At 35.0% G+C, this 110,987-nt stretch overlaps 1 protein-coding gene across 1 annotated transcript; it reads right to left on the bottom strand.

Annotated features, from left to right (window-relative positions):
* Window positions 1-442: 442 nt before the first annotated feature.
* On the bottom strand, window positions 443-91,144 carry LOC100930365 (protoheme IX farnesyltransferase, mitochondrial). The gene is made up of 7 exons (XM_012550065.3): window positions 90,980-91,144; window positions 77,741-77,874; window positions 75,050-75,371; window positions 60,088-60,212; window positions 31,978-32,048; window positions 23,156-23,388; window positions 443-2,061 (listed from the first exon to the last, which is right to left on the bottom strand). The coding sequence occupies exons 1-7, from the start codon at window positions 91,023-91,025 to the stop codon at window positions 1,655-1,657; spliced, it is 1,338 nt and encodes a 445-aa protein (XP_012405519.1). The 5' UTR covers window positions 91,026-91,144; the 3' UTR covers window positions 443-1,654.
* Between the last annotated feature and the right edge of the window lie 19,843 nt (window positions 91,145-110,987).

Raw genomic sequence — 110,987 nt, forward strand, 5'->3', positions numbered from 1 at the left:
AATGACACTAGAGACTAAATAATTAAAATACTATTTTTTTTCCTTTTTGGAGATTGGGTTTTACTATGTCACTCAGTCTGTCATAGTAATAATAAACACTTACAGGACCTGAACCTGATTGACATGGAAACTTTAATTTGCTCTTCTTGTTGTTTTTATTTTTGAGTTGCATCCTGTTTGCCCTTCCATGGACGGTCTAATGGTCTTCCCTCTCCAATGGGCTGACAAGACTGGTGCTGATCAATTCTACTGTCGTTCAGAACTTCTGAACTCAAAGGATCCACCAGCTTTAGCCTCCCACAGTGACAGGGATTACAAGCATACACCACCTTGCTGGGCCCCAAATTTCTATAGTGTCGGGCAAATGGAACTCCATAGCAGACCTGAAGTAGCGTGTTAAAGAGTCATATTGAAATAAAGGTAACCAACAATATACTTGGTCTCAGTAGGGCAACAAGAGACTATGAATTTAATTCACAGACCTATCATAATACAAATACACATATAAGTGCATGTGTGTGTACATGTACAAGTTTGTGTATGTATTCGCATAAACTTAGGAACAAGAATGGGAACTGGGTTTGGCAGGTTAGTTTCTCTCAAATAACCAAATACTTTTACAATAATATGAAAGAACTTTCCCCACAATTGATAATATATAATAAGCAAAACTTTACTTGGATGAGATCAAAGGATGAAGAATTTCTTATATTGAAAATCCAGAGCAAGATCTCACTCAGTAATTGCCTTGGAGAACAACTTCTGCATTTTCAAAGGTACCACTTTATACCTTTGTCCTTAATAGAATTTCTGATATACATTTTGAGGGGATGGGGTTGAAGAATCAGCTCTATGTGAAATACCCAGGAAAAACTGCTTTGGATCATCTCTGTATGTTGTAGATAAACTCATCCATTTTTTTTTCATTATTGTTTGAAGGGATAAGGTTTTTATAAAACAGGGAACAATTAAAGAGAAATACCTTTGGTTTATTCATAGGACAAAGAGGAGGCTGAATTTCTTCTGTTCTGCCATAGAGAAAAGTTTGGTAATTTTTAGGTATTCAGAGCCTGAGAAGCAGAACTAGAAGTTTTGGATTACTAGTACTCACCATTCATCAGCCAGAATGGTATTGTTAATTTAAAAAAAAAGAAAGAAAGAAAAAGAAAGAAGACAAAATGGGCTGGAAGGGGAAAGGAAGAACCCATATACGTATTTTTTTTTTTTTTTTAAGAGACGGAAATGTAAAAGGGATGGGGAAAGAGAGATATGTCATCTCTTATTATTACCAAAAAGATGCTCTTTTAAAATACTAGTTCTTTAAGTTGACTAATTCACCCAAAGGGGTAAATTCCAAAGGGAATTCTTGATCAATATCTACACAAAAATGTGTGTGTGTGTGTGTGTGTGTGTGTGTGTGTGTGTGCATGTGTGTATACCACACATATATCAGTTGCCAAAGTTTGAAAAATATGTATACATAAATATATATACATATATATGTATAATATTACTACAGCATCATTTATAAGCATGGAAAATTATTTTAGAATATCAACTTACTATATAAAACCAATTAATTTCTGTACTACACTTTTGATAGCAAAAATGCATGTTACTTCACAGCTCTACTTTCTAGAAAAGTTATTTGATTTCAGCTTTTAAGTTCCCATTTGTCATTTTCCCCAACAAGTGACTGTTTACAAGTGAGCATAAGGAGCAAAAGTAATGGCAAATGCCAGAGGCTACAGAAAAACAGTTTTCTAGAGCTGACTCGGTCTGAATTTTTGTAGAACTGAAAACCAAGGTAAGAAATATATAAGTTGATTGGTAAAGAGATGATGGGAAAAGTCCATGTGGTGACTTTCAATATGGGGGCTATCACTGAAAGTCCAATTAAAGCCAGGCAGTGGCGTAAGGCCACTCGCTTGCACATGGCAGGATGAGTTACAGCCATCATACAGTAGCCTCCCCGGGAATAATCTTCTCGAAGATTCCAACTTAGAGCATTGAAATGAGGAAACTGCCAGGAGTAGAGGATTCCACCTAGTAGTAATGCTCCTGTAGAAAAGTTTTAAGGAAAAAAAATGAAAATATTCATGAAGACTAGTTCATGTGAATATAAACCCCACAAAACATTTAACTTAAATTTATAATAAACTTTAAGAAAACTTAAAAACACAATATTTATTTCAACTTTGATTCCTTCTTGTCACCTCCCATTCATTGTTTATTCTTGTCCATTCACTCCTGTATGTGTATATGCATAAATACATACATAAATATGTACAGATACATACCCAGATATTTATTATACATACATGCATGAATCTTATGATTCTGCTTTCCTCAGTATGCATGGTTTTACATGTTTTAAATATATATTATAAATATAATATATATATATTATTATATAATAATATATATCATATATATTATTTATATAATATATGATATATATTATTATATATTATATATATATTATATTTACATGTTTTAAATATATATTTTATTTTGTTCTGCTTTCTTCACTTTGTATTATATTTCACACTTTTTTTATGTGAGGCACCTAAATTTTATTGTGGATATTGTGCTGGGCTGAGTCATGAAGATCTGAGTTTAAATCTAGCCTCAAACACTTACTAGCTATCTGTTAAATTTTTGTTTGCCTTAGTTTTCCCAACTGCAAAATGGCGATAATAATAGCACCTCTCTCCCATTGTTGTAAGGATCAAATAAAATAATGTTTGTTTAGCACAGGGCATCATATAGGAGATACTATATATATGCTTTTATTATTATCATATCTTTTTATGTTCATTTGTCATTTTTCATTTCTGTTTCCCATTTCACCCTAGTCATCTTTCACACAATTGCCAAAATAATTCCTAGAACAGAGGTTTCTCCATGTCATTCCTCCTCAAGAATCTTACTGTTTCCAGATAAAATGTAACAATCTGCTTACCATTTAAATGATCAGTCTGCTTCCAAACTAACTTTTCAGATTTATTTCCCATGACTAGCCCTTATGTACTTTACATTTATGCTATACTTGCTGTTGTCTGAACTTCTTGTTCTTGCTTCTATGGCTTTGATTTGCATGTGCCCCTCTTCACTTCTGCCTCTTAGAACTTTAGCTTCTTTCAGAGATCTCCTCAGATGCACTTGTTATAAGATTCTTTGCTCTCTTGATATCTGTAATTTTTAGTGGTTTCTCATTTTCAAAATTATATTGCAGGGGCAGCTAGCGGGTACAGTGGATAGAGCACCAGCCCTGAAGTCAGAAGGATCTGGGTTGAAATCTGGCCTCAGACACTTAACACTTCCTAGCTGTGTGATTCTGGTAAAGTCACTTAACCCTAATTGCCTCAGCCAAAAAACACCAAAAACAAACAAACAAAAAACCCTCAAAATTATATTGCAATTACTATCTGTGTAAATGTTGTAGTACTCTTTCCCCATCTGGCAGTAGTAAATAAGCTACTCAAGAGAGATTTTTTTTTGTTTTGTCTTTGAATCCTTCTAAAAGTAAAGAATGCCTTGCACAATAGTGGGCACTTGCTAAGTGTGTGCTGAATAAACCAAATTCATTCTACATATATGGTTCTAAAAAAGAGTTCTTTGGCTTTAGACAGTTTATGGAATATCTTTTACTCTTTATTTCTGTGCCTTCTGGCCACTTAGAAGATAGCTCTGCAGAAAAATCTTAATGAGAGTATCAACAACAATTACAGCACCCCAGGGACGGACCCAAGATGGCAGAAAAGATACACACCGCATTCTAAGTTCCTCTTCTACCCTCACTATTAATTACCAAATTCAGCTTCAGAAATAGTGCTTAATTGGTAAAATATACAAATACTGGGAGTACAACAAATTACCATCCAAAGATAATCTGGAAAATCACCAGAAAAGATTTGTCCTGATTGGCCAATGCAGGCAGGGAGGAAGAAGGCAGAGGCTAGCACACTGAGTGGAATGGGGAGAGGATAGTCTCTGCGAGTGTTGATTTTTTTTTTTTGCAGGGAAGACTCTACCACAGGTTGGCTGCTCTGCTTTGGTTGCAAAGCAGTAGATAGATCAGCAGAGAAGTTACAAAAAGGCCAAAGGTAGAGTGTACTCCAAAAAACGCCAGAATCTAGCAGGATCTGGTTACACTCACCCAACACCGGAAGTGAGCAACTCAGCACAAAACACAGTACAGCCAGGAAGCCACATTCTGCAACCTGGGGCTTTTTGCTTGGGGCAGTTACACTTCTGATCACCAGCGGGGCTCTGCCTGGGGCAGCCACAAATGTGCACAGTGGGGGGATCTGACCGAGGCAATAGAACTTCCCAAGGTGGCATCACTTCCCAGGGAGCAGATACTTCCAGTATGGGGCTCTTCCCAGGGCAGTGACACTTTTGCTGCTCAGCTTCTAGTCCCAGGGCAGTTGCTAATCCACACAGTGGAGGGCTATGCCCAGAGCAGTCACAAATCTGCACAACAGGAAGGCTCTGACCAGGGTACCAGAACTTCCATAGCACAGCCAGCACTTCCCAGCACAGAAACACTTCTGGTGCGGGGCTCTTCTTAGAGCACTTCCATAGCTCCTCTGCTCTTAGCAGCCCGTTTGCAGTACAGCTACTGTCCACATATCTATCCCTGTTTGGCAGAGGAAGTTGCTAACCCCCTTGCCCTGAAGGCAGACCCTAAGGAATGCTAACCATTGATAGCTTGTATACAGAAAGAGAACAGGTTTTCAACCCTGAAGTAACTAACAGCAGAGAGTCTCCAGAAAAATCTCCAAAGGGGGATGGAACCTGGCCCCCTCACATAAGGCTCTCCTAGGAGAAATTATAAAAAAATCTTAAAAGAGAGCTAGAAGAAAAATGGGGAAAGGAAAGAGAAGCTATGCAAGAGAGTACAGAAAGGGCATATAATTCACTTAAAGAAAAAATTGATAAAGTGGAAAAAGAAAACAACATCCTTAAAAGTGAATTGAAAAAGGTAAAGAACTCCCAGGGAAACAAAATTTGTGAATTGGAAAAGATAAAGAACTCCCTGGAAAGTAGGATTTGTGAAATGGAAGAAGAAAATAACTCAGTAAAAAAAAAAAAAAAAAAAGTTAGTGAAATGGAAAAAATTTCCATAGAGCATAAAACAACTCATTTAAAAACTCAATTGGACATATACAAAAAGAAATAAAAAAAGTTAATGAAGAAAATAACTCATTAAAAATCAGAACTGAACAAATGAATGATTCATTGAGACATCAAATATCAGTCAAGCAAAACCAAAAAAATGAAAAAAATAGAAAAAAAAAGTCAAATATCTACTTGGAAAAACAACAGACCTGCAAAATAGATATAGGAGAGATAATTTGAGGATTACTGGACTTCCTGAAAATTATGATGAAAAAAAGAGCCTAGACACTATTTTACAAGAAATCATCAAAGAGAATTGCCCAGAGGTAATAGAATCAGAAGGTTGTAAGGGTTAAAAAGCCTTTGGGAGTAAAGAATGTGGCTCAAGACCTCTGGGAGGACCTGAGGGATGAGAGGTTCTGAGGCACAGGCGAGTCCTACGTGGAGGTGGGGCATAGTCCCAGGAGGCGGTGTCTGACCCCAGGTACCACGTCTCCCTCCTCAGGGCTCTCAAAGCCTAGCACGCCTCCCTCTTCTTCTTGGGCAAATCCCATTATGCTAGGTTCCTAGAGGACCTTCCCTTCCCCCAGAACCTCAAGGGGGTATAAATATGTGCTATCTAAGAATAAAGTTCTCTTTCGCTTCACCCCTACCTCCTGGTGATCTGTCTCTATGAGATGGTGCCCAAAGACGGGTAAGTGTGGCCTAGCCAAGCCATTGACGAACGGGCATTAAGAATAGCTCAAAGCAACGAGATCAACCAAATCATTTCTAATGGAGCAGTAATGAACTGAACTAGCTATGCCCAGAAAAAGAACTCTGGGAGATGACTAAAAACCATTACATTAAATTCCCAATCCCCTATATTTATGCACACATGCATTTTTGATTTCCTTCACAAGCTAATTGTACAATAATTCAGAGTCTGATTCTTTTTGTACAGCAAAATAATGTTCTGGTCATGTATACTTATTGTGTATCTAAGTTATATTTTAATATTTAACATCTACTGGTCATCCTGCCATCTAGGGGAAGGGGTGGGGGGGGGGTAAGAGGTGAAAAATTGGAACAAGAGGTTTGGCAATTGTTAATGCTGTAAATTTACCCATGTATATATCCTGTAAATAAAAGGCTATTAAATAAAAAAAAAATAAAAAAAAATCTTCAATGGCAAAAAAAAAAAAAAAAAAAAAAAGAATAGCTCAAAGAGGAGCTACTGGGTTAGAGTAGTCCATACGGGCGTAACAGAAGGTAAAATAGGCACTGAAAGAATTCATCGAACACCTTCTGAAAGAGACCCTAAAATAAAAACTCCAAGGAATATTGTGGCTAAATTTCAGAACTATCAGATTAAGGAAAAAATATTACAAGAAGCCAGAAAAAAACAATTCAGAGACTGAGGAACCATAATAAGGATCACTCAGGATCTAGCTGCTTCCACATTAAAGGATCAAAAGGCCTGGAATCGGATATTCTAAAAGGCAAAAGAATTTGGAATGCAGCCAAGAATAAATTACGGAGCTAACCTGAGCATTTTCTTCCAGGGAAGAAGATTAACATTTAATGAAACAGGTGAATCCCATTTGTTTCTAATGAAAAAACCAGAGCTAAACAAAAAATGTGACCTCCAACTACAGTACTCAAGAGAAGCAGAAAAAGGTAAAAAGAACTCTTGAGAACTGTATTTCTGTTATGGACATACATAAAGAGTGCATGTATAATTTGATTTTACTGATATAATATTAAAAAAACGGGAAGTAGAAATGGAAAGGGGATAGTTTCAGAAAAAGGGAAAAGGGAGATAAAAAGAGGGAAACTACATCCCATAACGAGGCAAAGGAAACCTATCATATCTGAGGGAATTTAGAGAGAGGGAAGAACATTGTGTGAATCTTACTCTAATCAGATCTGACTCAAAGAGAAAATAATTGACATATTTGGTTTACAGAGAAACTTCTCTTACCTCATTAAAAAATGGGAGAAGAAAAGGGAAAAGGAAAAGAGTAATAAGGGAACGATATAAGAAGGGATTCAAAGGGGGTGGGAGAGATTCTAAACAGGGAGAGCTGCCTGAGGCAAGGGGTACCCATAAGTTTAATACTGGAGAGGGGGTGGGGGTAGAAGGGAAAGAAAAAGAAAAGCATAATCTGGGGATAATAAGATGTCAGGAAATACTGAATTTGTAATTTTAACTGTAAAGATGAATGGGATAAACTCTCCCATAAAGTGGAGGCAGATAGCAGACTGGATCAAAAGCCAGAACACTACAATATGTTCCTTACAGGAAATACATTTAAAGCAGGGAGATATGTACTACAGAGTAAAGGTAAAAGGCTGGAGCAAAATCTATTATGCTTCAGATGAAGTCAAAAAAGCAGCGGTAGCTATCCTTATCTCAGATGAAGCAAGAGCAAAAATTGATCTAATTAAAAGAGATAAGGAAGGAAACTATATCTTTCTAAAGGGTAGCAGACATTGAAGCAATATCAATAATACTAAACATATATGCACCGAGTGGTATGCCATCTAACTTCCTAAAGGAGAAGTTAAGAGAGTTACAAGAAGAAATAGACAGCAAAACTATAATAAAGGGAGATCTCAACCTTGCACTCTCAGAACTGGACAAATCAAACCACCAAACAAGAAAGAAGTTAAGAGGTAAACAGAATATTAGAAAAGTGAGGTACGATAGATCTGTGGAGAAAACTGAATGCAGACAAAAAGGAGTACACTTTCTTCTCAGCAGTTCATGGAATCTATAAAAAACTGACCATATATTATTGTAAAGGGCTGAAACTCTGAGCAGATACACTTAGATAACTGAGCACTTAAGACTAATTACTTATTGGACAATACTCTCTTAGTATATGCTTAGAAAATGGCCTGCCCCACTATTCTGTGCTGGCTCTATCTGTTGGTGTATACAGAGAATTGGAGGAGGGATTAGAGGGCGGAGTAAGACTAGCCAGGGTCACTTCTGGGTGGGAGAGGAAAAGCAGAGGTGTGGAGATTCCTTTGTCCATTCCTCTCACTTCAACCAAGCATAAAGACCAAGAACTTTTGTTTATCCTGACTCCAGCTGATTCTAAAGTATCCAGGGTGCTACCTCGATCCTCACAATTGGGGCTCAACGTGTGGACCAAGGACCCTACTTTCACTGAAGTCCCCAGTGACCAGGAAATTAGGTGAGTATTTTAATAGACAAATAGGGAACTTACTTTATTAAGGGCTAAACTAGTAAGCTTTTCTAGTTGAAATGGGGGCAGATATTAGGAAAAGATTCTCCCCCACCCACAACCACAACCCCAACCCCATCCCAAAGGAGATCTATAGGAAGCATATTCAGATTGATAAAGAGACAAGTTTAATTATGACTTGGGAGCAGATTGATGGATTCCTGGATGCATTATAACGTACATCCTCTTGGTTCCTCAATGAAGAAGATTTAAGGGCAGAGAACTGGAAACTAGTAGATCAACTATGTGAATATTATAATGATAATGACTCTGATTCAATATACAAAGAAACATTCTATATATATACAACATGATACAATTGGCCTTAAAGAATCCTGCAAGTTATAGAAAAAAGAAAAGTTTTTAGAACAGCCAGATGAGGAAGTGTGAGGAAAAAGAGGAAGACAAAGAACAATTAAATGACTATATTGCCAGAGGGCATGGGGACCTAAATGAGGTTCAAGGGTGTGGTGATTCTCCCTCTCACAAGGCATCTTCAACCATGCCTACAGAGCAGATAATTGACATGCCCCCATCAACTCCACTTTCCAAGATAGAGGGAGGAAGAGTAGTGGGAGGGGCAGTGATACCACCAGCACCTCCCCTCCCCCAGAAATCACCTCCTCCTATGAGTAGATTGCAAAAGGCAGTACTTAAAGCCACAAAGGAAGGGAGGGAATATAGCTGATTTGAAACTAGAAATATATCCTGTGATTCAACAGTTTAACTCTTCAGGTCAAGAAAGTAGAAGATACACTCCTTTTGATATAGAAATCCTCAAAGACCTGAAAAAAGCTTGCACTCTTTATGGGGCTAGATCAGCCTATGTTAAGATGTTATTACAGAATTTGGCTTACGAAGGCTTAACCCCTAGTGACTGGAAATCTGTAGGAAGGATATGCTTAGAACTTGGACAAAACTTGTCCTTTCTGAATATAGTGAGCTCTGTAGGATACGAGCCCAACAAAATAGTTAAAGTGGAGTTAATACTCCAATCAACTCCAATCAACTAACAGGTGTAGATTTTTATGCAGAAATTTCAGTACAGATTAATTACTCCATAGCAGTATATGAGCAAATTGCTGCTGCTGCTGCTATCAAAGCATGGCCTTTTCTCCTTAATACAAACGGCAAGGGTGAGGCCTTCACAAAAAGCGCACAAGGACCAAATAAACCCTTTGCTGATTTTGTGGGACGTTTGCAGACAGCTATCATATGAACTAATGGTAAAAATGCATTAACAGACATTTTGATAAGTCAACTTGCTAAAGAAAATGTTAATGAGGTTTATAGATGAATTATACTAGGGCTACGCAAGGATGCTCCTTTAGAGGAGATCTTGAGATGCTGTGCCACAGTGGGCACAAATGCCTTTTATAGCCAGGCTATGATACAGAATTCCCAAGATCCGAACATGGAAAGAAAGGGTCCCTTTTGACAAGGGACTTGCAGAGAGACTCTTCAATGCTTTCAATGTGGTAAAGTATGGCATCTGAAAGCTCAATATGGCATAGAGACAGAGTGAGAGTGAGAGTGGAAAAATAAGACTCAATACCCCATGTCCAAAATGCAAGAGAGGCTTCCATTGGGCCTTAGAATGTAGACTGATCCAGGGAGACAGGATGAGGGGCCCAGCTCCAGGGTCCCAGGCAAAAAACACTTGGGGCATGATGGCAGCCGATGCTACACCCAGAGAGTAGCAAGAAGTCCAGTACTCAGACATGACCAATCATCCAGGAAGCCATCTCATGAGAGAAAGGGATTACACAATCAATCAGCCAGGAAGCAACCTGATGGGAGAAAGGGAAAATTGAGATACCCCCTGGAGAGGTGAAATCTGTTCCTCTCCAGCCTATGGATCCCTTGCCTCCAGGAACAGTAGGGTTGACCATCTCACCTCCTGGGAGTACTTACAAAACAGTAACCATCCATGATGTGGAAACTGGGGAATGTGTAGAAAATATCCCAGTCACTAATACAGGTACACAATGTGTGACTTATCACCCAGGAGAAGAAGCAGCATCAGATTTACTGATACAGACTCCTAATAATCTGGTGATAGTCGCCCAGATTCTGACTCCAAGCAACAAAATCCAGTAATATAATGGACTGCAGCTGTGACAGCTGACAGACCTATGCTCACTATCTATATAAATAGCATACCATTAGAAAGAATGGTAGACACTGGTGCAGATCATACAGTCATTAGAGGAGCCAACTGGTCCAGTCACTGGCCAAAGATTAAGTCAGACACCTACATGTCTGGCGTAGGAGGATCAATAGCAGCTAAAGTTAGTTCGCCCCCTTTGAGATGGACTTTTGAAGGCGAAACAGGAGTTTTATAGTTGAAAAACATCCCCATCAATCTGTGGGGAAGACACATTTTACAACAATTAGGATTAAAAATGAGTACTTCAGTTTTTTAGGCAGGGCTGCTATTGAAGGCCTGCCAACACTTTCACCTGTTCCTATCCAAGGGAAAACTGATACACCAGTGTGGATAGAACAGTGGCCCTTAGCTAGCGATAAAATTCAGGCCTTATTAGATATAGTGCAGGAACAACTGGACGAAGGACACTTAAAACCTTTTCTAAGTCCTTGGAATTCCCTGGTATTTTTTGTAAGAAAGAAATCTGGAAAATGGAAGATGTTGACTGATTTAGGAAAGGTAAATGAACAGATGGAAACTATGGGAACTCTTCAGCCTGGGCCTCTATCTCCTACTCAATTGCCCAGATAATGGCCTCTGTGGCCATTATAGACATTAAAGATTGTTTCTATTCTATCCCTCTAGATAAGGAGGATATGAAAAGATTTGCCTTTTCAATGCCCATCATTAACTTAGCTGAGCCTTATAAAAGATATGAATAGACAGTTTTGCCACAGGGAATGAAAAAACAGCCCTACTATGAGTCAAATGTATATTGCTGCTGCTCTTACTCCAGTAAGAAAAGCATTTCCAAAAGTAATGTTATTACATTACATGGATGATATATTGGGATGTGCACCTGAGGAGCAAATGTTAGAAGCATGTCTACAAAAGACTATAGAAAAACTAAGGAACTACAAATTGCACATAGCTCCAGAAAAAAATTCAAAGACATATTCCTTTTCAATATTTAGTATATGAAGTATACCCTAAGGTGCTTACAATACAAAAACTTTCCTTAAGAACAAAGAAGCTAAACATCTTAAATGACTTTCAGAAATTGAAAGGAGATTTCCAATGGATGGGTCCAGTGTTAGGCTTGACTACTTATCAATTGCAACCATTACATGACACTTTAAGGGGAGACACTGCTTTAAATTCACCATTGCCAGCTTACAAAAGAAGCTCAAGAGGCTTTGAGAGAAGCTGAACTGGCTTTATCCAATGTGTTTGAAAGAGTCACTCAAAAATCCTGAGAAATATCAGTTTTTGCTACACAAGAGGCACCCACAGCAGTCCTTCATTAAGGATATAGTGTGATAGAGTAGGTAAACCTCCCAGCACAACCAGAACAAAGCTTTACTCCTTACCCAGTGGTTGTGGCTAGAATTTTATTTAAGGTTATTAAGTGAGCAGTATAATTATCTGGGATAAGACCTAATAAGATATACACCTTTTATATTAATGCACAAATTAATATATGCTGTGAAACCATCGCAGAATGGCAAATTTTATTAGCCACGGCTCCAAATTTTGCATACAGGTCTCCATTAAAGATAACCAGGCTATTGGCAAGGGAGTCTTGAAGAAAAGGTTTCTAAAGTTCCTCTTAAAGGACCAACTATCTTTATAGATGCATCCAAACAGAATATTTGTGCTGTATACTCTCGTAACTTAACTATAAAGAGAGTAGTCAGAAGTCCTTTCCAGTACATTCCGCAGAATGAATTGTATGCAATCATTCTAGCTCTTACTTATTATCCAGGAGATATAAATATAATATGTGATTTGGTCTATTCAGTAGGTGTGGCACAAAGAATTGCCACAGCCCAAATAAAATTTGTAGCCTCTAATATATATTAGCTCTTTAAGGAACTTCAAGAACAAGTGAGAAAGCATCTAGGTAAGATTTATTTCTTGCATGTCCACTCTCATAGTGGACTTGCAGGTCCTATTTTTGATGGTGATTTAAAGGCAGATAGCCTTCTAACTATGTTGGCCAATAATTCTTTATTTCAAGAAGCCCAAGAATCTCATTTTAAATATCATCAGGCTGCTGAAGCTTTATGTTTACAATTTAGAATAACAAAAAAGGAAGCTAGGAGCATAGTAAAAGGCTGTACAGCTTGCTTACCTTTCCACGCTCCTACACTGCCTCCAGGGAAGAACCCTCATGGTTTGAGACCCAATGAAATTTGACAAATGGATGTGACCCATTATAAATCTTTTAGTGGTCTGTCTTTTATCCATGTTGTGGTAAATACCTTTTCAGGATTCACTTTTGCAATACCAGCAACAAAAGAGATAGCCTTAGTGGTCAATGAATTCCTTATACAAGCATGTGCAATTATGGGTGTGCCACAAGCAATAAAAACACATAATGGACCTGCATATAGTTCTAACCATTTTGCACACTTTTGTAAACAATATAAGATTTTACACACTACTGGCATATCCTTTAATGCTCAAGGACAGGCAATAGTAGAGAGGAGAAACAGAGACATTAAGACGTTCCTCCAAAAAACAAAAGAAAGGGGGAGCCACAGGTAACCTGAGAGAACTTCTAAATCTAGTTCTTTATACTATTAACTTCTTGATTTTTGACAAAGATGCACTAGCTCCAGCAGACAGCTTTTATAACCCACTACAAGGGCAGTGTCCAGTGTGAGCAGCTCCACTATCTTTAGATAATCAGGTGATGTGGAGAGACCCAGAAAGTGGTAAATGGAAGGGACCAGAGAGGTTAACTGCTTGGGGGAGAGTTTCCTTGTATCTCCACAGATGGAGAAGGAATCAGATGGGTACCAACGAACTGTATTCGCCTTGTCCATAGGAGAGAGAGATGGAGCAGACTCTTGAAACGAAGGAGAAGACCCAAGAAACATCAGGTGGTTCCGTTGCTGACTGTGCCCACCACTGAAACAGTATGGCAATTATGGCTTTTGACTCATGGACATCAAAAATTATAGGACTTCAAAACCCTCAGGAATCATTAGATTCTCTGAGACATGATAAGATTGTTGTAGGACTTGAAAACCCTGAAGAATCATTGGATTTTCTGAGAAATGATAAGACTGTTGCAGGACTTCAAAATCTGCAGGAATCATTGGATTCCCTAACATATAAAAAGACTGTTACAGGACTTCAAAAATTTGTGGGAATCATTGGATTCCCTGTCATGTGAAGCAATGGAAAATAGATTGGTTTTGGACTATCTCTGGACTGCTGAAGAAGGCGTATGTGTGACTGTTGTCTACATACACTCCTTCTAGGATTTCTGGAAATCTTTTACAACACCATGTTGATTTATATTGTTTGTTATACCACTACTTGCATGTACAGTTCATGTCTGTTACACCACATTGAGCCTGCACTGGCTGTGGGGAGAGTCATCACTACTAGCCTGTGCATTATTGCTATGAGCTTGTGTAATACCTCCCATGCTGATGGATTTGTTCATACCTGTTTCTAATAAGACTCTTCTGCCCAGAAACCCACTAGCAATCCTCACTTTCATTTAGGGTTTTTCATCTCCCTTCCTGAGATGTCAGGGAGGGCGTGATCATCTCCTTTTCAGTGTTTTCACCTCTTTTCCTGAGCAGTCAGGGAGGGTTTGACCACCTGTGTTCTAAAACAAAAGAAAGTGGGAGATGTAAAGGGCTGAAACTGAGCAGATGCACTTGGGACAACCGAGCACTTAAGGCTAATTACTTATTGGAGAATACTCTATTAACATATGCTTGGAAAATGACCCAACCCATTATTCTGTGCTGGCTCCATCTGTTAGTGTATACAGAGAATTGTAGGAGGGATTAGAGGGTGGAGTAGGACAAGCCAGAGTGACTTCTGGCCTGGAGAGGAAGAGCAGAGGTGTGGAGATTCCTGTGTCCATTCCTCTCACTTTGACCAAGAATAAAGACCCAGGACATTTGCTTCTCCTGACTCCGGCTAATTCTAAAGTATCCAGGGTGCTAACTTGGTCCTCACATACTAGGACATAAAGACCTAAAAATTAAATGCAGAAAAGCAGAAATAATAAATGCATTTTTTTCAGATCACAATGCAATAAAAAATGAATGTACATTCAACAAAAAGCTAGGAGTAAATAAACCAAAAACTAATTAGAAAATAAATAATCTCATCCTAAAGAAGGATTGGGTGAAACAGCAAATCACAGTCACAATTAATAATTTCACCCAAGAGAATGACAATAATGAGACAACATATCAAAATGTGTGGGATGTAGTCAAAGTGGTAATAAGGGGAAATTTTATATCTCTAGAGACTTACTTGCATAAAATAGAGAACGAGAAGGTAAATGAATTTTGCTTGCAACCAAAAATGCTAGAAAAGAAACAAATTAAAAACTCCCAGTGAAACAGTAAATTTGAAATTCTAAAACTAAAAGGAGAGATTAATAAAATTGAAAGTAAAAAAAAAAACTATTGAATTAATAAAACTAAGAGTTGGTTATATGAAAAAACCAACAAAATAGATAAACCTTTAGTAAATCTGATTAAAAAAAGGAAAGAGGAAAATCAAATTGTTAGTCTTAAAAATGAAAAGGGAGAACTCGCACTAATGAAGAGGAAATTAGAGCAATAAGTAGGGGTTACTTTGCTGAACTTTATGCCAATAAATTCGATAACTTCAATGAAATGGAAGAATATAGGCTTCCCAGATTAACAGAGGAAGTAAATTGCTTAAATAGTCAATTTTAGAAAAAGAAATAGAACAAGCTATTAATTAGCTCTCTAAGAAAAAATCCCCAGGACCAGATGGATTTACATGTGAATTCTACCAAACATTTAAAGAACAATTAACTCCAATGCTATAGAAACTATTTGAAAAAATAGGGAATGAAGGACTCCTACCAAATTCCTTTTATGACACAAACATGGTACTGATACCTAAACCAAGTAGGTTGAAAACAGAGAAAGAAAATTATAGACCAATCTCCCTAATGAATATTGATGCTAAAATCTTAAAAAAAAAATTGGCAAAAAGACCATAGAAAATCATCCCCAGGATAATACCCATAACCAAGTAGGATTTATACCAGGAATGCAGGGCTGGTCCAATATTAGGAAAACTATCAGTATAATTGGCCATATTAATAACCAAATTAACAAAAACCATATGATTATCTTAAAAGATGCATAAAAAGCATCTGATAAAATCCAACATCCATTGCTATTAAAAACACTTGAGAGTATAGGCATAAATGGACTTTTTCTTAAAATAATCAGTAGCATCTATGTAAAACCATCAGTGAGCATCTTATGTAACGGGGATACACTGGAACCATTCCCAATAAAATCAGGAGTGAAAAAAAGGTACCATTAGTATTCAATATTGTATTAGAAATGCTAGCTTTGACAATAAGAGTTGAGAAAGAGATTAAAGGAATTAGAGTAGGTAATGAAACCAAATTATCACTCTTTGCTGATGATATGATGGTATACTTAGAGAACCCCAGAGACTCTACTAAAAAGTTATTAGAAATAATCCATACCTTTAGCAAAGTTGCAGGATACAAAATAAACCTATATAAGTCATCAGCATTCCTATGTATATGTATGTATGTATATATATATATATATATCACTAACAAAGTCCAATAGTTAGAGTTACAAAGAGAAATTCCATGTAAAGTAACTACTGATAGTATAAAATACTTAGGAATCTATCTGCCAAGGGAAAATCAGAAACTTTATGAGCAAAGCTACAAAACACTTTCCACACAAATTAAGTCTGATCTAACCAATTGGAAAAATATTAAATGCTCTTGGATAAGGTGAGCAAATATAATAAAGATGACAATACTATCTAAAGTAATCTAGTTATTTAGCACTATACCAATCAGACTCCCAAAAAACTATTTTAATGACCTAGAAAAATAACAACAAAGTTCATATGGAAAAACAAAAGGTCAAGAATTTCAAGGGAATTAATGAAAAAAAAAAATCAAATGAAGGTGGCCTACCTGTACCAGATCTAAAATTATATTATAAAGCAGCAGTTACCAAAACCATTTGGTATGGGCTAAGAAATAGACTAGTTGATCAGTGGAATAGGTTAGATTCAAAGGAAAAAATAGCCAATAATTTTTAATACTCTAGTGTTTGACAAACTCAAAGACCCCAGCTTTTGGGATAAGAACTCACTGTTTGACAAAACTTGCTGGGAAAATTGGAAACTAGTATGGCAGAAACTAGGCATTAACCCACACTTAACACTATACACCAAGATAAGGTCACAATAGGTTCATGACCTAGGGATAAAGAATGAGATTATAAATAAATTAGAGGAACATAAGTTAATTTACCTCTCAGACCTGTGGAAGAGGAAGGAATGTATGACCAAAGAAGAGCTAGAGATCATTACTGATCAAAAATAGAAAATTTTGATTATATCAAATTGAAAAGTTTTTGTACAAACAAAACTGATGCAGACAAAATTAGAAGGGAAGTAATAAATTTGGAAAACATTTTTCCAGTTAAAGGTTTTGATACAGGCCTCATTTCCAAAATATATAGAGAATTGACTCTAATTTATAAGAAATCAAGCCATTCTCCAATTGATAAATAGTCAAAGGATATGAACAGACAATTCTCAGCTGAAGAAATTGAAACTATTTCTAGTCATATAGAAAGATGGTCCAAGTCATTATTAATCAGAGAAATGCAAATTAAGACAACTCTGAGATATCACTACATACCTGTCAGATTGGCTAGAATGACAAGGAAACATAATGTGGAATGTTGGAGGGGATGTGGGAAAACAGGGACACTAATACATTGTTGGTGGAATTGTGAATACATCCAGCCATTCTGGAGAACGATTTGGAATTATGCTCAAAAAGTTATCAAACTGTGCATACCTTTTCATCCAGCAGTGTTACTACTGGGCTTATATCCCAGAGAGATTTTAAAGATGGGAAAGGGTCCTATATGTGCAAGAATGTTTGTGGCGGCCCTCTTTGTAGTGGCCAGAAAATGGAAACTGAGTGGATGCCCATCAATTCGAGAATGGCCGAATAAATTATGGTATATGAATATTATGGAATATTATTGTTAGGTAAGAAATCACTAACAGGATGATTTTAGAAAGGCCTGGAAAGACTTAGATGAACTGATGATGAAACTGAATTTATTTCTAGCCATATAAAAAGATGCTCTAAGTCATCATTAATCAGAGAAATGCAAATTAAGACAACTCTGAGATACTACTACATACTTGTCAGATTGGCTGGGATGACAGGAAAAGACAATGCTGACTGTTGGAGGGGATGTGGGATAATTGGGACACTGATACATTGCTGGTGGAATTGTGAATACATCCAGCCATTCTGGAGAATGATTTGGAACTGTGCTCAAAAAGTTACTGGGCTTATATCCCAAAGAGATCTTAAAGAAGGGAAAGAGTCCTGTATGTGCAAGAATGTTTGTGGCAGCCCTCTTTGTAGTGGCCAGAAACTGGAAACAGAGTGGATGCCCATCAATTGGAGAATGGCTGAACAAATTGTGGTATATGAATATTATGGAATATTATTGTTGTGTAAGAAATGACCAGCAGGATGATTTCAGAAAATCCTGGAGAGACTTACATGAACTGATGCTGAGTGAAATAAGCAGGACCAGGAGATCATGACATACTTCAACAACAATACTATATGATGATCAATTCTGATGGACATGGCTCTCTTCCACAATGAAATGAATCAAATCAGCTCCATTTTTTTCAATAATGAATAGAACCAGCTACACCCAGCGAAAGAACTCTGGGAAATGAGTGTGAACCTCTGGGGAAGGGATGGAGGAAAGGAGGGGAAAAATTGGAACAAAAGGTTTAGCATTGTCAGTGCTGAAAAATTACCCATGCATATATATCTTGTAAATAAAATGTTATTAAAAAAAAAAAACTAACAATACCAGCACCCTATATGAGAATGCTTTAAAGTTTTCAAAGCATTTTACAAATATTATCTCAGTGAATCACCCCAAAAATTCTGTGAGGCTGATGTTATTGTTCTCATTATACAGATGAGGGAACTGAAGCAAAGACAGATTTAACTTACTTGCTCAGAGTTACAAAGCTATATGTGTCTGAGATTACATTCAAAATTAAGAGACAAGTCCTCTATCTAATTGTATGAGAGTGCGTTTGGAAAGGTTTCTTGGGTGGAAAGCCTAAAAATTATATTGTGAAGGAAAAGAAAAATAGCTAAAGGCGCAGATGCCTAAATAAGCCATATGTAAGAGATATGTAAAAACAGATTAATCAATCATTAAGTATTTCCTGAGAATCTCTAAGATCCTCTCATATATAAGAAATGGTTGAAGGAACTGAGTATCTAGTTAGAGAGATCAATACAAAAAGAAACATTAGAGAAAAAAAGAAAGCATTTCACTTGACCAGGACTAACAAATATAATAGACATTTAAGGTAAGTGGAAGCCAGTGTGGGTTAATATAGTTGAAAAAGGCTTTATAGACATTGAAGAAGGCTTTATTGACATTAGAAAAGGCTTTATGGAAGAGGTAGGACTTGAGTTGCATATTCAGCTATATTTATAGATTTACAGAAAAGAGAAAGAAGAGCACTATAGTTCAGGTGAACAACATGAGCATAAGCATATGTGTACAGAGGGATCAATTTAACAGGAATAGAGTAGAAGAAAATCCTTACCTATTAGGAAGGATTGGATGGAGGGTCTTAAAAGTTAGGCTGAGAAATTTGTATTTGAATTTTTATCCAAGAATGACATAATGAAGGCAGTTTTTTCATGAAGATCAGTTTATAAGAAATCCATTTTTTCCTTATGGAATAGTATTCTATGCCAGTGGATAGGGTAGTTCTGATTTTTGATTAAGGAAGGTGAAATGTTTTGAAACTCATGATGGAGAATTTCTGTTTGATTGAAAAGGTACCTTTGGAGCCAGTAAAAACATTTAAAAGGAAAATTATATGAATAAAAGAGCCTTTATGATGACTGTTTGATTATAGAGTGACATGCTTTACTGGAAAGAACAGTCAGTCACTTAACAAGAATTTATTAAGTGCTTACTATGTAACAGGCACTGTGCTGCACCTCATTTGCATAACTTATTATTTTTATCTTTACTCTGCCAATTTTTCTTTTGAGTTTACCCTACTGTTGATATAAATCTTAAACATAAAATATACATTTCCCATGCTTAAAAAAATAAACATTTTGTCCATGTTAAATAATTCGTCCACATTGAATTCCTTAAAATTGTTAAATTTTAAGTACATGTTAAATTTTCTTTTAGTTTTGGGTTTGGTTGACAGAAAATCCTGAAAATCTGCAAGTTCATTGAATGTCTGTTTTTTTCTGATTGAAAATCATAGATAATTTTGCTGGAACTCAAAATTATAAATAAGAATGTTTAAAATAAAATACCTCAAATCAAATTCTGGGGTGACAACCAACAAGAGATCAAAGTGAGATATTTTTCCTGCCTAAGACAGGGGGGTCTGTGATACTTAGGTAGGAACTGGCCCAGAACACAAAGGACAATATCATCAGCTCTAGACACTGAAGGCAGCTATGACAATAGCAGCACAGACTTGGGAGTAGCCCACAGATTTAAGGGGATTCAATAACTGGTTAGAAAGATTACAGGGTATCCTTATGCTGGCATTGGACATAAGACTGGTCACTGTTTAGCAATGGCATTGCCAATATCCAGTTGTTTTGGATTGTGGTTCCAAGGAAGAGAGGAATATGTATAGTTGCAAGGGAACTCTTCCTGCGTAAGCACCAAAGCACAGTTCAGGAGAATGATGATTACAACTCTCAGTGAGAAATACCATTTTGGAAAGCACTGAAAATTTACTGTGGAAACAGCAGTTCAAAAAAACCTGAAGTTTGGTCTCCCTTCCTACTCACTCTATCCCCCAAATTTAGCAGAGCTCACCTTTAACATAAACTCAGAAAAAGACAAATGTAAAAACAATCACAAGTAAAGTCTTGAAGAAAAAAATATTTAAATTGAATACAAGCCCAAGAGGAATTATTAGAAGAGTTGAAGAAAGAGATAAAAGTGATAGTGAAGTAAGAAAGAGAAGAGATCCAGTAGTGTAAAGCCAGGTTGAATGGGGGTGGGGAGGGGAAATTAAGGAGAAGATGAGTAAGCCAAGTTGTGGCTATCTTTTTCTGAAGTTTTCACATGGACCCCTGCCTCAGCTCCATCCCACCTTTACCATGTGAGAGCATTGTTGGTTTTTGAGACAGCAAAGGACCATAGATGTCCGAGTAAAACATGATGAATTAAAAGACTATACTGCAGGCACTAATACATAATATTGCCTAGCCATATTAGCAACAAATGTCAAAATAAAATAGAGAAAAATTGCAAATTTTAAGCTTCAGAATTTCTATCAAACAACCAGTATAGTAGGCAGCTGAGAGAATGAATCAACTGTGTAGAAAAATAAATTTAAATAGCTAGAAAGTAACTTCCTCTAGGAGAAATCAAAAAAGAGATTAGAACATGTTTCAAAAAGTAAAGGAGATAAGACTGAAAATTAAATAATATATATTATAAAGTTGAGAATAATTACTAAAAAAAAACTGGCTATTCAATAAAATGTAAAAATCTAACTGAATTGAAAAAAAAATTATATAGTAAGTGTAAGAGACGGTAATGTGCCTTTTTCAGAGCTAACAAAACAAAAACATAAGAAAAAAACTAATAAAACAAACAAGCTGGACAAATTGATGAAAAAATTTCATTTTTAAAGAAATATCTATATTTCTCAGCATTATACCAAATCAAAAATCTATATTTTTGGATACAAAGAAATAAAAATGTAAAAAGGTAGAAATATTAAACATTATTTAAAAACAGTAGCTAACAAAAGGAATATAAGAAATAAGATAGAAATTACATTACTATTAAAGACACTATGCATAGTAAAAATAGTAACCCCTAATATTTACACTTATAAACACACACATACCAAAAGACATGGCATTTAAGCATTTAAAGGAAAAGATTAAGAAACAATGTTTTGAAAGATAATAGAAAAAAATCAAAGAAACAACAAATAAATATGCTAATAGTAATAGATCAGATACCATTTTTGTTAGTCTTTTCACTTTGTGGTCCACACATACATACACATATAATGACACACTCATCTAAGGAAGAATATGAAGGGTACCCAAGAAAGGGCCAGTCGATGTGTCTAAGAAAAATTAAAGAAAGGAGTGAATACTTTTAGATAAGGCAATGAGGAAAAATTCACAAAGAGTTCATATAAAAACACATGTAATAATATGTGGACAAGCCAAACCATTGTTCAACAAAGACATCAGCTGCCATATGAGGGAGAAAAAGTGAAGATAGAAATAAATAATCTCTCTGATTCTTAGAACCTAAGTGACCTTGGGCAAGTCAATTAAATTCCCTGGGTCTCAGTTTCTTCTTCTGTAAAATAAAAAGGGGAGATGAGGGGCTTTTGAAGACTCTTGTCAGGTATAAATCTATGATACTACAATTATTCAAGGTGGATCAGTCCTTTTTCTTGTTGCAAATGATTTTACAAAAAGCTTCAAAAATATGTTGGGTAGAGAGATAGAAAACAATAAGCTGTTCTTTGATCTTTTGTGTAAAAACACATATTTATATGTATCATAGATTATGCAAATATTGTGAAATACTTTGCAATACTATTGTCTAATAGTCCCTTCTCTTCTCCTGAGCTTTTGGTACACATGGCAACCACTTTGTAATTGAATTATAAATATTTCAATTGTATATTTGATTTGCAAATTTTTAACTCCAGCAGAGCAAAATCTCCTAAATGTCTCAGTGCTTTAGGTGACCAGTATATCAACACTTTAAATAGAAATAGTAAAGTAATAACAGTTGCTAACAACAACATCAAAAAACCCTCTTTTATCTGTGTAGAAGAAAATTAACTTCCTGGTATACTACAAAGAGATAATTAGATGACCTGTTAATAAAATAAAACCATTATGTAATGTTAAATGATGGATGGCTACTCACTAACTTCTTTTTCTTTTTTTTGCAGAGACAATTGGGGTTAAGTGACTTGCCCAGGTTAAAACAGCTAGGAAGTGTTAAGTGTCTGAAACTAGATTTGAACTCAGGTCCTCTTGACTTCAGGGCTGGTACTCTATCCAGTGCACTACCTAGTTGCCCCTAACTTCTCTTTTTAAGAGAAAGACTGATCACCAATTCAACAAAGCAACTGTATTTTCATTAGAAACTTAACATTCTTTTGTTTTTCTTATATTGTAATCAGTGTACTGATACTGTACTCTTTCTCACTTTCCCTTTCCTCTTATATTCCTCTAGAATGGAAATGTGTTAATTTGTTCTTACAGATTTTAGGAGGGAGCCAGAAAACATGGAATTTCTTTACGGTTCCAGATTTTCAATAATTTAAAGTGTGTCAGCATAACATCTGTTAATACTATGGTAATGAAAATGGAAGAACACAATACCAATTTCCTAGCGCTGGGGAAAAATTTCTATTTCATTAGTATTTACTAATACCAGAACAGAAAAAAACAAAATACAAAAAACTATGGCATCTGTTTCAATTGTCCATTGAGAGGAAGGAGATTTTCTTACAAGCTACTCACCAGCATCAAGGCCACCAGTAGCTGCAGTCCATCCCATGACTGGTGGGATGGCTCCAACAAGGGCTCCCACCCATGTATTGGCAATACTAATCCTTTTCATAGGTGTATAGCAGCATGTGTACAGGAAAATGTTAAAAGCACCCAGAATTCCTGTGAGTGGATTTACTCCCCAAGTCAGGAGTGCAATTCCTGGAACAGCACAGCATGTCGCAAAAGATACAGCTAACAGAGGACTGTAAAAGAGTAAAGAATGAAATATTAAATTGTTAGTTATATTGCTTAGAAACTAAAATTTTATAAAAAATTAATAATCTATCCTTCAAGTTAAACTTAATCCTTCTTCCACAGAAGACATTGGTTTGATCTCTTATATACTATAGGAAATAGCTACCTTGAGAGTAGAGCAAAAATGGTAAATTGAATTCAGAATTTCTGCTGAGTTCTTTCAACATACCTCTACAACAACTTAAAAGAAACATGTTACACCAAATTCTAGACAGGAAAAGCAACAATAAGTCACACTGAATCACCTGTCTAGGCCAAGAAAATATGTGATTTGTGGACAACTGGGGTAGAGTAACTATGGTATGACATAAGCAGTATTAGCTGTGAAGTAGCAGCAGTGGGAACAGCCTACTGTCTTGGAATGGTAAGGGGATTGAACATTTAGCCAGAAAGAGATCCAATGGGTTCTTTGTGCTAGCACTGGGAGTAGGATTTGCAACCATTTGGCAATTCTATTGTCCATTATTCTGTATTGTGCTGAAGTTCTGGAGCAGAAAGAGTTGCAGGTACCAGTGAGAAAGAGCACTTAGATGCACAGACCAATAGGACAGTGATAAAAACCTCTTTCTATTTCACACTATTTTGGAAGCAATAACAACTTAGAGGTATCCACTGAGTTGTAATAGCAATAGAAACTCATAAAAGACAGAAGTTTATGCCAAATATTCCCCCTAACCCTCAGAGATGATCAATACCCAATTCAAAATAAAGTCCAAAGTTAAAAAAAAAAAAAAGGCTGGAAAGAAGAATTAAATGAAAAAAGAACTAGATCATAAAAAGTTACTATGATGATAAGGAATTATCAGACACAAACTTGAAGTTGAAAACACCTACAAGTAAAACCTCAAAGAAAAATACAGTTTGGGCAGAAACCCAATAAGAATTTCTAGAAGAACAAAAGAAAGGGATAAAAAGTGTCTCTTCCCCAACCCCAACCCCACAATTTTATCAAATGGGAGCTGTAGAGGAAAAATGGAGAAAAATTAGTGCAAAAAGAAAAGAAAAATAAGAGAGAATTAATAGTTTGGTAAGAGGTTCAAAAAATGCTGAAGAAAACAACACCTTAAAAATCATAACTGACAAAATGGCAAAAAGGTATAAAATCTCACTAAAGAAAATAGCTCCATAAAAATCATAATTTATCATGTAGAAGCTAACGTCCATGAGCTATCAAGAAACAATAAAACAAAGTCAAAAGAATGGGGAAAAAAAGAAATATACAATATCTCCTAGGAAAAACAATTGACCTGGAGATTTAAGAATTATTGGACACCTGAGAGCAACAACAACAATAAAGGGAGCCTAGACAACATATTTCAAGTAATTATAAAGGAAAACTGTTTAGCTTTCTTGAGACAATAGAACAAAAGAAATAGCAAGAACCCACTTCCTGAAAGTCATCTCTTAAAAGAAATTCTAAAATGAAAACTCTCAGAAATATAATAGCAAAATTTATTCAGATAAAAGAGAAAATACTGCAAGCAGTCCAAAATAAAGAAGTAATCATGGAGCCATAGCCAAGATCATGATATTCTGAGAAGGCCAAGGAGCTAGAAGTACAACTAACAATAACCTATCCAGCACAACTGAGCATAATCCTACAAGGGAAAATATTGCTATTTCATGAAGTAGAGGACATGCAAGCATTCATAATAAAAAGACAAAGTGAATAGAAAATCTGATATTCAAACATGAGACTCAACAGAAGCAAAAAAAAAAAAAAAAGGTAAATATGAATAGGAAATTACAAAAGTCTTAAGGTTAAACTGCTTCATTCCAAAGTGAAAATATGATACATGTAATCCCTAAGAACATTATTATTATTATTATTATAAGTAAAGTTAGAAGACATTCTTAGACAGAAGGAATGGGGTGATTCTATTATACTGGGATGATTTTAATAGCAAAATGGGATAGTAAGAGGGAGGCAAGAGGAGAAATAAGAAATGAAAGAAGGGGGGAAGATTATCTTACATAAAAGAGGCGTGCAAAGAAAAGTTTTTACAAGGGAGAAACGGGATTGAAGAGGAAAGTAAAGAACTCTTGAATTCTACTCTCATAAGAACTAATTCAAAAAGGAAGAATGCACACAAATACCCATAGCTGAGTATAGAAATTAATCTTAAGTATGAATAAAAAAGGAGAAAAGGAGATAGTGGTCAGAAGCAAAGCAGACTTCTGAGGAAAAAAAAACAGCCAAAATAGAGAAGAAGAAATTGCTTTTCAAAATAACTGAAGACAAGGAACTGGAAAGTGAGTGAATGCCCATGAGTATGGAAATAGCCAAATAAATTATGGTATATGAATGTGATGAAATATTATTGTTCTATGAGAAACGATCAGCAGGATGATTTCAGGAAGGCCTGGAGAGACTTATATGAACTGATGCTAAGTGAAGTGAGTAGAACCAAGAGAGCATTGTGCACAATAATAACAATATTATGTGAAGATCAGCTGTGACAGACTTGGCTCTTTGTGATACAGTGATTCAGGCCAATTTCAAAAGACTTGTGATAGAGAGAGCCATCTGTATGCACAAAGAGGACGACGAAGACTGAATGTGTATCATAACATAGTATTTTCACCTTTTTGATTGTTGTTTGCTTGATTTTTTTTCTTTCTAAAATTTCTCCCCCCTTTTGATCTGATTTTTCGTGGCAGCATGATAAATGTGGAAATATGTATAGAAGAATTGTATATGTTTAACCTATAATGGATTACTTGCTGTCTAGGGAAAGGGAGAAAAATTTGGAATGTGAGGTTTTGCAAGGGTGAATATTTTTAACATTCTTTGCATGTATTTTGAAAATAAAAAGCTATTATTAAAAGAAATAACTTAAGACATTATAAAATACTCTGAAGTCTCCCTGCCAAGACATACATGAAAACTATTTGAATACAATTACCAAAAAACTCTTCAAAGACATAAAGCTATGCTCACTGCTAGCTTGTTCAATTTCTTTATCTAAGATAAAGTAATTTAAATTTTGAGTTCCAAATTCTCTCCCTCCCTTCCTAGATTCCTCATTAAGACTGTAAGCAGCTATAATTACATATATATGGTTATGAAACATTATTTCTATATTAACCATGTTACAAAAGAAAACACAGGTAAAAAAAGAAAAGAAAAAAGTAAACAAGCATTTTTCAATCTACATTCATATTCCCTGTTTTTTCTGGAGATGGATAGCATTTTTCATCATTAAGTCCTTCGGAATTGTCTTGGATCACTGTATTGCTGAGAATACCTAAGTTATTCACAATTAATCATCATTGCAATATTGATATTAGTATATATACAATGCTCTAGTTCTGCTCACTTCATTTGGCATCAGTTTATGTTTTTTGCCCATCATTTCTTAGAGCACAAAAATACTCCAACAAAATCATATATTACAACTTATTTAGTCATTCCCTACTTGATGGACATTCCCTCAATTTCCAATTCTTAGTCAACAACAACAACAAAAAAAAAAAACCTGCTATAAATATTTCTGTATAAATTAGTCCTTTCCCCTTTTTCTTTGATCTCTATGGGAAACAGACCTAGTTGTAGCACTGCTGGGTCAAAGAATATGCACAGTTTTATAACCTTTTTGGCATAGTTCCAAACAATGTTTTCTAATATGGTTAGAGCAGTTCACAACTCTACCAACAATGTCATCAATGTCTCAATTTTCCCACATTGCCCCAACACTTGTTATTACCCTATTCTATTTTCCAGTATGATAGGTGTGTGGTAATATCTCAAAAGTTGTTTTACTTTTCATTTCTCTAATCAATAGCAATTTAGAGCTTTTTTGATAACTATAATTTTGATTAGTTTGACCATTTAACAATAGAAGAATAATATTATAAATTTGACTTCATTTTCTATATATTTTAGATATGAAATCTATATCAGAAAAAATTGCTACAAAACCCTCTCACTCCCTTTTCAAGTTTTCTGCTTTTCTTCCAACCTTGGTTGCATTTGATTTGTTTGTACAAGACTTTTTTAATTTCATGTAATCAAAATTATCTATTTTGTATTCTGTAATGCTCTTTACCAGTTGTTCGGTCCTAAAATCTTCCCTTATCCACAGATATGACAGATAGAATATCCTATGACCTCCTTTTCTCCCCCTTCCCCTAGACAGCAAGTAATTCACTGTATGTTAAATATATCCAATTCTTTTATCCACAATTATCATGCAGCACAAGAAAAATCAGATCAAAAAGAAAAAAAGAGAGAAAGAAAAAAAATCAAGCAAACAACAATAAAAAAGGTTATCCACCTTCAGTTCCCACAGTCCTCTTTTTGGCTACATATGGCTCTCTCCATCACAAGTCTATTAGAACTGGCTTGAATTCCCTCATTGTTGAAAAGAGCCACGTCCAATGGCTAATAGTTTTAGATAGACACTACTTATCATTTTAAGGAAAGTTCCATTCTTCCTTGTCCCCCAACTCCAGCTTTATAGTGTTCTTTTTTTTTTTTTAAAGTAGGACTGAATGTCAAAATTTGATAATTTTCAGCATCTGCTTTTTTACTTCACTGTCCTCTGAAGATGAACCCTGGTCTTGCCATATTAAGTTTCTGTGGTTGGGTTCTTTCTTCTTTGCTGGTTTATTTTTAAAAATGAGAAATATTAGTATAAACACCTCTAATTGTGGGGTGGGAGCTGGTGCCTCTAGCTTCACTTTAATCTCTCCCCTTCCTGTAATGCCAAACCAAGAACTCTATCCTCCTGCAAAGGGACAGTCAGCAGTGTCCCTGCTCCCTTGGCTCTGCACTCACTTGGTTTTCTGGTTCATTCTGGTCCAGGACCGTGTCTCTGCAGCCACAGCTGGGCCTGGCATTCCTAATCAGCAGAGGTTCCCTCAGTCTTGTTGGACTCAGACCACAGACTTCCCATGTAATCTGGGAGGTAAAAATTTCTGTGGTTCCTGCTGAGCTCCAGACAAACCCAACTAGTCCTAGGGTTCCCACTTAGTGTTTCTGCAGAGCTAGTCTGGAGGCGTTTGCACTTTACACTAGCTAATCCCTGACGTAGGGTCTTTCTTCTGATGTTCTTGACTAGTACCTTGAGAACCCCTGTTCTGCCCTAACTCTTCTTGATTTTTCACCAGTATATATTCACCCTGAGGTGCAAATTTATTGTATTTGTGGAAGAAGTCTAAAGTTCTGGAAATTTATTGACCTACTCTGCCATTTTCCCAGAATCCTTCTGCCCATAGTTGCGTCATAAAAGGAATCTAATAAACCTCTTTCTTTGCCTATTTTTCAAAATAGTTTACATAGTATTGGAATTAATTGTTCTATTTTTAAATGTTTAGTAGAATGAGCTCTCTAAGTAAAAATTCCCAGGGCTAGATGTGAATCCATGGTTTGATATTGATGGCTTGTTCAATTTCTTTTTCTAAGATAAGGCTATTCAAGTATTCTATTTCCTCTACCATTCCTCCTTCCCTGCCCCAAAAACCAGTTTCTAGTTTTTTTTTTTTTTTTTTTTTTAAGTTCAATGGTTTTCTTACTTCCAATTTTATTAATCTCTCTTTGCCAAATTTGGTAAAAGGTATCATATATAATGATCAGTATTAAATATTTATGCATCAAATGGCATAATACACAAAATGTTAAATAGGAGTCTTCCTAGTACTGGAAAGAGGGAAGGAGGGTCTAAGGTGTGAGGATGGGTTGTGTCATTAAGCTGTGTAGAGTGTCCTTGGGTCAGCTAGGTCCTAGAACCACCTCACTATTGGTAATATGGGAGGAAAGGAAGGGGTGATGAATGAGTTCAGTCAATGAACAGAAACACTAGAAACAAATGTTTGAAAACTAACTCTGAAGGACTTAAAAACTGTGATTGATGAAATGGCCATCCATGACTTTAGAAGACAGATGGCATATTACACAATAATCTCTCTTTTAAAATCAAACTAACTAAGGGGTAACCTATTTTATCAGGTTTTCTTAACAAAGAACTAAGTTTATGTATAAATTAATTTTTTTGCTTTCAATTTTTTTCTTTAAAAATAAAAATTGATGCTCTTTAAAAAAAAAAAAAAAATCCAACACTGTCACTGCCTACCACTGCTTAGCCTTGTAACTAATAAGAAAAAAAAAAAAAAAACCAAAAATATCATGCTTTCTTGTTGGTAGAAGAAATTTACAGATGAAATAATTCATTCTGCTTTCTTCCTTTCAATAGGTATTAGTATCAACTACACATAATCTTAGGTACTACTGCTGCTTCTAGATCATCTTCTCTCCTTCAATCAATACAGATTTAAAAGTGGGGAGGAGCCCTTTTTTTTGCTTTTGGAATTCACAACAATCTTGACTCATTTTAAGCTTTTTAAGGGACATTCCACTTTTTAGATTCATCTTTGTTAACTACTTTTGTAGTCAGATATTTTCCATATATATATATCTATTAAAACTGTTAGACAATGTGTATGTGTGTGTGTGTATATATATATATATATATATAAAATACATATATTTAAATTTTTATAAATATTTCTCTTTTTCTCTTATTGCCCTTCTCCCCAAATGAACAATAATCATTGACACTACCAAAATACTCAAAATATATGTAATTCAGCAAAACAAATGAGCACATTGGACACACCAAAAAATATGTACCTCATTCGATCTTTTAAATTCATCACTTCTCTGGTAGGAAGTGAGTGACACAATTTTTCTTTAGTCCTCTGGAATTGTGGTTTATGATTGCATTAACTAGAAATGTAATGTCTTTCAAAGTTGTTTTTCTCTATGATGTTTTCACTGTATAAATTATCCTCTTAGCTCTGTAGCAGATAATAAAGGTCTTTGCATTTTGTTCAGACTGGCATTAAGGGATACAAATGAGAAGTCTACATCCTCCACTGCTATCTAAGCAATGGCGAGAGATCTAGAGGAAACCCTCCAATCCAAAGCCTGGATCTTTTATACAAGAGTCATACAGGATAAGAGTACATTGATAAATTGCTCTCTTTGCCACTGGATGGAGGACCCTCACAGATGAGATTATTGATTCACTGAAACCCATAGGAGTTCCCCACTAAACATCTCCCTCTATGCAGTCAGCTGTATGAATGTGCTTATATCTACCACTATCATACTTGGAGCTCTTCGCTTTGTCCCTTAGTCAGGAAAACTCTGCCATAAACACTACTCTTCTATCACTCAGCTCTTCATGTTACATATTAAACATACTTGTATGGGACAGCTACGAGGCACAGAAGATAAAGTGCCAGACCTGGAGTTAGGAAGACTTATTTTCCTCAGTTCAAATATAATCTCAGACACTTACTAGCTGTGTGACCCTGAACATGTCATTTAACCCTGCTTGTCTCAGTTTTCTTGTGTGTAAAATGAATTGGAGAAGGAAAGGGCAAACCAGTATATTTTCTAGGAAACATCAAATAGAGTCACAAGGAATTGTACATGATAATTAAACAAGAGTAATTCTGCATAATGATTTTTAATGAAAATGGCATTTTCCTGTAAAGAACTTCTCATTTTAGGGGACGGCCATTATTGTAATTAAATACAGCACATATATTTCATTTTAACATATTGTCATTTATGTTCTCTATCATACCTATATTTGTTTTTATGGTTAATTTTAAATATCACTAAGGTAAGATTTTGCTTGGTTTATGAAAGCCAAACTAATCCTTACAATTTTTAATTTTTATTGCAGCCTTCTATTTTTTACATTCGGCTTGGAAAGGGAATGAAGAAAATGTTAATTAAAGTACTACAAGTAAACTACTTCTGCTCATTGGTGGTCATAAAAATTTACATGCCTTTTAAATTTTAATGTAATGTATTTACAAGAAAGAAGCAGGGAGGTAGCAACAGTTTAATTTTGAATACATGACTTTATTAATTGTTTGATTAAATATTTCTTCTAAATGAAGTACAGATTTGTTTGAAAATCATTAGTACTAATGGTACTGTGCCTAGATCTCTACCACATCATGAGACTGTGAGACTACCACTATGCTCTAATATTGTATTTGAGAAAAACTGCATTGTATCATATCACCTTGTTTCCCCAACACTTGATAAACCTTTTGAGAATTTAAATGGATTGTGTGGTATTCTGATTTCTAATGCAGACTATTTTTATTAGTTATACCAATTTTTAGAAGTGTGCCTACTTTAAGTCTTTTGAGGGAATGCTAATCTAACCATACAAGGGAATGGAACGGGAATAAGCATTTATATATAGGACATACTAGGTTATACAAGTGCTTTATAATTATTATCTTACTTCATCCTCATAACAACTCTATGAGGTAGGTGTTACCGATATTCTCTTTTTATGATTGAGGAAACTGAGGCAACAAAAGTTAAGTGGCTTATTTAGGTATACATAGCTATTAAGTGTCTTAGGCTATATTTTAACTCAAGTCTTTCTGACTTCAAGCCCAGAATTCTATCCACTACACCATCTAGATACCTCTAAATCAACAGAAAAAACAGAACATAAAAAGAGTAAGATTGATGCTTTATTCACATAAAAAAATTACTTTACCTGATCTGTCCTCGAACCAGAGGTCTGTTCTTTGTTCTATTCATATTTGAATCAAATGGAACCTCAAAGAACTGTATTGAAGAATAAAATGACAGAAGACACAAAAAAGTATTAAAATTACTTTTACAAGAATAATTACCTTACTAGTAACTTAATTCTTAATATTATAGGTTTGGAAAGTAACTTACTGAAATCCTACTCTGATGTTTCATTGTGCCATAGAAGTTACCCTTAATGGCAAATTCATGCTCAAAAGGTTATAAGAGAGGAATAATGATAGACTGCCTCTGTTATTTGAGGACCAAACTACATAAGGAGCTTATCACCAGAATGGCTACAGGGTAATGAAATTTTGGGCCATAGCAACTCTCAAAGATTATCTACTACTCATAGAAGGATAGAGATTTGTATAATAGAATAAATGCTGTAGCTATTGGTATCTGAGGTTATGTTAAAAGAGACATGATTCCTCAACATAGCGGGGTTATACCAAGGTGCTCTGCCCTTCTTGGATTATATTTAGAGTATTATGTTCAGTTTGGGGCACCACAATTTAAAATGGACACTGGTAAATTGGAGATTATCTGGAGGACAGAAACTAGTGTGGTAAAGGGCCTTAAATGCATATAATTTTGGAATCAGTTGAAAAAATAAGATATGTTTAGCTTGAAAAGGAGGACTCAGAGGGGAAATTTTAGCTGCTTCAAGACTGCCACATGGAATAATTAGACCTGTTCTGTTTATCCCCCAGAAGCCAGGATAAATTTTTTGGAAGATAGAAATAGGCAAATTTAGGCTTGTCAGAAAAAGCTTTCTAATATTATTGCACCAAGCAGAGGTACTATAGGGCTTTAAGCAGAAGCTGGTTAAATACTTGTTAGGTTATAGTAGGGATTCTCTTTTTATATGGATTAGACTTGAAGGCTATGAAGGTCCTGCCAACTCTCAAATTCAATGAATATGCACAATGATAAAATTATAAGTCCTTGAAACACCAAAATATTGCATAATAAAATTCATTTCAATTTAAATTTGTTAGGCTGAATAAAAATAACTAATATTTTCTTAACACTTTTAACATCTTCAATGTTCCTTCTATATGTCATTTGAGCCTCATAACAAACATATTGGGTAGAAACTCCTATTATCTCTGTTTTGTAAGTAAGGAAACAGTCTACAAGAATTAAAGTTTGTCCATATAGTTACATACCTAGTAAATAACAGGGGTGGGATTTGAGTCCAGGCATTCCTGTCTCCAACTCTGATACTCTATCTAATACAAGATGTTGACAACTAGCCTTCCTTTTTTTTTTTTTTTTTTTAAATTTAATAGCCTTTTATTTACAGGATATATACATGGGTAACTTTACAGCATTGACAATTGCCAAACCTCTTGTTCCAATTTTTCACCCTTTACCCCCACCCCCCCTAGATGACAGGATAAGTAGATGTTAAATATATTAAAATATAAATTAGATACACAGTAAGTATACATACCAAAACGTTATTTTGTTACAAAAAGGATCAGACTCTGAAATATTTAAATTAGTTTAAGAAATAAAATGCAGGTTATAAATATAGGGATTAATTCAATATAATGGTTTTTAGTCATCTCCCAGAGTTCTTTTCTGGGTATTGATCAGTTCATTACTGCTCCATTGAAATGATTTGGTTGATCTCCTGAGGATGGCCTGGTCCATCAGAACTGGTCATCTATAGTATTGTTGGAAGTATATTGACTTTTGGTCCTGCTATTTCCTCAGCATCAGTTCATTAAGTCTCAGCCATTCTCCAACATGGACATCCATTCAGTTTAGTTTTGCCCCAAAAAGGGCTGCCAAAACATTCGGGCACAACAGGTCCCCCTTCTTTATAACTTTGGGAATAATCCCAGTAGTAACACTGTGGATCAAAGGGTTGCACAGTTTGATAACTTTTGAGCATAGTTCCAAACTCTCCAAAATGGTTGGATTCGTCACAACTCCACCAACAATGCATCAATGTCCCAGTTTTCCGATCCCTCCAACAATCATTATTTTTCCCTGTCATCTTGAATCTGACAGGTGTGTGTATCTTAAGAGTTGTCTTAATTTGATTTCCGATTAATAATGACTTGGGCATCTTTTCATTGACTAGAAATAGTTTCAATTTCTTCATCAGAATTGTCTGTTCATATCCTTACCATTTTTCAATTGGAGTGGCTTGATTTTTTAAAATTAGAGTTAATTTCATATTTTTGGAAATAGGCCTTTATCAGAACCTTTGACTGAAAAAAATATTTTCCCAGTTTATTGCTTCCTTCTAATCTTGTCGATTGTTTTGTTTGTCAAAAACTTTCAGTTTGGTACAATCGAAATTTTCTATTTTGTGATCAGTAAGATCTCTTTTCTGCTTTGTCATAAAGACCTTCCCTTCCACAGGTCAGAGGTAAATATCCTGTGTTCCTCTAATTTATTAATATTTATTCTTTATGCCTAGGTTGAACCCATTTTGACCTTATCTTGGTGTACGGCGTTAAGTATGGATCAATTGTTTCTGCCAATTAGTTTCCATTTTCCCAAATTTTTATCAAACAGTAAGTTCTTATCCCAAAAGCTGGGACTTTGGGTTTTTTCAAAGACAGGTTCTATATTTTTGACTGTTTTATCCCTTGAACCTAATCTATTCCACTGATCAACTAATCATTTAGCCAATCAAATGGTTTGGAACGTGCCTATGAATATTTTCAGATCTGGTACATAAGCCATTCATTTTTTTTTTTCATTAATTCCCTTTGAAATTTTGACCTTTTGTTTTCCATATGAACTTTGTTGTTATTTTTTTCTAGGTCATTAAAATAGTTTTTGGGACTCTGATTGGTATAGGCAAATAAATAGATTAGTTTAGGTAATATTTCACTTTATTATATTTCTCCCCTATCCAGGAGCATTTAATATTTTTCCAATTGGTTAGATCAGACTTAATTTTGTAAAAGTGGTCTGTAATTTTCTCATAAAGTTTCTGATTTTCCCGGCAGATGATTCCTAAATATTTTATATTATCAGTAGTTACTTTAAAATGGAACTCTTTGTAACTTGACTGTTGGATTTTGTTAGTGATATATAAAATCTGGATGATTTATGTGGGTTTATTTTATAACCAGAACTTTGCAAAGTTTGGATTATTTCTAAAACTTTTAGCAGAATCCTGGGTTCTCTAAGTATACCATCATGTCATCAAACCAAAGAGTATAATTTGGTTTCATTGCCTATTCTTATTCCTTTAATCTCTTTCTCAGCCTTATTCAAGCAGCATTTCTAATACAATATTAAATATAACGTGATAGTGGGCAACCTTGTTTCCCTCCAGATCTTATTGGGAATGGTTGCAGTTTGTCTCCATTACATATGATGCTTACTGATGGTTTTAAATAGATGCTGCTGATTATTTTAAGGAAAAGTCCATTTATTCCTATACTCTCAAGTGTTTTTAATAGGAATGGATGACAACTAGCCTTCCTTAAAAGATGCATAATGAGATCAAAAGGCAGACAGCAGAAAATATAGAAAAGAAGAAGAAATGAAAATAGTCCCTCCAAGTGGCACTTTTTTGAATGAGGAAGGAGAGGAGAGATAGGGAATGGGAATGGAAGAACTGTGAATTTTGTTTTGTTTTCTTCTTAAAGGATGAAAAAAATGAAACTACTGTAGGCAGGCGTTAAGGGGTCAGAAGGCAGAAAGATGAAGGAGAGAGGTGGAAGTAATACAGGGGAAAATTTGCTAGAAAAGACTAAAGACAATAAAATCAAGGGTGAATATAGAGGAGTTGGCCTTGGCAAGATGAAGAGCTACCTATTCATCTAAGACTGAAGAAAGAAATTGTGGGAAATCGGGGCAGCTAGATGGTGCAGTAGAGTGCTGGTCCTGAATTCAAGAGGATTTGAGTTCAAATCCAGCCTCAGACACATAACACTTCCTAGCTGGGTAACCCTGGGCAAGTCATTTACCCCTGATTGTCTTTAAAAAAAATTGTGGAAAATGTCTGAGTGATGTGACTTATGAAGGAGGGAAGAGAAAGGAGAGAAAATTTGGCTTCAAAGTATGAGATGAAGACTTCACTTGGAAGGGTAAATAAGGGATATTTTGGGAAGTTTTAAGAGATAGGAAAAGGATGAGACTATCTGCTGTGGAGAGTGGGATAATGAATCCATTAGGTAGTAGAAGAATGACTGCCTTACTGCAGTGAATACCTCATTGAGATTAGAAAATATAAATTTGTAATGGACTTATGTAATTTTTATGGGGCAGCTAATGGATAGCATAATAGCTAGAATGGCATAGAATGTAGCATAATGGATAGAATTCCTAAATTCAATTCTGGCCTCAGCCACTTACTAGCTGTGTGACTCTGGGCAAGTTACACAACCTTGTTTGCCTCAGTTTCTTATCTATAAAAAGATCAAGAAAAGGAAATGGCAAACCTCCTCAGTATCTTTGCCAGGAAAATCCCCCAAACAATCATAAAATATTGAAGATGACTGAAAAATTATTTAAATGTAATGTTCTTGGTTGGTTTTCTGGAGGTCTTGGAGCAGCCTTCATTTCAGTAGATTAATCACCACAAGAATAGCCAGGTGTTAAAGTCCAAATCCTTTATTGTCACCTTGTCTGGGGCTGGCCAGCTTTCTGGAGAGCCTTTCAGACCTGCCTTGGTCTCAGTGGGGGAAGTACAGGAGGCCAGCCACCAGGATGGTGTGAGAAGGGAATGAATCTGGTTCTGAGTCCGAGGGTTTGTGCTTCAGCCTCCAGGCACCACAAAGGTGGACGATGGAATCAATCTATCTCTCAGTCTCTGCTGGCTGTTATATACTCTATTATAATTACATTATTGTAGGTGTGAATTTTGTAGAACTATATTAAGTACTAAGTACATGTACTGAACTAAAGCAACATGCTAAACTAGATAGCCATTATCTTTATCAATTCCACTGAGTTAGCACCTTGTAAGAATCTTTGTTTTAAGTACAGAATTAAACAACAAAAAACTAAACAGTCAGCTTTGTGATTCTTTCAGTTCTATTCAGTAATATGTGAAGGATTGATTTATGTTACTGATATGTAACTGAGGAAAAAACATGAAATCTGTGGGAGAATGGGGTCATATTGGGGGAAGGAGGCTGGGTACAAGCATAAGCTAGTACACCTAAAGACATAAAAGTTGTTAGAGTCTATGTAAAGAAAACAATCATTGTCAAATGGTCCTAAAATTTATCTCAAGTAATTGTGAGGAAGCAAAAAAGGGCTCCAAGGTGTTCAGGTTCAAAATTAGAAAGCAAATGATAGAACATGCTAGAACCATGAAGGAGAAAAAACCCAACTTAGTGTTTTTTGGTGTACAAAAGCCCACTGAGGTTATAACAGAAGAGACAAAGACAAAACTCAATGAAAAATGGATCAATGAAAAGCAGGTTGAAGCAGAAAAACAACTTGTAAGGACTAATATATAAATATTCCCTGGTAGTAGTGAAGGAGGTACCAAGGTCTCTTATATAAGAAAAGATATTTTTGAAATCCAAATGGCCAAGAACCTTTTTTATTGCAGTTGGGGGTTTCTTGGACCTAGAAAAAAGCATATAATTTTTGCCCTAGATTACTCAATTCAGCATTACTATAGTATTATGCATATATAATAGGCACTTGATATACATGAATTTATTTCTAATTAAAAGATCAAATAAAAGGTTAGGAATAGTCACCATACCCAGCCAAATCCATAGGATGAAACAACTAAAAGGACAAGACCAAAGAGTTGAGACACCAGAGAATTAAGATTATTCTTTCTATTCAGAGTTTGGGACTATAATTAAACTATAAAAACCTATGTGACTTGCTATTTCTGATCCTCAAACTGCTATTATACCCCCTCCTATTCTCCTTCTCATTGTTGCTTTTAGGTTCTTCCAATATCCACATTACTCAGTAACTTCTGTGAAGTTCATGTTTTTCATCTCTACCAACCAATCAAAAGCATGGTAGCTTATTGTTTACAGAACTCCTGGTCATTCCCCCTTTTTCCTAATCTTATTCCAGACCTTTTCAACCTTTTCAAGTCTCTCATGACTCCCTCCCTGCCAGTCTCTTGGCTGTGAACCTTTCCTACTATTTTACAGAAAAAAATAAGACCATTTATGATAAGCTTCCACTTTCTCATCTCATACCACTCAGATATCCTCTACCACTATCTCCTTAACTTCACAACTGTCTCACAAAAAGAGGTAGTCCTACTTCTAATCAAGGCAAACCCCTCTACTTGCACAAGTGATCCTATTCTATCCCATTTCTTCCATTAGATTGTTTCCTTTATCATATCCACTCTATTACTTATCGTCAATTTCCTCCTGTCTACTGGCTCTTTGACTATTGCTTTCAAACATGCCTATCTCGACCATTCATAAAAATCCTCCTTCCATCCCAGTTAGCTAATTTCCTTGAGAAAGTCATCTATAATAGATATCTCCACTTTTTCTTCTCTCAATTTTTCCTTAATCTCCTATCTGACTTTAGACCTCATTCTACTTAAATTGTTCTCTCCAAAGTTACCAACTAACTCTTAAATGCCAAATCTAATGGCCTCGTTTCAGTTTTCATTCTTCTAAATTTTTTTGCAGTCTTTGACAATGTGCATCACTCTCTTCTCCTTGATATTCCTTATTTTTTAGATTTTGCAAGATACCACAATCTCTGATTCTCCTTCCAGTTTTATTTCTTCTCAGTCTTTCTGGATCTTCATCTAGGTCATGCCCTCTAACTGCACTTGTTTCCTAGGATTCTGTTTTGGAGTCTTTTATTCCTTTACTATTAACTTCAGCTTCCATAAATTTTATTGTCTCCAGGCTAATGATTTTCAAATCTACCTATCCTGCTTTAATCTCTCTGCTGACCTCTAGTCTTATATTTTCAAATGTCTTTTGGACATCTCAAGATGGATATCCAGTACACATCTCAACCTAAACATATCCAGAACTGAGCTCGTTTATCCTTCTCCTTTAGTTTCCCTATCCCTTAACTTCTCTGTGACTGCTGAGGACATAACACCACCCATCTTCAAAACTTACAGGCTCTCAATCTAGATATCATACTTGATTTCTCATTACTTCTCATCCTGTATATGCAATTTGTAGTGAAGGCCTCATGATTCATTTTTTCAATATTACTTGAATATCTTCTACCTCCCTCTGATACTACCATAACCATGGTGCAGGGCTTTATCACTTCATTTTTAATTACTATGGCTTATCTAAAGATGGCAGGAGGGGTCAGATCCTGACCCTGGTAGAAAGTGTTATCATATGGTCCTAAGAAAGGCTCACTCTAAGAACTTAAGCTGGATGCATAAGTAAACATGAAAAAACAAAACAACCCTCCCCCTCCAACCCATCTAACAAAATGAAAAAATATTGTGAAATGAAAACCCAAGAAGTAAACCCAGAAGAAAAGAGTAACTCCACAGTAATTTGTTATGGGCCAGAACTCTGAACTTGAAACAAGGATGCTTACAAGGTAGTAATTAAGTGGAATTGAGGATACAATGGTTATCTAGTTTAGCAAAGTGACTAATTTATTTCTAAGTTTAGTATGATTGATCTAATCTTACAACAAATAATGGTTTCCTAGAGATATAATGATTGGTTTATACTTAGTGTAGAGCATATAAGCTGGGAGCTTCAGCTAGATTCACTCAGATTCAAAGGCAGAAAAGACAAGAGAACTGGAAGCAGGAGCTTAAACTCTCTGAGTTAAGGAGAGAGAGATTTCAATTTCATCTTTGGTCAGGCTCTGGGTGGTAGGCTCTCCTCCTGCACTTCCTTCACTGAAACCAAGACTTCAAGAAAGCTAGCCGAAACCCCAGGCAAGAAGACAAGATTTTGAAGGAGGCAATAAAGGATTTGGACTTTAACACTTGGCTATTCTGGTGATTACTGAACTGAAAAGAAGGCTGCCCCAGAACTCCAGAAAACAAAACCAGAGAACACTACAGTAATCAAAGGAGAATTGCTTTGTCACAAGCAGTATTTGTAAAGCATTTATCACAATGTTTGACATTTCATAAAATAAGCATTTAATAAATGCTTGTTCCCTCCCTTTCCCTTTCAAGACTGACCAGAAGAAATAAAGCAAGAAATAAAAAACGAGGATAATAAAATTAGAGTTCTTAAAGGAAAATCTGGAAAGAAAACTAACAAGTTAGAACCAGGAGCAGAAAATTTTATTAAAGTAGTAGGAATTCTGGAAAAATAGAACATAAAGATCTCAATGATTTAACAAGAAATTAGAGCAGTTCCCTTACCAAGATGCATTTATGACATATGAATACAATTGCCAAACACTCTTTACAGAAATAATAGAAGACAAGTAATTGAAAAGACATCAATAACTTATAGTTGGACTATGTTACTTTTTAATAAACAGATAAGAAAAGATGAGTTAACAAAAAAATAAATAACAGAATGAAAGAGAATTCGCAGTATCAGATCTTCATCCCCTAAAAAGATAGGTGTTTGTGTGTGTGTGTGTGTGTGTGTGTGTGTGTGTGTGTGTGTGTGTGTTTGCATACAGAATGAGGAAAGGGAGAGAAAACTAAGCAGTAATCAATCAAAAATACTTAATATTGGCTAAATAGAAAGAAAAAATGCCCAAAAGAATAGGATGGAAGTTTCAGAGGCAAATTTAGTTAGATGTTAGGGAAAATTTCCTAAAAATTAGATTGGTATTAAGTAGAATAGTGCTACTCCAAGTTTCACCTTCCTAGGAGGTCTTCAAGTAAAAATTGTACTTAAGAGGGAATTCCTTTTGTATATGGGTTGGGCTAAATGCTTCTGGGATCCCTTCTAACTATCAAACTGTAATTATGGTCTACTATAGAATACTGTTTGCAAAATCCTGCTTATTATCTTTTCATATTCTTGTCACTGGTTCTTTCATTTTATAGTGGTGAGATGTGGACCATTTATTAACGTCTACTGGTTTCACTTTCCTATCTGTGAAATGAGGGGGATACATTAGACAACCTTAAAGTTTATTCTAACTCTAATATATGACCTTATAATTAAAAGTGTCTCTCAACATATACATATTATCATAAAATTTTATAAAGTGGGCATCTCTTTGGATTAATAGTTATTAATGTTTTCTCAATCTTTTTTTTGATCAATACCAATAATGCCCATAATATACATACAAACATACATACATGCCTTCATGCTAGCTCCATATTAAGCTTATATCTAATCCCTACAATAACAAGAATAGGCTTCTTTGTGATTATTTGGATGTGTAAGTGATCATAGGGCAAATCTATGGTGCAGCAGATAGAGTACCGGGTCTGAAGTTAGGAAGATTTCTCTTCTTGAGTTCAAGTTTACCCTCAGACACTTAACAAGCTGTTAGACCTCGGTAAGTCACTTAACTCTGTTTATTCAGCTATAATATGCTCAGCATGCATACATACATACACATTTATACATACCCTGATTTCTATTAGCCTGGTCTAGGAAAAGTGAGTGAAATAAAAAAGCTAATTTTCAAACAGAATGCACACAATAAAAATAGAGTATTGATGCTGCTACAATCTAGGATGCAAGAAAAAGAGTAAATATGCCATCTTCTAAACAAAGATTCACTGATCATTTCTTGAATAGATACAGTTGAAATTAACTCTCTGGATGTGATTTAATTCTGCTGAGACAATCTCTGAAATTTAAAGCATGCCAGAACGTCATAGAATGCTAGAGGTCATCTACTTCAATTCCTTCACATAATATTAAGAAAATATAAAATGAGGCAAGAGAATCAGTGAAGGAAAGTGATATATTGAAGAATCACAGAGATACTGAGCATCACAAAGGAGTCTGTATAACTTTAAAGCACGGTATTAACATTCAATAATTTCACATAGATAATCTTGGGAAGATTTCAAACTACATTTGTCATACCAAATTCCATTAACCATTTAAAATTCAGTCTTTAGTTATATGTTTTCCCAAACCGAATATTTATGGCATGATATTGATTAAAAAAAGAAAGAAAGAAAAAGAACAATCCCCAGAAGCCATTTAATCCAAAATATATCTAAATAATAATCTCCTCTATAATATATTGGAAAATGCTCATCCAAGCTTTCTTTAAAGAAAGATGGGGAATCTACTGTATACTAGAAAACCCATTACACTTTTGGATATATCTTGACAGAATCTGCCTCATAGCAACTATAATGTTTTATTCCTACTTTTGCTTTCTAAATCTCAGGACAACAAATCTAATTAGGAGAAATGGGCTAAAATCTTAACTCATGATTATGAGCAAGTAAATTAACCTTGCTAGCAAAAACTTGTATTACCTACTACATATGTAAGTTATGGGAAAATGGTTTTGTAAAACTCAAAGTCTCTATAGAACTGTGAGTTACTATTAATTTAATTCAAATGTCCTTAAATATGCAATATAAATAGTAGGTCCTTAAAAATGATAGCTTATTTCACATTATTAAGGTCTATTGTTAGTACTGAAATACTACCATTTTAACTTTTCATAAACATTTATTTTAGAAGCACTGTTGCTGTAGGGAGTTTGACAAGGGTAATAAAAAGATAGTGACAAAACTGAAAATCATGATCTTAAAACACCAATATAGATTTTTGGCATTGAATATTGTGTGGTGCTGAATTTGTGAAATATTATTATTCTCTATTCCTATAATTATGGTCGTCATGTTGGTTACAAATCAAACATTTATAAAATAGTATGCTAATTGTAGTTTCTATTTTGCATATTCATATATCTCTATATTATCTACTAACTTGACAAATTTCAGTGCTATTCTATTAAAATAAAGACTTCATCTGGCCATCAATTTAGAAATTAATCTCTAAACACTAATTCTAAACTGAATAAAAAAAAACCAAATAACTGCTTATTGGGCTGTAATTATTATCCATGTTGTTTAACTCCTCTGCAACTTATAACTGTATAAGCAAATATAAACAAATACAAAAGCAGGAAGGAAGGAAGGGGTCATAAATGTTTAATTAGTCTAATCTCTTCATCTTACAGATGAGAGGAGCAGAGAAATTAAGAGACTTGTCCAAGGTCCCATTGATTTTGCACTAATATGTGACTGCTGGACAATCACAGAACTGAGTAGGAAGATAGAATCTTGCCATATTACACTAGGAAAACTTTAGAATGCCTTCAAGAATCCTAAATTCCCAGACATTATAAAAACCCAATATTTTATTTTATTTAAAAAAATTTTTTTAAAGCTTTTTTATTTTCAAGACATATGAACGAATAAATTTTCAACATTGACCCTTGCATAGCCTTGTGTTCTAGATTTTCCCCTCCTTCCCTCCATCCCCTCCCCTAGATGGCAAGCAATCCAATATGTTATACATGTTAAAATATATGTTAAATCCAATATGTGTAAACATATATATAGTTCTCTTGCTGCACAAGAAAAATATGATCAAAAAGAGAATGAGTAAGAAAACAAAATGTAAGCAAACAACAACAAAAAGAGTGAGAATGTTATATTGTGATCCACATTCAGTTTTCACAGTCTTCTCTCTGAGTGAAGATGACTTTCTGCATCAAAAGATCATTGAAACTGGATCAATCATTTCACTGTTGGAAAGAGTCATGTTCATCAGAATTGACTGTTCTATAATATTGATGTTGCCGTGTACAATGATCTCCTGGTTCTGCTCATTTCACTTAAGCATCAGTTCATTTAAGGCTGTCCAGGCCTCTCTAAAATCATCCTGCTAATTGTTTTTATAAAACAGTAATATTCTATAATATTCATATAATTCAGTCAGTCTCAACTGATGGGCATCTGCTCAGTTTCCAGTTTCTTGACACTACAAAAAGTGCTGCCACAAACATTTCTGCACATGCAGGTCCCTTTGCTTCCTTTAAGATCTCTTCGGGATATAGGCCCAATAGAAACACTGCTGGATCAAAGGGTATGCACAGTTTGATAACTTTTTGAGCATAATTCCAAATTGCTCTCCAGAATGGCTGGATCCATTCACAGTTCCATCAACAATGTATTAGTGTCCCAGTTTTCCAACATCCCCTCCAATATTCAACATTATCTTTTCCTGTCATCTTAGCCAATCTGAGGTATGTAATGGTATCTCAGAATTGTCTTAACTAGCATTTCTCTGATCAATAGTGATTGAGGGCATCTTTTCATATGATTAGAAATTGTTTTAATTTCTTCACCTGAAAATTGTCTGTTCATATCTTTCCCTTCTTTAAGCTCTCTTTGGTATATAAGCCCAGTAGTAACACTGATCAGTATGCATTTTTAAGGCAATTCATGCTATATCTCTGTTATGCATTGTTATTATATAATCTACTTTTGTGAATTTATCCATACCAATGTGAGCAACAGAAAATTTATGAATAACTGACTAAAAAATGCTGACTTACAATAGAAATATGTTGGAATCCTTACAAAGTGTTAAGTCATTAGAATTGATAGAGACAATAATTATCTAATTTAGCATGGTTCAGTATGATTGATCTGATCCTACAAGGAGATATCATGGGCCAGAATTTGAAACAAGGTACTAAGTGGAACTGAGGAGACAATGTTTAAATCTAGTTTAGAATTGATTTAATCCTACAACAAATAATGGTTTCCTAGTGATATAATGATTGGTGTATACTCAGTGTACAGCATATAAGCAAGAAGCTCTCAGAGCCAAAGAGCACTCTGGAAGATTGAGAGCCAGGAGTGAGTGGAGGCATCAGTTGAGAAGATTCAGAGAGAGCGGGAGGCAGAAACTGGCAGACAAGCTGCAAGAGCTCTTGGAACCAAGGAGTGAGATGGGCCTCTAAGAAAGCTAACTGGGCCCAAGGAAAGAGATAAGACTTGGAAGGAGAAAATAAATGTTTGGATTTTAACAGTTGGCTGCATTTGGGGTGATTATTACTCGGAACTGAAACTAAGGCTGCCTCCAGAAAACCTCCCCAAGAAACCTGCTCTCAGAGAGAAACATCATATATTATAAAAAAGAAGAGAACACCACAGAAATAGACAGTTTTGTTTGTCTTCAATTATTATTTCCTCTAAGAATAAATAAGATCTAAGAACATAGGGCAGCTAGGTGGCGCAGTAGATAGAGAACCAGCCTTGAGGTCTGGAGGAGTTCAAATTTGACCTCAGACATTTAACACTTCCTAGCTATGTGATCTTGGGCAAGTCGCTTAATGCCAATTACCCCAGGAGAAAAAAACAAAAAAGAACTAAGACCATTTCTTCCTGGGCTTCTCTCCTGACTCTTCATATTTCTTCTATCATGAAAGAGCAGCTTTCTCACCCCAGAAGTTTTCATCAGACTTTCTCACATTGGATATTTATTCTGCCTTAGTGGTCACATTTCTAATTGGTGGTTCTCCAAATTTTCACTTTAAGGCAAGAGCACAGGCCTGTCAAATCTCCATTCTTCTTCCTGTTCTTTTTTCTGAGTCTGTACTTTCTTGACTATGCTTGTGCAGGGATCTTTTCAACTGCTGCTTTTCATCATCCTTTTATGTGTCTGCCCTTCCACTGGAATGTAAGTTTCATAAGAGCAAGAACTGTCTTTCTTTCTGCTAAAGTTTTTGTTGCTGTTGTATTTCTAGTGCTTAGCTTAGTGCCTGGCACATAGTAAGCACTTAATAGATGTGTGTAAACTTGACTTCACTATGGAGATTGCTATATCCCCCAAAAGGATCATATCAGCTAGTGATGGTTTATTCTATTACATTGACTTAATATCAGGAAGACATTTTAGATTCTTTTTATATAGCTATAAGCATATATCTATATAGAAATGGTGCTCCATCTGTTATATAAAAATTATGCATGTAATATATATGTATATGTGTGTGTATGCATGCATGCATGTATATATAGCTAAGTTGTACTGGTCCTGGAAACAGGAAGATTAGAGTTCAAATCTATTCTCAGATACCTGCTACATGTGTGTCCCTGGGCAAATAATTTAATCTGCCTTCTTCAGTTTATTCACCGGTATTATGGGCATAATAGCACTTGGAATTGCTGTGAATGGTATTTACAAATAACACCAAAATGACTCCATTGGTTGTTCTGTTATTAGAGATGTGCAGAAACACAGTATGGCTACCAATGTTGTTTCACAAGTTCCTCTAATGAAGGCCTCATTTCTCAAACATATAAGGAACTGAGTCAAATATATAAAAAATAATAGCCATTCCTAAACTGAAAAATAATTAAAAGATATGAACAGTTTCCAGATAAACTAATCAAACTATTCATATCTATTAGATTGACTAATGGGCCAGAAAAGGAAAATGATAGATGTTGGAAGGAATGTGGGAAAACTGAGACATTAATGCATTGTTGGAGGAATTGTGTTCTGATTCAATCACTCTGAAGAGCAATTTGGAACTATGTCTAAAGGGTTATAAAATCATGAATATGTTTTGACCTTACAATACCACTACCATGTATGTATCCCAAAAGAGATTTAAAAAAAAAAACATCCACATATGCAAAAAATGTTTATAGTACCTCTGTTTTGCAGTGATAAGGAACTGGAAACTGAGGGGATGCCCATAAATTGGGGAATAACTAAGTTGTGGTATGTGAGTGTGATGGAATACTATTGTTCGATGGGAAATGATAAGCAAGGTGCTCCCAGAAATGTGTATCCTAAGGTGCCTACACTACAAAAACATTCCTTAAGAACAGAGAAGTAGAAGACCTTAAATGACTTTCAGAAATTGATAGGAGATAGTCAATGGATGTGTCCAGTGTTAGGCTTGAGTACTTATCAATTGCAACCATTATATGGCATTTTAAGGAGAGACAGTGCTTTAAATTCACCACACCAGCTTACAAAAGAAGCTCAAGAGGTTTTGAAAAAAGCTGAACTGGCTTTATCCAATGTGGTTGAGTCACCCAAAAACCTTTGGAAATATTAGGTTTTGCTACAAAAGAGGCACCCCCAGCAGTCCTTCATTAAGGAGACAGTGTGATAGAGTGGGTGAACCTCCCAGCACAACTGGAACAAAGCCTTACTCCTTATCCAGTGCTTGTGGCTAGGATTTTACTAAAGGCCATTAAGCGAGCAGTACATTAAGCGAGCAGGTCTTATCTGGGATAAGACCTGACAATATATATGTCTTTTATACCAACACACAAATTAATGTATGCTATGAAACCATCCCAGAGTGGCAAATTTTATTGGCCACGGCTCCAAATTTTACACACAGGCCTCCATTAAAAATAACCCGACTATTACATAATTGGCAATGGGTTCTTGAAGAAAAGGTTTCTAAAGTTGCTCTTAAAGGACCAACTATCTTTACAGTTGCATCCAAACATAACATTTGTGCTGTTTACTCTCGTGACTTAAGTATAAAGAGAGTAGTCAGAACTCCTTTTTAGTCAACTCAGCAAAATGAATTGTATGCAATCATTCTAGCTCTTAAATTATCCAGGAGATATAAATATAATATTTAATTCAGTCTATTCAGTAGGTGTGGTACAGAGAATTACCACAGCCCAAATAAAATGTGTAGCTTCTAATATATACCAGCTCTTTAAGGAACTTCAGGATCAAGTGAGAAAGCAGCCAAGTAAGAGTTATATCTTGCATGTCCACTCACATAGTGGACTTCCAGGTCCTATTTTTGATGGAAATTCAATGGCAGATAGCCTTCTAACCATGTTAGCCAATACTCCTTTATTTCAGGCAGCCCAAGAATCTCCTTCTAAATATCATCAGGCTGCTCGAGCTTTACGTTTGTAATTTGGGACAACAAAAGAAGAAGCTAGGAGCATAGTAAAAGGCTGTACAGCTTGCCTTCCTTTCTACCCTCTTAAGCTCCCTCCAGGGAAGAACCCTCACAGTTTGAGACCCAATGAAATTTGACAAATGGATGCCATCCATTATAAATGTTTTGGTTATCTGTCTTTCATTCATGTTATAGTAGACACTTTATCAGGATTTGCTTTTGCAATATCAATAGCGAAAGAGACAGCCTGAGTGGTCACTGAATTCCTTATACAACCATTTGCAATCATGGGTGTACCACAAGCAATAAAAACAGATAATGGACCTTCATATACTTTTAAACATTTTGCACACTTTTGTGCACAGTATAAGATTTTATACACCACTGGCATATCCTTTAATCCTCAAGCACAGGCGATAGTAGAGAAGAGAAACAGAGACATCAAGACACTCCTCCAAAAACAAAAGAAAGGGGGAGCCACAGGTAACTCTAGGAAACTTCCAAATTTAGCTCTTTATATAATTAACTTCTTGATTTTTGACAAACATGACTTCCAGAGAGACTCGTCAATGCTTTCAATGCGGTAAAGTAGGGCATTTGAAAGCTCAATGTTGGCATAAAGACAGAGTGAGAAAACAGGGTGGGAGAACAAGACCAAAACCCCACGTTCAAAATGCAACAGAGGTTTCCATTGGGCATCAGAATGTAAACTGATTCAGGGAAACAGGATGAGGGGCCCAGCTGCAAGGCCCCAAACAAAAAATACTTGGGGCATGATGGCAGCCGATGCTACACTCAGAGAGCGTTTAGAAGTTCAATACTCAGACATGACCAATCAGCCAAGAAGGAAGCTGATGGGAGAAAGGGATTACACAATCAACTAGCCAGGAAGCAACCTGATGGGAGAAGAGGATTACAATTGGGGAGAATAGAGTTGTATGCAACAGGGACCACTGAGACACCCCCTGGAGAGGTGAAATCTGTTCCTCTCTAACCTATGGATCCCTTGCCTCCAGGCATAGTAGGCTTGGCCATGTCACCTCCTGAGAGTACTTATAAAACAGTGTCCATCCATACACTAATGAGGGAAACTGGGGAATGTATAGCTAATATCACAGTCATTAATACACAAAGACAATGTGTGAATTATCAACCAGGAGAAGTAGTAGCATTAGGTTTACTGATACAGACTCCTAATAGGCAATCTGGTGATAGTTGCCCAGATTCTGACACCAAGCAACAGAATCCAGGAATATTCCGGACTGCAGCAGTTACAGTTGACCATCCTATGCTCACTATCTGAATAAATGGCACGCCATTAGAAGGACTGGTAGACATAGGTGTAGATCATACAATCATTAGAGGTGCCAACTGGTTCAGTCACTGGCCAAAGGTTAAGGCAGACACCTACATGTCTGGTGTAGGAGGATCAATAGCAGCTAAAGTTAGTGCTACCCCTTTGAGGTGGATTATTTGAAGGTGAAAGAGGAGTTTTTACTTTTTTTATAGTTGAAAAAAATCCCCATCAATCTGTGGGGAAGAGACATTTTACAACAATTAGGATTAAAAATGAGTACTTCAATTTTTTAAGCAGGGTTGCTGTTGAAGGCCTGCCAACACTTTTACCTGTTCCTATCCAATGGAAAACTGATACACCAGTGTGGATAGAACAGTGGCCCTTAGGTAACGATAAAATTCAGGCCTTATTAGATATACTACAGGAGCAACTTGACCAAGGACACTTAAAACCTTCTCTAAGTCCTTGGAATTCCCCTGTATTTTCTGTAAGAAAGAAATCTGGAAAATGGAGGATGCTGACTGATTTAAGAAAAGTAAATGAACAGATGGAAACTATGGGAACTCTTCGGCCTGGACTTCCATCTCCTACTCAATTGCCCAGAGAATGGCCTCTTTGGGTTATAAACATTAAGAATTGTTTCTATTCTATCCCTCTAGATAAGGAGGATATGAAAAGATTTGCCTTTTCAGTGCCCAGCATTAACTTAGCTGAGCCTTATAAAAGATATGAATGGACAGTTTTGCCACAGGGAATGAAAAACAGCCCTACTATGTGTTAAATGTATGTTGCTGCTGCTCTTACTCCAGTAAGAAAAGCATTTCCAAAAGTAATGTTATTACATTACATGGATGATATATTGGGATGTGCACCCAGGAACAAATGTTAGAAGCATGTCTACAAAAGACCATAGAAAGACTAAGGAACTACAAATTGCACATAGCTACAGAAAAAATTAAAAGACATGCTCCTTTTCAATATTTAGGATATGAAGTATACCCTAAGGTGCTTACAGTACAAAAACTTTCCTCAAGAATAAAGAAGGCAAATAACTTAAATGACTTTCAGAAATTGATAGGAGATATCCAATGGATGCGTCCAGTGCCAAGCTTAACTACCAATCAATTGCAACCCCTATATGACATTTTAAGGGGAGACACTGCTTTACATTCACCACATCAGCTTATAAAAGAAGCTTAAAAGTCTTTGAGACAAGTTGAACTGGCTTTATCCAATGTGGTTGAAAGAGTTACTCAAAAACCTTTGGAAATACGAGTTTTTGCTATACAAGAGGCATCCCTAGCAGTCCTTCATCAAGGATACAGTGTGATAGAGAGGGTGAACCTCCCAGCACAACCAGAACAAAGTCTTACTCCTTACCAAGTGCTTGTGGCTAGAATTTTATTAAAGGCCATTAAGCGAGCAGTACAATTATCTGGAATAAGACCTGATAAGATATATACCTTTTATACTAATGCACAAATTAATGTGTGCTGTGAAACCATCCCAGAGTGGCAAATTTTATTAGCTACGGCTCCAAATTTTGCACATAGGTCTCCATTAAAGATAACCAGACTATTGGGGATGGATTCTTGAAGAAAAGGTTTCTAAAGTTCCTCTTAAAGGACCAACTATCTTTACAGATGCATCCAAACATAATATTTGTGCTGTATACTCTCGTGACTTAACTATAAAGAGAGTAATCAGAACTCCTTTTCAGTCCACTCAGCAGAATGAATTGTATGTAATCATTCTAGCTCGCTCTTATTATCCAGGAGATATAAATATAATATCTGATAATATCTATTCAGTAGGTGTGGTACAAAGAATTACCACAGCCCAAATGAAATTTGTAGCTTCTAATATATACCAGCTCTTTAAGGAACTTCAAAAATAAGTGAGAAACCATCCAGGTAGAGTTATATTTTGCATGTCCACTCTCATAGTGGACTTCCAGGTCCTATTTTTGATGGAAATTCAACGGCAGATAGCCTTCTAACCATGTTAGCCAATACTCCTTTATTTCAGGCAGCCCAAGAATCTCCTTCTAAATATCATCAGGCTGCTCGAGCTTTGCGTTTGCAATTTGGGATAATAAAAGAGGAAGCTAGGAGCATAGTAAAAGGCTGTACAGCTTGCCTTCCTTTCCACGCTCCTATGCTCCCTCCAGGGAAAACACAGTTTGAGACCCAATGAAATTTGGCAAATGGATGTGACCCATTATAAATCTTTTGGTCATCTGTCTTTTATCCATGTTGTAGTAGACACCTTTTCAGGATTCACTTTTGCAATACTAACAGCAAAGGAGACAGCCCAAGTGGTCACTGAATTCCTTATACAAGCATTTGCAATTATGGGTGCGCCACAAGCAATAAAAACAGATAATGGAGCTGCATATACTTCTAAACATTTTGCACACTTTTGTGCACAGTATAAGATTTTACACACCACTGGCATACCCTTTAATCCTCAAGGACAGGCAATAGGAGAGAGGAAAAACAGAGACATTAAGACGCTCCTCCAAAAACAAAAGAAAGGGGGAGCCACAGGTAACCCTAGAGAACTTCTAAATTTAGCTCTTTATACAATTAACTTCTTGATTTTTGACAAAGATGCACTGGCTCTGGCAGACAGGTTTTATAACCCACCAGAAGGGCAGTGTCCAGTGCAAGCAGCTCCACTATCTGTAGATAATTGCCAGGTGATGTGGAGAGATCCAGAAAGTGGTGAATGGAAGGGACCAAATAGATTAACTGGTTGGGAAAGAGAGTTTGCTTGTATCTCTACAGATATAGAAGGAATAAGATGGGTGCCAACGAGCCGTATTCATCTTGTCCACCAGAAAGAAACAGAGCAGACCCTTGAAATGAAGGAGAAGACCCAAGAAACATCAGTTGATTCCATCACTGACTGTACCCACCATTGAAAGAGCATGGCAATTAAGGCAATTGGGTCATGGACATAAAAAATTGTTAATAAGACTGTAGTAGGACTTGAAAATCCTCAGGAATTATTGGTTTCTCTGAGACATGATAAGTAGTTTGAACTACTATAGTAAAACATCAATAGCAAATCCAGAAAGATTCCTTTGGTCATTAAATCACTGAAAATGAAAATTCATTAATTATCTAACACATTCACTTATAAGGCAAGTGTATAAATGATACTATAAAGTTCATGATACAACATATACTGTAGTAACTCTTCACCAGGCAAATTGGAATTTGTATTGTCTTTGAAAGTGCTGATATTAGATGGATTTAATCACTAAGTGTTCTATGTTTCTTTACTGAAATTAATAGCTCTTTCTAAAATATAATGCCAATAGGAAAGAGAAATAGTTGAAAATATATTTATAAGTTCCTAAGTTTCCTGAAATTACCTTTTATGAACTGAGATACAAAGAAGATGCACTGTCATCACTATATTTTATTTCCAGAAACACAAGATACAAAAATTAATGGAATAAGCAAAGAAAAAAACAAAAACTTTATGGAGCCAACATTTTTATGTCTTACTGGACCACAGTAAGTGCTTACCACACTTTAGTTAAATATATATGTAAATTATATATAAAAATATATGCAATCTACTTTAATCAGAGACTACTTTCATTAATTCCATTCAATTTATTATTATGTAATTAGTATGTACATGGTATAAAACAGGAATTCAAAGACAAAAACAAGACAGTCCCTACAGAGCTTAAAATCTACTATTACACATTTTCATTACTTTGCTATTGCCATTTGAATCTTTTAATATTGTGATGAAAATAGTTTTTTCTGTACAAAATGTCTAGCTCCCTATGAAAAATGACTTACTGATTCTCTTAAAATCAGAAACTACCAACAATCATTAGAAGTAGTGGCAGAAAAAAAAATGTGATAGTATTCTGATTCTGTTCACAATTCAAAATTTCATGTTTTCCCAAGTCTGAAAATTTTTTCACTCTAGCCAAATATCTGATTTTGAAAGGTATTAAAATCACTCAATAAATATTTATTAGGCACCTATGTGCTAGGCACTGTGTCAAACACCTGGGATATAAAAAGAAGTAAAATATAGTTTCTGTTCTCAGCGATCAGAGTCTAGTGAAAAAAACAAGCACAAACAAGCTGTATAAAGAAATAACTGAAAATAATCAACCAAGGCTTCCTGGTAGTTTATTCAGCAATTCGGTTATGTCTAACTCTTCATATTATCTAACAGGGAAGCAGAAGACAAAAAGCTAAGAGAAAAGCAATAAGTTATAAAAAGGAAAGAAAGTTCAGTGAGTTAGTACTTCAGAAGCAAAATCAACTTTAGGAGAGACAGAGAAAAAGAGAAAGAGGATAGACCAAAAAAAAAAAAAAAATAGGATAAAGGCATAAAAACCCATAAAATGGAAGCAGAGAGCAGAATGGAATAGAAATAAAAATCCAAAAATATGCTGTTTATATAAAACACATTTGAAGCAGAATGACACAGAGTTAAAATAATTGGCTAGGGCAGAACCTATTATGTACTTCAGTTGTATAAATACTGAGGCAATAATGATCTCAAACAAAGCAAAAGCAAAAGCAAATCTAATAAAAAGAAAAAAATCAAGCAAACTATATCTTATTAATGGGTACTAACTATATAAGCACTAAATAGCACAGGAACCATAAAAGTCTGCTGAAGAAAATAATTCCTTAAAAATAAGAATTGGGTGAGTAGAAATTAATGAATACATAAGACATCAAGAAACAATCAAACAAAATCAAAAGGATGAAAAAAATTGAAGAAAATATTAAAAATCTTATTAGAAAAACAACTAACCTGGAAAACAGATGAATGAAAGATAATCTAAGAACTATATCCTTTTTTTTTTAAATTTAATAGCCTTTTATTTACAGGTTATATGTATGAGTAACTTTACAGCATTAACAATTGCCAAACCTCTTATTCCAATTTTTCACCTCTTACCCCCCACCCCCTCCCCCAGATGGCAGGATGACCAGTAGATGTTAAATATATTAAAATATAAATTAGATACACAATAAGTATACATGACCAAACTGTTATTTTGCTGTACAAAAAGAATCAGACTCTGAAATATTGTACAATTACATTCAATGTAATGGTTTTTAGTAATCACCCAGAGTTCTTTCTCTGGGAGTAGCTGGTTCAGTTCATTACTGCTCCATTGGAAATGATTTGGTTGATCTCATTGCTGAGGATGGCCAGGTCCATCAGAACTGGTCATCATATAGTATTGTTGCTGAAGTATATAATGATCTCCTGGTCCTGCACATTTAAGAACTATATCCTAAGATTTATTTATTTATTTAAAAAATTAAAAAGAACCTAAATATATTTCAAGAAACTATCAAGGGAACTTGCCCTGCTAGTCTAGAACCAAATGAAAAAAATAGAAAATAAAAGAATTAATCAATAATCTTCTGAAAGAGATGCCAAAATGAAAATTCCTATGAATTTTACTGCCAAATTTCAGAATTTCCAAGCCAAAGAGAAAATACTATAAGTAGCCAGAAACAACCATTTCAAATATCACAGAGCCACAGTCAGGAAAACTAGGACTTAATAACTTCTAAATAAGGATCAGAGAGAAGAAGATGATATTTCAGAAGTAAAACAACCAAGAATCAACTATCCAACAAAACTGAGTATAATCCTTCAGGGGGAAAAATAGACAGAGGACTTTCAAGCATTCATGAACAAAAGACCAGATCTGAATAGAAAAACCTTTCTTCTAAATTCAAGACCAGTGGTTTAAAGTACTCTAGAGAGTTAACTAAAAAATTAACTGAACAATTAACAATTTTGGTAAAGTCGTCTTAAGATATAAGATAAACTCACAAAGATCATAAGCATTTCTCTATATTACCAATAAAAAAAAAAGGGAAGAAACATAGAAAATCCATTAAAAATAACATAGGAAATATAAAATACTATGAGCCAGGACATATAAAGAAACTATATTAACACAATTACAACATAATATCTTTGTAAATGCAGAGGCAAATAATTAGAGAAATATTAATTGCTCATAGATAGACTAAACAAATATAAAAAAGGATAATACTACATAATTAATTTACTTTTTCAATGTCACACCAATAAAATATCAAAGCATTGCTAGATAAAGCTAGGGAAAAAACCGACATAACACAATAAAATGGTAAAGGAATGAAAGCCAAGAATCCCAAGGGAATTGAAGAGGAAAGAGGGGAGAGTGAAAAAGAAAGGGACCCAGCAGCATTTACTTTAAAGTATACTATACCAGCAAGACGAATACAGAGAGGATTGGTGAGACTTACATGAACTGATGCTGAGCGAAATGAGCAGAACCAGAAAATCATTATATACCTCAACAGCGATACTGTATGAGGATGTATTCTGATGGAAGTGGATTTCTTCAACAAAGACAAGATCTAACTTAGTTTCAGTTGATCAAGGATGGACAGAAGCAGCTACACCCAAAGAAAGAACACTAGGAAATGAATGTAAACTGCTTGCATTTTTGTTCTTCTTCCCAGGTTATTTATACCTTCTAAATCCAATTCTCCCTGAGCAACAAGAAAACTGTTCGGTTCTGCACACATATATTGTATCCAAGATCTACTGTAATCTATTTAACATGTATAGGACTGCTTGCCATCTTTGGGGAGAGGGTGGAGGGAGGGAGGGGAAAAATCGGAACAGAAGTGAGTACAAGGGATAATGTTGTAAAAAATTACCCTGGCATAGGTTCTGTCAATAAAAAGTTATTTAATTAAAAAAAAAAATAAAAACATTACAACAAAATAAAACTGGGAAAAAAAAAAGTATACTATAAAATAGGAATGCTCAAAACTATTTTGTACTAGTTAAGAAATAAGAAAGGCTGATCAGGAATGGATTAGGTAAACAATATGTAAAAATAAACAAGCACAGCAGCCAAGTCTTTGACATACCCAGATCTCTTATTGGAGCAAGAGTTCATTATTCCTCAAAACTTGGAAAAACTGACAAACTGTCTAGAAGAAATTAAATATAGAACATCTCAAACTATAAATCATAATAAGGGTATGTGACTTAGATATAAAGTGTGGCATTATAAAAAAATTAGAGGAATGAAATTACCTATCAGATTCATGAATAATGAGAAATGCAAATTAAAACAAACTTTTTTTTTTTTTTTTTTTTGCTAGGCAACTGGGATTAAGTGATTTACCCAGGGTCACACAGCCAGGAAGTGTTAAGTATCTGAGGTCACATTTGAACTCAGATCCTCTTGACTTCAGAGCTGGTGCTCTATCACACCAACTTGCTGCCCCAAAATAAACTTTTTAATGTTACCTTATACCCAAAGTTGACAAAAAAGAAGAAAAGGACAAATACTGAAAAGGTTGTGGGAAAACAGACATATTAATGCAATGTTGATGGAAATGTGAATTACGAAAATTAGAACTATGCCCAAAAATATATTGGAACTATATATAAATAAATACAAATATATATTATATATATATATATATATATATATATATATATATATATATTATATATAAATAAATACAAAAATATATTAAAACTATGCCCCAAAATCACTATCAGTCCTTAACACACATTTAACTCACTGTATAGCATGTAAATACTTAAAGGAAAAGTTAATCAAATTTTTGGGATAAATAGATAGTAAAGCTATAACAGTAGGGAGTTTCAATGTACTCCCTCTTTTAAACCTAGACACATCTAACAAAAATAAAAAAAAAAAAAAAAAAGAAAAGAAAAAATTAAGGACCTAAATATTAGAGAGACTAGCTCGTTGGTGATTGTTGAATAGATACAGAAGACACTTACATATTTCTCAGGTTTACACTTTAACAAAAATCATAAATTGGGAAATAAAAACCTCACAAATACAGAAAAGCACATATACTAAATACTTACTTCCTCCTCTCTGTCCTTGTTCCAGGGTCTTTCCCAGGAAGTCCTGATTCATTTCAAATACAGGTCCCCTGCCTTTGAACTCTCTGCTCTAGATACCTCCCAAGGAACCCTGTATTAGTCAGGGATCCTGGTCACCATCTCTGGCCTCCTTCTTTCATTGCTTTCCAGCTAGTGTTACATTGACTTCAAATCCAAGCAAACTGACTCCTAGTCTTCTTCATTACTACAAGATTTTGTCCAGCATTCTGAAAAACTTTTCTAAGACCATATCCACTTGGAATCGCCAACTTTTGCTTCCTATCCAGACTTCCTGAGACCTTCATCTGTTATTGCTTGCTGTGATGCAAACCTCCTGGGCCTCATATATCACTTGCTATAAAATTGGACACTGAACAAGGACCTCTCATTACAATGAGTTCAGTTTCTGACTAAAAGTCTTTCTCTACCTCACTTTCTGGGAGACTTCAATATACATACTTATATTACATCAAAGATTATAATTTCACAGTTCCTCAATCAAACCTAGATTCTCTGAAGTGTATCTAGGGTGAATTTAAGACCCTTCTTATTTTCACAGAATCACAAAATGTCAGGCCTGAGATTTCCCATTACCAATCTAGTCCAATCTATGTTTATATTATATCAGATCAGTCACTTTAGATCTATTCCAAAAAGGATCTCTGGTGAAAGGCTTGGAAACTAGAACTAATTATGAAACATGTTATAACTTATTTAAATGCATTACCAGTGTGTAACTGAATTACATTCAACATGTAACTTAAATTACACTTAAATCATCAGGATGATTTTCTATATGACACATAAGTAAATCATAACAAAGTTGTTCTTTGACATCATAAATCACAACTTTAAGCTACATCCAGATGAATATAAGTACTCAAATATCTTGTACAACTTTAATATACATGACACCATGAATTAATAACATTTGCTGTTACTGAAAATGTGAATCATATCATGCGAGTGGAAGGTTTCCTGAAATATTGTTCTACATCAGTTATCTCTAAGACACCACTAATATCAACATTTTTTAGCTTTGGGGCAGCTAGGTGGCACAGTGGATAGAGCACCAGCCCTGAAGTTAGGAGGACTTGAGTTCAAATCTGGTTTCAGATACTTAACACTTCTACCTGTGTGACCCTAGGCAAGTCACTTAACCCCAATTGCCTTAGGGGGAAAAATCTTTTAGCTTTCATTATAGGTTTTTTTTTTAATTTTATTTTATATGTACATCAGGAAATCTGGTCTAATTATGTAGCTTTATCTCTATTTCTTATCCCTAAGAATAGAAACCATAAGGATCTTAGAGATAATCTAGTCTAACCTCCCATGCAAAGCAAGAACTGGCAGTACAATATCTTGTGATAGGGCAAAAAACTTCTCTATCTAGAAGTATCTTTAAGAACCATACCAGTCACTTGTAGCAACTAATCAAAAGCAAATTTACTAAGTACTTAAAACATTGTGATAAGTGCAAGGGATATAAAGACAGAAATGAAACATTCCTATCCTTGATAAGTTCCAGTTCAACGGGAGAGAAATGCATGTAATATGTTATGTGTAGAGTTTATATATGTTTTGCAACTACAATCTCCTCCCCTTTTTTGATAAACTTCCACGTCTGATATCTATAATTAAAGACATGCTAGCCAATTTATGACATCAAAAATGGGAAACCAGATATGTTTGAATGCATAAAATTTTTGTTCTTTTATCTACATTGTTTAGCTGTCCCATTGTGGAGAAAGAGACTAAGAACCTAGATGTCACATACATGAACTATACAAGAGATTGAGAGTTTAGTGAAAACTGGTCACTAAAATGGCTATTTATATCCAGACAAAAACAGGATGCTATTCAGTTAAACTAGTCTCAGTAGATTAATTTGATTTACTATGACCATATGTAGAGGGGTAGAAAATTACATACATCTATTGAATTTTTAAAGTTAATGAGTCTAATTTCCATCATTATGAAAGAAATTTCTAATTCAAAATTTCATTTGCATGAAAGTTTTTTGTATATCACTCTATATCATTCTTATAAATTTTGTGTTTTGACTCTAGGCAACACAATTTAGGAGGGCTTTCTAAATGCTAGCTAGAGGCTAGCATTTCCTAGTGCTAGCTAGAGGCTTAGATTTATCATTAATGGCATAGATAGTAAGATAAAGAGCTAACTCAATGTTTGTTGAGGATTTAAATATCAAAAAAAACTTAAGAAACTTGGAAGACTGAATTCTGATTCAAAATAATTTTGTTGCAGGAAAGATATTCTTGAAGTAGAATGTGAGGCCACCCAAACAATTTTTTACTCAGTTTTTAGGTTCTAGATCATTTAAAGTAGATAATGAGGGGAAAGGCCAGAGTCTGATTTTTATATCTAATCTATAAAAAAATTTCCCCATTACAACGGTTTTTTTTAAATACATAGGATTTTCTCATTTTCAATTCAAAAAATTCAAAAAAAGCACAAGGTATATTTTGTATTTCAAAGTTGAAAGGATTTAGACATATAAAGTTTCCTGATTTAAAAGTGAATTCATTAACAAGTCCCAGATCAGGCTTAAATCATCAGGCTTGTTTTGGGTTTCAACACAATTCTCATATTGCCTATTTATATTGTATGGTTACTAACTCTATATTTAAGGTGAAATAGCATTTTCTCAGCAAGCTTAACACTAATTTTATGAATTAAGTAAATACGATATAAAACGTCAAATATAAATCAAGAAAATAAGATTTAAGGTTAGGTAATTATATAAGTTTTAAGTGTAAAGATTATATAAATTGTATACAGTTAAGTGATTATATAAGTTTACACAAGTCAGTAAATGCCATTTCTACCATAATAATAGTCATAAATCCATATTAAAGAAAAAATCAACTTGATCTTTTTCTCATACATATGCTTATGCCTATTTATTACATAAATTTCATCTCACTATTCTTTCAGAAAACACTTCTTTTTCTATATTACCACCTCCAGCTATAAGTTAAAAAAATACTGGTATAGCCAAGAAGAGACACTTTCATAAACCAAATTTAAAAATAATGAACTAACCTGATTAATGGCATTAGCTGCACAAGATGCAAGGCCTGTTCCAAGAGAGGCAAGTAGGAAACAGGATAAGTCAAAAGGTACTGGAGCCAACACAAATCCAGCTGAAGCTGTACTCACGACTAAAGCTACAACACAAAATCAGAAAAAGGATCTAGTATCATTACCAAAGCAATTTCCCAAATCTAAAAGCACAACTCTAGATTGATATATGTATATACTGTTATGTATTATACGTATATGTATATGTATATATATACATATATATATATATATGTATATATAGTCATTATATGCTAATTTTTGAAATGCACAGAAAGGTTGGAGGTTTGAATTTATTCTGCCAACAAATATTAATTAGGCATTTATAGGTGGTTCTCAAAGGCTTTCCTAGGTGTGCCATAAAATTCCCCAGACTCCAGGACATCCACAATATGCAGCCCTTGCTCCTAGCTGCAGTTTGTGGCCTTTTAAATACATACACACACACACACACACACACACACACATATTGGTTTTTTCTCAAAAAATTTAATATCCCAGTTCTTCAATCTACCTAATTCCCTTGACCTACTACTATGAGTATAACTTTCATGTTCGTTCATTTATTCTGAAATCCCTTCATCTGATCTTGGCCTTTCAACATTCTCTCAATCTTACAATCAGAACTCTACTGGTCATCATCCAATCAATATACTTTTTAATTCTTTCCCAAGATACCAACTCTATACCAGCTAAACTTTCTTTTTTTTATCAATCTGGATCACTTAGGCAATCAATTCAACTCCACACAGTTGTTTATGCTTGAATTTCCATGACACTTTTTTTTTTTGATTGATTATACCTGCTCCAAGTCCAACTTGGAAGTATTCCCATTACTGGATGCCTGTACTCTTATTCATGAAACGCTGGAGTACTGGAGAATGGGTACACTACAAATTTATTTCATGACCTCAACTGGACCCTCTCTGAAGCAAAGTAGTTCCTTTATATTCTTTCGTTCACTATGCCACTCACCACAGTAGTTATTCCAAATATTTCCATCCATTCTTAAATATTCCAGGAAATATCGATCCTACCATACTCTCAGTTGAGATATGCCTAAGACTTGATGAAAACTCTCTTCTCCCATTCTCATTTCCCATGACTCAGACAACTTGCTCCACTCCTTAACACTTTTCTCTACCACTTCTTACCACGGTAAATAATTACAAATCCTATTTTCTCTAGCAGACTGTTATATCTGTTTTCTCCAATTTTTACATAATAACCAATTTGTCCATATCTACTAGCTTGCTCTCTCTTTTAAAATATATTTTTTATATTTTATTTTTTTCAAATGACGCATAAAAACAACTCAACATTCATTTAAAAAAAATTTGCATGTCAAATTATCTTCCTCTCTTCCCTATCCACTCCTTGAAAAAGTAAGCAATTTATTACAGATTATCTCTTGGTGATTCCGAATTAGCAATAGTATAGCTGGTGCAAAGGTTTTTATAGCCCTTTGGACATAATTCTAAATTTTTCTCCATAATGACTGAATCAATTCATAACTGCACCAACAGTGAATTAGTATTCCCACATTCCCTCTAGCATTTCTCTCACATTAGTCAATTTGATAGATACAACAAAATGGTATCTGAGAATTGTTTTAATACATTTCTCTAATCGATAGTGATTTAGATTATTTTTCATATGACTGAGTTCATCAGAAAACTGCCTGTTCATATCTTTTGAGGATTTATCATTTGGGGAATTTGACTCAATTCTCTACATGTTTGAAAAATAAGGCTTTTATCAGAGAAAGGTGCTATGAACTTTCTTCCAATTTTTTGCTTTTCTCCTAATGTTGGCTATATTCAATGTTTGTGCAAAACCTTTATAATGAAATAAAAATTATCTATTTTTACTTCTCAGTGTTCTTTATCTTATTTTATAAATTCTTCCTTTATCCATATTCGAAACTAATTTATTTGATATCACACTTCCTGTCTAAATCATATACCCATTTTGACCTTATCTTGGTCTACAAATATAAGATGTTGATCTATATTTATTTTCTGCTATTGCTTTCAAGTCTTCCCTGAAATTTTTGCCAAATTGTTAAGTTCTTGTGTTATGCCAAAGTTCCCTTTTAATGGGGTGACCAGTTCCTCCAATTGTCCTATTTCGTAATTCTGCCTTAGGTTATAACCATCCCCTCTTAATGGTTGAGATAAAGGTTTTATAGACATTCCTTAATGTCATTAGAATATCAGTAACCTCCTTCTATTAGGTTATCCCCACCTAGGTCTCTCCATTGTTCTTGTTATTCCATAAAAGGCTCCCTGCTAGACTCTTTGAGATGATAGTCTCGTCTAGCCCTGGGATCAACTGGTCCCAGTATTTCTCTCCATTTAATAAATTATTGAATTGGTTTCTAATCTCTATCTTGCTCAGTTTCTTCGGCATTACATTTGGAGGCCCCTCAGCGACATAATTAGAAAATGAGCAGGATTAGAGATGAGACTTTCGGGTCTCTGCCTTGGGCGGGGTGGCTGGGAATCTGAATTCTTGGCCTGGAGAGGTCGGGCCCTCCTGGATTTCTTTTCAGAGCCTCTGGGAAAGAGAGCAGTTTTCAGGCACAATAGCCTGATGGTAGACAACCCCATTTTGGCCACAGGAGAGTAAATTTATCTGGGTACCTTTTGGGGTACCATCTGGTTATGTCTTAAGACTTGTTTTGTTTGTTTGCTTTGGTTGATTAGTGAATAACCAGACTAACCGGACACGGTTGCACAGTTGTATGGTTGTCACTTTTGGGGTGCCCTTGGGGTACCAGTTGGTTTGGTTGATTAGTGAATAACCGGATGCGGTTGTCATTTGGGGTACCCTTTTGGGGGGTGCCATTTTCTTGGTTGATGAATGGCCTACTGGATGCAGGGGTCACTACTGGAGTGTGATCTAGACACTCCGCCACCTCAAAACTCTTTTCCTGGAGCAGATGCTTTGCTTGAGGAAACTCTTTCTGTCCAACTCTTTTCCAGAGACAAAGGCCCGTCCTTTGCATCTCAATGCATTTCTAAGAGAGGTTCTCCCACTTCTTCCATCGAGTGGGAAGTATATACATTTGAAAATGGGACTCAGTTTCCCGTGTTAGTTAGAGTAATGCCGGCCCCTCCCTCTTTTGCATGTTCAGGGGGCTATCTACAAAGACTGGGGGTTTTAAAAACGCCATTTGGTTTGGCTTTAATGTTAGTGTCCTACTGAATGTTGTAATTGTGCAGTCTAAGTGTGATCAGGGTTCTGTATGTCTTGTATGTTATTAGACAGTCTAGTTGTGCTCTGTGTTCTATGTGATTTTTGTGAAATTGTTTGTAATTTGTCTGTTTCGGTAACTTAAGAGCTCTGTTAAATTTAAGAACAATGATCAAATTTGGGAATTGGTTATTTCAATACTGAACTCCAGCTGGTGAAAACATTTGATTAGGAATTTAAAGATGATTCTAAATTTGGGAAATGAATTGGTTATCCTTAAGTATAAGATCTTAAAGGAACCATACCTTGTTAAAGAAGTTCTGTTAACTTGCCTGAAAGAGGTTATGTGTCTCTAATTTTACCTAAAGTATGTAACAAGGACTTTTCTGAAAGTTTCAACTATGGCCAAGTTAGACCTTAGGAGAAGTCCATTGGGAATAATGGCCACATGGGGCCAGAAGAAGAGAAAGAAACCATGTTGTTTTATTATTTGAAATGGGATAGAAATGGATTGTATGTTTTAAATCCAGCTCTGCTGACATGTAGGTTTTATGGGATTCACCCACCCACCCACTGATTTCTGCTACTTTAAATGTTGGGTGGGGTAGGGATCTTTTGTAAAGATTTAAACTCGCCTCCCCTCCCCCACTGCTGCTACTTCAGCTATAGGAGCCATTTAGTGAGGAGCCTGGAGTGAAATTTAGTTTGACTTTGCTCCCCACCCTTCCAATCTGGTCATCGGTAATCATTATATCCTAAATACTTGAGCAAATAAATATTTGGTCTGGTCATCTATTGGTTACTAGATATTGTGTCTGGATATTCAAGTTTTTTTAAGGTTTTTAACTAATGAGAGGCCACATCTTGTAGCAGTCCTTGTGGACCGGTCTTTCTGTTAGATTTATTTTTATTTCTAGATTTGGTCAAATTGCAGTATTGACTTGATTCTGGGACCTAAATCAAACCTTTGCTTGTCAGCACGCCACACTACAGACCCATCCCCCTCGTGGACTGAGCATCATCCCTGTTCAGCATGAAGAAGCAATTGACAGCCATTGCCCACTTTTCCTGATGTAATTCGGACTGATGGGGGGAGTGGGAAAGTGGTTGACTTGTTAGAATTTCCACTGTATTGCTGTGCTGTGTTTAAGACTTGGAATGGAAATTGTTAAAACTTGTGTAACCATTGCTGTTATGTTTGAGGGACTTTTAGTCTGTTATGTATATGCATATGTGTATGATTTATATGTGGGATGGTCATTTGATAATTCCTTTCCAAAAGAAAAAAAAGGGAGGAGAAGAATTAAGAAATTGGGAAAACTGGTATCTTGATAGTTCAGATTTAATTGGAAGTCCTTTACTCCTTGCTTAAATTTATTAGACTACGATTTGCTGGTTGTGCTTTAACTTGGAAATCCCTTATTCTTTTCGAATTGCCCTGGCAGACTCGGTTTTGGGGGATTATTTTTTAGATATATGTTTTAAATCCAGCTCTGCTGGACATGTAGGTTTTATGGGATTCCCCCACCCACCCAATAATTTCTGCTACTTTAAATGTTGGATGGGGTAGGGATCTTTTGTAAAGATTTAAACTCGCTCCCCTCTCCCCCCCACTGCTGCTACTTCAGCTATAGGAGCCATTTAGTTAGCCTGGAGTTAGTTGCCTACTAATTGGATACCTGTCTTGGAACTGGCAGTCTTTCTGATCTGTTACCCCAGGTCTTTAATTAGTATTTCAGCATACTTAAAAGGACCTTGTTGATATCGAGGCCTCTAAAAGTTTGGGGTTGCCTGCCTTGGTCTAACTGTGCATAATCTGCTCAGAAATCTGTATTCTAGTGGCAGCCCTGTTTGTTCCTCTTGGCAGGACATGTGGAGCTGCTCCAAGCCTCACCCTTCTCTCTTGGAGCCAGCCCTCTGAATGGGCAACACAACTGCCTTGGGCCTGCTGCTCTCTGTAAGCAGAGGCCAAGTCATGCACAAATAACCACAGCTGTCCATATGCTCCCCAACTGCAGAGGATCTGATAATTGATTGTCAGAAATAATTGAAATAAGAAACTTTGTGTATTGCTGATTAATTCTGGGGTTATCAGGGAGAGACTTGACCTTGCCATAAGTCCTTGCATTGGTCTAGCTTTATTTTGATTTTTATTTACTTCCCATAGGGTTGTTCAAATTATAGTGCTAAGGCCTTCTAGAGGAAGGTAATTCAAAGATCTGAATAGTTCCAAGAGAAAAAGGGGGGAATGTTATGCCAAAGTTCCCTTTTAATGGGGTGACCAGTTCCTCCAATTGTCCTATTTCAATTCTGCCTTAGGTTATAACCATCCCCTCTTAATGGTTGAGATAAAGGTTTTATAGACTTTCCTTAATGTCATTAGAATATCAGTAACCTCCTTCTATTAGGTTATCCCCACCTAGGTCCCTCCATTGTTGTTGTTATTCCATAAAAGGATCCCTGCCCCAATACTCGGGGCTAGACTCTTTGAGATGACAGTCTTGTCTAGCCCTGGGATCAACTGGTCCCAGTATTTCTCTCCATTTAATAAATTATTGAATTGTTCTCTAATCTCTGTCTTGCTCAGTTTCTTCGGCATTACACTTGTCCCAGAAGCTTGGATCTTTTGCATTTAGTTTACTATACATTATGTTGTTGTATTTTAAATCTAAAATATATTATATATTTTATATCTCATTTTTATTTTATATTTACACCTATTTTATTTTATATCTAATTTATTCCTGAACTATTTCTTAGTTAGTAGCTAATTGTTTACATGATTATTGCTTTGTAATACAGTTTTAGACCTGGTGGCTATTAAAGTGACCTTCTTTCATATTATTTTTTCTCACTGATTCCCATGATTTTCTTGTTCTTTTGTTCTTACAGATGATTTTTTTCTAGCTCTATAAAATACTTTTTAGTAATTTCATTGCACAAAACAAATTAATTTAGATATAATTGTGCATTTTTATTATATTGTCTCAGTCCACCCATGAGCAATTAATATTTCTCTAATTGTTTAGGTCTGATTTTATTTGGGAAAATATGTTTTCTAATTGAGTTCACATAATTCCTGAGTTTCTCATGTCAGGTAGACTCCCAAATATTTTACAATTCTACACTTATTTTAAATGGAATTTCTCTTTCTATCTCTTACGGTCCAGCTTGCTGGAAATATATAGAAATGCTGACGGTTTATAAGAATGTATTTTATATTCTGGAATTCAGCTGATAGTAATTAAATCAATTAGTGCTTTTGTTGCCTCTCTAAATAGGCCGTTATAACACTTGCAAAGCATGATAACTTTCCTCACTAACTATATTAATAATTTCCCTTTTCTTCTTTAATTGTTATCATTAACATTACAATTTCAATATTGAATAACATGGTAATAATGGCTTCTAGCTTAACCCTATTCATATAATCCTTTATGATGGCTTTCAATAGATACTACTTATCAACTTAAGGAAACCTCTCTTTATTCTTTCATTTTCCAGTGTTTCTGATAAGAATGAGCATTTTGTCTTATCAAAAGCTTTTCCCACATACATTGAGATAATTGTAAGATTTTTGTTGTTGATATGGTTAATTATGCTGATAGTTTCCCTAATATTGAACCAGGAGGACTGAACCAATCCTCCATTTCTGGTATAAATTCCACGTGGTCACAGTATATGATTCAAGAACCACCATAAGTTTTGGCATAGCTCCATGCAAACAGGCAACCCCTAGCAACTAAAAAACAATGTTCTTCAGCACAGAACTAGGCAAACAGGCAATCTCCAGAGGCCAGATAGCCCGCCACATGCTTGCTTCAATGTAGCCTTTGGGAAAAACTCCACTGGCCTCAGCACATGCCAGATATCACTAGGACTTTGGCTTGCAGTCCCTTAGCACAAGAAGCCTGCCAAGAAACCTGCAACAATGACTCTTCTACCTTGAGAGCAGAGTTCAAATGTAAAAGAAAGGAAAAAGGCCAAAACATAGGAGCAAACAATAATAGCAAAATAATTTGACCATAGAAAGTTATTATGGTGGTAGGGAAAACCAAGACAAAAACTCAGAAGAGGACAACAATATTAAAACACTTATGGGCAAAACCCTAAAGAAAAATAAGAAGTGTTCTTAAGCCTAGAAAGAATTCATGGAAGAGATCAAAAAGGAGCTTAAAAATCATATAAGAGAAGTAGAAGAAAAACTGGAAAAAGATAAGAGATTGATACAAGAAAATTAAGAAAATTAAGAGTCAATACCTTGGGAAAAGTAAACTACTTAAAGGGATTGGCCAAATGGTAAAGGAGATTCAAAAATCTATTGAAGATAACAACAACTCCTTTTTAAAAGTACAAGAAAAGAAAATACAAAAGCTAAAGAAAACAACTCTTTAAAAAGTTAGAATTGGGTAAAAGGAAGATAATGACTCTATGAAACATCAAGAATCAACAAAAATTCAAAAGAATGGAAAACAAAAAGAAAATATAAAATACATCATTGGAAAAACAATTGACCTGGAAAACAGATTTGGGAGAACAATGTCAGAATCACTGGACTATAAGAAAGCCGTAATCAGAAGGAGAATGCTGGACATAATCTTTCAAGAAATTATCAAGGAAAACTTCTCTAATATCCTGGAACCAGAGGACAAAATAGGCACTGAAAGAATCCACTTCAGGAAAGAAATCCCAAAATAAAAATTCCAAGGAAAATTATAGTCAAATTATAGAACTATCAGGTGTGAAAGAAAATTATGATTTTCATAATTATCAATATATGTGTATATATGTAATGAATATATATGATATAGTGAATATACTAATACTCTAGATTTTTCAGAGCTACCATTGTCTTACAATGTAACTTGAAACGATCAATTCTTGATAATGTTCTCTTTTGTATGTTAAGTCAAGTGAATCAAAGATTTCACAAGTTGTTCCTGTCACAGAACTCTGCTCCTGCCTCGTATTAAGTAACAACCCTTCAATTTGAAACAATCACTTAAGAACTGTTCCCATAAACTTGAAGAATACCCATAGATTTGTCTTGGGTAACCATCCATAGCTCTGAAAAATGATTGTATTGTAATTTACCTTTCTCCCTCTCTTTCCATTTATGATTTGTGTATAAAATCTCTGCCTTTACTGAAACAGGTATCCAGGAGAGCTTCCAGTTTGTAACCTGCATTCCTCACTTGATTAATTATATTGCTATTTGATCTCTAAAAATCTGTCTACACCTGCTTTATGCGGCTGCAACTATATACAGTTTAGAGAACAATACAGTAAAATTCTATTAACACAGGTCATGGAAAAAATACAGAAGAAAACACCCAGCCACAATTAGGATTGCTCAGGACTTAACAGCTGCAACATTAAAGGATTGGAGGTCATGGAACATGATATTGTGGAAGGCAAAGAAGCTAGGAAGTAGGAAGTCAAAGGGACTGGAGCAGAATTTTTACACTTAAGCTGAAATTTAAAAAATTGGGGGTAGCAATTTTGATATCAGACAAAGCAAAAGCAAAAATGGACTTTATTAAAAGAGAAAGGAAACTACACCTTGGTAAAGGATACCATAGACAATGAAGTAATATCAACACTGAATATGTATGCCCCAAGGGGTGTAGCATCCAAATTATTTTTAATAGCTTTTTATTTTTCTAAATATATGCAAAAATAGTTTTCAACATTCATCTTTGCAAAATCTTTTGTTCCAAATTTTTTTCTCTCTTTCCCTCACCCCCTGCCATAGACAAACAAGTAATCCAATACAGGTTAAACATGTGCAATTCTTCTAAACATTCCCATATTTGTCATACTGCACAAGAAAAATCAGATCAAAAGGTGAAAAAAAAAAACATGAGAAACAAAACCAAGCAAACAAACAACAACAACAAAGTGAAAATGCTATGTTGTGATTCATCTTCAGACTCCACAATATTCTCTTTCTTTCTCTCTCTCTCTCTCTCTCTCTCTCTCTCTCTCTCTGGATGCAGATGTCTCTTTTCATCACAAGTCTATTGGAATTGTTTTGAATCACCTCATTGTTGAAAAGAGCCAAGTCCATCACAGTTGATCATCACATAATCTTGTTGCTGAGAACAATGTTCTTTTGGTGAGTACACTTCACTTAGCATCAGTTCACAGTATCCAAATTATTAGAGAAGTTAAGTTACAGGTTCATAACAAAAGACAGAGAGAATGACAAAATGCAAAATAAATGATTTTGATTATTTTAAATTGAAAAGCTTTTATACAAACAAAATCAATGCAATGGAAATTAGAAGGAAAGCAGAAAGCTGGGGAAAAAATCTTTACAGCAAATGTCTCTATTAAAGGTCATTTCTCAAATCTACAAAGAATTTAATTTTTAAGAATACAAATCACTCCCCAATTGGTAAATGGCCAAAGAATATGAACAGGCAGTTTCCAAATAAAGAAATTAAATCTATCTACTGGTATAGGAAGAAGTGCTCTAAATCACTTTTGAATAGAGTAGTACAAATTAAAACTACTCTGAAGTACCACTTCACACATATCAGATTGCCTAACATGACAAAAAAGAAAAACGATAAATTTTGGAGGGAATGAGGAAAAATTGAGATACTAATGAACTGTTACTAAAGTTGTGACCTGATCCAACCACTCTAGAGAACAATTTGGAACTATGTGCAATGGGCAATTAAATTGTACATACCTTTTGATCAAGCAATACTACTACTAGGCTTATATCCCAAAGAGAACATAAAAATGGAAAAAGGATCTACATGTGAAAATATATTTATAACGCCTATGGTAGCCAACCATGGTGGCAAAATATTGAAAATTGAGGAGATGCCTATCAAATGGGAAATAATTAATCAAAATGTTGGATATGAAATGTAATGGAATACTCTAGTGCAATAAGAAATGATGAACAGACAGATTTTAGGAAAAAAACTGGAAAGACTTGGATGAACTGATACAAAATAAAATGAGCAGAACCAGGGAAACATTTTACATAGTACTAGCAACACTATAATTATTAACTATGAATGACTTGACTCTTCTCAGCAACACAAATGATTCAAGATGAGTACAAAGGATTCATGAAGGAAAATCTATCGACATGCAGATAAAGAACTGATGGATTCTGAATGCAAATAGTAGCATATTCTTTTTCATGATTTTTTTTTCATTTGATCTATTTCTACTTTCACAACTGTGACTAATATGAAAATATGTTCCACATGATAGCACATGTATAATTTATATCAAATTACCTACCATTTAGGACAGAGAATATCTGTCCCAAGTGCCATATAAGACCCTCAAAATAATTTATTAAGCAACCACAGGTGATAATAAAGTGAAATTAAGTACAACAACCTCCCACTGCTTGAATTCTATAAGCTGATAATTTTGTATGCCCTGCAAATGATGTTATAAATATCTAAATGGCCCTTAGCAGAGAAAAGGTTCCCTATCCCCTTTTGTAGTTTAGGATGGTGTGTATGTGTGCTTTTTTAAATGATTAATTAATTAACTATATTGATTGATTTCCTCATATTGAACCATCCTTGTATTCTTGTTAAAAATCCCACTTGATCACAATGAATGATTTTTTTGGATGGTTTCATAGGATTTTGTTTAAAAATATTTTAGTTATGAGTGTGGACCACAACATAGCATTTCCACTCTTTCTGTTATTGTTTGCTTACATTTTTGTTTTCCTTCTCAGATTTTTTTTCTAGATCAGATTTCTCTTGTGCAGCAAGAAACTTGTATAAATACATATACATATATTGTATTTAACATATGCTTTAACATATTTAACATTGGACTTATATCACATATAAGGATATATGGACTACCTGCCATCTAGGGGGAAGGGGTGGAGAGGAGGGGAAAAGTGGGAACAGAAGGTTTTACCCATGCATATGTTTTGCAAATAAAAAGCTATAATAATAATAATAATAAATATTTTAGTTCATTAATGACATTAGCCTATAGTTTTCTGGTTTTCTTTTTGTGCCTTCCTCCTCCCTCTCTACTTTAGATATAAAATAAAGAAATTCTCAAGATAACTCAGGCCACTTCCAATGGTCTTGTGATGAAAAGAGTCATCTGCACCCAGAGAGAGGACAAGGGGAACTGAGCGTGAATCACAATATAATATTTTCATACTTTTTGTTGTTGTTTGCTTGCATTTTGTTTTCTTTCTCACTTATTTCCTTCTTGGTCAAATATTTCTTGTGCTGCATGATAATTGTGGAATTGTGTACAGAAGAATTGCATGTGTTTAACTTACCGTTTAGGGGAGGGGGGTGGGGGTAAGGAAGGGAAAAAATTTGGAACACAAGGTTTTGCAAGGATGAATGTTGAAAATTATTTATATATATGTTTTGAAAATAAAATGCTTTAATAATTTTTTAAATGAATTCTCATGAAAGAATTCTATTAGAGTAATTTTCAAATTTTTTGATTCATTTCAAAAGTAGAAGCATTACTCATTTCACGAAAACAATTTCGATAACCCTAATCAATCTGAGGTATCTCCTCAGTTTATTGTTATTTATGGGTATCATCAATTGCCTATAAGATAGGACAGAATTACTTAACCCATTATGTATTGATGATAATATCTATATATGGATGAATATATTGTTTTAAGTTATTTTAAAGATACATTTATACTATTATATTTATAGGCTAGCATTGATCTGTGTTGAGGATAAAGATATAGACTTGGACTATTGAGAGCTGCTGTGTTCCAGAAAATCAGTTTACCTTTTTACTTTGCTTCTTTTGTGTCTACCGTTCATAATGCACTGGTGGAAAGTCCCAAAATCCTGTCGACTAAACACTGATGATTGATGGCACAGGACTAAAACTGAGGACTAAACTTTGGTGATTGATGGACATTGACTAATCATGTGAATTTTCTCCTTTGGCAACTAACCAAAGAACTGTTCTCCCTTATTCTATTTTTAGTGCTCTCTCATTCCATATAAATATTTGTAGCAATTGCATAAAAAAAAGTCCATAATTCCTTTAGGCGAGTCTTAGATCTAACTTCTTAAGTACCATCAGTTTCTTTAATAAATTGAAAATGCTCAGAATATTGCCCCAGTACCTTAGTTTGATTATTCTTTTTATTTCTTACTAGGTTTGCTGCAATTCCACCTTGTAAATTTTCTATTTTATTTACATGATTTCTCTTTTTAAAAAAAAAAAATTTAGATTGACTAAGGGGTTATCAATTTTATTAGTCTTTTAACTTTCGTTATTTTTTTTTTTTGGAGGGGGTGAGGCAATTGAGGTTAAGTGACTCACCCAAGGTCACACAACTTGGAAGTGTTAAGTATCTGAGGACAGATTTAAACTCAGGTCCTCCTGACTTCAGGGCTGATGCTCTATCCACTGTACCACCTAGCTACCCAGCTTTATTTATCATTTCTAAGGACTACTCGTCCCCCCACATTCCTTGCTCTCTAGTTTTTTATATCAACTCTCTTGTATTGATTTTAGGCCTATTAATTGGTTTTCAAAAATTTTAAATATATTCATTAATCCTCTTTTTTTAATGTATTTTTTAAGGATATGATTTTCAAGCTAAGGACTGCATTAGTTGCAATCTAAGAATTTTGGTATGTCATCTTATCAATATCGGTTTTTTACATTGTCCTTCCTATAATTTGTTCTTTGACCTACTCATTAATTAATATTTCATTACTAAGGTTCCATTTGTGCCTGTATATTTCATTTGTGGAAGAAAAAATTTTTATTTTTAATGTGATATGATCTGTAGAGATGTAGTCATTATTTCTGCATTTTAACATTTATTTACAACATCTTTGTTTCCTAATACATAGTAAATATTTGTGAAAGTTCCACATTGTGCTGATGTTTACTTTTATTGTCTCATTTAGATGCCATTAAGTTTTTTAATTACAGTTGCTTCAGCAATTTTTTCAGTTTTTTTTTCCCTTTTTATTTACCTTATTAGGTTTATCCAAAGCAGAGAGTGATACTGAACTGTTACCACTGTGCTACTATTTTTACCTTATTGAAACTGATAAAAAATTATTTTATGAATTTGGATGCTAAGGCACTTGGAGAAAATAGGTATATTACTGAGATTGATTTGTTACTTATGTTTCCTTTCACAGTAATATCTTTTCCTTGTTTATCCCTTTTTATTTTGGGGATGTTTCTTTTTGTCTTGTCAGAAAGCATTCTGGTCTGGATTCACTTGATACATAAATTTCTTTTCATCCTTTCAGTTTTATTTTATGTATATCTTAAAAAAATGTTTTTCTTCTAATGGAAGGTTTTGTAGAAATGTAGAGTTTTTGTTTTCTTATTCAATATCACCTTTTTTGTTTTATTGTATTGTTTAATCCGATAATATTTAAAGTGATGAGTTACTTATTCTTTCTTCATCTGTCTTATACTTTTTAAAATTATGACCTTTGCTACAGATGTATATTATGCTACTTTAATCCTTTAATGTGACCCTATTCATATTGCCTCTCTTCCCCTCATCCCCAATTTCCTTCTCTTATTTGTTACCCTTTTGCCTTTAGAATTTTTTTATTAGTTCCTTTTTCTCTCCTGCTTTTAGGTGGTCATAAAAATTTTTACTCCCAATTTCCTCTCTATTAATCAAGCAGATTTCCCCTTCCTCCTTTTCATTTTGACTAGTCCTGGTTGTTATTCAATTTCATTTTTCATGTTCTTTTCCAAAAAGGATTTCTCTCATTTTCTTCATTATCTACCTTTCTATCTAGTCTACACCTTCATTCTCTGATTCATGATGTCTATAATTATCTGGTCACTCTCTTTTTTTTCATACAAGAAAAGCTTCATTTTAGTCTGTTCCATCCAGGCATTTTCTGTTACTGATTTGTGGGATCTGCCTTATAGATTGCCCCAATCCCAAGATAATGCTAATTACTGTGGGTCAGGGAGAGAGCACTGTTCTATGGGTGGGGTTTCCCATCTCTTTCCATGTTCCTGATTATACACTCACTCTGATCTAAATCTTCCTCTGATTACTTTTTTCACAAGAAGTCACTGGAAAAGGCAGAAATTTGGTAGAAATAACAATGAAAAAGCAAACAGACAGACACACACACGTATGTATAGAATCTGGCAAGATCTTGCCTACAGATTAATCAATGTTTTTCTTTTGGGGGCTTACCTCAGTACTATCTTCCATTTTATTCTTCCCACATTCCCAATTTGTTTGAGACCAGAACCTTTTTGGGGAATAATGAATAGACTTCTAGGCTATAAGTTATTGCTGGAAAGACCTATCAAGGTATATCCAGCCCAAAACGGTTTCCTTAATAAGCTGTCATATCTAGAACAACACTTAGTCATCCAGGTATATGAGCTGAGGGTAGCCAGTAGCCAGCCCTCCATCTCAAATGCTTCTTTAATAAGCATTTAATAAGTTGAGCTAGAAATACAACTGAAGTAAAAGTTAACATGCTAATATATTTTAAGAACATTAAATAGAAGAGAATATAATTTTAAATAGTAGCCTTGCAATCTATCAAATAAAACAATTCAAAACATGTTCAAATTTATATTAAAGTTCAATGAAAAACAAAAACAATATTAAGAATCCCAATATTAATAAATTATTTTGTTATATGTTAAGTAAAATTTACAAAGTTGGAAGTGAACATGAAAATGAAGAAAAAAGCTAATATAGTGAAAATAAGAAATGTACCTGTAAGTTTAATTTTGGACAGCCGAGCCAAAATTCCTGGTAAATCATCCAACTGTAGTTTCATCTCTTTCCACTGCTTTTGATCTTTGGACTCTGTCCCCACTCCTCGTAGGCTTTCAACTATTGATGTAGTTTCTAATTCTTTCAATTCTTTTGGATTTGAAATTTTAGATAATGGTAGATTGGGAAGTGAAATTGATCTGATCTCATTAACAACTGTTTTGGCTTGACTTGATGATGTTTTCTCAAGGAACACAGGTGCCCTTGGTTCTGGCTTGGGTTTTACTTGCTGGTTGAGGTTTCTGTTCAACTGCATTATATACTGAATGAAAAATGTATTTTACTATGACTGATACATAAAATACTTTCAAATAAAGTCATTTTAAGCAATCAAAATTAAAATTAATTGGAACAGTGAAGAGCATTTCCTTTTACTTTCAATGACAAACATTTTAATGCATTCATTTAATGTGTTTTTGTGTAACTATTATTTATACCAGATCCTAATTTTCATATTTCCAAATTCCACCTTAGTAATTTAACCTTTGCTTATTCCCTTAGCTTAATGTCTTGGTTTTTTAATCCTTGGCCTACTGACACACAGGTGAAAGGGGTCTTACAGGACATGCAGTTCATACCATTTGTATGACTTTCCAATGTCCCAGAAAGAGTCATCTATGTTCAAAGATATGCATTGGTGGGTAAAAGGTAGGATGGGAAGGTAACTCAGTATTTTCCCTAACAGCTTTTGGACTGATCTATTTGTTAGGAAAGGTTTTTAATTTAATTTTATAAACAGTTTAAATCTCTCCGTAACTTTCAGCTATTATTCTGGATTCTGTCCTCTCAGATAAAGCAAAAAAAAAAAAAAAAAAAAAAAAATCTAATCTCTGTTTAATATGGCATTTCTTCAAACACTTGAAGCTATCGTATCTCCCTGATATCTCCTCCCCAAGAAAAAATTCTTCCAACTGATGTTCATATAAAATCTTATTTGGACCATCTAGCTGCCCCACGTGATAGAATATCATTGTAGTATAAGAAATGATATAGGAAATAGATAGGTTCAGAGAAACCTGGGAAGATTTAAATGAGTACAAAGTAAAATGAGAAGAACCAGAAGAACATTGTGCATAGTAATAAACATACTGTAACCATGGTTATGGTAACCATACAGTTATGGTAACAGTTATGAAAGACTTTGCGATTCTGATCAATTCACAACAATCTTAGAGAACTCATTATAAAAAATAATATGCATCTTCAGAGAGAGAACTGAAGAACTCTTCAGTGCAGACTGAGGCTTTTTTTTTTGTTTGTTTTATATTTCATGTTTTTGGAAGTTTGGGGGAGGGAAACACAACATAGTTAATATGGAAATATAATTCACATGCCTTCACATATATAGTGGGTGTCATATTGCCTGTCTTGTCAATGAGTGGTAGAGAGACTATAGATAGGGAGAGAATATAGAATTCATAATTTTAAAAATAAATAAATGTTTTAAAAAAAAAACCTCACGAATTCCAAATCATGAATTTGGTAAAATTCCTTAATAAAGCATCATTTTTTGCTTTCAAACTTCTGACCTAAACACTCTGATCCACTGTAGTTTATAAAAATGGTGGAAATACCATCATTGGGAATAAATAGGAAGCCTTTGTCCATTTAGCTCAAAGCAGGTAATATAGTAATGTAAAGGTTTCATAAATGAACACTACATTCTGATAAAGCAAATTATTATTCAGTTTAGGTACCATCTCCTTTAGGAAACTTTCTCTAATTCCTCTAGTTTTTAGTGCTTTTTCTCTTCTCACATATCTTTTATTTACTTATCTTACAAGTTGTATTTTCTAAATAAATGACTGTGACTCAGGAATAGAAGAACTTAGGCTCAAATTCTGCCTTGGGTATTTGTTACTTTATGACCATAGCAGTTTATTTAACCTCCCCTGGCCTAGCAAGTTCTTCATCTGTCAATAAAGGGGTTGACTAGATGACTTCTGAGATCCTTTCTTTCCCTGAACTTATGATCGTGTATCCTATGTGAAAGTTCCTTGAGAGCAAGGATGATTTTTCATTTCTGTGTTTATACTGCCAGTATCTAACACAGTCCCTTGCATATAGTAGATACTTGATAAAGTATCTCGAAATGAATGAATTGAAAATAATTAAGAGAATCTTCTTTATGTACTTGGGATTTATTATTAATTTTTCCCTTTTTCTTTTTTTTTTTTTTTTGTACTTGAAATTTTTAAAAAATGAGTCACTGTAAGAATGTTATCAATTATGCATTCATATATTTGAAAAATAATTTATGTTAACATAGCACTTTGCTTCACTAAGTACTTCAACAAACTTTAAAATAGGTAGTACCAGTGTTACTAATTCTATTAAATAACTATAAAATTGAGATTCAAAGAGATTTAATGATTTATTCAAGGCCTCATGAATACTAACCTCAGGTTTTCCTTATTTTAACTTAGTCTAATTATGACAGAAGTTAAACTTTTCTTCAAAATCAATGAGCAAATTCAAGACCATACTTTTTAACATTATGAGTGAGAATTCAGATTTACTTCAGAAAAAACTAACAAAACAATAACATTAAAGTTTCTAAACTGAAGAAAATAATAACAACAGCTTAACAAAAGTTTTCCAAAGACTTTTGCGATATTCTTCTAAACTTACCATGTGCTTGAGGAAATTAAGTTGTTGAAATGTAATCCATTGTTTATTAACATTCTTTAAAAGATACATATGTCTCTGAGGTATCTGTTGCATGGTTCTTCTTTTTAAGTGACAGATACATGCTCCTAGCTGGCCTACATTATAAAGGAAAAAAAGGATAATTCAACTCATCACAAGAATCATTAAATCTAATCAGTGATCAAAGTTAATAAGAATAGTTTATACTGAATTATGGAACTGATAAGGACCTCAAAGCTACCTAAAATTTATATTTTGAATAATCAAGTCTCCAAAGAGGTTATCAACCTAATCAATGTTTTAATCAACCCCAATTTTTAAAACAGATTAAAAGGCAAATAGCACAAGCAACTAGTATTTGAAGTTATTATTAAGTCATTAGATTATCCTCATTTTCTATTTTGAAAGAGTTACTAGACTTAATAAAATACTTTTGATATAGTGTACCTAGATTTTAACAAAGCATTTGACAGAACATTGTTAATAGTAATGGATCAATAATCCATATGTTTGCTGAAGATTTATCTTTACTACAAGTAGTCCATCTAATAATCACCCAATTTGCCTTGATGATAATTTCAACTGTCAAAATGTAGAGGAACTAACCAGTGGAAAAACCTATTTTGGACCTGATTCTCACCAACAAGAGGATACTTCCTGATGAGATAGAAATCATGTGACTCTAAAGAAAAATGACCATTCTAAATTAGTTTTTTAAAGCAGAAAGCCAAGTATAATCTGACAAGTATCCCAGAGTCAAGGAAGGCCAATTTCAAAGATTTCAAAGAAATCAAAGATAAGATTCCAAGAATTAGAAGTCTAGAGAGCAGTCAGTCCAGAAGAGAAAGGTAGCACTGAAAAATAGAATTTTGAATAACAGCCACAAATTCTTTTTTTTTTTTTAATAGCCTTTTATTTACAGGTTATATGTATGGGTAACTTTACAGCATTAATAATTGCCAAACCTCTTGTTCCAATTTTTCACCTCTTACTCCCCACCCCCTCCCCCAGATGGCAAGATGACCAGTAGATGTTAAATATATTAAAATATAAATTAGATACACTATAAGTATACATGACCAAACCGTTATTTTGCTGTACAAAAAGAATCAGACTCTTAAATATTGTACAATTAGCTTGTGAAGGAAATCAAAAATGCAGGTGGGCATAAATATAGGGATTGGGAATTCAATGTAATGGTTTTTAGTCATCACCCAGAGTTCTTTCTCTGGGCATAGCTGGTTCAGTTCATTACTGCTCCATTGGAAATGATTTGGTTGATCTCGTTGCTGAGGATGGCCAGGTCTATCATAACTGGTCATCATATAGTATTGTTGTTGAAGTATATAATGATCTCCTGGTCCTGCTCATTTCATTCAGCATCAGTTCGTGTAAGTCTCTCCAGGCCTTTCTGAAATCATCCTGTTACAGCCACAAATTCTAATGAGGAGGAAAAGCTGCTCTAAAAAGATTAGTGTGGACCCACAGGAAAATAATTTAGATGGTAAGAAAATTGTACAAATAAAAAGCAAAGGAAAATAATAAAATACAAAAACATGAACTTCACAAGTACAAAATGAGGAAGGTATTGTTAGAAATTTGTCTGAAAAGAGCTTGGGATATTAGTGGACTACAAGACCAAGATGAGTCAAAAAGTGTGATATGATAGCCAAAAAAGTAAATGTGATTTTAAGTTGCATTAATAAAGTCAAGTTGTTCAAGATTAAACGAGGCAATAGTCCTGCTATACTATGAGCTACTCCCTAAAACTGAAACAGAATTCAGTTCTAGGTACCACATTTTTCAAAAGATATTGATGAGCTGAACAGATTGTGCAAAAGAGGAGAGCCTGAATGGTAAAAGGGCTTTCAGATTATGCCATGACTATTTAGCTTGGAGAGGCAACAGGCCAGAACAAAAAGCAGTAGATACAAGTTAAGGAGAAGCAAATGTATGCTTACCGTAAAGAAAAAGTTTCCTGTTGTTCAGTTATTTATAGTTATGTCTGAGTCTTCATGACCCCATTTGGGATTGACAGAGATATTCTCTGATTATTTTATAAATAAGGAACTGAGGTAAATAGGATTAAGTGATTTGTCCAGGATCATATAGTAAGTATGTGAGGCCAGGTTTGAACTCAAGAAGCTGGCACTGTGTCATCTAGCTATCCCTCCTAAACATCAGTATTGTATAAAAGTATAATCAGCTTCCCAAGAGAGACAAGGTTCTACTTCATTCAAGGCTGTCAAGAAAAAAGACACTGCCATTAAAGAAAATTTTGTGTTTGCATTGTACACACAAATTTGATGAACAATTCTTATTAATTTATGATTATTCTAAACCTAAGTACCTTCTGTTTAGAGAAATAAGTGTCAAAACTGATCAAGTCTCCTCATACCCCTGGACACCACTACCATATAAACAATTTTAAAGTCACAATTTATAAGATTATTCAGTCAAGTAAAGAAATCAATAGGCCTATGAAGTGCTAGGCACCATGCTAAATATCAGGGATACAAAGAAAGGCCCCAAAAATCCTTGCCCTAAAGAAATAAGCAGCCTAATTGGGGAGACAGTATGGAAAGAATTATGGGGAAGCAGAGTCAAAATGGTGAGTATATGAAGATATATAGCCAAGCAAAAGCAATGCAGCCAAAAAAAAAAAAAAAGTAGGAAACTAGCTACAAAAAATTTCTCTGATAAAAGGTCTCATTTCTCAAGTCTACCGAGAATTGAACCAAATTTATAAGGATAAAAGTTATTCCCAAATTGATAAATGGTCAAGGAATATCAAAAGCAGTTTTTAGAAGAAACCAAAACTATCAATAATCATTTTTTAAAATCTCTAAATCACTAATAATTAGATTAAAAGAACTTGGAGGTACTAGCTCAGACCTATCAGATCATCTAATAAGACAGAAAAGAAAAATAACAAATACCAGAAGGCAAGTGGGAAAATAAGTACATTAATGTACTATTAAAGCTGGGAATTAGTCTACCTTTTGGAAAGCGACTTGGACCTATGTCCAAAAAATTATAAAAGCATATCACAGTGACCCAGCAATATCACTACTAGGTCTTACATGCCAGAGAGATAAAAGAAAAAAGGAAAGGATCCATATGTACAAAAAAATTAATTCTTTTTGTGGTAGCAAATAATTAGAAACAAAGGGGAAGTGCATCAATTGGAGAATGACTAAACAAGCTATGGTATATAGCTAAAGAGATACTATTGTTCTATAAAAAATGATAAAAGGAATGGTTTCAAAAAAACCTGGAAAACCTTATAAAAACTGATGCAAATTGAAGTGAGTAGAACCAGGAAAATAATATTGTAAAGATAAACTCTGACAAATATTATGATCTAACCATTTAACCTCTATTTCAGTTTCCATAACTGTAAAATGGGGATAATAAAAGCATCTATTTCCCAAAGCTATTATAAAGATCAGAAGAGATAATAATTGTAAAATATTTAATACATTGTCTGACAGCACACACATACCCACAACACACACTTTGTGTTGTTTGTCATCATCTTTTCCTAGAACCTATTTATAATCTCAGTCACTCTCCGTTCCTCACTTTCCCTTACACTCTATATTTAAGCAAGTGCCAAGACTTGTAAATTCTCCCTCCAGAAGAGTTTTCATATCTATCCCCTTCTGTCTAATATATTAGAATCCCCTCTCTTAGGTCATAATTCTCTTTACTCTGGACTATTAAAATAGCCTGCCATTTGGCATCATCATTTCTGGTCTCTCTTTTCTCTAATCCAACAACCACAACCAAACTGAAGTTCATAAAGCATAGTCTGATTATATCATTCTCCCACTTGAGAAGCTTCAGTGCCTATTTCTAAGAAAAAAAGCTTTTGTCTTACATTCTTCTCTTTGGGATTTAAAGTTGAAGTTTAGCTCCATCTTATTTTGTCAAGCTTATTTCATCTTAATTTCTATGTCACCTCCCTCCCTGTCTACCTGCCCATTTCCTACATACATACCTACACACACACACACACACACACACACACACATACACGAGTTCTAACCCAGCTAGACTACTGGCTAATGCACATACACAACATTCTACCTCCTACTTGTTCTATATGTAGTTTGCTTTATATATGTTTTTATTTGTTTGTTATCTTCCCCATTAGACTGTAAGATTCTTTTTGTATCCTCAGTGCTTAGCATAGTGCCTGGCACATAGGAGGTATTTAATAAATGTTTATTGATTGATCTTGCTTACATGTTTTACACAGGCTATTTCCTTTCTCATCTCAAGGAATACTCTCCTTTCTCACCTCAAATCAAGTTATTTAGCATTTATAAAGCATTCACTCTATTCAGGCACTGTGCTAGAAATTGAGGATAAGAAAAAAAAGCAGTCCTCAACCTCAAGGAGCTTACATTAGCAACTGGGGAAACAGAAAAGGATTCATGAAGTCATCAATTGAGAATATTTTTGAAGAAAACAAGGGATTCTATGTGGCAGAGGTTAAGACAGGAGTACATGCAAAACATAAGGAAGTCAGTAGCAAAGGTAGAGAGATGGGTTAATAGAGTGTCATGAGTGAAAAATTCCCAGAATACCAGTTTGACTGGACCAGAAAATGCTGGAGTAATGTTTAATAAGGTGGGAAACAGATGTAAAGGGCCTGAAGACTAAATAGAAGAGCTTATTCATCACAATTACTGAATAGGTGAGTGATATGGTCAAACTTATACTTTAAAAAGCTCGCTCTGATTGTTATATGAATAGACTGGAAAGTAGAGGAACTGGAAGAAATGAGAACAATTAGGAGGCTTTTGCAGTTAGTCCAAGCAGAAGGTATTGAGATCCAAACCAACATGATGGCCCCAAGAAGGGAAGAGATGCCCCCAAAAAATATTGTACAAGTAAAAATGACAACCTTTGGTTACTGATTACATATATATGTTGAGGGAGAATGAGGAATCTAGGATAACACCAAGGCTGATCCTGAGTGTCTAGGATGGTGATGCCCTTAAAAATACTAAGAAAAAAGACAAAAGCAAGACAACCCTGGTACTTGAGCTGAGTCTTGAAGGAAGACAGGGATTCTAAAAGATAGAATGAAAAAGAGGAAGATGACAGGTTTGGAATTCTATAGTTTGTCTGGAGATAAAGGAGTAATCAACCACTAAGAAAAGGCAGGAGGCAAACTATGAAGGGATGTAAATAAGAGTCTACATTTTATCCTAGAGACAATTTGACAGCTCTGTGATAAATATAAAGGTGAGTGAAAAGTCTGGATATGTGAAAAACAATTAGGACATTACTGACATAATTTAAGAAAGAAATGATAGGGTGCAGAGCCAAGATGACAGACATGACACACATTTCTCTCTGACCTTCTTTACAACCGTCACAATAATTATGAAATCCAACCTCTGAATTAGTTCTGGATGGGCAGAACCCACAAATATTGGGAGTGCAACAAATTATCAGCAGAAGATAATTTCAAAAATCGCTAAAAAAAACATCTGTTTTAATTGGAAATGGGAGGAAGGTAAAAATGCAAGGGCAGAAAGCTCAGTGTCCTGGGGCAGAGAATTGCAGGGAGCAAACAGACCAGAAAAGATCTGTTTCAATCAGAAACGGGAGAGAGGCAGAGAAGCATAAATAGCTGACCACAAAAGCCAGAGCACACAGAGCAGGGCCCGAGGGCAATACAATCTCAGTGTGGGGGTGCAACTTCTACCCAGGCAGAAAGTTTGCAGGAAGAAGCAAACCAGAGATGGTCTGCTTCAATTGGAAGCAGGAGAGAGACAGCAAGGTCCAGGCAGCAGATCACAAATGCCAGCTCAGAAAGCTCAGAATTAAGGAGCTGTACAGTCTCAGGGTCCCTGAGCAGAACTGCACCACAAAAACCAGGGCAGATAGCACAGAGCCCTGGGGCATTGCTAATGATTCCACGTGGCAGAGCCAGGTCCAGGAGTGAATCAGCACTGATCCAGCAAAGTGGCCACTGCTTGGAAAACCTCTACCATCCTAAAGGCAAACCTTAACTTTAAAAAAATGAGTAAAAAAGTAAAGAGGACTCTTAACAATTGACAGCTTTTATGGTGAAAGAGAAGAACAGATTTCAAACCCTGAGAAGACTTAAGGCAGATTGTTTCCAGATGAAGCTGCAAAGGGTGAAATAACCTTGGTCCCCACCACATAAGGCTCTCCTAGAAAAACTTAGAAAGGATCTTAAAAGAGAGCTAGAGGAAAAATGGGGAAAAGAAATGAAAGCCTAGCAAGAAAGTCTGGAAAAGGCAACACAAAACAGACATAGTGACATGGAAAAACCATAAAACTCATTAAAAGATAGATTTGATAAACTGAAAAAAGAAAACAACTCCCAGGAAAACAGAATTTGTGAAACAGCAAAAGAAAATAATTTCTTAAAAAACAAAATTTGTGAAATGGAAAAATAAAACTCCCTAAAAAACAGAATTTGTGAAATGGAAAACAATCCCGTAGAACAAAACAATTAATTCAAAAATTCAACTGGACAAAAACAAAAAGAAGCAAAAAAAGTAAATGAAGAAAACAACGCACTAAAATTCAGAATTAACAAGTGGAAATGAATGACTCAATAAGGCAACAAGAATCAGTAAGGCAAAACCAAAAAAATGAAAAAAATAGAAAAAAACTGTTAAATACCTAAAATGGAAAACAACCAACCTGGAAAATAGATCTAAGAGAGACAATCTAAGGATTATTGGACTCTCTGAAATACATGATGAAAAAAAGAACCTAGACACTATATTTCAGGAAATCATCAAAGAGAACTGCCCAGATATCATAGAAGCAGAATGTAAACTAGACATTGAAAGAATTCATCGATCACCTACAGAAAGAGAATCCAAAATTAAAACTCCAAGAAATATTGTGGCTAAATTCCAGAACTATCAGACCAAGGAAAAAAATACTACAAGCAGCCAGAAAAAAAAACAATTCAAATACCGAGGAGCCACAATAAGGATCAGTCAGGATCTAGCAGCTTCCACATTAAAGGATCAAAGGTCCTGGAATCTGATATTCTGAAAGGCAAAGAAATTTGGCATGCAGCCAAGAATAAACTACCCTGGTAACCTGAGCATTTTCTTCTAAGGAAGAAGATGGACATTCAATGAAATAGGTGAATTCCATTTATTTCTGATGAAAAAACCAGAGCTAAACAAAAAGTTTGACTTCCAAATATAGGACTCAAAAGAATAAAAAGGTAAAAAGAACTCTTGTGAACTGTATTTCTGTTATGGGTATACATAAAGAGTACATGTATAATTTGGTTTACTGTTATACTATAAAAAAGAAATTAGAGGTGGAAAGGAAATTGTACCAAAAAAAGTGAAAAGCGGAGAAATAAAGAGGTAAACTACATCTCATGAAGAGGCAAAGGAAACCTATTATAGCTGAGGGAAAGAAGGGAGGGGGATGATCATAATGTGAATCTTACTCTCATCAGAATTGGCTCAAAGAGAAATTATTAGATATATTTAGTTTACAAAGAAACTTCGCCCAACTCATTGAAAAGTGGAAGTGGAAAAGCAAAAAAGGAAGGGGTAAGACAAATAGAAGGGAATACAGAAATTGAAAAAAGTTTAAGAAAATGGAAGGGACTCTAAGGGGGAGGGAGGGATCCCAAAGAGACTGTGTGAGGCAACTGGTGCTCATAAGTTTAATACTGGGGAGGAGGGTAAGGGGAAAAGAAAAGAGAAAAGCATAATCTGGGGTTAACAAGATGACAGTAAATACAGAATAACTAATCTTAAACATAAATGTGAATGGGGTAAATTCCCCAATAAAATGGAGGCAGATAGGAGACTGGATTAAAAGCCAGAATGCTACAATATGTTGTTTACAGGAAACACACTTGAAGCAGGGCAATACATACAGTGTAAAGGTACAAGGCTGAAGCAGAATTTACTGTGCTTCAGGTGAAGTAAAAAAAGCAGGGGTAGTCATCCTGATCTCAGATCAAACAAAAGCAAAACCTGATCTAATTAAAAGAGATAAGGAAGGAAGGGCACTATAACTTGGTAAAGGGCAACATAGACAATGAAGCAATATCAATAGTAAATATATGTGCACCAAACAGTACAGCATCTAAATTCCTAAAGAAGTTAAGAGAACTGCAAGAAGAAACAGATAGCAAAATTATAATAGAGGGAGATCTCAGCCTTGCACTCTCAGAATTAGATAAATCAAATCACAAAATAAATAAGAAAGAAGTTAAAGAGGTAAATAGAACACTAGAAAAGTTAGGTATGATACATCTTTGGAGAAAACTGAATGGAGACAGAAAGGAGTATATTTTCTTCACAGCAGTCTATATACAAAAATTGACCATATATTAGGACATAAAGACCTCAAATTCAAATGCAGAAAGGCAGAAATAGTAAATGCATCCTTTTCAGATCACAATGCAATGAAAATTGCATTCAATAAAAAAAAGGGGGGAAATAGACTAAAAAGTAATTGGAAACTAATCTCATCCTAAAGAATGAATAGGTGAAACAGCATATCATAGACACAATTAATAATTTCACCCAAGAGAATGACAATAATGAGACGATACCAAAATGTGTGGGATGCAGCCAAAGCAGTAATAATCTTTATATCTCTAGAGGCCTATTTGCATAAAATAGAGAAAGAGAAAATCAATGAATTAGGTTTGAAACTTAAAAAAAGCTAGAAAAAGAGCATATTAAAACCCCCCAATCAGAAATTAAACTTGAAATTCTAAAAATAAAAGGAGAGATTAATAAAACTGAAACTTAAAAAAAAACTATTTAATTAATAAATAAAACTAAGATTTGGTTCTATGAAAAAACTAACAAAATAGATAAACCCTTGGTAAATTTGATTAAAGGAAAGAGGAAAATCAAATTGTTAGTCTCAAAAATGAAAAGGGAGAATTTTCTACTAATGAAAAGAAAATTAGAGCAATAATTAGGAATTACTTTGCCCAACTTTATGCCAATAAATTTGACAACCTATGTAAAATGGAGAAATATCTACAAAAAAATAGATTGTTCAGATTAACAGAAGAGGAAATAAATTACTTAAATAGTTCTATTTTAGAAAAAGAAATAAATCAGTTCCCTAAGAAAAAATCCCCAGAGCCAGATGGATTTACATGTGAATTCTAATAAATATTTAAAGAACAATAAATTCCCATGCTATATAAACTATATGAAAAAATAGGGAATGAAGGAGTTCTACCAAATTCCTTTTATGAAACAGACATGGTACTGATACCTAAACCAGGTAGGACGAAAACAGAAAAAGAAAATTATAAACCTATCTCCCTAATGAACATTGATGCAAAAATCTTAAGTAAAATATTAGCAAAAAGATTACAGAAAATCATTCCCAGAACAATATCCCATCACCAAGTAGAATTTATACCAGGAAAGCAGGGCTGGTTCAATATTAGGAAAACTATTAACATAACTGATTATATCAATAACCAAATTAACAAAAACCATATGATCATCTCAATAGATGCAGAAAAAGAATTTAATAAAATCTAACACCCATTGCTATTAAAAACACTAGAGAGTATAGGAATAAATAGTCAGTAGCATCTTTTTAAAACCACCCATAAGCATCATATGTAATGGAGATAAACCTGAACCATTCTCAATAAAATCAGGAGTGAAACAAGGTTGCCCCCTATCAATTATACTATTCAATATTGTATTAGAAATGCTAGCTTTGGCAATAAGAGATGAAAAAGAGATTAAAGGAATTAGAATAGGTAATGAGGAAACCAAATTATCACTCTTTGCAGATGATATAATGGTATACTTAGAGAATCCCAGAGATTCTACTAAAAAGCTATTAGAAATAATCCATAAATTTAGCAAGGTGACAGGATATAAAATAAATCCACAGAAATCAACAATTTTATACATTGCTAACAAAATCCAACAGTAAGAGATGCAAAGCAAAATTCCATTTAAAATAACTGTCAATAGTATAAAATATTTGGGAATCTATATGCCAAGGGAAAGTCAGGAACTACATGAGCAAAACTACAAAACATTCTCCACACAAATAAAGTCAGATCTAAACAAATGGAAAAATATTAAGTGGATAGATCCTGGATAGATCAAGTGAATATAATAAAGATGACAATACTACCTAAACTAATCTATTTATTTAGTGCTATGCCAATCAGAATCCCAAGAAACTATTTTACTGACCTAGAAAAAAATAACAAAACTCATCTGGAAGAACAAAAAGTCAAGAATTTCAAGGGAACTAATGAAAAAAAAAAATCAAATGAAGCTGGCTTAGCTGTACCTGATCTAAATTTATATTATAAAGCAATGGTCACCAAAACCATGTGGTATTGGCTAAGAAATAGTTGATCAGTCGAATAGATTAGTTTCACAGGACAAAATAGTCATTAACTAGAGCAATCCAGTGTTTGACAAATCCAAAGACCTCAACTTTTGGGATAAGAATGCACTATTTGACAAAAACTGCTGGGAAAATTGCAAATTAGTATGGCAGAAATTAGGCCCATACTGACCCATACTTAACACCATATACCAAGATAAGATCAAAATGGGTTCATGATCTAGGCATAAAGAATGAGATTATAAATAAATTAGAAGAACATAGGAGAGTTTACCTCTCAAACCTGTAGAGGAGGAAGGAATTTGTGACCAAAGAAGAACTAGAGGTCATTAGTGATCACAAAATAGAAAATTTTGATTATATCAAGATAAGAAGCTTTTGTACAAACAAAACTAATGCAGACAAGATGAGAAGGGAAGCAATAAACTGGGAAAACATCTTTACAGTTAAAGGTTCTGATAAAGGCCTCATTTCTAAAATATATAGAGAATTGACTCAAATTTATAAGAAATCAAGCCATTCTCCAATTGATAAATGGTCAAAGGATATGAACAGACAATTTTCAGATGATGAAATTGAAACTATTTCCACTCATATGAAAGAGTGTTCCAAATCACAATTGATCAGAGAAATACAAATTAAGACAACTCTGAGATACCACTAAACTCCTATCAGATTGGCTAAGATAACAGGAAAAGATAATGATCAATGTTGGAGGGGATGGAGGAAAACTGGGACACTGATACATTGTTGATGGAACTGTGAATGGATCCAGCCATTCTGGAGAGCAATTTGGAACTATGATCAAAAAGTTAACCAAACTGTGCATACCTTTGATCCAGCAGTGTTACTACTTGGCTTATATCCCAAAAAGATATTAAAGAAGGGAAAGGAACTCACATGTGCAAAAATGTTTGTGTCAGCCCTTTTTGTAGTGGCTGGAAACTGGAAAGTGAATGGATGCCTATCAACTGGAGAATGGCTGGGTAAAATGTGGTATATAAATGTTATGGAATATTATTGTTCTGTAAGAAATGACCAGCAGGATGAACACAGAGAGGCTTGGAAAGACTTACATGAACTGATGCTAAGTGAAATGAACAAAACCAGGAGATCATTATACACTTCAACAACAATAGCATATGAGGATCAATTCTGATGGAAGTGGCTATCTTCAACAATGAGAAAATTCAAATCAGTTCCAATTGATCTGTAATGAATAAAACCAGCTACACCCAGCAAAAGAACACTGGGAAATGAGTGTGGACCACAACATAGCATTTCCACTCTGTCTGTTATTGTTTGCTTGCATTTTTGTTTTTCTTTCCAGATTTTTACCTTCCTTCTAAATACGATTTTTCTTGTGTAGCAAGACAACTGTACAAATATGTATACATGTACTGTATTTAACATATACTTTAACATATTTAACATGTGTGGGACTACTGCCATCTAGGGGAGGGGTGGAGGGAAGGAGGGGAAAAGTTGGAACAGAAGTTTTTGCAAGGGTCAATGTTGAAAAATTACCCATGCATATGTTTTGTAAATAAAAAGGTATAATAATAAAAAAAAGAAAATTACCAAAAACTCATTTGAGGGAGGGAGGGAGGGAGTGGGAGAGGAAGGGAGGGAAGAAGAGAGGGAAGAAAGACGGAAGAAGGGAAGGAAGGAAGAAAGGAGAAGAAAGGAGAAGGAAAGGGAAGGAAGAGGAAGGAAGGAAAAGTAACAGCTTAAACTAGAGTGATTATGCTAGGAATGGATAGTTAGGAGATTTTTTAAAATGTGAAATCTCCAGCCCTTCTCCTTTCAACTCTTATCCTCAAGTACCATTTGACTAAATCTCTTTTCCTGATTCTCCCGGTGGTTAGTGGTCCACTTATTTCCTCCCATTTCTCTCACAAATTACTTATCTATACATATGCCTTATTAAAATTATACATATCACCTTATTAAAAAATGTTTGAGGTAAAGGACTTTTTCACTTGTTCTTTGTATCTCTAGTGCTTTATATATATCATATACTTAGTTTAAAAGGCTGTTGAATTTGTGACTTCTTATATATGCAGAAACTTTTTGAATCCCTTGATAGTTTCTGATCAGCAAAAACTAATAATAAAGTAACACGATTAAGATCTGATAAAAAAAAAAAAGAACAAAGACTATCTTTTGCATTTAGCAGTAAACTGCTTTGTGGGACTAAATTTATCAATCTTTCAAATGAGGAAAACTGTCAGCATAGCATTAATGGAATAAACCCTGAAATAAGAGTTTGGAGATCTCTGCAAATCACTTGCCTTTTCTGCACTAGCTTCTTCATTGTACAACGAGGGGATTGTTAGATGGGTCCCTCCTAGCTCTAAATTTATGATCCCACCCCAAGCCATCAACTCCTTTGTAACTTGTTCCCTCCTACAGCAAAATGAGGCTACAGAACTAGATGATCAGTTAAGTTTCTTCCAGCTCTACCATTCTATAAACTCTAAGAAAGCTAACTGAACTAAGAGTTGTCTCCTCCGTCAGGGGTAAAACGAGATCAACTCGTCGGTCCGTGGTCAAGGACTCGCCACAACAAGCATCCATGAGTTCTACTCGCATGATGCATCCCTTCAGCACCAAGACAATGCAGCAGATACCTATGGATGATGCGGGTGGGGAAACTGAAGTCCTAGTGGGTAGAAAACCATCGAAAAGAATTGTGGAGGCTGCAAGAGAGAGCCAGAGATACTCCCCCCTCACTCCGGGTCCTCCCTGGTCCGTCAAGGGCTACCAAGGTTGTTTCAGAACACAACTAGCGAGCACACGTTTCCGGTGATAGGGAGCTAGCAGACTCGGTACCTGACAAGGCTAGGGAGACGCGTGCGTGAGGGCCGACAGTCATCATGCCAGTTCCGCAGACTGCTTGCTGGGGTCAGCTGCACTTCCTCATCCCTCACAGACTGCTGGGCGCTGCCATCTTGTCCCTCCCATTCCGGGCCCGTCCTTTGCGTCACTTCCGGAGCCGCTGTTTCCCAAAGGTACTTTGGGCGAGACTGGCCGAGGAAGACTGGAGCAGACCCGGGCTACCTCTCCTACCTAGACAGGAAGTGACGGCCGCCGGCGGCAGACCGGGCACTCTCATTGACTGAGTGCTGCCACTTGTGTGTGGCTGGCGCAGACCCGCTCCCTATGCAATCGAGTTCAGGCACAGCTGGGAGCCCCAGAAAGGGAAATTAAGGAAACGGCCATAACTCCTCCTAATTTGTTTTCTGCTTCACCATTTAATGTGTACTCCTGAAAGCTGTCTCTGTGTCCCCATTTGACAAAATTCGGCGCTTATTAATGAGTTATCTGGCCCCGGCAGGTAGGCTTGTTGATCGTTTAGTATGTGGCATCACTAGTGCGGGCATTCATTCCGCATCATATCTTTGTCCTTTCATAAATCCCATACGGAGTCTCAGCTTCCAGTGCTGAAGTCTTTTCCTGGATACCCTGACCTTCTACAAATACCAGAAGAGGACAGGAACATCCAATTAATCCTTAGGACTATTCCACTTCTGTTTCTCATCTTATTTCTGCGCTCAACCTTTTAGCTCCTGCGGATGTAGCATCCTCCAAACCCTGAAGTTGGATTGCTGCTATCATGGTTTCTTCTTGCTTTGTTTTTTCCTCAGAAAAAGCCAAAGGTCCCAGTTGGATCCTCACTGCTGCATGCTAATAATCCTTTTACTTTTTTCTAATAAACTTTTTAACGTGCTATCCGAAGTAGTTGTTCTGAGTCTTCTTGCCAGCTACATTACTACTTCCTTAAACTCCTTCAACAAAGGACTTTGCCGCCTACTTAAATGAAAAAAACTTAAGCCATTCCTGAGAAGGTGCCCCTCTTCCTGAATTTCAGAATTCACATCCACTAGCATTATCCCTCAGGTTCTTTTCCTTTGCTTCAATTCTCTCTGCCTATGCCAATCTCTCTACTTGTCCTTTTAGTCTTGTCTCTGTCGATCTCCAGAAACTTACTACTTTAATTATCTCCTTTCTCTCTAATTTTCAGCCTTTTCTTATCTACCAATACATCCTTAGTACTTTCTTCTAAAGCTAGACTTCCTATTTTATGTTGTCTCTTTAAATAAATCCTTGAGAACAAGACCTTTTTCTATTTGTGTCCCCTGTGCCAAACAAGTAAGTGTTTAATAAATGATTTTCCCCTCTATTTTTCTTTTATTCATTCACTACTAGTTCCTTACTGTTCCTTCCAAACATGCCCAGATCTCTCCTATCCTCAGAAAACTTCCACATGACTCATCCAATCCCTTCAAAGTATTATTACTTATATGTCTACTCTTTCAAGCTGTACTACTTAGAGGGGTGGGAAGGAAAGACTGTCTATTCTTTGCCCCGCTTTTTCATCTCCTTAATTCCTTGCAGTCTGGCTTCTGTCCTTATCACTTCACCAAAGCTGTTTTTTGCAAAGTCATCAATGACCTCTTCATTGCTAAATCCAATGACATTTCTTAATCATCACCCACTTGGCTGATAAAGTATTTGACACTAGTAACACTGCCTCCTGTGGAACACTTTCCTTCTTGGATTTTGGTCAATCAATGAATTTTATTGTTTTGAATCTATAGATACCTGGAAAAATGATGCTGATCTTAAGAGTGATGTGGAAGGTCCAGAAGAGGGGAGAATTTCAGGTGAAAGATGATGAGTTTAGTTTAAGACAATTTAAGATATCTACTTGACATCCATAGACAGCTGTATATATAACACTGGAGGTTAGGAGAGAGAGAGTTTGGGCTAGGAATATATGTGAATTAGCTCTATAAAGATGACAGCAGAATCTGTAGGATCCGATGAGATTACTAACTTAAAAGGTATAAACGACCTAGGACAGAGCCTTAGGCAACAGTTAGTTATAGTTAGTATGTACTACCTGATTGAAAATCTAGATGCCTGGGAAAATGGTTCTGACCTCAGCCTCTTAAAGGAGCATGAGAAAGAGTAGGCAGACAGACAGATAAGAGGAGAATCTGCATAGAGCAATGTAACCAAAACTTAGAAGAGAATCAAGAAGAAATTGACTGACAGTGTCAAAGACTGCAGAGAGGTAAAGAAAAAAATGAAAATTGAGAAAAGGACATTCTGTTTGGAAATTAAGAAAAGATCATTGATCACTTGGAAGAAATTGCCTTATTTGGGGAACCACAAGGAGATCATTGTCATTAGATTGAAGAGTATATGGGAGAAAGGGGATCATGAAAGGACTTGAAAGACAAATAAAGTATTTTAATATTTGATCCTGGAGATGATAAAGAGTCACTGGAATTTATTGAGTAGGGAGATGATATGGTTGGATATGCATATTAGGAAAATCAATTTGGTGGTTGGATGGAATAAGGACCAGAATGTAGAGAGACTTGGGACAGACAGACCCATCAGCAGATTATTGCAATATTTCAAGAATGAAGAGATGAAAAGCTATACTACAGTGGTGGCAGTATCAGAGAGAAGGGAGTATATTCAAGAGATACTGCAATGGTAAAAATTGACAGACCTTGGAAATGGATTGGATATGAGAGGTAAGAAATAGTGAAGAGTTAAGCATGACACATAGATTGCTAGTGTAGGGGGCTCAGAGGGTGGTGATACCCTCTATAGTAATGGGGAAGTAACCATGGGGGGAAAGATAATTAGTTCAGTTTGGGACATGTTGAATTAAAAATGTCTATTGGACATCTAAGTTTAAGCTATTTGAAAGGCAGTGGGATATGTAAGTCTAAAAGTCAGCAGAATTTAGGGCTAGATTTGAGAATCAACAGCATAGAGATGGTAATCAAATTAAGGAGAGCAGATGAGATCACCAAGTGAAGTAATGTAGAAGGAGATACCTATGGAAAGTAAGGGACTTGAATTATTACCTGGATGAAGATCCAGTGAAAGAAACTAAGGACTGATCAAACTGGGAGGAGAGCTAGAAAAAGGTTGTCCCAAAAAAACTTAGAAAGAAGAGAGTATCAAAGAAGAGGGTGATCCACAATACCAACGATTATGGAAGGTCAAGAGGGATATGGGTTGAGAAAAGGCCAATGGATTTGGGAATTAGGAAGTCACTCAGAAGTTTAAAGAGGCTAGTTTGGGCCAAATGATGAGATTAGTAATTAAATTGTTGAGAACTAAGAGAGTAGGAGAAAAAGTGGAGGTCCCTATTGTAGTAGCCTTTTTAAGACATTTAGCCCTAAAGGGCAGAAAAAAATATAGACCAACAATTAATAGAAATAGAAGGATCAAATGAGGGTTTTTTGAAGATGAAGAAGACATGGGCATGTTTGTAAGCAAAAGAGAAATTGCCAGGATATAGTAAGGAATTAAAAATAAGGGAGAATAATAATGTTAGAAGAGATTATCTGCAGGAAGAGCCAGAATGGAATGGGATACCTTGCCATTTGTCTTGGCCACTTCTTTGTATAAAAAAAGAGTGAAGGAGGTGAGAGTGGCAGAAGGCATCTGAGTGATATGAGATGAAAAGGAGGAACAAAAAAGAGAGAGTTCTTGGTAAATGGTCTTAACATTTATAGTAGAATAAGAGGCAAAGTTCACAGCTGGTAGGGAATGGGAATATGGAGACATGAGAAGTTTGAGAAAAAAATGAAAAAATTTGAAATAGTTGGTGTGGAAAATAAAATAATGGGTTAATAGAACAAGCATAAGATTTTCTGGTAGCATTCAGGGCCCAGTTGAGATTATGTAGCATAAATTTGTAATGAACTATTTACTTGTTTGTTTTTTATTTTCCCTCATCAGCAGTGTATAGAAGCAAGGGCAGTAGATGATGGGAATGATCTAAGGCTGAGAAATGGCATGGTTTAGTTTTTAATATAAAAAAGGAACTAGGAATTCAAAAGAAGAGAACAATGTTCACTAGAAGATGAGCTAGAAGAGAATTGAGGGGTTTTAGAGATCAGGGGCTATAGTCTCTACAAAGAATGGGGTTTCGTATAGAAAAGCAAACAGAGAAGTGGAAAGCCAAAAGATTTCAGATAAAGAAATTTCAGATTTTTGTTGAGAATATTGGAAAAATAGAAGTTATGATTATCTTTGTGTGTGACTGAAGGGGGGAATAGTAAGTTGTTCATAGAAAATGAGTAGGCTTAACAACTAGGAAATTCACTATGCATGAGGGGGTCTCAGTATGTGTGTTGAAGTCCCCTAGAATGAAGACAGGGGTTGGGTAGGAATGAAAGATTGTGAACCAGGTCTGGAACTTGTTGAGGAAGGAAGGGGAGTGTCCTAGAAGTTTGTAGACAACAGTTATCAGGATACTAATTGGGGGGAAGATGTGGGTTACATGGATCTCAAAAAAAGAAGTTACTTAGTGATTGGGGAGAACCTGGCAATTCAGAACCCCTATAATTAGAATGAGAAGCATTAAAGTTACTCCTTTGACTAGAATGAGGGGGGAAAGAATTATAAAAAAGGCCAAAGGCTCAGATCCACTTCTTGATACAACAAGAATTTTTAAGAGTACAGAGAGGAGGTTCCAGGGATTTGCTCCCTTTCCTGATGGTCTCTCATCTTCTGTGAGTGAAGAAGTCAAACTTTTAGACATGGATGCATCAAAAAGCTACAATTGTTTTTGAGTCAGACATATTTTAAAAATGCCAAAAGTTCTGGCTATATGGCTATGGGAAAAGGCTAGGCCAATGCATGTTCATTCATGTTCTAAGCCTTTAACCTCCTGAAAACGATCTTTTGGCATTTTCTATACCAGTGACACTATTCAAGAGGAGACCTCAAAAGGCTGGGGTCACAGACCAATGTTGCAAGGTGTCTCAAAAGAATTTGGAAGAGGTTTGAACACATATCCAAGTCAAGGGTTAAAGTTTATTGTAATTGTAATGCTAACAAAATAAGTTTCCAAAGAATTTAGCAAAGTACTAGGAAAAAGAAGCTAAATTTATAGGACAAAGTTAGAGTGCTTCATGTTACTTATTTGTTAATGTTATGGTAGGTTTGAGGGGTGGTCTATTCACTACTGCCTCAGAATATTGTATATCAGTGACTAGGAGATTATCTATTTGATAGTCAGCAGTGTTTGTAGGACTATTCTAAGGCCAGAAAGACTTTATAATCATTGACAAACAAATTGTTAGAACAATAGTACTCTAATGTTAGAGTACTTCATGATCGCTGCTATACTTCCCCTAGAAGCTGTACCCCCTTCAATATCACTGTAGTTAGTCTAGGGATATAATATACGTTTTCAGTATTACCAGACTTTAAATGAGTCAGGATGGATTTCCAGGTAATGTGGTAAATAAAATAGAAGATAGACATTAAGTCAAAACATCCAAATAAAAATTATAAAACAAAGAAAAAGGATTTGATAAGGCAAAAGATCTCAAAACTCTAAAATATCACAGAATTACAGCAGGTTGTTTCCAAAAACTTTATGAGAGAAATAAGAATTGTGAAGATAGAATTTATGACCAATATAGCAGAAATAATATGCAGAATATAACATCTTGAATCCACAGTGTCCAGTCTCTCCAAAGAAGGAAAAGAGAGAACAATTTATTGGGAATAAATATACATTGGGCAATCTGGAAGAAGAAAAGCAAAACATTAACTTTAAAAGAATATATTATCTCTATAAAAGAAAAACCCATGGATCATAAAGACTAGATGCAGACAGAGACAACTCAGAAAGGCAGGGCCCAAGGATAGCATAACAAATTTAAAAGCCTAAATATTACAATGTAAGAAATACAAGAAAACTATCTAGAACTTTTGAACATAAAAAAATGCCAATCAAAAGAATTCACAGATTGACAGAAGGTGAAAAAACAACATTCTATGCTGAAACATCTAAGACATATAGTAATTAAATTTAATAATTCCAATTACAAATAACAGATTCTTCAAACAACCAGGGAAAGACCTTCAAAAAAAGAAGGGAAATTCAAATAACAGAAAAGTGCTATCTTTAGTCTTGGCTTGTAGACTTGTCAAGTTAAATAATTTACTACCAGCATGGTAGCCGGCTTGATGATGTTTTCATCCTCATTCAAAGGATCTGCCAATATTGCTGAAAACACCATATTAAAAAGGAAAGGGGCAAGCACGCAGTCTTATTTCATTCCATTGGTGACTGGGAAAGCATGAAAGCATTTTCCATAATCCAGAACCCATGAAACTCACATACAATATTGATGAACTTCTCTGGACAACCAAATTTTGCCATGATTTTCCATAAACCCTCATGACTGATAGTATCAAAGGCCTTGGTTAGGTCAATGAAAATTATGTCCAGATCTATGCTGTTTCTGACATTTCTCCTGGAGTTGTTGGGCAGCAAATACTTTTAAGAAGCCACACTGGCTTTCAGGGAGATAATTGTCTTCCAAAGTGAAGGATCAATCTATTAAGGAGTACTCTGCCAAGGATCTTACCAATAATTAAGAGAAAGACTCTGTTGTGATTGTCACAAAACAACCTATTTCCTTTTCATTTATTCAGATGGAAAATGGAGGTATCCTTGAACTCTGGGAGGATAACCTCCTCTTGCCGTATAACTTGGAAAATTTCCATCAGCTTTTGTATGAGCAGTTGACTTTCTGTCTCATAAATCAGCTGAAATAATAATAGCATGAGGCACTTTGCCACATGAGAGGAGCCTGATGGAATTCAAAACTTCTTAAATTTAAAGTATGACTAGAAAGAGGTTTACCTGAATCTGTGGTTTACAGTCTGGTTTCAACAATGACTGATAATAATCTGTTCAGCTCATCTCTCCAGGATCATGGCCTTATCACTAATCAATGTGGCTCCATCAATATTGAGTAGTTAAGATGCTTAATCAGTTTTTAACCTATAAATAATCTTCATAGCAAGTACTTCAAATTGTTATTATCAGCATAAAATTGAATTTTTTCTATCATCTTACTGAATCAAGAATCCTGTATCTCTCTAAAGCCTAACTTGCACTTTGCTTTCTGCTATTAAACATTGTGGAGGTCTTTTTTTTGTTTGACAGCTTCTGTATTTTTCCATCAAACTAATCTTGATATTTGCAAGTACTGACCCAGAAGAACAAATGTGATTCTGTGCACCTAATCTTCGAAAACTGCCTGTTTAGAAGTGTCAATGATGAGAAGATCAAGTCTTCAATAGTAAGTGACAATGATACTGTTTCTGACTCCATCCCAAGGATTCTCTGCCATATCTGTGTCTACTCCGGTCTTAAAATAACTGAGAATTACAAATCTGTACACTTTTGGCACATTGATGACGAGAGTTTACAGGTCTTTATACAATTTTTCTTTGACCTCAACAAGGTTAATCAATCTGAGAGGTGTGTAGTAGTACCTCAGAGTTGTCTTAATTTGCATTTCTTTGATCAATAGTGATTTAGATCATTTTTCATACGATTAAAAATGATTATATGCACTGATAATGGTGGTGTGGCACTTTCCTGAAAGTGACAATTGCTTAGAAATTAGTTTATAATTCACTTCTTTTAAGAAGCATACAAGTTTGTTTGACTAGACTAGTTTTGATTGGAAAACATATGCCAGCTTCACAGTACTTGCCATCACTGTAGCCACTTCAGTAAAATGTATATCCAGTGCTAACTTCAGTAAGCTGCCTTTCATTTGCCATCACAGCTTCTATTTCAATACTTTATGAATTCTCTTGCAAAAGAAACTCTTTGTCTTTCAGATCTACTGGATTTTGTGTTGTTCATAAGTGTTCTCACATTCCACTTACTGATGGTGAGTAGAATCAATTCTGCAAAAGATAATGTACATTTTTTTACATGTATTTGTTTCAGCTGTAGGGTGGAATCCCCACTGCTATGATAAACAGACCAGGGTTAGAAGAAGCAGACAACTTTTTATTACAATTTTTTATTTTTAAAAGATATGCAGAGCTAATTTTCAACGTTCATCCTTGCAAAACCTTGTGTTCCAAATATTTTCTCTCTCCCTTCCCTCCAACCTTCTCCCCTAGACAGCAAGTGTGATGACCTCGCTAGCACCCAGGATACTCCAGAATCAGCTGGAGTCAGGATAAGCAAAAGTCCTTAGTCTTTATTCTTGGTCCTTAGCCTCAGGATTGAACAGGATGGAAGCAGAATCTCCACGACCACCTTCTCCCTCATCTTCTGCCAAAGTGTGACTCTGTCTAGTCTTACTCCATCCCCAGTCCCTCCTTATAATCCTTGAGCCAATTACCAATCATTGAGCCAGCACAGGATAATGGGAAGGACCATTGTCCAAGCATATGCCCATAGAGTATTGTCCAATCGGTAGTTAGCCTCAAGTGCTCGGCAGTCCTGACCTCTGCATCAACTCAATAGTTTCAGCCCTCTACAGAAAATTATCCAATATATGTTAAAATTTTGCATTGGCTCTATACATATTTCCACAGTTATCATGCTGCACAAGAAAAGCCAGATAAAAAAGGGAAAAAAATGAAAATGAAAATAATATTCAAGCAAACTATGACAAAAAAAGAGAAAATACTATGTTGTGATCCACATTCAATCCTCATAATCCTCTTGCTGGGTGCAGATGGCTTTCTTCATCACAAGACCATAGGAGCTGGACTGAATCATCTTGTTGAAAAGAGCCATGTCCCTCAGAATTGATCATTGTTTAATCTTGCTATTGCTGTGTACAATGTTCTCCTGGTTCTACACACTTCACTCAGCATCAGTTCATGTAAGTCTCTCCAAGTCTCTTTGAAATCATCCTGCTGATTACTTTTTATAGAACAATAATATTCCATAGCATTCATATACCATAACTTATTCAGCCACTCTCCAACTGATGGGCATCTACTCAGTTTCCAGTACTTTTACAATACAAAAAGGACTTCTATAGACATTTTTGCCTTTTCCCTTTTTATGATCTCTTTGGGATACAGATCCACTGCACAGTTTGATAGCCCTTTGAGCATAGTTCCATATTATTCTCCAGAATGCTTAGATCAGTTCACAACTCCATAAACCATGCATTAGTGTTCCAGTTTTTCCACATCCCCTCCAACACTCATCATAATCTTTTCCTGTCATCTTAGCCAATCTGAGAGGTGTGTAGTGGTACCTCAGAGTTGTCTTAATTTGCATTTCTCTGATCAATAGTGATTTAGAGCATTTTTCACATGTTTAATTTCTTCAGAAAATTGTTCATATCCTTTGACCATTTATCAATTAGAGAATGGCTTGTAGTCTTAAAAATTTGAAATCGATTCTCTATATATTTTAGAAATGAGGCTTTTATCAGAACCCTTAGATGTAAATTTTTCCCCCCGTTTACTGTTTCCCTTCTAATCTTATCTGCATTGGTTTTATTTGTACAAAAACTTTTTAACGTAATATAATCCCATTTTGCATTCCATAATGTACTCTAGTTTTTCTTTAGCCACAAATTCCTTCCTTCTCCACAGATCTGAGAGGCAGATTATCCTTTGTTCTTCTAATTTAAAGAAGACAATTTTTAAGGCATCTTTTCTAGTATCTTCACACCAAAAGGTAAGCAGTGAGGTTCTTTAAAAAGACTGGTACAACACTCAGGATGCCAAATCTCACTGCTGCTTTCCAGTGAAATGATCTTATGGCATCCCTCTCAACACCAGAAGTACTAATCTCTGAACAGCCCTATATCCTAACATACTCAATGTAAAAATTGTTAAGTTTGAGTTAACACCAGCTTTTAGTTCAAGTTCAATTTGGGGATGAAATTAAAACACTTTTAGGTCCTCAAACAATGAGAAAAAAGGAGGTTTACTTTGTCCTAACATGGAAAGAATATATGGTTAGGGAATGTGGAAGTGGGAGAACAGAGAATTTGGAAAATAAAACTGAATTTTAAAAAAGGACTCAGTGCAACACAGTTGCTGCTTGCTTCTATTACTGCCTCTTGTCATGCACACAGGCTTAGGCCATGGCTGAACTGTATCTGCAACCATTCATTACCTTGATACAAATCAGTTCAGATGAGCTGACTCCTCCTTAGTAACGAGTTAAATATATAGCCTAGATCTGGGGTCAAAGAAACACCTACTGGCTGGCTTCTGTTCCTGCTCCCTGAAAAATACACAGCATCTCTTTTCCTTGGTACCCATGCATAGGCCTCAATTTTGTCCTTATACTGCACGTTACTTTCCTGTCTGGACCCCTTCCTTACTACCTATAGGTCTCCTACTGACTCCTTATGTTGACCTTAGTTTCTCCTCAGATTTCCTTCTCGTTACTTGGTAGAGTGCCCTATATATTACATCATTATAAATAGTTTTTGCAGAAATAATGATAGAGCTAAATAATTGGAGAAGCATCAAATGCTCATTAGTAGATCAAAAACATATAATAAAAATTATAATGCTACCTAAATGAAGTTGTTCAAAGTTATAGCAATAAAATTTTCCAAAGAATATTTAATAGAGCTAAATAAATAATAACAAAATTAATATGGAGGAACAAAAATTCAAGAGTTATAATTGAGAAAAATATGGAAAGTAAGTGAACCTAATACATTGTTGGTGGAATTGTGAACTGATCTAGCCATTCTAGAGGGCAATTTGGAACTATGCTCAGAAAGTTATCAAACTGTGCCTACCCTTTGATCCAGCAGTGTTTCTACTAAGCATATATCCCAAAGAGATGTTAAAGGAGGGGAAGGGACTCACATGTGCAAAAATTATTGTGGCACCCCTTTTTATAGTGGTAAGAAACTGGAACTTGAGTGGATGCCCATCAGTTGGCAAATGGCTGAATAAGTTATGGTATATGAATGTTCTAGAATATTATTATTCTATAAGAAACAAACAGCAGGATGATTTTAGAGAGTTCTGGAGAGACTTATATGAACTGATGTTAAATGAAGTGAGTAGAACAAGGAAATTATACGTGGCAACAACATTATACAATGATCAGTTCTGATGGATGTGGCTATTTTCAACAATAAGAAGATTGAGATCAGTTCCAAGGATCTTGGGATGAAGAGAGCCATCTGCACTCAGAGGATTGTGGGAACTGAGTGTGGATCACAACATTGCATTTTCACTCTTTTTGTTGTTGCTTGTTTACATTTTGTTTTCTTTCTGATTTTTTTTTCTTTTTGATCTGATTTTTCTTGTGCAACAAAATTATGTATAAATATGTATACATATATTGGACTTAACATATTTGAACATGTTTAACATATATTGTATTGCTTGCCATCTAGAGGAAGGAGCGGAAGGAAGGAGAGGAAAATTTGGAATACAAGATTTTGTAAGGATCAATTTTGAAAAATTATCCATGCATATATTTTGAAAATAAAAAGCTTTAATTAAAAAAAGGTAAGTGAGTCTATCAGTTCCAGATTCCAAATTGGTACTAGTTTAAAAAAAAAGGTCAAGCAGTAGAAAACATTAGGCACACAACCTACAGAAATAAAAACATTAGTATAGTCACTATTTCTTCTTTCAGGGATATTGCAAAGAACTCTACCTCCACCATGGCCAGAAACTAAAGTATTGTTTTTCTGTTTGTTTTTCCCAGTTTTCAGGCGAAGTGGAGAATGCTAGACTTGTTTCTCAGATGTAAACAATGAAGTTGTGGGGAAAAAAAAACAAAACACTTCTTTATTTTTACAGAGTCTAGGTCCTGCAGTGAAATAAAATGGCCATTTCTCTTTATAAAACAAATAGAAGAAATTTATGGATTTCTGCTAAAGCTGAAAATCTGATTCTATTTCGAAGAAACTGTTAATAAAATTGGGGGCAATTTTGGTCTGTAAATTCTCAATTGTTTTGTTTTCCTTATTATAGAGATTGTCGGATGTGTCTAGCAAATGAGCATTTATAGGAAACTTCACATTATTCAAGCTTTTGGGAAGGTAATGAGAGCACATTACAAAAAACAAATCATCTCACAACTGGTAACTCAGCAGTGAAGTTTCTTCTTACCATGTTTTGTACTCATGTTCTCTGGAGTACAGTTACAATTGAGATGAGAAGAAAGAAAAAACAGAAGAATTATTTGGTACTCTGAGAGCTTCAAAAAAAAAAGAATAATCGTCATGTTTAAACAGTGTTTCTTAATTAGGATTCCTTAAAAATTACTGTTGTAATTTTCACACTTTTCTGTTCATAAAACTTCTGCTTTTTTATTCAAATGGATTTATGATCTCAGAGATTCAAGATGTTCTCTCAAAAAATGAAGTTAAAAATTCATCCATGCCTATATAGCTCTCATACATGTACACAGAAGGTGAGGAGCAAATGACAAGATTTCCTGGCTGGATAACTGATTGAAATGTATAATTGAAACATGGTCTTGGGACCAACCTGTAGATACTATGAGCTAAGTGTACTGATTTGCAGAAATTCAATTACCAATCAACTGGATGATCCTGTAGGACAGGACCCCAATGATAAATAGATTAACTTCACCAGGGACTGAAGCTTACATCCTGGAAGTCCAAAGTGTGCAAGTTCAAGTATCTCATTCTGTGTAGAGGTGCAAATTGAGAGAAGCAAGGCATTGGAACCAGGCAGATAATATAATTGAGATGGATGGGATATGAAATATGAACACATAGTATATCAGAGAAAAGACTTGAGCTTGGAAAAGTAAGTTGAAGTCTTTTTCCATTTTGAAGCCAATTCTTTTTTTAAAATTATAGCTTTTTATAAACAAAACATTTACATGGGTAATTTTTCAACACTGACCCTTACAAAAACTTCTCTTTCAACTTTCCCCTCCTTCTTTCCCACCCCCTCGCCTAGATGGCAGGTAGTCCCATACATATTAAATATGTTAAAGTATATGTTAAACACAATATATGTATACATATTTATACAGTTACCTGTATAAATATACCCATAAAATAGATAAATATACCCATTTATCTGTATAAATATACCCATAAAGATCAGATTTAGAAAGAAGGTAAAAATAACCTGAGAAGAAAAAATAAAAATGCAACCAAACAATAACAGAAAGAGAGTGGAAATGTTATATTGTGATCCATACTCATTTCCCAGTGTTCTCTCTCTGAGTGTAGCTGATTCTGTTCATTACAGATCAATTGGAACTGATTTGGACCCTCCCATTGTTGAAGAGAGACACGTCCATCAGAATTGATCATCATGTAGTATTGTTGGTGAAGTGTATAATGATCTTCTAGTTCTGCTCATTTCACTTAGCATCAGTTCATGTATGTCTCTTCAAGCTTCTCTGTATTTATCCTGCTGATCATTTCTTATAGAACAATAATATTCCATAACATTCATATACCACAATTTTTTCAGCCATTCTCCAATTGATGGGCATCCATTCAATTTCCAATGACTACCCACTACAAAAAGGACTGCTACAAATATTTTTTATTATAGTTTTTTATTTACAAGTTATATGCATGGGTAATTTTACAGCATTGACAATTGCCAAATCTTTTGTTCCAATTTTTCCCCTCCTCCCCCTCATCCCCTCCCCCAGATGGCAGGTTGACCAATACATGCTAAATATGTTAAAGTATAAATTAAATACAATATAAGTATACATGTCCTAACAGTTATTTTGCTGTACAAAAAGAATTGGACTTTGAAATAGTGTACTATCAGCCTGTGAAGGAAATCAAAAATGCAGGTGGACAAAAATATAGGGATTGGGAATTCTATGTAATGGTTCATAGTCATCTCCCAGAGTTCTTTCGCTGGGTGTGCCACAAATATTTTTGCACATACTTTCCCTTCTTTAATATCTCTTTGGGATGTAAATCCAGTAGTGACACTGCTAGATCAAAGGATACGTACAGTTTGGTAACTTTTTGAGCATGGTTCCAAATTGCTCTCCAGAATGGTTGGATCTGTTTACAATTCCATCAACAATGCATCAGTGTCCCAGTTTCCCCACATCCCCTCCAACATTGGTCATTATCTTTTCCTGTCATCTTAGCCAATCTGACAGGTGTAGTAGTATGTCAGAGTTGTCTTAATTTGCATTTCTCTGATCAATATTGATTTGGAACACTCATATGAGTAGAAATAGTTTCAATTTCTTCATCTGAAAATTGTGTGTTCATATCCTTTGGCCATTTATCAGTTGGAGAATGGCTTTATTTCTTATAAAAAAGATAGTTAACAGAAAAGTGAAATGCAAAACAAATGAAGACATGGTACAAATCTTCAGCTTCCATTAAGTTCGTCAATAAATAAAGATAATTTACATCATAAAATATGGAAATAGCCTGTAATTGCCATGATTGCTTAAACTACTTCTATTGGAAAAATCTTGAAAATGCTACCAATACCATAGGACTAAAAATGGAAAAACAAAACCCATTCCAATTATTTAAGAAGGAAATATAAAGTAATTCTTTTTTTTAAAAAAAAATTATTTAAAATTAAATACAAAATAAGAAAAAACAAAAGAGAAAAAGAAAGACAGAAAAAGTAAAATAAAACAAAACATTGTCATGTGCTCAGCAGACTATCAGGGAGGATTCAATATATGTAACAATAGATTTCCATTTCAAGAAAGCATATATTACAATAGAAGACATTGTATTCATGACTGTCCATCTTTGCTTTTTTTTTTTTCATAATTATAACTTTTTATTGACAGAACTCATGCCTGGGTAATTTTTTACAACATTATCCCTTGCACTCACTTCTGTTCCAGACTGTCCATCTTTTCTTTGCTATCTTGTAGGTTATTCTTTTGTTCTCTACTATGCAATTTACTTCCCCTTTCATCCACCTACCTTCTCCAAGCAAGCTACAGTTAAGTGTGGGTGTATTTATATATACATGTGTATATATGTATGCATATATTGATCCCCACATATATATCTAAATACACACGTACACAACACACAGATATATGTGTATATGTACACATATTTATACATACATCTAAAGCAATATTAATATGGCTGACATAGATTTCTCTCTCTTTTTTTTTTTTATTAGAGCTTTTTATTGTCAGAACATATGCATGGTAATTTTTCAACATTATCCCTTGCAATCACTTCTCCACCCCCTCCCTTAGATGGCAGGAAGTCTCATATATGTTAAACATGTTAAGGTATATTTTAAATACAATATATGTGTACATATTTGTATAGTTCTCTTGTTGCACAAGAAAAATCAGATTCAGAAAGGTAAAAATAAACTGGGAAGAAAAACAAAAGTGCAAGCAAAAAACATCAGAAAGAGTGCAAATGCTATGTTGTGATCCACATTCATTTCCCAATGTTCTTTTGCTGGGTGTAGCTGGTTCTCTTCATCACTGATCAATTGGAATTGATTTGGATCCTCTCATTGCCAAATAGCCACTTCCATCAAAATCAATCCTCATAAAGTATTGTTGTTAAAGAACCGGATCTCCTAGTTCTGCTCATTTCACTTAGCATTAGTTCATATAAGTCTCCCCAAGCCTCTCTGTATTCATCCTGCTGGTCATTTCTTATAGAACAATAATATTCTGTAACATTCATATACCATAATTTATTCAGCCATTCTCCAATTAATGGACATCCATTCAATTTCCAGTTTCTAGCCACTACAAAAAGGGCTACCACAAACATTTTTGCACATACAGGTCCCTTTGCCTTCTTTAATATCTCTTTGGGATATAAGCCCAGTAATGACTATGCTGGATCAAAGGGTATGCACAGTTTGGTTAACTTTTTGATCATAGTTTCAAATTGCTCTCCAGAATGGCTGGATCCATTCACAGTTCCATCAACAATGTATCAGTGTCCCAGTTTTCCTCCATCCCCTCCAATATTGATCATTATCTTTTCCTGTTATCTTAGCCAATCTGATAGGAGTTTAGTGGTATCTCAGAGTTGTCTTAATTTGCATTTCTCTGATCAATTGTGATTTGGAACACTCTTTCATATGACTAGAAATAGTTTCAATTTCATCATCTGAAAATTGTCTGTTCATATCCTTTGACCATTTATCAATTGGAGAATGGCTTGATTTCTTATAAATTAGAGTAAATTATATATTTTGGAAATGAGGCCTTTTTCAGAGCCTTTAACTGTAAAAATGTTTTCCCAGTTTATTGCTTCCCTTGTTTGCATTAGTTTTGTTTGTACAAAAGCTTTTTAACTTGATATAATAAAAAAATCTCTATTTTGTGATCAATAATGATCTCTGGTTCTTCTTTGGTCACAAATTCCTTCCTCCTCCACAGGTCTGAGAGGTAAACTATCCTATGTTCATCTAATTTATTTATAATCTTGTTCTTTATGCCTAAATCATGAACCCATTTTGATCTTATCTTGGTGTATGGTGTTAAGTGTGGGTATATACCTAGTTTCTGCCATACTAATTTCCAGTTTTCCCAGCAGTTTTTGTCAGACAGTGAATTCTTATCCCAAAAGCTGGGGTCTTTGGGTTTGTCAAAGACTAGATTGCTATAGTCATTGACTATTTTGTCCTGTGACCCTAACCTATTCCACTGATCATCTAGTCTATTTCTTAGTCAATACCAAATGGTTTTGGTGACCACTGCTTTATGATATACATTTAGATCAGGTACAGCTAGGCCAGCTTCATTTGACTTTTTTTTTTCATTAGTTCCCTTGAAATTCTTGACCTTCTGCTCTTCCATATGAATTTTGTTATTTTTTTTAGGTCATTAAAATAGTTTCTTAGGAGTTTGATTGGTATAGCACTAAATAAATAGATTAATGTAGATAGTATTGTCATCTTTATTATATTTGCTGGACCTATCCAAGAGCACTTACTATCTTTCCAATTATTTAGATTTGACTTCATTTCTGTGGAAAGTGTTTTGTAGTTTTGCTCATATAGTTCCTGTCTTTCCTTTGGCAGATAGATTTCTAAACATTTTATACTCTCAACAGTCATTTTAAATGGAATTTCTCTTGCTGTTGAATTTTGTTGGTGATGTATAAAAATGCTGAGGATTTATATGGATTTATTTTGTATCTTGCAACTTTGCTAAAGTTGTGGATTATTTCTAATAGCTTTTTAGTAGAATCTCTGGGGGTTTCTAAGTATACCATCATATCATCTGCAAAGAGTGATAATTTGGTTTCCTCATTACCTACTCTAGTTCCTTTAATCTCTTTCTCTTATTGCCAAAGCTAGCATTTCTAATACAATATTGAATAATAATGGTGATAGTGTGTGGAGGTCTTCCTGGAGGCAGCCTTAGTCTCAGTTACAATCAATAATTAATCCAAAATCGCAGCCAGCTGCTAAAAATGCAAACGTTTATTTCTCCTTACAAATTAGCCCGGTTAGTTGAGGCCTATCTCTCTGCCTGGCTCCAAGAGATCTTGCAGCTTTGTCCTTGGCTTCTGCCTCTGCTTTCTTCAGCCTCCAGTCAGCTCTGACTCATGGCTTCTCAAACTCCAGTCTGAGGCGAGTAGTCTTTTCTTCCAGAGTGTTCTGTCTCAGAGCCCTGTTGATGTTCCAGAGAAAATTCTCTCTCGCTCCAAGAGCTTTCTCCATATATATCATCTCCCAAAGGTTAACTCCTCCTTCTTGAGGCAGGGATTATGGGTTATCTCCTAGTGTGCTCTCTGGTCCTAAGGGAGGTGTGAATTCAGACTAAGCCAGCCCTGAATTCTCTGTGAACTCCACTGATTACTTAGATACTTGAGCTCTCTAAAGGTGTGAACACAAGCATTGTTCAATCAGTTCCACTTAGTATCTTGTTTCAAGTTCTGGCCCAAAATAACTCTAAGATTAAATTAACTCCAATGTCTTTAACACTTTGTAAAGAAATGTCTTAACACTTTAGTAAAGATTCCAACAATAGTGGGTAATCTTGTTTCACTCCTGATCTTATTGAGAATAGTTCCAGTTTATCCCCATTAGATAGGATGCTTACTGACAGTTTTAAATAGATGCTCCTGACTATTGTAAGGAAAAGTCCATTTATTCCTATATTCTCTAGTGTCTTTAATAGGAATGGGTGTTGGATTTTATCAGATGCTTTTTCTGCATCTATTGAGATGATCATATGTTTTTTGCTAATTTGATTATTGATATAGTTGATTATGCTAATAGTTTTCCTAACATTGAACCAGCCCTGAATTCCTGGTATAAATCCTACTTGGTCATGGTGTATTATCCTGGGGATGATTTTCTGTAATCTTTTTGCTAATATTTTATTTTAAGATTTTTTGGCATCAATATTCATTGGTTTATAATTTTATATAATTGTACTTTATCAAAAGCTTTTTCTAGATTTATTGATATAATCATGTTGGTTTTTATTTTTATTATTGATATAATCAATTATACTAATAGTTTTCCTTGCTTGCATCATGGCATAAATCCTGCTTGGTCTTATTATACAATCGTTATAATATATTATTGTTAGTATTTTATTTAGTATTTTTATTGATTTAGGATTTCAATTAGAAGGACCCTGTGGCAGCCTCCAAACCCAGGGTATGGCAGTCCCTTAGATTCTGGTCATAATTATTCAAGGAATCTAAAAACTGGTATATTTTTCTTCTAGAAAAACTATCATTAGCTGTTTTTCTAGTTATTGCTACAAAAAACTGTATAAAAAACTTTGAACATCTATACCCCAAAGTGGATAGATTGATAATAATTTGACAAAAGTTCACTTCTGTTATTGCATAAATCCTACCTTCATTAAATGGCATGCTTCTGTAGTAGAGCTCTCCATTCAACAGTTATTCAAGTGCAAATCCTTAATTAGTTCTGGTACAATTTATGGAATTAGAAAAAAAAATCTCAAATGTCAATTAAATTGGGACATGGGGGAAGAGGAAGGCTGTTTTAGATTACAGTGTTCATCTGACATTTCTTATGGCTAGCAATGGCAAATGCTATGATTCAGAGCTCATTGAACATTTTTTCACATCATTCTTCAGAAGGTGAAAATAGAGGTTGATTTTGAGTTTCAAAATTCTGGCAATATCAAGAAAGATCACTTGCACATTGTCTGGAAGTTAGGATCATGAGTTATATTTAGAGGAAGATGAACAATTCATTTCTGAAGGGATTTTGGAATACCAAAACCACTACTATCATAGATATCAAGGAATTTCAGTGGGATAATTTGTGCACTCTTATACTTTCATGACCCAAAAGTCAGAGAGGAAACCTTAAGATGAGATGAAAATTGGTATATCCTCCTTTAGAACCTCCTTTTTGAAGTCTAGTTTCAGACTAGAAAAGCCTGGTCATATTAGTTCTTAGAGTAGCTTTTGGCGTTTATAAACCTGAACTCAAAGAAGGATCAGAAAGGCTGGATTGTGAAAGCCCAGAAGATGATCCAGATGGGCTCTAGGAAAAAAGAATCCTCTTTTGACATGTTCCATGGTAGAATTAACTTAAGTTTGTGCAATGAGTGCTCCATAGAAAAGAGATTTTCAGATGCCTTTTTTTTCTGGTTTCATGGGAATCTATGTGACTAAAGATCATGGAACCCATCTTTTAGTTATTCTGAAATCCAGTGACAGCTTGTCTTGACATGAGACTGAATGTGGCCCAGGTGGAAACAGAAATAATGAATAAACCAACAGAAGTAGCCTGGAATTTTAGTTCCAGGATGTGCAATATTGAGTTTAGTCACAAGAAGTCAGCAAAAGACCATAGTCTTGTGTGTGTGTGTGTGTGTGTGTGTGTGTGTATGTGTGTATGTGTGCGGGTGCACATGTGCATAATTAGATAGATAAAACACAATTGGAATGCCAAAGGTGGATCTGTGCTAGTAGAAACACTAGCTCCATTGGAAGTCAGAAGCAGGAAAGTGTCATAGAAAGTGTCAGTGAAATGGTCCTTATAGGCAGAGTTTGAGGAACTCTGCTTTGACAATGGAAGGCAAATGGAAAAAGAATCTTCTTTGGGGAAA

The sequence above is a fragment of the Sarcophilus harrisii genome, chromosome 4 (genome assembly GCF_902635505.1).
Source record: "Sarcophilus harrisii chromosome 4, mSarHar1.11, whole genome shotgun sequence".
NCBI lineage: Eukaryota > Metazoa > Chordata > Mammalia > Dasyuromorphia > Dasyuridae > Sarcophilus > Sarcophilus harrisii.

Coding starts and splice junctions, on each gene's coding strand:
- LOC100930365 (XM_012550065.3), bottom strand. CDS start 91,025: ATGATGACTGTCGGCCCTCACGCACGCGTCTCCCTAGCCTTGTCAG. Junction 75,372..77,740: donor TTAATTTCCTCAAGCACATG/GTAAGTTTAGAA, acceptor TTTTTCATTCAG/TATATAATGCAGTTGAACAG. Junction 60,213..75,049: donor GTCCAAAATTAAACTTACAG/GTACATTTCTTA, acceptor TTTGTGTTGTAG/CTTTAGTCGTGAGTACAGCT.